This window comes from Acipenser ruthenus, chromosome 3, assembly GCF_902713425.1.
Source record: "Acipenser ruthenus chromosome 3, fAciRut3.2 maternal haplotype, whole genome shotgun sequence".
NCBI lineage: Eukaryota > Metazoa > Chordata > Actinopteri > Acipenseriformes > Acipenseridae > Acipenser > Acipenser ruthenus.
Window position 1 is genome coordinate 92,157,548 of NC_081191.1, and position 144,179 is coordinate 92,301,726.

The following is a 144,179-nucleotide window of genomic DNA, read 5'->3' on the forward strand; positions in this document are numbered from 1 at the left end:
TTTGGGTATAGTAACTGTATGCATGGTAATCATTGATTGTACAGTTCAGTTCAGTATTGAGGAAATATATAGGAAATAGCTCAAGGAGGCCTGTGGATTTAGACTGTGGAGGAAGAATTTGGATTTCCTGAAGCCATGTACTGGAGAACCATTAGTTATAAAAAAATACTGCCAAAACCCATGGAGGAGACATCAGTATGTAGAAAGAGATGGTGGGGGGCAGATATGAAATTGTCATAGAACAGGGAAAGGCCGTTCCAGTGCTGCAGGAGGGAAGTCCACATCCTGATGTCTTTCCGTGCTTACGAAGAAATATTAGTGTGGGAGTTGAGTTTTTTGCTCTGGTAGAGAAAGCGAGGAGACGAGAAATGAAAGTCCTGCTTTGAGGAATGATGAGAATGGCGAAATTGAAATGTCCCAGAGCAATCAACTTTATTCAGTATACATACATATTTATATATGGACAGATATTCATAGATATTCATGATCCAATGCTTTGCTATCAATTGCTAGAAGTAGTTGAGAATATATATATATATATATATATATATATATATATATATATATATATATATACAGCTCTGGAAAAAATTGAGACCACTGCAAAATTATCAGTTTCTCTGGTTTTACTATTTATAGGTATGTGTTTGGGTAAAATGAACATTTTTGTTTTATTCTATAAACTACTGACAACATTTCTCCCAAATTCCAAATAGAAATATTGTCATTTAGAGCATTTATTTGCAGAAAATGACAACTGGTCAAAATAACAAAAAAGATGCAGTGTTGTCAGACCTCGAATAATGCAAAGAAAATAAGTTCATATTCATTTTTAAACACCACAATACTAATGTTTTAACTTAGGAAGAGTTCAGAAATCAATATTTGGTGGAATAACCCTGATTTTCAAGCACAGCTTTCATGCGTCTTGGCATGCTCTCCACCAGTCTTTCACATTGATGTTGGGTGACTTTATGCCACTCCTGGCGCAAAAATTCAAGCAGCTCGGCTTTGTTTGATGGCTTGTGACCATCCATCTTCCTCTTGATCACATTCCAGAGGTTTTCAATGGGGTTCAGGTCTGGAAATTGGGCTGGCCATGACAGGGTCTTGATCTGGTGGTCCTCCATCCACACCTTGATTGACCTGGCTGTGTGGCATGGAGCATTGTCCTGCTGGAAAAACCAATCCTCAGAGTTGGGGAACATTGTCAGAGCAGAAGGAAGCAAGTTTTCTTCCAGGACAACCTTGTACTTGGCTTGATTCATGCCAAAGCTGCCCGATTCCAGCCTTGCTGAAGCACCCCCAGATCATCACCGATCCTCCACCACATTTCACAGTGGGTGCGAGACTCAGTGGCTTGTAGGCCTCTCCAGGTCTCCGTCTAACCATTAGACGACCAGGTGTTGGGCAAAGCTGAAAATTGGACTCATCTGGGGGTGCTTCAGCAAGGCTGGAATCGGGCAGATTTGTCTTTGTGAAGGACACATGAATCAAGCCAAGTACAAGGTTGTCCTGGAAGAAAACTTGCTTCCTTCTGCTCTGACAATGTTACCCAACTCTGAGGATTGGTCCTAAGTTAAAACATTAGTATTGTGGTGTTTAAAAATGAATATGAACTTATTTTCTTTGCATTATTCGAGGTCTGACAACACTGCATCTTTTTTGTTATTTTGACCAGTTGTCATTTTCTGCAAATAAATGCTCTAAATGACAATATTTCTATTTGGAATTTGGGAGAAATGTTGTCAGTAGTTTATAGAATAAAACAAAAATGTTCATTTTACCCAAACACATACCTATAAATAGTAAAACCAGAGAAACTGATAATTTTGCAGTGGTCTCTTAATTTTTTCCAGAGCTGTATATATATATATATACATATATATATATAGGAACACCTTCCTAATATTGAGTTTAACCCCGTTTTGCCCTCAGAACAGCCTCAATTCATCGGGGCATGGACTCTACAAGGTGTCGAAAGCGTTCCACAGGGATGCTGGCCCATGTTGACTCCGGTGCTTCCCACAGTTGTGTCAAGTTGGCTGGTAGTGGATCTCTACTCTGAATAGCTTGTTCCATCTCATCCCACAGATGCTCAATTGGATTGAGATCTGGTGACTGGGCAGGCCACTGCAGTAAGCTGAATTCACTGACATGTTCGTGGAACCATTCCTGGACAATCCTAGCCTTGTGGCATGGGGCATTATCCTGCTGAAAAAATCCATTAGCAGATGGATACACTGCTGCCATGAAGGGATGCACCTGATTGGCAGTGATGTTCAGATATCCTGTGGCATTCAAACGTTGCTCCACTTTTATCAAGGGGCTATGAAAACACACCCCACACCATCACACCACCACCACCAGCCTGCAGGTTGACACGCGACATGATGGATGCATGTACTCGTGGTTTTTTCCATACCCTAGTCCTCCCATCAGCGTGAAACAGCAGGAACCGGGATTCATCAGACCAGGCAATGTTTTTCCAGTCCTCCAGTGTCCAGTGTTTTCGTTCCTTAGCCCACTGCAACCGCAGTTTCTTGTGTTTTGCTGAAAGAAGTGGAACTCTGTTAGGACATCGGCTGCCATACCCCATTCGTGTCAAGGTACGACGAGTTGTGCATTCTTTTTATGGGTCTTTCGGCACCAACGTTGTAGTGGACTGTCGGTTGACTAACTATAGCCCGTCTGTTGCTCTGCACAATTCGTGTCAGCCTCCTTTGGCCTCTTTCATCAATGAGCCATTTTCGACCACTGGCCTTCCGTTGGCTGGATGTCCTTTGGGTGGTGGACTGTCCTTTGGGTGGTGGACCATCCTTGATACACACGGGAAACTGTTGAGCATGAAAAACCCAGCAGCTTTGCAGTTCTTGACACACTCAAACCGGCGCGCCTGGCACCTACTACCATACCCCGATCAAAGGCACTTAAATCTTTTGTCTTGCCCATTTACCCTCTGAATGGCACACATACAGTACACAATCCATGTCTCAATTGTGTCAAGGCTTAAAAATCCTTCTTTAACCTGTCTCCCCTTCATCTACACTGATTGAAGTGGATTTAACAAGTTACATCAATAAGGGATCATAGCTTTCACCTGGATTCACCTCGTCAGTCTATTTCATGGAAAGAGCAGGTGTTCCTAATGTTTTGTACACTCAGTGTGTATATATATATATATATATATATACAGTGCTCCCTTGCTTTAAGGCTATAAGGCTATCTATACAGGAGAGACAGACTGCACTTAAACAAAAAGGGAAGCAATCTACTCAGAGAAAGGATCCTTGAGGAAGTTCAGAAGCATTTAAACTAGAAAGGAAGGGGGGAGAAAACAAAAAAACAGAAGGGAGACCACATCAAAACAAGGGCAACAACTCAGGTATGACAGCCATTAAATGTATTTATCTAAATGCTCGAAGTCTCAGAAACAAACAAAAAAATAGCAAATATATTAAATGATTACGTTTCACAAGTTTTTACAAAGGAGGATACGGACAACACGCCCCACATGTCGACCTGTTCCTATCCAGTTTTAAATAACTTTAGCATAACAGAGGCAGAAGTGTTAAAGGGACTAGGAGCTCTTAAAATAAACAAATCCCCTGGGTCAGATGAGATCCTCCCAATAGTACTCAATGGAAGAAGTTATTTACAAACCGCTAACCAAGATCATGCAACAGTCTCTTGACACAGGGGTTGTACCGACAAACTGGAGAATTGCAGACGTAATACCGATCCACAAAAAGGGAGACAAAACCGGACCAGGTAACTACAGACCAATAAGCCTGACTTTGGTTAACATGCAGAAAACAGAAAGTACTGATTAGAGGAGAAACCTCAAGCTGGAGCGAGGTAACCAGTGGTGTACCACAGGGATCAGTATTAGGTCCTCTGCTATTCCTTTTTTTTTTTTTTTTTTTTTTTTTTTATAAATAATTTAGTCGTCACCAATTATTTTTACCCCGGTTTTCACCCCAATTTAGCATGCCCAATTATTATCTGTATCCCCGGCTCACCGCTCGCAACCCCCCCGCCGACTCAGGAAACAGAGGTTGAAACACGTGTCCTCCGAAACGTGCTCCTTCCAAGCCGTCATTTTTCGCACTGCAGATCCACACAATGCTACCAGACCTATAGTGCCGGAGGACAACACAGATCTGGCGGCTCCGCTGCAGAGCCACAGGCGCCCTATCGGCCACAGGGGTCGCTGATGCGCGGTGAGCCGTGGATTCCCCTGCCGACCTAAGCCCTCCCTACCCGGGCAGCTCTCAGCCAATTGTGCGCCACCCCCTAGGAACTCTCGGTCACGGTCAGCTGTGACATAGCCTGGATTCGAACCAGCGATCTCCAGGCTATAGGGCACATCCTGCGAGGAGCGCCTTTACTGGATGCTCCACTTGGGAGCCCTTCCTCTGCTATTCCTAATCTACATTAATGATTTAGATTCTGGTATAGTAAGCAAACTTGTTAAATTTGCAGACGACACAAAAATAGGAGGAGTGGCAAACACTGTTGCAGCAGCAAAGGTCGTTCAAAATGATCTAGACAGCATTCAGAACTAGGCAGACACATGGCAAATGACATTTAATAGAGAAACTGTACGCAGGCAATAAAAATGTGCATTATAAATATCATATGGGAGATACTGAAATTGAAAAAGGAATCTATGAAAAAGACCTAGGAGTTTATGTTGACTCAGAAATGTCTTCATTTAGACAATGTGGGGAAGCTATAAAAAAGGCCAACAAGATGCTCGGATATATAGAGAAAATATATAGTTCAGGCAACCTCAATACAAAAAGGATATTGCTGCTCTAGAAAGAGTGCAAAGAAGAGCGACCAGAATTATTCCGGGTTTAAAAGGCATGTCATATGCAGACAGACTCAAAGAATTGAATCTATTCTGTCTATGCACCGATCTGATTCAAGCATTCAAAATTTTAAAAGGTATTGATAATGCCGACCCAAGGGATTTTTTGACCTGAAAAAGGAAACAAGGACCAGGGGTCACAAATGGAGATTAGATAAAGGGGCATTCAGAACAGAAAATAGGAGACACTTTTTTACACAGGGAATTGTGAGGGTCTGGAACCAACTCCCCAGCAATGTTGTTGAAGCTGACACCCTGGGATTCTTCAAGAAGCTGCTTGATGAGATTCTGGGATCAATAAGCTACTAACAACCAAACGAGCAAGATGGGCCGAATGGCCTCCTCTCATTTGTGAACTTTCTTATGTTCTTCTTAAGGCTGTTGATTATAACACGCCTCGGATATAAGGCTCCTACAACATGCCCCCCAATTCCCTATACTAGTGATTCATGCAATATTTCTACAGTAAATACAGTACCGGTGTTGTTCAAACTGTAAACAACTTCTCAGCCTAACTTCCGTTTCTGTCTCTCCCTTTTGATACAATATCTGAACTGAAGAAAATCTGCACTGGCACTTTATAACACAGACATCTTATTCAGCATTCGTTTTATAACTAAATAAATATTATTATTATTATTTATTTCTTAGCAGACACCCTTATCCAGAGCGACTTACATTTGTTACAAGATATCACATTATACATTATAGCACATTATTTTTTTTTACATACAAGTACCCATTTATACAGTTGGGTTTTGACTGGAGCAATCTAGGTAAAGTACCTTGTTCAAGGGTACAGCAGCAGTGTCCTCCACCTGGGATTGAACCCACGACTCTCTGGTCTAGAGTCCAGCACCCTAACCACTACTCCACACTGCTGCCCACTACTCCACACTGCTGCCCACTACTCCACACTGCTGCCCTATTAGGCCTATTACGTGGTTATCTTTCCTAATGTATTTACTTTTTTGCTACAAGAGCAGCTGCGTCTTTATCCAGGAGATGAGACGCTTCAGCTTCACTTCAGCCCCGCTCCAGCAGCCAAACTTGGGGTGAACCCATTCCCTCTTCCCCTCTCCCGTCCTGCTCTCCTTCTTGCACTTGGTTTGCTTGTCTGTCGCTTCGAACTGAATTTATAGTTTATAAACTGCTAATTAAAATGATCCACGAGTAGGAATGTTACCTTTTTTTTTAAAATATACAAGCCTGTTACCTCGTCTCAAAACCAAATCACAATCTGATAATGAGGCAGGCCAAGCCTGTTACCTCGTCTCAAAATCAAATCACAATCTTACCACTATTAGGGCAATAATTCAGAAGTTCAAAACCACTGGAACAGTGGTAACTTGCCTGGTAGAGGACGCAAGTGTATCTTGCCCCCACACATAGTTCGGGAGGCAAAGGGAAATCCAAGGGCCAGAGTTGGAGAATTACAGAACTTGGTTGCATCTTGGGGTCACCAAGTCTCCAAATCTACAATTAGACGCCACCTCCATGCCAATAGGCTATTTGGAAGGGTTGCCAGAAAAAAGCCTTTATTGAGAGCAACCAACAAACGTAAGTTTGCTAAACGGCATTGGCACTTCGAACCGGGTGCTATGGTAAGATGAGACGAAAATAGAGCTCTTTGGTCACGGAAACCAGCGGTGGGTTTTGTGTTGAAAGAAGGATGCGTGTGCAAAAAAGAACCTCATATCTACTGTAAAATATGGTGGTGGATCTTTGATGTTATGGGGCTGTTTTGCTTCCACTGGTCCTGGGACCCTTGTTAAGGTCAACGGCATCATGAACTCTACCCAGTACCAGGACATTTTAGCCAAAAACCTTGCCTCTGCCAGGAGGCTGAAACTTGGCCGCAAGTGGATCTTCCAGCAAGACAATGACCCCAAACACACATCAAAATCCACAAAGAAATGGTTAATTGACCACAAAATCAACATTTTGCAATGGCCATCTCAGTCTCCGGACTTGAACCCCAATGTAAATATTGACATACTGCACCTGTGATTGAAACAGTGTTAGTCTTTGTTTGACAGCGGGTATTTTAGCTACAGTAAATTATAAAAGTTGTGCTATCTGTATTGTTTGTTTTTCATATGCATACAGCATTTCATCCTAACTTACTATTACTGTTTTAATGTATTAACTGGCACTAATGCAAGATTGTCTTTTCCAATGTAAATACAGGTTTGATAATAATTTCTTGTTTGAAAAACTAAGACCAAATCAGACTTTAATATGCACTACAAGCAACATGGAAATCGCTATTAAAACCTAATGAAAAGACCAAAGGCCTTGCTGACGTCTGTTGTGAAAGCTGCTTGGTGTGTGTTTCGTATGTCCTTGCTGACGTCTGTTGTGAAAGCTGCTTGGTGTGTGTTTCGTATGTCCTTGCTGACATCTGTTATGAAAGCTGCTTGGTGTGTGTTTCGTATGTTCTTGCTGACGTCTGTTGTGAACGCTGCTTGGTGTGTGTTTCGTATGTCCTTGCTGACGTCTGTTGTGAAAGCTGCTTGGTGTGTGTTTCGTATGTCCTCTTAATTTTTCTTAATTTTGCTGTCAGCTTTATGAACAACAAACACATATAAAAAATGACACTGAACTTGAGTGGATTTCATAAAAAAAATAAAAAATACATGATTACCCACGATGTGAGTTGAAAAGCCTGAACTGACCTAGTGTACATGGAGTCATATGGTATAGTACAGCTGATAAGCAAAAGTATTGTGCATTTTATGATAAAAGCATGACATTTTCTACAGTGTTTCTACACACCCTAAGGTTTATTTTCAGATGTGGAGCCATTTTGGATTTTACCTCTGACGACCGTGATAGATTAATGACCTCGGACAATGATAATTTGTTATTTTAGAACCGTGTGTCATAATAACATGATCATCAGCTCCCTAAATTACACAATTTTTTGTGGGTTTCTGTGTCCTGCAGACATATTTTCAAAGGTGATGTTTGACATGTATTTAAATTGAGAGGTCAATGACCTCGAACAATGCTGATTGACAATTGTCTGTATATGTTTAAATGAAAAAATAAACTACTTTTATGAGAGTTATGGTGCTGTTCTGTCCCACAGAGTGTATATTGTTGTAATAATGATGTAGAGGCCACCATATGTTTATTATAATAATGGCCACGAGAGGTCAATCAGTATTTTCAATGTGCGACAATGTACAGTAAGGTGGCCTAGAAGTGCAAAACGGAATTAAAATATTTTGCGAACACATAAAATAATTTTAAAACAAAAAATATTTTGAGGACATAAAAAATATTTTTGTTCTCAAAATATTTATTTTATATATTTTTTCTAATTGTGTTTTGCACTTCTGGGCCACCATAGTGCAGTACTATACTAACACCGCTTGTATGCTGTATGCTTGTATGCTGCAGGTGAATCTCTTTTGCATGTTCAGCCCTCAGCACTCCTGCAAACACTTTAGTGGTGGCAGCCTATGTAGAAACTATTAGCACACTAACTTTTTTATCTCTGGTGTTGGTTCCCTCTCCTCCCCTATCACCATGGCAAAATGCCACATCCTGGTAGACCCTACCACACCTAAACCCAAACACCCCAAGCCAGCTGGCACAACTAATTGGGAGCTTTGTGTGCTTTGTCAGAAGGAGACTGGGGAAGCTTTGCAGATGTAAAACACAGGTCTCTAATCGTTTTTTCTACGGAAAAAGCCAAGAAAACCATTCAATGGCCGAGTGAGACCGATAGGAGCAGAGAGAAGCCGAAAAAAAAGGGCCGGATCTGAGCAATACACATAGCCCCGGCACCACAGAGATAACACGGCCATAAACAAACAAGATAACTGCTTCTGCATCCAGCGCTCAAAGAATATCACAGACATTTGCAGAGCTTTTTGAGATGTTATAGTAATAAAATAATGACTTGGATCGCATTATTGAGGAGTTTGGTGATAAAACGAGTGATCAGGAGATGATTTATCAGTATGCATGACTATGAAGAGGCATGTGAAAGATACAGTGAACAAGGGGTGGGGCAGGGCTGGAGATGCAGTACTGAGTGTCCTGTTGATATGTAGTGCCTTTTAAACCTGTTTTGCTGTGAAAAAAAATACATTTAAACAGCGCGTCTAAAATAAATTGCGTGTGTGAAAATAAATTGGACCTGAAGTGCCTGAGACGCGCTGAATAAATGGACCGCAAAGGGTTAGTGATGCTTTGATCAAACATTTTCATTCATTTTATATTTGCAGGTACTGGGAAGCTGGCTAGATGATAGCGGATGAACAAGTGTTCTAGTGCAGACCGACATCACAAGCTCTGGTACAGCAGATTCCTTCAACAGAGCCAGCCATGTGATGAAGACCTGGCATGCGCACCAAGTCACAGCTGCAAGTATCCACACACTACTGCACCAAGCATAGGCTGAATACACATCTGCAGCAACTGCAGCAGAGGCAGACACTGTGTCCTTGGAAGAATGGTGTGCAATGCAAGCATCAATTCTTCACCCATGAAAACCAGGCAGCCCCACCATCATTGTCACTGGCAGGAAAACTTCGGCTTGGTACAAAGGCAGACCTCCTTGCTGCCTTGAATTGGAGGAAACTCAATCAACAAATACTGCTGCTGTGGTGCTGCTGTGGTCCAGATGCTCAATCCTGGAACAGCAAGGACTTTTCAAGACTATGCAGACATGGTGTTTACACCATATGTATCATCTCAACTAGAGACAGCTGATCGAGCAGACGTTGTCTGGGATGTATACATCTCAGAGAGCTTGAAAAGCACAACCAGGCAGTAGAGAGGCAGGGTGTTCGACAATTAGTTGTCCATTACGTGTGGATGAGAACAAAACTGAACTGTTCAGCTTCCTGTCCCAACAAGTGACAAGCCTCCCAACTGAGGAAGACAAAGCCATCTATGCAACCGATGGAAGGGATGTCTTGTGCTCCCTGGCTGACTCCGATGTGACAAACCTGGCCCCCTGCTTCCATGAGGAAGCGGATGCTCGCCTCCTCCTACATGTGTCAGATGCTATACAGAAAGGGTGCTGGAAAGTATATGTGCGCACCATAGATACTGAAGTTGTGGTGTTGACAATCGCCACGTTCAACCAGATCAATCCTGATGAGCTGTGGGTGGCACTTGGTACTGGATCAAATGTCCGGTATATACCTGTCCATGAACTGGCTGCTGTGATGGATCCTAGGATTTGTGCCACTCTACCTGTCTTCCATGCATTCACAGGGTGTGACACTGTCTCTGTGTTTGGGGGGAGAGGCAAGAAGACTGGGACACTTGGAAAGGTTTCCCAGAGGCTACCAAGGCATTTGAAGACTCATGCAAAATGACATCAGTGACTCAATGATGTCAGTACTGGAGCGGTTTGTGGTGTTGCTCTGTCAATGAAGGTCAATGAAGCCAGGAAGCAACTGTTCACGCAGAAGTCAAGGAGCTTGGAGAACATACCACCAACACAGGCAGCACTCAAGCAGCACATCAAACGGGCCAGCTACCAAGCCAACTGCTGGAAACAGGCCCTAACTCCTGACCCTGAGCTTCCAAGACCGTCAGACTGGGGCTGGAGGAAGGACACCGCAGGGTGGCAACCACTGTGGACCACCCTTCCAGAAGCATCACAGTCATGCTATGAACGCATTCACTGTGGGTGTAGGAAGGGATGCACTGGGCAATACAAATGTGTCAAGGCTGCCCTCAAGTGCACTGCCCTCTGCTCCTGTTCTGAAGAATGTTAGCACTAAGCTAGTACTCAAATCATTACTCAGACCTACCAGTTCCTCAGCTCTCTGCATCTAATAAGTGTCTGTTTGACATCTAATGTACATGTATACACTAAATTCATAATAAAATGTTTTCTTTGTGGTATTCATTACAACTTCACAATCGGACAGCCATTTGGGTCCTGAGTGAAGTCAAATTCAAGATGGCTCCACATCTGAAAACAAACCTTAGGGTATGTACAAACACTGGAAAATGTTGTGCTTTTATCATAACATGCACAATAACTTTTATATATGAGCTTATCAGCTGTACTAGTAACCCTGTGTACAGTTTGATCGTGCGGATACAGTTCCCTTTCAATTCAAAGACAACGCAGTGCCCAGTGCACACAGTGCTTGGAGCACACAGTGCTTAGTATCTCGGTGGGCATAGCGCCCTCGGTGATTGGTACACCTGATGTATGTGATGCTCGGTGCACATGGTGCTCAATGCATGTGGTGCGCACGGTGCTCGGTCTAGGCGGTGCGCACTGTGTTAGTACCTTGGTGCGCGTAGCACCCTTGATGCTTGGTACACTCAGTGCACGCAGTGATCGGTGCACACGGTAAACGGTACACTCCGTGCAAATGGTACTCGGTGCACGGTGCACATGGTGTTCAGTGCACTAAGAGTCAGATTGCACAGTGCTCAGTGCACACGGTGCATACGGTGCCCGCGGTACTTAGTACCCTTAGTACCCTGATGCACGCATAGCCTGGTGCACGCGGTGCCCTCGCCTGAGCCTCTTATACCAGGTGTCATTGAAGGAGTGACGGCGAGCATGTTTCATGCTTGCACATCCTGTAGGTGCCTGGGCTCCATGTCGGCAACCTTTTTGCAGGTCCCCTGGACGACAGTGGCTGAGCCACGCCAATCAGTTTTCTGGACGTAGGCCGTAGCTCCCTATCCGCAGTCTTTCCCAGCTTTCCCAGACTTTATGGAGGAGAAAAGGACTCGTCCTCTTGGGATCGTCCGGCCTCGGCACCAAGCATGTTGAAGCAAGCCTCACAGCTTGCTTCCTTGGAAGGTGCAGATAAGCTGGGCCTGGCAGGTTTTCCCCCAGTGGATTCTACCATTGCGGCCTTGGTCAAGGCTCCGCCAGTTGGGGGTTACCTAAGGACCCTGTGTGCCCGAACCCGCAGTGCAGGGTTACAGAGACACACCTCAAGCGGGTGTATGCAGCGGAGGCATGGCGTGTATACTGACCGCCTAGATGGACGGCATACTCAGGGAAGCCTTGCTACCAGAGCCGATGGCTACCAAGCTGAGCATCCTGTCAGGCACGTTGCTCCAGATCTCCGGCCTTCAAGGGCAAGCCCTAGACCAGTGCGCATCCATCGGAGTGGCGGCTCCACCCTCATGTGGTGGAGTGCATTTGGGAACGGTTCGGGAAGGGCAGGTCGATCTCTTCGCCTCAACAGAGATAACACACTGCCAGCTCTTACAAGGCCAGCCCTGGGAGATCCTGCTTCGTCTGGATCTCCTCAATCAGGTGAAAGGCACTCTCTGGCATCCGGAACTGGGCAGGTTCCAGTTATGGGTCTGGCCCCTGAACGGGATTGCTGGTCAGCCTTAGGGCTATCTGATGCAGTAGTGGGTACACTGCAGAACGCTAGGGCAGGCTCCACTAGGTTGTTATACGCTTACAAATGGGGATATTTTCAGAACTGGTGTCTGACTAAGGGTCATGACTCAGTCTCTTGCCCTATGCCAGTTATCTTGCAGTTTCTGCAAGAACTGCTCAATGCCAGTAGGTCACCTTCTACACAGAAGGTGTACTTGGCGGACATTTCTGCGTGCCATGGCCCAGTTGATTCTGTATGTCTGGGTGCGCATTTCTTGGCAACCCGGTTTCTCAAGGGTGTACGGCAATTACACCTTCATGGTGGGACGTTCTCCCTGAATGGAACCTTGATATTGTGCTGGAGGATCTCACGAAGCCCTGTTTGTGCCCATACACTCCATAGAGTTGAAGTATCTGTCTATGAAGACAGCCTACCTCTTGGCTATCACCGCCGTAAAGCGGGTCAGTGAGCTACAGGCTCTTTCGGTGCTGCGTGTGTATTTGGAAAGATTGCAGCAGGGTGTCACTACATACAAACCCTGCTTTCCTCCCTAAGGTGATCACAGCCTTCCACATGAACCAGTCTGTGGAAATTGAGTCTTTCCATCCACCTCCGTTTTCTTCAGAGGTGGATAGGAGATTGAACTTCCTCTGCCCGGTACGGGCATTGAGGTATTACGTGGATAGGACAAAAGCTCTGTGTCATTCTGACCATCTCTTTGTCTGTCACGGTATATGGACCTTAGGACAGCCCCTCTCAAAGCAGCGACTGTCGCACTGGATTGCGGATTCAGTCTCGACTGCGTATGATAGTGCTGGCTTGCCCCCACCTGGGATGGTAGCCGCGCATTCTACCAGAGGGTTGGCTACATCTTGGGCCCTCTTCAGAGGGGCCTCGCTGTCCGATATCTGTACTGCGGCTAGATGGGCTACGCCACATACTTTCTCCAGGTTCTATCGTCTAATAGATCCTTCCTTGCCTTCGTTAGGCACAAGGGCCCTTGAGGTTGCACGCTCGCACTGCTAATCTTGGTTTATGTGGTTCTGATGCGTCCCTCGTCTGCTGCCATTCCGTCTCCCTCGCGACTGCTCTGGTATACTTTCCCATAAGTATGTTGGTGGTCGTTTTCAAATTGAAAGGGAACGTTAGGTTACTTACCGTAACCCTGGTTCCCTGAAAGAGAAGACGACCACCAACCAGTGAGGTTGCATCGGTTGCCCTCACAGGTTCAAAAAGAGAAATGGCTTCCATGGGCTGACTATTTTGATCCCTCGGCAGGCGGGACCGAGGACGTCACCCCAGGAAGGGACCTATCGGCAGCTCTGATATAAAGGGCTCAGTAATACCTACCAATAGGCAGGCATATCCCATAAGTATGTTGGTGGTCGTCTTCTTTTGCATTCACATTTGTAGCAGCTTCTTTGTTAAAAAGGCAAGTCCTCCCTGAAACAATTGGTTCATGCATACTGCCACGTGGTTCACATTTGGTTGTTTTAATTAGGGTTAATGATTAATATATTGTTTTCTGAAGTTAATGCGTTGCTAACGCTACAGTAGTTTCTGACACATACTGGAACTTCACATGTGTTTCATCAGCATTCTGTATTCCCAACTCTGCTGGACAAAACATACCTTCATGTTTCCCCTGTCTGTCTGCTCTGAGCACCTGTCAGAATCACTGTTACTTCTTTTCAGTATGTCATGCATATGTTAATGAATTACTCATTGAGACATATTTTGGGAATGTATGCAAAAGAAAATGTGAGGCTTTCCGGGATTCTAGGGGCGAGGGTACAGCTGTGTGGAATCTCTTTATTTGGCTTTATGTGCAGTGGTAAAGCTACCAACCATCCCGATTTTCCTGAGACAGTCCCCTTTTTAGGGAGCACGCCCCGGTGTCCCCACAGGTTTAGTAAAATCGTACTTTTGTCCCGCTTTTGGGTAGTTGTCCCGTCTATGTCCCATTTTTCACAACCGTCTGTGTTTGGCCATAGGCTCAACAGTAATAAGGCACCACCATAAACTGAACGCCCTGTCTTGCTATTTACAGTACAGCAGTGGGCGTGCTCTTCTTTTTCTGCTCGTGTTAACTAGCATCTGATTTTCTGGTCCCATCCTACCAGCCAGTCAGTTTTGAAAATGCTTTGTAAGTACGGCCCTCTGTGTATTTTTTATTTTTTTTAATGCAAAGCGCTTTGGGATTTCTTTTAATGAAAGCTGCTATTAAAAATAAATATATTAAAAATAATAATAATAATAATAATATTAATAATAATAATAATAATAATAATAATATTATTCGATGGAAACAAAACAAAAAAAGCATGCCACCTTGAATCCAGAGCAGGACGACAGGCTTGTGTTCCTGGCAAACAGCCTGTAAATAAATTGTGCACATTGAAGAAAACTGACTGCATATAGTTTGTGCTTCTTTGGAGTTTCAAAATGACCTGTTATATAATGAATATTTAGCAATATTCAATAACTTTAAAAAATTTAATAAATAAACGATCAGTGATGTTAAACGCAATTTTGGAGTAACAATCAGACCTATAGCGGGTATGCATGTTGTGGTAAGTAAATCATTTTACTATTATTATTATTATTATTATTATTATTATTATTATTATTATTATTATTATTATTATTATTATTATTATTATTATGTTTTAGGCAGGGATTTCCGCATTGTGTGTTTCACAGATATAGTGAAGTTTGGTACAGTATTAACAAAATGCAGTGCGTGATGCTGCAGCTGTCACTGAATAAAGAAAAGATATGTTTTTCATAAACTGGTGTCTAGTTCATATAGATTACATTCCACAGTACTGTAATCTGTTTGGAATAAATATTTTAGTAACACCCCTGCAGTATGTTAAACTTGCTTTAGGCTTGTTGCATTTTTTTTTTCTTTCTCTTGACTCTACCAAGGCATAATTACCCCCCACATTCAATTGCTGTGCACACGCTTTCACTGCAATGATATGAAAATAATCACGTCGGGGGGAGAGGAATGGAGCAAACTGTATGTGGGCGGTACAATCATCGATATTTATTCGAACAAGTTTATTTTGTGTGCCCAATTAATTGATTGCTATTTTGAGGCTTAACTGACAGCCCTAATATATATTATATATATATGTGTGATTTTGAACTGCAACCCTTAATGTTATTTTAATAAAGTTTTTGTTACTGAATATATATGCACAATTTTCTCTGAAATAACTTGAAACTAACAAAAGTAATTGGCATCCACCATTGTTTATTCCATATTTAATAGATATCAGACTTTTTTATTCAACATAATATTGTAAATAAGAAAACAAATGAAAATGGCATGGACAAAAATGATGGGACCGCTAACCTAATATTTTGTTGCACAACCTTTAGAGGCAATCACTGCAATCAAACGTTTTCTGTAGCTCTCATTGAGACTTCTGCACCTGTTAACAGGTAGTTTGGCCCACTCTTCCTGAGCAAACTGCTCCAGCTGTCTCAGGTTTGATGGGTGCCTTCCCCAGACTGCAAGTTTCAGCTCTTTCCATAGATGTTCGATAGGATTCAGATCAGGACTCATAGAAGGCCACTTCAGAATAGTCCAATGTTTTGTTCTTATCCATTCTTGGGTGCTTTTAGCTGTGTGTTTTGGGTCATTATCCTGTTGGAGGACCCATGACCTGCAACTGAGACAGAGCTTTCTGACACTGGGCAGTACGTTTCGCTCCAGAATGCCTTGATAGTCTTGAGATTTCATTGTGCCCTGCACAGATTCAAGGCACCCTGTGCCAGGTGCAGCAAAGCAGCCCCAAAACATAACCGAGCCTCCTCCATGTTTCACTGTAGGTATGGTGTTCTTTTCTTTGAAAGCTTCATTTTTTCGTCTGTGAACATAGAGCTGATGTGACTTGCCAAAAAGCTCCAGTTTTGACTCATCTGTCCAAAGGACATTCTCCCAGAAGGATTGTGGCTTGTCAATATGCATTTTAGCAAATTCCAGTCTGGCTTTTTTATGTTTTTCTTTCAAAAGTGGAGTCCTCCTGGGTCTTCTTCCATGGAGCCCACTTTCGCTCAAAAAGCGACGGATGGTACGATCAGAAACTGACGTACCTTCACCTTGGAGTTCAGTTTGTATCTCTTTGGCAGTTATCCTTGGTTCTTTTTCTACCATTTGCACTATCCTTCTGTTCACTCTGGGGTCGATTTTCCTCGCCCAGGGAGGTTGGCTACAGTTCCATGGACCTTAAACTTCCTAATAATATTTGCAACTGTTGTCACAGGAACATCAAGCTGCTTGGAGATGGTCTTGTAGCCTTTACCTTTACCATGCTTGTCTATTATTTTCTTTCTGATCTCCTCAGACAACTCTCTCCTTTGCTTTCTCTGGTCCATGTTCAGTGTGGTGCACACAATGATACCAAACAGCACAGTGACTACTTTTCTCCATTTAAATAGGCTGAATGACTGATTACAAGATTGGAGACATGTGTGATACTAATTAAATAAACTAATTAGTTTGAAATATCACTATAATCCAATTATTTATTATCATTTCTAAGGGGTACCAACAAATGTGTCCAGGCCATTTTAGAATATCTTTGTAGAATAAGCAATAATTCATCTCTTTTCACAGCTTCTTTGCTTTATTCTATGACATACCAAAGGCATGCAAGTATACATGATAAAATAGCTTTTAATTTAATCACTTTTCAGGAGGAATGAAGCATTATTTCAATGAGCTGTAAGGGTACCAACAAATTTGAGCACGTCTGTATATATATATATATATATATATATATATATATATATATATATATATATATATATATATATATATATATATGAGATACAGATATAGGGTTTGGCAGGGTTAATAAAAAGAATAACGTTTAACCTCTGCCGCTAGCCACTCATCTCTGCCCCCCAGGGCCCTGACATGTCCCGGGTTTAGGCTTCAGAAAGTTGGTAGCTTTCTGCAATGGGGAGTTTACCACCAACACTACTTCCCACCATCCTGGATCCGGGTTGTGTTTTCCTCTAACTGTTTTGTGTTTTATCTGTGTTCATCAAAAGCAGATAGAAAGAGGGAAGGTCATTTCATTCAGTTCCACTGGATCTTTCATATGCCTATTTACCATTATTGAATTTTTATTTACATGTGCGTCAACCTTCTCTTACCTCTGTGTCCTTTTTTGTTCTATTTAACCAAGTGCAAGTGACAAGACATTAGTTTTCTAGTCATTAATCAGATTTCCTAACAAAATCACACCTACTGGCGTTTCACTGTTCCCCTCATTCCTTCAGGACTGGCGCTGCCACAAGTGCAGCTACAACAAATATTGCTCAGCATCTAATAAAGTAGGAAGATGGTCACCTGCTGGTACATTAGATCCTCGGCTCCTGGCATCATCCAGCCTTGGATGCCCCCTGACCTGAGAGGGTGGCTCCCACTGGCCATAACGTTGTGATAAGTCAGCACATCTAATACATATTATTAGAATCCTTACTGAGCTGTTGCCTCGTTCATTGAAATGAGCTAATGAATGACTTCAGTTGTTGGCTTTAAGTGTAAAACCGTTTTGATTTAACTCGTCAGATTACTCTACACTAACCAAACTTGCAGGATTGGTCATTCTGTAGCTGTCCTGTTAACACTAGGACCTCCGCGGTTATACTCATACCTACAGCCTCTGCAGTTATACTCATACCTACAACCTCCGCGGTTATACTCATACCTACAACCCCCGCGGTTATACTCATACCCAGAACCCCCGCGGTTATACTCATACCTACAACCCCCGCGGTTATACTCATACCTACAACCCCCGCGGTTATACTCATACCTACAACCCCCGCAGTTATACTCATACCTACAACCCCCGCGGTTATACTCATACCTACAACCCCCGCGGTTATACTCATACCTACAACCCCCGCGGTTATACTCATACCTACAACCCCCGCGGTTATACTCATACCCAGAACCACCGCGGTTATACTCATACCTACAACCCCCGCGGTTATACTCATACCCAGAACCCCCGCGGTTATACTCATACCTACAACCCCCGCGGTTATACTCATACCTACAACCCCCGCGGTTATACTCATACCTACAACCCCCGCGGTTATACTCATACCTACAACCCCCGCGGTTATACTCATACCTACAACCCCCGCGGTTATACTCATACCTACAACCCCCGCGGTTATACTCATACCTACAACCTCCACGGTTATACTCATACCTACAACCCCCGCGGTTATACTCATACCTACAACCCCCGCGGTTATACTCATACCCAGAACCCCCGCGGTTATACTCATACCCAGAACCACCGCGGTTATACTCATACCCAGAACCCCCGCGGTTATACTCATACCTACAACCCCCGCGGTTATACTCATACCTACAACCCCCGCGGTTATACTCATACCTACAACCCCCGTGGTTATACTCATACCTACAACCCCCGCGGTTATACTCATACCCAGAACCCCCGCGGTTATACTCATACCTACAACCCCCGCGGTTATACTCATACCTACAACCCCCGCGGTTATACTCATACCTACAACCCCCGCGGTTATACTCATACCTACAACCCCCGCGGTTATACTCATAACTACAACCCCCGCGGTTATACTCATACCCAGAACCCCCGCGGTTATACTCATACCTACAACCCCCGCGGTTATACTCATACCTACAACCCCCGCGGTTATACTCATACCTACAACCCCCGCGGTTATACTCATACCTACAACCTCCACGGTTATACTCATACCCAGAACCCCCGCGGTTATACTCATACCTACAACCCCCGCGGTTATACTCATACCCAGAACCACCGCGGTTATACTCATACCCAGAACCCCCGCGGTTATACTCATACCTACAACCCCCGCGGTTATACTCATACCTACAACCCCCGTGGTTATACTCATACCTACAACCCCCGCGGTTATACTCATACCCAGAACCCCCGCGGTTATACTCATACCTACAACCCCCGCGGTTATACTCATACCTACAACCCCCGCAGTTATACTCATACCTACAACCTCCACGGTTATACTCATACCTACAACCCCCGCGGTTATACTCATACCTACAACCCCCGCGGTTATACTCATACCCAGAACCCCCGCGGTTATACTTATACCCAGAACCACCGCGGTTATACTCATACCCAGAACCCCCGCGGTTATACTCATACCTACAACCCCCGCGGTTATACTCATACCTACAACCCCCGCGGTTATACTCATACCTACAACCCCCGTGGTTATACTCATACCTACAACCCCCGCGGTTATACTCATACCCAGAACCCCCGCGGTTATACTCATACCTACAACCCCCGCGGTTATACTCATACCTACAACCCCCGCGGTTATACTCATACCTACAACCCCCGCGGTTATACTCATACCTACAACCCCCGCGGTTATACTCATACCTACAACCCCCGCGGTTATACTCATACCCAGAACCCCCGCGGTTATACTCATACCTACAACCCCCGCGGTTATACTCATACCTACAACCCCCGCGGTTATACTCATACCTACAACCCCCGCGGTTATACTCATACCTACAACCTCCACGGTTATACTCATACCCAGAACCCCCGCGGTTATACTCATACCTACAACCCCCGCGGTTATACTCATACCCAGAACCACCGCGGTTATACTCATACCCAGAACCCCCGCGGTTATACTCATACCTACAACCCCCGCGGTTATACTCATACCTACAACCCCCGCGGTTATACTCATACCTACAACCCCCGCGGTTATACTCATACCTACAACCTCCACGGTTATACTCATACCCAGAACCCCCGCGGTTATACTCATACCTACAACCCCCGCGGTTATACTCATACCCAGAACCACCGCGGTTATACTCATACCCAGAACCCCCGCGGTTATACTCATACCTACAACCCCCGCGGTTATACTCATACCTACAACCCCCGTGGTTATACTCATACCTACAACCCCCGCGGTTATACTCATACCCAGAACCCCCGCGGTTATACTCATACCTACAACCCCCGCGGTTATACTCATACCTACAACCCCCGCGGTTATACTCATACCTACAACCTCCACGGTTATACTCATACCTACAACCCCCGCGGTTATACTCATACCTACAACCCCCGCGGTTATACTCATACCCAGAACCCCCGCGGTTATACTCATACCCAGAACCACCGCGGTTATACTCATACCCAGAACCCCCGCGGTTATACTCATACCTACAACCCCCGCGGTTATACTCATACCTACAACCCCCGCGGTTATACTCATACCTACAACCCCCGTGGTTATACTCATACCTACAACCCCCGCGGTTATACTCATACCCAGAACCCCCGCGGTTATACTCATACCTACAACCCCCGCGGTTATACTCATACCTACAACCCCCGCGGTTATACTCATACCTACAACCCCCGCGGTTATACTCATACCTACAACCCCCGCGGTTATACTCATACCTACAACCCCCGCGGTTATACTCATACCCAGAACCCCCGCGGTTATACTCATACCTACAACCCCCGCGGTTATACTCATACCTACAACCCCCGCGGTTATACTCATACCTACAACCCCCGCGGTTATACTCATACCTACAACCTCCACGGTTATACTCATACCCAGAACCCCCGCGGTTATACTCATACCTACAACCCCCGCGGTTATACTCATACCCAGAACCACCGCGGTTATACTCATACCCAGAACCCCCGCGGTTATACTCATACCTACAACCCCCGCGGTTATACTCATACCTACAACCCCCGTGGTTATACTCATACCTACAACCCCCGCGGTTATACTCATACCCAGAACCCCCGCGGTTATACTCATACCTACAACCCCCGCGGTTATACTCATACCTACAACCCCCGCGGTTATACTCATACCTACAACCCCCGCGGTTATACTCATACCTACAACCCCCGCGGTTATACTCATACCTACAACCCCCGCGGTTATACTCATACCTACAACCCCCGCGGTTATACTCATAACTACAACCCCCGCGGTTATACTCATACCTACAACCCCCGCGGTTATACTCATACCTACAACCCCCGCGGTTATACTCATACCTACAACCCCCGCGGTTATACTCATACCTACAACCCCCGCGGTTATACTCATACCTACAACCTCCACGGTTATACTCATACCTACAACCCCCGCGGTTATACTCATACCTACAACCCCCGCGGTTATACTCATACCTACAACCCCCGCGGTTATACTCATAACTACAACCCCCGCGGTTATACTCATACCTACAACCCCCGCGGTTATACTCATACCTACAACCCCCGCGGTTATACTCATACCTACAACCCCCGCGGTTATACTCATACCTACAACCTCTGCAGTTATACTCATACCCAGAACCCCCGCGGTTATACTCATACCTACAACCTCCGCGGTTATACTCATACCTACAACCCCCGCGGTTATACTCATACCTACAACCCCCGCGGTTATACTCATACCTACAACCCCCGCGGTTATACTCATACCCAGAACCTACGCGGTTATACTCATACCTACAACCCCCGCGGTTATGCTCATACCTACAACCTCCGCGGTTATACTCATACCCAGAACCCCCACGGTTATACTCATACCTACAACCCCCGCGGTTATACTCATACCCAGAACCTACGCGGTTATACTCATACCTACAACCCCCGCGGTTATACTCATACCTACAACCCCCGCGGTTATGCTCATACCTACAACCCCCGCGGTTATACTCATACCCAGAACCTACGCGGTTATACTCATACCTACAACCCCCGCGGTTATACTCATACCTACAACCCCCGCGGTTGTGCTCATACCTACAACCTCCGCGGTTATACTCATACCCAGAACCCCCACGGTTATACTCATACCTACAACCCCCGCGGTTATACTCATACCCAGAACCTACGCGGTTATACTCATACCTACAACCCCCGCGGTTATACTCATACCTACAACCCCCGCGGTTATGCTCATACCTACAACCTCCGCGGTTATACTCATACCCAGAACCCCCACGGTTATACTCATACCTACAACCCCCGCGGTTATACTCATACCCAGAACCTACGCGGTTATACTCATACCTACAACCCCCGCGGTTATACTCATACCTACAACCCCCGCGGTTATGCTCATACCTACAACCCCCGCGGTTATACTCATACCCAGAACCTACGCGGTTATACTCATACCTACAACCTCTGCAGTTATACTCATACCCAGAACCCCCGCGGTTATACTCATACCTACAACCTCCGCGGTTATACTCATACCTACAACCCCCGCGGTTATACTCATACCTACAACCCCCGCGGTTATACTCATACCTACAACCCCCGCGGTTATACTCATACCCAGAACCTACGCGGTTATACTCATACCTACAACCCCCGCGGTTATACTCATACCTACAACCCCCGCGGTTATACTCATACCTACAACCCCCGCGGTTATACTCATACCTACAACCCCCGCGGTTATACTCATACCTACAACCCCCGCGGTTATACTCATACCTACAACCCCCGCGGTTATACTCATAACTACAACCCCCGCGGTTATACTCATACCTACAACCCCCGCGGTTATACTCATACCTACAACCCCCGCGGTTATACTCATACCTACAACCCCCGCGGTTATACTCATACCTACAACCCCCGCGGTTATACTCATACCTACAACCTCCACGGTTATACTCATACCTACAACCCCCGCGGTTATACTCATACCTACAACCCCCGCGGTTATACTCATACCTACAACCCCCGCGGTTATACTCATAACTACAACCCCCGCGGTTATACTCATACCTACAACCCCCGCGGTTATACTCATACCTACAACCCCCGCGGTTATACTCATACCTACAACCCCCGCGGTTATACTCATACCTACAACCTCTGCAGTTATACTCATACCCAGAACCCCCGCGGTTATACTCATACCTACAACCTCCGCGGTTATACTCATACCTACAACCCCCGCGGTTATACTCATACCTACAACCCCCGCGGTTATACTCATACCTACAACCCCCGCGGTTATACTCATACCCAGAACCTACGCGGTTATACTCATACCTACAACCCCCGCGGTTATGCTCATACCTACAACCTCCGCGGTTATACTCATACCCAGAACCCCCACGGTTATACTCATACCTACAACCCCCGCGGTTATACTCATACCCAGAACCTACGCGGTTATACTCATACCTACAACCCCCGCGGTTATACTCATACCTACAACCCCCGCGGTTATGCTCATACCTACAACCCCCGCGGTTATACTCATACCCAGAACCTACGCGGTTATACTCATACCTACAACCCCCGCGGTTATACTCATACCTACAACCCCCGCGGTTATGCTCATACCTACAACCTCCGCGGTTATACTCATACCCAGAACCCCCACGGTTATACTCATACCTACAACCCCCGCGGTTATACTCATACCCAGAACCTACGCGGTTATACTCATACCTACAACCCCCGCGGTTATACTCATACCTACAACCCCCGCGGTTATGCTCATACCTACAACCTCCGCGGTTATACTCATACCCAGAACCCCCACGGTTATACTCATACCTACAACCCCCGCGGTTATACTCATACCCAGAACCTACGCGGTTATACTCATACCTACAACCCCCGCGGTTATACTCATACCTACAACCCCCGCGGTTATGCTCATACCTACAACCCCCGCGGTTATACTCATACCCAGAACCTACGCGGTTATACTCATACCTACAACCTCTGCAGTTATACTCATACCCAGAACCCCCGCGGTTATACTCATACCTACAACCTCCGCGGTTATACTCATACCTACAACCCCCGCGGTTATACTCATACCTACAACCCCCGCGGTTATACTCATACCTACAACCCCCGCGGTTATACTCATACCCAGAACCTACGCGGTTATACTCATACCTACAACCCCCGCGGTTATGCTCATACCTACAACCTCCGCGGTTATACTCATACCCAGAACCCCCACGGTTATACTCATACCTACAACCCCCGCGGTTATACTCATACCCAGAACCTACGCGGTTATACTCATACCTACAACCCCCGCGGTTATACTCATACCTACAACCCCCGCGGTTATGCTCATACCTACAACCCCCGCGGTTATACTCATACCCAGAACCTACGCGGTTATACTCATACCTACAACCTCTGCAGTTATACTCATACCCAGAACCCCCGCGGTTATACTCATACCTACAACCTCCGCGGTTATACTCATACCTACAACCCCCGCGGTTATACTCATACCTACAACCCCCGCGGTTATACTCATACCTACAACCCCCGCGGTTATACTCATACCCAGAACCTACGCGGTTATACTCATACCTACAACCCCCGCGGTTATACTCATACCTACAACCCCCGCGGTTATACTCATACCTACAACCCCCGCGGTTATACTCATACCTACAACCCCCGCGGTTATACTCATACCTACAACCCCCGTGGTTATACTCATACCTACAACCCCCGCGATTATACTCATACCTACAACCCCTGCGGTTATGCTCATACCCAAAAACAATGACAAGGACTGATCAGATATAGGAATGGTGCTGAATTCTTCAGGCCATGGAGCAGAAAACCAATTTTCCCTTGTAGTATCCTCCAAAGCTGAGAGAGGGAGCTGCATCTGTGAACAGTTGAATGTCTTTGGGCATCAGGAGACAGTCATCTTAAAATAATGTAATGGTGTTCCATTCTTTTAGTAGGAGCACCCACATGTGAAGTTCCTCGTTACAAAAAGGATCCAGGAGTATGACAGCGTTGAAGGAATCAACGGAAGGGATCAGGAGAAGAAGGTAGAGGATGAGGAATTATCCTCATGGCGTAGTTTAAATGGCCTAGGAGGGACAGAAGATTGTGTTTGGTAGGAGGGGGACTGGACAGAAAAGTAGAAATAATAGATACAGTACAATCTATTTTTTCCCAGGGAAGTGAGGCTGAAAAAACAGCACTTCTGACAGGGTATCGAATATCTATGGGCTGCTTCTGCAGCTGAACGTCAGGCGAACAGAAAAGTAAAATTTGGAACGCCACTGTACTCCAAAGAGGTGACAGAGCACAGGATCAATGGGCATGATTTTAAATGCATTTGTGATGGAGTTATGTGGAGTGGAAAGGTCAATTATCAGTCTCTTTTTGCCCGAGTATTTCCTTATTGCAACCCCGATAGGGTTAATGGGAAAGGTTGGAAAAGGAGGGGATTCAAAGGGGCCTATCATAAACTGGTTGCCTAATTCTTTCTTTATAAAATTATCAACAGATTCGGGGTCTAATGGCAGATTGGAGATGTTTGTAAGTGGAAGAGGTAGGGAGACAAAAGAGACCAATAGAAAAACCTTTAGTGAGACCGTTAATTAGAAAAGAAACAAAAGTGTCAGGGTGCTTGTGTAGTTCTGAGGCTAGGGTTTGGATATTAATGGGTGTGGACAGGAATTTGAGTAGTCATTTTGAAACGTTAGCAGAAATTGAAACGCAACTGAGAGGTAAGTGAAGAGGGTATTTATAGTGCTAACAATCTTAATTAGCTAATGTGTAAATTGAAATATTCAATTTGGTGACGCTGAGATTGGTGTCTTACCCTCCTCCCAAACATTAGTTCATTTGGTATTGGGTGACTTATGGGACCTGACATGAGTGAGCAATGTCCAATTCTGATTTCATGCTTCAAGGCTATGAATCTATAATGATGGGATATAATGTGTATCACTTTTAAGAGAATGCAATACAGGCCAGATTTCATACTTCAAGGCTATGAATCTATAATGATGGTAGAAAATGTGTATCACTTTTAAGAGAATACAATACAGGCCAGATTACTGATGCAGTTGCCTCGAGTTCAACTCCAGTGTGTCAGGTGCTGCAAAAAATGAAATGTAATGCAAAGAAGAAATACACCTTGAAGAAGAAACATACTGGTCTCCATTTACTTATGTGAACAGAACCAGACTATTTCCCCAGTGTGCAGTGGCATTTTCCAACTTCAAACAAAGTCAGTACTTTTGATTTCCCTTGGTATTGTAATCACCACAATGGGTAGAATATATAAACTTAGCTGTTTGAACACATTGGTAAATGGTTGGTTTCACAGACCCCAAATAGCACTAACCTTGCATTGCCTTCCCTAAGGTATTTCAGGTGAGGGGGAGGGGTCGATGAAATCTAACTTTTCTTTTAAACTATATGCATTAAAAGCACAATTGTAAAATTCTAAAAGAAACTGGGGGCAGATTCAATAAAAAAAGGCATTACATTATATTAAATATTGCGCTAATAATATATTTCAGAACAAGCTAAAGGGATTTCTAATTGGTAATGGTATGCACAAATCAGCTCAAACTGAATAAATTAGCATTGACTACAAATAATAAATGCATTTAATTAGAAAAAAATGAGTTTATATTCATAAGATTTAATAGACACATATACTAGTCAGGGTTTTTTATGCAGATTACTCTGGCAAATTATTCACATAACAAAACACAACACACGATTCAGTTTGCTGTATGACCTTTATGGGAATAGATGATAAAATGCAAAACATTCTATTTGGTTTAATTCAATATGTGGTAAAATTACATATTTACAGTAGATAGAATACAACTGAACTGGTAAAAGTGTCACCAATCGTCAAGGAATGGAAACACCCCATATATGGTGTACGCTGTTTAGTGAGAAAATAAATTAATACATGAATCAATACACGTCCTTCAAAGGATTTCAACTCTTACACAGGAACCTGAAAGGGTAAAAAAGCACAAACAAAACTCATACCTATGACTACATGTATGGAAATGTATGCACCTCCCAGCCCCTTCCCGGTACATGAGACGAAGAGACTCCCTGCTTTCTCTTAGCTTATTTCCCATGATCTATTCCAGGTAGAATAAACATGTCCGGCAATTGGATATGTCCTGTATACCAGTCAAAGACATGTTTCTCTTTACTGTATATACAGTCCATGTATTTCAAATGTTATATTATACAGTCTAAACACTGCCTGTGGGACTCATAAAGAGAGACAGTGTGTGAAAGAAACAGTAATCTGCTTTTGAACCCAATAGGCTGAAGTTAAAAAGACTACCCCTCTGCCACAGTCTGTTATACTGAACTGCATTTTTGGCTTATCAAACTGAACACACATAACAGATGATAAATCACTGGACGCCCGACACTTCATATTTTCAGAGACATGAAGGAATCAAGGAAAGGGGTTGCTTGTGTCTTGTATCTACAGCTTATACAAGCTTTAAGGGATGTAATTAGAGGTCTTCATGGGTCTACCCGGACGCGAGGACGTGAGACCCGACCCTCAGGTCCGATTATGTTTACTCAGTAATAGACAAACTGTCAATTACTATCAAAGAGGCTCTCTTTGGTACTAAAAAATCATTCTTTATAATTCCTGTTGCGTGGATTGGCTTCCTCCAGTAGCACATGACATGGCTTGTAGAGCGCAGCAGAATACACGTGACCCATATCGAAGGTGTTCCTTTTAGATCCTCCTTAAAAGTCGGAGTAATGGATTTGTTTATGAAGGACGTGAAAGAAAAACTTAAGAAAAACAAATTCCATCAACAAAAGCTCACAGAAAAATGTGGTGTGGGAATCATTTGTTGTTATTGTGGACAAAGAAGGAAAACACAAAAAGAGTTCTGCAAAACACACATTTTCCATCTCAATTCCATTTGCTCTTGTGTTACGTTTGTAATAAAATTATGCATTTATGATATCGTACTTCAGTTCATTTGATTTTCAGATAATGTATTTATCTTTGTGTCTTTTACACAAACGTATTATATATTTGATTTTACAGTCCTCTGTGTAGGTTCATGATGGAATAAACTTTAGTTCAGCCAGATTTCCAGGCTGACTGGTTTAATTGCTTTAATACTGTATCTAGTCAGTGCATATACCAAGCTGGGGAAAGGAAAAGCGTTCCACTGTTTTTTCGGTCCGGGTTGGATCCGGGTCTAATATCAATAATTTTATATCGGGTCGGATAAATAATTGTCGTTTCGTTGTTGGTTCGTGGCCGGGTCGGGTTGATTCATCTGGACCCATGAAGACCTTTAGATGTAACCCAACTGGAAAGCCATGGGATGCTGGTTTCTGATTCAGCTGAATGGACAGAATGTTTGAAGAATGTAGTACAACAAACAGTGACCAAGTCATTGTATTTTAGAGTTAAACTGAACATGGTTTTGAGTACCGCAGCTTTAAAGGCTATTCCAGTATTGATAATATCATCTTTTATATTGATCCACTATAGTTATTGGACCTTGGGGTATTGTAATATATCATTCCTATATAAAACTCAACACAGTATGGAGAACAGTGCACACAAGGATGTTGATCTTTCAGGAAGAGGCTGTCAGGACTCCTCGATACTCTGCCATTGTTCTCTACAAGCCTGCTTGCCCAAACAAGGTGTGTGAACAGAAACATTAGACCCTTTCCTGAAGCATTACAAAGAGCAGTTTTGTTTAATTTCAGTTCTGTTTTCTTATTATGGCAACCGTGGTGGAAATGCCTGCAACATCAGCGAACTAAAGGCTGTTTACACAATAACAGAAGGAGCAATATAACCAGACTGTGGGGATATTGGCTGACAGAATGTTTGAATAAAAACCAGTTTTCCTGTCAGGTTATTGGCGAATGTTAATCCCAGTAGAATGGCGTTCCACTGCAAGGGATTGCAAACCAGTTCTCAGAGGAATACAGGGCTCTATTATCCATGTGTCAGCCCCACAATTCCCTGTTAACCCATTAAGTACCAAAACAAAATTATTTGAAAAAATCAGAACACAAGCTGTATTTATGTAATTCCATATATTACATTTAGACTTAACTTTTGTGGTTAACAAAATTAGAGTAAGTTATCGTAATAATATAGTTAAAGAGAAAATTAAAATAGCAGGTAGATGCCAGTTAACAATGCTCCAAAAAATTACAAAGTAGCCTGTCCTGAAATTGGGACAATGGCATTGAATGGGTTAACCCTTTAAGGACCATGGACATGTAAACACGATCATACTGAAGTGTCTTTCTGAGCCTGTGATCGTGTAAACACGATCATACTGAAGTATCTTTCTGAGCCCGTGATCGGGTAAACACGATCATTATGATTATTATTTATTTCTTAGCAGACGCCCATATCCAGGGCGACTTACAATTGTTACAAGATATCACATTATTTTTACACACAATTACATTGTTTTTTACACATTATTTGTACATCGTGTAAAAACGATCATACTGAAGTATCTTTCTGAGCCTGTGATCGTTTAAAAACGATCATACTGAAGTATCTTTCTGAGCCTGTGATCGGGTAAACACGATCATACTGAAGTGTCTTTCTGAGCCTGTGATCGGGTAAACACGATCATACTGAAGTGTCTTTCTGAGCCTGTGATCGTGTAAAAACGATCGTACTGAAGTATCTTTCTGAGCCTGTGATCATGTAAAAACGATCATACTGAAGTGTCTTTCTGAGCCTGTGATCGGGTAAACACGATCGTACTGAAGTATCTTTCTGAGCCTGTGATCATGTAAAAACGATCATACTGAAGTATCTTTCTGAGCCTGTGATCATGTAAAAACGATCATACTGAAGTATCTTTCTGAGCCTGTGATCGTGTAAAAACGATCATACTGAAGTATCTTTCTGAGCCTGTGATCATGTAAAAACGATCATACTGAAGTATCTTTCTGAGCCTGTGATCGGGTAAACACGATCATACTGAAGTATCTTTCTGAGCCTGTGATCGTGTAAAAACGATCATACTGAAGTATCTTTCTGAGCCTGTGATCGTGTAAAAACGATCATACTGAAGTATCTTTCTGAGCCTGTGATCGTGTAAACACGATCATTATGATTATCATTTATTTCTTAGCAGACGCCCATATCCAGGGCGACTTACAATTGTTACAAAGATATCACATTATTTTTACACACAATTACATTGTTTTTTACACATTATTTGTACATCGTGTAAAAACGATCATACTGAAGTATCTTTCTGAGCCTGTGATCGTTTAAAAACGATCATACTGAAGTATCTTTCTGAGCCTGTGATCATGTAAAAACGATCGTACTGAAGTATCTTTCTGAGCCTGTGATCGTGTAAAAACGATCATACTGAAGTATCTTTCTGAGCCTGTGATCGGGTAAACACGATCATACTGAAGTGTCTTTCTGAGCCTGTGATCGGGTAAACACGATCATACTGAAGTGTCTTTCTGAGCCTGTGATCGGGTAAACACGATCGTACTGAAGTATCTTTCTGAGCCTGTGATCATGTAAAAACGATCATACTGAAGTATCTTTCTGAGCCTGTGATCATGTAAAAACGATCATACTGAAGTATCTTTCTGAGCCTGTGATCGTGTAAACACGATCGTACTGAAGTATCTTTCTGAGCCTGTGATCGTGTAAAAACGATCGTACTGAAGTATCTTTCTGAGCCTGTGATCATGTAAAAACGATCATACTGAAGTATCTTTCTGAGCCTGTGATCATGTAAAAACGATCATACTGAAGTATCTTTCTGAGCCTGTGATCGTGTAAACACGATCGTACTGAAGTATCTTTCTGAGCCTGTGATCATGTAAAAACGATCATACTGAAGTATCTTTCTGAGCCTGTGATCATGTAAAAACGATCATACTGAAGTATCTTTCTGAGCCTGTGATCGTGTAAACACGATCATACTGAAGTATCTTTCTGAGCCTGTGATCATGTAAAAACGATCATACTGAAGTATCTTTCTGAGCCTGTGATCGTGTAAACACGATCGTACTGAAGTATCTTTCTGAGCCTGTGATCATGTAAAAACGATCATACTGAAGTATCTTTCTGAGCCTGTGATCATGTAAAAACGATCATACTGAAGTATCTTTCTGAGCCTGTGATCGTGTAAACACGATCATACTGAAGTATCTTTCTGAGCCTGTGATCATGTAAAAACGATCATACTGAAGTATCTTTCTGAGCCTGTGATCGTGTAAACACGATCGTACTGAAGTATCTTTCTGAGCCTGTGATCGTGTAAAAACGATCATACTGAAGTATCTTTCTGAGCCTGTGATCATGTAAAAACGATCATACTGAAGTATCTTTCTGAGCCTGTGATCGTGTAAAAACGATCATACTGAAGTATCTTTCTGAGCCTGTGATCATGTAAAAACGATCATACTGAAGTGTCTTTCTGAGCCTGTGATCGTGTAAACACGATCATTATGATTATTATTTATTTCTTAGCAGACGCCCATATCCAGGGCGACTTACAATTGTTACAAAGATATCACATTATTTTTACACACAATTACATTGTTTTTTACACATTATTTGTACATCGTGTAAACACGATCATACTGAAGTATCTTTCTGAGCCTGTGATCGTGTAAAAACGATCATACTGAAGTGTCTTTCTGAGCCTGTGATCGTGTAAAAACGATCATACTGAAGTATCTTTCTGAGCCTGTGATCGTTTAAAAACGATCATACTGAAGTATCTTTCTGAGCCTGTGATCGGGTAAACACGATCATACTGAAGTATCTTTCTGAGCCTGTGATCGTGTAAAAACGATCATACTGAAGTATCTTTCTGAGCCTGTGATCGTGTAAAAACGATCATACTGAAGTATCTTTCTGAGCCCGTGATCGGGTAAACACGATCATACTGAAGTATCTTTCTAAGCCTGTGATCGTGTAAAAACGATCATACTGAAGTATCTTTCTGAGCCTGTGATCATGTAAAAACGATCATACTGAAGTATCTTTCTGAGCCTGTGATCGTGTAAAAACGATCATACTGAAGTATCTTTCTGAGCCTGTGATCATGTAAAAACGATCATACTGAAGTATCTTTTATCTTTCTGAGCCTGTGATTGTGTAAACACGATCATTATGATTATTATTTATTTCTTAGCAGACGCCCATATCCAGGGCGACTTACAATTATTACAAGATATCACATTATTTTTACACACAATTACATTGTTTTTTACACATTATTTGTACATCGTGTAAAAACGATCATACTGAAGTATCTTTCTGAGCCTGTGATCGTTTAAAAACGATCATACTGAAGTATCTTTCTGAGCCTGTGATCATGTAAAAACGATCGTACTGAAGTATCTTTCTGAGCCTGTGATCGTGTAAAAACGATCATACTGAAGTATCTTTCTGAGCCTGTGATCGGGTAAACACGATCATACTGAAGTGTCTTTCTGAGCCTGTGATCGGGTAAACACGATCATACTGAAGTGTCTTTCTGAGCCTGTGATCGGGTAAACACGATCGTACTGAAGTATCTTTCTGAGCCTGTGATCATGTAAAAACGATCATACTGAAGTATCTTTCTGAGCCTGTGATCATGTAAAAACGATCATACTGAAGTATCTTTCTGAGCCTGTGATCGTGTAAACACGATCGTACTGAAGTATCTTTCTGAGCCTGTGATCGTGTAAAAACGATCGTACTGAAGTATCTTTCTGAGCCTGTGATCATGTAAAAACGATCATACTGAAGTATCTTTCTGAGCCTGTGATCATGTAAAAACGATCATACTGAAGTATCTTTCTGAGCCTGTGATCGTGTAAACACGATCGTACTGAAGTATCTTTCTGAGCCTGTGATCATGTAAAAACGATCATACTGAAGTATCTTTCTGAGCCTGTGATCATGTAAAAACGATCATACTGAAGTATCTTTCTGAGCCTGTGATCGTGTAAACACGATCATACTGAAGTATCTTTCTGAGCCTGTGATCATGTAAAAACGATCATACTGAAGTATCTTTCTGAGCCTGTGATCGTGTAAACACGATCGTACTGAAGTGTCTTTCTGAGCCTGTGATCATGTAAAAACGATCATACTGAAGTATCTTTCTGAGCCTGTGATCATGTAAAAACGATCATACTGAAGTATCTTTCTGAGCCTGTGATCGTGTAAACACGATCATACTGAAGTATCTTTCTGAGCCTGTGATCATGTAAAAACGATCATACTGAAGTATCTTTCTGAGCCTGTGATCGTGTAAACACGATCGTACTGAAGTATCTTTCTGAGCCTGTGATCGTGTAAAAACGATCATACTGAAGTATCTTTCTGAGCCTGTGATCATGTAAAAACGATCATACTGAAGTATCTTTCTGAGCCTGTGATCGTGTAAAAACGATCATACTGAAGTATCTTTCTGAGCCTGTGATCATGTAAAAACGATCATACTGAAGTGTCTTTCTGAGCCTGTGATCGTGTAAACACGATCATTATGATTATTATTTATTTCTTAGCAGACGCCCATATCCAGGGCGACTTACAATTGTTACAAAGATATCACATTATTTTTACACACAATTACATTGTTTTTTACACATTATTTGTACATCGTGTAAACACGATCATACTGAAGTATCTTTCTGAGCCTGTGATCGTGTAAAAACGATCATACTGAAGTGTCTTTCTGAGCCTGTGATCGTGTAAAAACGATCATACTGAAGTATCTTTCTGAGCCTGTGATCGTTTAAAAACGATCATACTGAAGTATCTTTCTGAGCCTGTGATCGGGTAAACACGATCATACTGAAGTATCTTTCTGAGCCTGTGATCGTGTAAAAACGATCATACTGAAGTATCTTTCTGAGCCTGTGATCGTGTAAAAACGATCGTACTGAAGTATCTTTCTGAGCCTGTGATCATGTAAAAACGATCATACTGAAGTATCTTTCTGAGCCTGTGATCGGGTAAACACGATCATACTGAAGTATCTTTCTGTGCCTGTGATCGTGTAAAAACGATCATACTGAAGTATCTTTCTGAGCCTGTGATCGTGTAAAAACAATCATACTGAAGTATCTTTCTGAGCCTGTGATCGTGTAAAAACGATCGTACTGAAGTATCTTTTATCTTTCTGAGCCTGTGATTGTGTAAACACGATCATTATGATTATTATTTATTTCTTAGCAGACGCCCATATCCAGGGCGACTTACAATTGTTACAAGATATCACATTATTTTTACACACAATTACATTGTTTTTTACACATTATTTGTACATCGTGTAAAAACGATCATACTGAAGTATCTTTCTGAGCCTGTGATCGTGTAAAAACGATCGTACTGAAGTATCTTTCTGAGCCTGTGATCGTGTAAAAACGATCATACTGAAGTATCTTTCTGAGCCTGTGATCATGTAAAAACGATCATACTGAAGTATCTTTCTGAGCCTGTGATCATGTAAAAACGATCATACTGAAGTATCTTTCTGAGCCTGTGATCGTGTAAACACGATCGTACTGAAGTATCTTTCTGAGCCTGTGATCATGTAAAAACGATCATACTGAAGTATCTTTCTGAGCCTGTGATCATGTAAAAACGATCATACTGAAGTATCTTTCTGAGCCTGTGATCGTGTAAACACGATCATACTGAAGTATCTTTCTGAGCCTGTGATCATGTAAAAACGATCATACTGAAGTATCTTTCTGAGCCTGTGATCGTGTAAACACGATCGTACTGAAGTATCTTTCTGAGCCTGTGATCGTGTAAAAACGATCATACTGAAGTATCTTTCTGAGCCTGTGATCGGGTAAACACGATCATACTGAAGTATCTTTCTGAGCCTGTGATCGTGTAAAAACGATCATACTGAAGTATCTTTCTGAGCCTGTGATCATGTAAAAACGATCATACTGAAGTGTCTTTCTGAGCCTGTGATCGTGTAAACACGATCATTATGATTATTATTTATTTCTTAGCAGACGCCCATATCCAGGGCGACTTACAATTGTTACAAAGATATCATGTGTAAACACGATCATACTGAAGTATCTGTAATCGTGAAATACTGTGAGTGTTTGTTTGTCTTGTCTATAATTGTTACTTGTGTTATCATAGACGACTAACACGTTCCGGAGCTGTCGCTAAGGGCCAGCATAAAACCCGGAACAGCACTGTACTATTGTCACTTATTAAACTGTATCACCCACCTGTGACTGTGTTTGTACATTGTGGGAGAGATACCTGTGTTTATTGTTTAGGACTGCAACCCGTTATTATTAACTCAGTGCATTACACATTGCTGTATATTGCCGGGGATCATTGTTTTGGTCACCAGACCTGGAATATAAAAAAATAAACCATACCAGATTAAAAATCTCTGCCGGTTTTATTCCTGCACTGCATCACCTCTGCACCTGTACACAATCAACCACTTTGTCACGCGTGGTGTCAAATAATGAGATCAAGCGCAATGGCAGAGCTGCTGGAGGCGCTGGATAGCAGACGGGAGACAGAGGAGTGAAAGAGGGAGAAGCGCTACACTGCGCTCATTGAACGGGTAGGGCTGGTGTTTTCCACAGCACCCGCTCCTACAGGAACACCAGCAATGTCGGCACCGAAGGCTCGGGTGATGAAGATGTCGGCAGAGGATGACCCAGAGGCATGCCTGGTCACGTTTGAGCGGATGGCCACCACCGCGTCATGGCCACGGGAGTTCTGGGTGAGCTAGCTGGGACCCTGCCTGATCGGGGAGGCTCAGGCAGCCTACCAGGCTATGAGCGACCTCAACGCCGTCAGTTACAACCTGGTCAAGCTGGCCATTCTCCGTCGCCTCAACATTACGGCAGACACTCACCGGGTACGGTTCAGGGAGTACCAAAGATCCCTGGAGACACGCCCCAGAGTGGTTGCAGAGCAGTTGTGTGACCACATGGTACACTGGCTGACCCCTGAGAAGAAAGCCAACCTGCAAATGGGGGAAGCAGTTGCGACGTGGCGGCGTGCAATTGGGCATCTGATGCGGGTAAGCGCGGGGAAAATGGTCAGGAGGCCTTGTATTGTTAATGCAGTTTTAGGCAAGGTGACAACCCATGCATTAGTGGACAGCGGGTGTGAGCAGACCTTAATTAATGCAGCTGTCTTGGGTGGTGTGTCGTGGCAGCCACGAGGCCAGGTGGCGATCTCCTGTGTCCATGGAGATACGGCGACATACCCCACCCTAAAAGTATATTTATCGGTAGGACCGATAAAACACCACCTAGTAGTTGGAGTGGTGGAAAGGCTATCACACCCAGTAATTCTGAGTCGAGACTGGCCAAATTATAGTGAATTGGTTCAATTAATGGCAGTCTCGACCGCACACGTAAACGTGGCAGACAAAAAGAAAAAGGAACAAATTGGTGAAGTGTTTTCCCCCATTTTCCGTCCTAGAAAAACAAGAGCACTCGGGTGGTAACAAACTCCAGTCAAAAGGAGTCGGAACGCAATGTGACCGAGAAGGCAAGATTACTGGGTCATCTAGGGCAGATGCTATTCCTGCCCCTCTCAATATACCGGACGTGTGGTACTTAAGTGCGGACATAGTGTGGGGCCAACATAATGACCCGTCACTAGTGCACGCTTGGGGGCAGGTCCGGTCTATTGAAGGTAAGGATGTTGATGGCGCTGGGGCGCTAGTATATCCACACTTCAGTATCAAGGGGCAATTACTATATAGGGTAAACCTAGCCGCGGGCACAGGACAGCCTGTAACACAATTATTGGTTCCCCCGTCTTGTCGGACCGAGATCATGAGGCTGGCGCATGATATCCCTTTTGCGGGGCACCTCAGAGCTGACAAGACCTTCACCGCTAGAGGGAGACTATCTGTCGCTCCAGCCTCCACCGCTAGAGGGAGACTGCATGTTGCTCCCGCCGCCACTTCCAGAGGGAGACTACATGCTGCTCCCGCATCCACCACTAGAGGGAGACTGCATGCTGCTCCCACCTCCACCACTGGAGGGAGACTGCATGCTGCTCCCGTCTCCACCTCCAGAGGGAGACTACATGCTGCTCCCGCCTCCACCTCTAGAGGGAGACTGCATGCTGCTCCTGCCTCCACCTCCAGAGGGAGAGTACCTGTTGCTCCCGCATCTGCCTGCAGGTTTGCTGCCGCCTCCTTGGTCAGAGCCTCCCGAGGGTATGCTGCTGCCGCCAACTCCCGAGGGTCTGCTGCTGCCATCGCCTCCCAAGGGTCAGCTCCTGCCCAGCACTTCACCACCTGGGGATGCCTACACATCACTGCCTGGGGATACCTGCTCGTTAACACACAGGGATTTGTGGTGCCCAAGAAGAGGGAGCTGCCAACTACAGAGAAGCGGGTGAGGTCAGGAGACCGCCTCCACTTGTAGCCATTTCACTGGCGGAGTATGCAGTGCTGCCACCACTGCCGGAGTGTCCCACGCTGAGGGCAGCATTACCACTGCCCATGCCACTGCCACTTCCAGAGTGCACCGCATTCGTGCAAGATCTGCCATGGCTATAGGAGCCATCCTGGTCATTGTCAGCATTGCCGATGCCAGTGTGATCATTGGGAGAGGACCTCACACCGTGGCTGCCACCCGTAAACTCATTGTTGCCTCTGTTTCTGGGCAGAGATGACAAAAGAGACTTTTGTAACTTTAAGGGGGGAGGTGGCGGGGAATGGCCGGGTGTGCTTTCCACAAGGGGGGTATATGTGGCAGAGCAAATGCCCTGCCTGTAAATATTGTGGTGTTGTGTGTATGGTGGTGGTTGGCAGGGATCGGATTAATTCCTTTCCCTGCTAAAACATGTGAGAATGTAGCTGCTCCTTAATTGAACAATTGGTGATAATTGGGAGCAGCCCCATCCTATAAAAGGAGAGCTCAGGGCTCCATTAGAAGAGTCTACCAGGGAGCTGGGACCAGAGAGGAAAGGTACAGTGTTTGTGATCCACTTCTAAACAATAAATGTTGTGGTTTTGTTTGGCCAGGAAACAGCTTAGCTGTCCGGTATAGCTTAGACCTGCAACAGTTTAGTTAGGTTAGGTTTTGTTTATTTTGCTTTTGGAGTTTAAAATAAACATAAAGGCCTGCCCAGTTGAAACCCTACCTGTGGCAAGCTCAGCCCAGGTTTGTTACAATATGCTTACTGTTAATGTACAGAAATTGATATGTTTTCATTAAATATGCTACCGTTTGGTGACATTATCCGCAGACACAGAGTGAACTTCCATTGCTATGCTGATGATACCCAGCTATATTTGTCCCTAAAGCCAGGAATTTCTTCTGCCTGGTTGTTATTAGCTACTTGCCTTACAGACATCAAGCATTGGATGTCACAGAATTTTCTAATGTTGAATTCAGATAAAACAGGTTACGCTAGTGGGATCACAGAACCAACTAAAAGGAAATGTGCGATTACATGAGCTCAACCCTTGCCGTCTCTCATCAAAACTTAAACTAGAAATTAAGAGTTTTGGGGTCATCTTTGATCCTGATCTCTCATTTGAGACTCAAATTAGGGAAGTTACTAAAGTATCTTTTTACCATTTGAGGAACATAGTCAAACGTAGACCAATATTTCAGTATCTGATACTGGGAGACTAATGCATGCCTTTGTTTCATCTAGAATTGATTATTGTAATGCACTTTTTTCTGGTGTAACAAAGCATGTGGTATCCCGTTTGCAGCTTGTTCAGAATACTGTCGCTAGAATTCTGACTAAAACCAGGAAAAGTGAACATATTACCCCTTGTGACAGGGATGACGAGTGGTGACGTCAGACCAGAAGAAGGCACAACAAAAACAAAAGGTACGGTGCAGTGGCACGGGCGCCGTTTTATTTAAATAATCCAAAAATAAATATTTAAACAAAAATAAACACTGTGCTCGCAGAGCAAAATAAAAGGTTAAACAGAAACAAATCTCGAACACAAAATAAATAACAAAACCCAGGTCAGGCTGAGCAAATGCCTTCACTGTTCCTGGAGTTTTAAGTTTCGTTTTGTTTCTCTCCTCTCGTTCTCTCCTCTCGCTCCAAACACCCACCCCGAGCTAGAGAGCTGCAGGCTTTTTATAACAGGTGACCATCTCCCGATTAGCAACAAATTAAATCACCTAATTAATTCGGGAGATGGCCACCTTCTGCACGAGTTTTTTTAAAAACCATCCACATTAAGCCCCATCCACATTACTAAACAGTATAAAATAAACAAACGGCTACGCCGTCACTAAACAAAACAATAAAACATACGGCGCTCGCCGAAATAAATATAATAATCATCAAAATAAACAAACACAAAATAACACAGGGGTGGAGGGGGAACCCTCGTTCTGAAAATAAAACAAACAAACACATATCAATAAGCAGGGCTTACTACCGCCCTGCTACACCCCTGCTTTGGCCTCTTTATACTGGCTACCAGTGCAGTATAGAATTGATCTTAAGATTTTGCTGTTAATTTACAAGGCCCTGAATGGATCGCACTGTGAGATCACAGGATGCAGGGCTGCTGGTTATTCCTAGGGTCAACAAAAGCAGCATGGGAGGTAGGGCTTTTTCTTGTAGAGCTCCGAATTTATGGAATGCTCTGCCTTCGTTTGTCAGGAAAGCTGGGACTGTTACAGTTTAAGTCAAGATTAAAAACACACTTATAAAATGGCGTTCTTATTTTAGTGGGTTTTAATGTCACTTTAAAATTGCTGTTTTTGTATTATGTGTATACTGTTGTTTAAATGGTCTGACTGTGGCAGTTGTATGTGTGACATGCTATACAAATGTATTGTGGTTTGTTCTTTTTTTCTGCTATGTACTGTACAGTGCTTTGCGATACTCTTGTATAAAAAGTGCTATATAAATTAAATAAATAAATATGCACACAATAATATACATGTTTCCACTCTACAGAATTTTATTTCAAGACAAAGATGAATAATTGTTGGCAGAATAACTGGCATCTGATTCTGGAGAATCATAATTTTCTGGCAGGGATTCATTGATATAATATAAATAGAGGTATTGATATGCCATTATTTTAGTGATAATTCAGGGGACTTTTACCTGTCAGGTTTCTATGAGGTTGTGTCTCAGATAAACCCGTCCTTAAAAAATTGCACTTGGATTTGCTCCATTGTAAGCATTTACAAAATAGAATGTTGTATTGACATCTTATTGAACTATGTATTTTAATGGTATATTCACAAAAAATCATAAAGCAACTAGAATTTAGCCCTAGTTACTCACACAAGATGTACCCAGTAGTCTACGCATTTGCTACATATTATGCAACACAGAGTACATATCAAAATACAGAAATACAAAATATACAACTTTTCTTTTAGTTGCATAAACTGATTCCATTGCCTACATTCTTGACATGCTTTCAGTAAATGATGTGATGTATATAAATAAAATATATAAATATGTATTTAAAAATTCTAATTGTGTCCAGTTTTTCATATATATATATATATATATATATATATATATATATATATATATATATATATATAATTTAAAAAATAGGCTGTTCCAAACATAAACTTTCACAGATGAGCAACACACTTTTCCTGAACAAACATGTGTTGTATGTCTGTAGGGGCAGCTATATAGTATATACGCTAATTATACAAATCCTTCTTGAAATAAAAAGAAAGGGTAGGAAAAATTATTACAAAAACTGAAATCCGACACACTGACAAACCAAGCCCACTGTACCTCCCTAGCCAGGCTACGATAGAATAAGCGGGCTAGTTCTACTAAATCAACTCCAAATCTCAAAGACTACTGCGTTGCATTATTTGCTACTAACTGATGAATGACAGCACCATCTCTTTTAAGGTCACAAACTATTTAGATGTACACGCTAACTGCAGAGGCTACTCCTGGCGACAGCGGAAAAGAGGAGTTTTGGAAGGACAGCTGGGTTGTAAACTGAACTGTACACCACCTGAGGGGCTTTCTTTGATGTTAAGATAGCTGCGTACTACACAAGCAAAGCCTCGAGGTGCTCTCAGAATATATGCGGTTACTTCTGTTGCTCGGGATTGTCTCCCTCCAGGTGCATTAGCACTGTGTGGCTACTGGAACTTCACCTGTGAACACCCCCGTCCCACCACCATGGGCTTCTGGCAGGGTGTGGACAGCACGCATTCTCATTGGTTACAACCCTTCAATTGGGACAAGCGCTCCAGTGTTTAATGAGGTGAGTAGCCGGCTGCCGGGAGCAGCGTCTGTTTAGTGAGAAGAGATTGAAGAAGGAGCCTTCTGCAAAGGATTTACAGGATTTACTGAGACAGAGTGCAGTATCGTGATGACAGAGTCGTGCTTTATTTTGTGACCAACTTCCTTGAAGAATGTGACTCATACCAAAACAAGCACGATAAGATACTGGTTGTTAAATATATTGAACTGAGCTGCTGGTTTGATGTCCTTTTAAACAGTCTGGACTGGAAACCCAACTGTGCAGAAAGTGACTGGAATAAAGAAGTATTTTCTAAAAGCTGAAAGAAAATGGATACTTCACACATTGCGATCCTTGCACTAAGTCTACAGTGGCTTCTTTCTTCTGTGAGTATAGCTCATTGTTTTCTGATTCCTATTTGTTGAATATCATAACTTCACCATACATAATTAATTTGGCTTGATCGTTAGTTCATTTACGAACACTAATGTACATTTGATATATGGTAAACTGTTTGTCTATTTTGCCTGATTGACACAAGTTCATGAGTCGGTAATTTGTATAAAGACGCTTTAACTGTAATCAATAATCATGTTAATGTGACGAGGATAATGGCCAAGACAAGTGTCATTTCTGTAACTGGAATACTACGACTACGACGACTACTACTACGACTACTACTACTACTACGACTACTACTACTACTAATAATAATAATAATAATAATAATAATAATAATAATAATAATAATAATAATGGTCGTAGTAGTAATACTGCTCTGCAGGCGAGATTGCCGTCAAAAAGGCTGATGTTATACCAGTAGGATTTGTCTTGCTAAAACATAACATTTCACTACAGAATCTACTGGGGCTTCTAGTAGAATTTGTATTATTAGTAAGAAAACGAAAAACATGCTACTGCGAGGAGATTTTCACTTAGTTTTGGTCACTTTAAAATAAAAATTCACTTTAACCGGTGATGAAGTTATTTTTGCATTCTGTGAGACCCGAAGAAACAACACGTTGCTCGTGTCTCAAACAGAACTACCGCAGGATGACAAACTGTAATCTGTGATTTGTATAACCAATTGAGCGGTCTTGTGTTTGAGGTTTTAGGTCAGAGCAGCAGTGTTACCTTTATGCTACAGTAAGTACGAGAGTATATGCATTGACCTGCAGGGTTTTAGTAAGTGCAAGAGTATATGCATTGATCTGTAGGCACAGGGTTTTAGTAAGTGTGACAGTATACTCATTGACCTGTAGGCACGGGGTTTTAGTAAGTGCGAGAGCATTGGCCTGTAGGCACGGGGTTTTAGTAAGTGCAAGAGTATATGCATTGGCCTGTAGGCATGGGGTTTTAGTAAGTGTTATATAAGGACTGTTCTCTCACCTCAAATATTGTATTTAATGGTTTTACACGCACAGCTGCACTTATTCAAATGCTTTGTGACCAAACAGGTTTCAAAGAGGAGGAATGACATGTTCTTTAGGATTTTAAATATAACTATAGTTCAGGTATTTAAAAATTAATGTACACTATTATTTTGTGGCTCAGGGCTGACACAGTTTTGCATCCATAATTGAACAACTATTGTTATGATTTAAGCAGTGTTAGTAGTCAGATCCCTGCTGTTTGAAATCAATAAGCTGTGCTGAAACCTCACTGATATAAAGAGTTGTGACTGGCATGCTTTTCATCAGTTTAGCAGCACAGCGTTTTGAAATGAAAGTGTTTACTGCTCTGATAACAGGAATGCAGTATGAATTGTAGTACCTTGAGCCCTGCCTGGAACACACATTGCAACAGGTGTGTGTTTCTCGTGATCCACATCTACTAAACCAGCCTCTTTATAAGTCAAGGGCATTCGCAAAACGAATTTCTATAAATGTTGTACAGGATCCGCCAACACAGGGATTGTTACTTTAATTAAACATTCTAAAACTATCATCCTGTTTCTTGCAAACACGACTGAGCTTGTTTGGGGCGTGAGCATTAAACACTTTGTAACGTTGTTACGCTGATGACACACACGTCATCACCGTAACAATGTTTCGAGGCTCGTATTCGCAATACCACTATAGTGTCCTTTTATCATTTACTTAACATTGCCAAGATTAGGTATTTTTTATCATTGCCTGATGCTGAGAAGCTAATTCATGCATTTGTTTCATCTAGACTGGATTACTGCAATGCTTTGTTATCCTTGCTACCAAATCATGCCTTATTCAATTTGCAACTTGTTCAAAATGCAGCTGCCAGGATCCTAAGTAGAACAAAGACTAGAGAGCACATAACTCCAGTATTGGCTGCACTTCACTGCCTTCCAATACGTTTTAGAATTGATTTTAAGGTCTTGCTGCTGACTTACAAGGCGGTCCATGGTCTGGCTCCTGACTATCTAAAGAGCTCCTGTGCCCATATGCACCTGTCTGTGCTCTAAGGTCAGCGGACTCCGGTCTTTTGCTTGTTCCAAAGATTAAGACCAAGAGAAAGGGTGAAAGAGCTTTTAGCTATAACACACCAAGATTGTGGAATAGATTGCCATCCAACATCAGAGAAGCAGAGTCACTTAATGTTTTTAAGTCGAGGTTAAAAACTCATTTTTTTAGATTAGCTTTTGAATCCTGATTTTATTTATTTATTTAAATTTAGGCGATGCCAATTATTTTTTATTATTTTCTCCCAATTTGGAATGGCCAATTGTTTTATTATGCTCAGCTCACTGGGCAGCAGTGTGGAGTTGTGGTTAGGGCTCTGGACTCTTGACCGGAGGGTTATGGGTTCAATCCCCGGTGGGGACACTGCTGCTGTACCCTTGAGCAAGGTACTTTACCTACATTGCTCTAGTAAAAACCCAACTGTATGAATGGGTAATTGTATGTAAAAATAATATGATCTTGTAACAATTGTATGTCGCCCTGGATAAGGGCGTCTGCTAAGAAATAAATAATAATAATAAAAATACCACCCCTGCGCTGACTCGGGAGGGCGAAGGCGAACACACGCTGTCCTCTGAAGCGTGTGCCGTCAGCCGACTGCTTTTTTTCACACTGCTGACTCACCATGCAGCCACCCAAGAGCTACAGCGTTGGAGGACAACACAGCTCTCGTACAGCTTACAGGCAAGCCCACAGGCGCCCGGCCAGACTACAGGGGTCGCTGGTGCGCAGTGAGCTGAGGACACCCTGGCCGACCTAGCCCTCCCTCCCCCCGGGGCCGGCACTCGGCCAATTGAGCACTGCCCCCTGGAAGCTCCTGTCCTCGGTCGGCAAAGGAATAGCCTGGACTCAAACTCGCTACGTCCAGACTATAGAGCGCATCCTGCACTCCACGTGGAGCGCCTTTACTGGATGCGCCACTCGGGAGCCCCTGAATCCTGATTTTATGTATCAATCTATTATTATTTTAAACTTGTTCACTGTATTTCTGTTTTTAAACAGAGTTGTTTTTGAAGTTGTTGCTTACTTTTTATTAATATTACCAATTTTGCTGTAAAAATTGTGTGTTTTATTCTGTATTTTGTTGTTTTTTATTGTATTGTAAAGCACTTTGAGACACTTTGTGTAAAATGCTATTCCTAATCTACATTAATGATTTAGATTCTGGTATAGTAAGCAAACTTGTTAAATTTGCAGACGACACAAAAATAGGAGGAGTGGCAAACACTGTTGCAGCAGCAAAGGTCATTCAAAATGATCTAGACAGCATTCAGAACTGGGCAGACACATGGCAAATGACATTTAATAGAGAAAATTGTAAAGTACAGCACGCAGGCGATAAAAATGTGCATTATAAATATCATATAGGAAATACTGAAATTGATGAAGGAATCTATGAAAAAGACCTAGGAGTTTATGTTGACTCAGAAATGTCTTCATCTAGACAATGTGGGGAAGCTATAAAAAAGGCCAACAAGATGCTCGGATATATTGTGAGAAGTGTTGAATTTAAATCAAGGGAAGTAATGTTAAAACTTTACAATGCATTAGTAAAACCTCTCCTAGAATATTGTGTTCAGTTCTGGTCACCTCAAAAAGGATATTGCTGCTCTAGAAAGAGTGCGAAAAAGAGCGACCAGAATTATCCCAGGTTTAAAAGGCATGTGCAGAAAGGCTAAAATAATTGAATCTATTCAGTCTTGAACAAAGAAGACTATGCGTTGATCTGATTCAAACATTCAAAATTCTAAAAGGTATAGACAATGTCGACCCAGGGGACTTTTTTGACCTGAAAAAAGAAACAAGGACCAGGGGTCGCAAATGGAGATTAGATAAAGGGGCATTCAGAACAGAAAATAGGAGGCACTTTTTTACACAGAGAATTGTGAGGGTCTGGAACCAACTCCCCAGTAATGTTGATGAAGCTGATCCCCTGGGATCCTTCAAGAAGCTGCATGACAAGATTCTGGGATCAATGAGCTACTAACAACCAAATGAGCAAGATGGGCCGAATGGCCTCCTCTCGTTTGTAAACTTTCTTATGTTCTAAAACTTTAAACTGTAACGTTGCAGTGTTCCAAATTACCCATTTCAATGAGAATTACCTAAAAAGAATAAAAAGTTAATGACTATGTTTGGTCCATACTCTGTAATACAAAAGTATACACAGAATGACCTGAAATGAAAGACATGTCAAATTCAGCACACAATTGGCATCTAAAGCATCCTGCATCCTGGTGTGATGCTACTATATCCTTGAAGCTGCACCTCTGAACACAAACCACAGGGTTTCCGAGTAGATGGGGCAGTATTCATTACATTGCAGTACCTTGCAGGTTTGAATAACCTAAGAAAGCCTATTACAGAAAGAAAGTAAATATGCTGTAAAAAAAGCAGTGGTCGACTTTAACAAAAACTTCAACAGTTGTGTCTGTGGTTTCGATATATGTAACAGGCGCTAGAGCTGGAGACTAACCAGAAGCCACCCACGATACATGTTTAACACAGATAAGAAAGGTTACAAATGAGAGGAGGCCATTCCGCCCATCTGGCTCTTTTGGTTGTTAGTAGCTTATTGAACCTTTTAGAATTTTGAATGCTTGAATCAGATCGTCGCGTAGTCTTCTTTGTTCAAGACTGAATAGATTCAGTTATTTTAGCCTGTCTGCATATGACATGCCTTTTAAACCCGGGACAATTCTGGTCGCTCTACTTTGCATTCTTTCTAGAGCAGCAATATCCTTTTTGTAGCGAGGTGACCAGAACTGAACACAATATTCTAGATGAGTTTTTACTAATGCATTGCAAAGTTTTAACATTACTTCCCTTGATTTAAATTCAACACTTTTCACTATACTGTATATCCGAGCATTTTTTTGGCCTTTTTTTATAGCTTCCCCACATTGTCTAGATGTGTCAACATAAACTAGATCATTTTCCTGGATCATAGGTTCCTTCTTGAATTTCAGTATCTCCCATATAGTATTTATAATGGACATTTTTATTGCCTGTGTGCAGTACCTTACACTTTTCTCTATTAAATGTCATTTGCCATGTCTGCCCAGTTCTGAATGCTGTCTAGATCATTTTGAATGACCTTTGCTGCTGTAACAGTGTTTGCCACTCCTCCTGTTTTTGTGTCGTCTGCAAATATATAACAAGTTTGCTTACTATACCAGAATCTAAGTCATTAATGTAGATTAGGAAGAGCAGAGGACCTAATACTGATCCCTGTGGTACTCCACTGGTTATCTCGCTACATTTTGAGGTTTATCCTCAAATCAGTACTTTCTGTTTTCTACATGTTAACCACTCCCTAATCCATGTGCATGCATTTCCTTGAATCCCTACTGCGTCCATTTTGAGAATTAATCTTTTATGTGGGACTTTGTCAAAAGCTTTCTGGAAATCTAAATAAAACATGTCATATGCTTTGCAATTATCCATTGTCGATGTTGCATCCTCAAAAAAATCAAGCAGGTTAGTTAGACACAATCTTCCTTTCCTAAAACCATGCTGACTGCCTCCCAGGATACTGTTACTATATAGGTAATTTTCCATTTTGGATCTTATTATAGTTTCCATAAGTTTACATATAATAGAAGTCAGGCTTATTGGTCTGTAGTTACCTGGTTGGGTTTTGTCTCCCTTTTTGTGGATCAGTATTACGTTTGCAATTCTCCAGTCTGTCGGTACAACCCCTGTGTTAAGAGACTGTTGCATGATCTTAGTTAGCGGTTTATAAATAACTTCAATTTCTTTGTACTATTGGAAGGATCTCATCCGGCCCAGGGGATTTGTTTATTTTAAGCGCTCCTAGTCCCTTTAACACTTCTGCCTCTGTTATGCTAAAGTTATTTAAAACTGGATAGGAACAGGTAGACATGTGGGTCATGTTGTCTGTATCCTCCTTTTGTAAAATACTTGTGAAAAGTAATAATTTAATATATTTGGGTTTTTTTTTCTTCGTCTATGATGTTGCCATTTGTATCTCTTAGACATTTTACTTCCTCCTTGAATGTTCTTTTGTTGTTATAATATTAGAAAAACGTTTTGGAATTGGTTTTACCCCCCTTGGCAATGCTCATTTCTATCTTTCACTTGGTCTTTTAACTTCCTTTTTTTGCATTTTTCAAGTTCTCTTTCTGTGTACTTTGTTCTTGGTCTCTTTTAAACGCTCTTTAAAGTGCCTTTTTTTTCTCTGAATGTTTTTTTTTTTTTTTTATTGATCTATTAAACCATTTTGGCCATTTTGTTTTAGATTAAGATTTGTCTACTTTTGGGATTTATTTGTTTTGCGCCATTAGTACTACATTTTTTAAAAATAGCCATCCTTTCTCTGTGGATGTTTTCTCTATATTACTTCAATCTACTTCTGCTAGTCTCTGTTTTATTCCTTCATAGTTTGCCTTTTTAAAATTGTAAACCTTAGCTTTAGTTGTTACTTTTTGGGTTTTAAAAAGCACTTCAAATGAGACCATGTTGTGATCTGAGTTTGCCAATGGTTCTCTGACCTCTGTTTTAGTTATTCTGTCTTTATTATGTGAAAAGACTAAGTCAAGGCATGCCCCCCCCCCCCCCCCCCCCCAGTTGGTGCCTTGACAAATTGCGTTAGGAAGCAGTCATTTGTCATTTTATATGGGAGAAGTTGAAATCTCCCATTAATATGGCTTCTCCTTTGCTACACACAGATCAGTGTGGTTATTGCACAGCCATTATTATTGAAATGAAATACCTGTTTTTACTTTTACAACATTACACAGAAGCGTAGCCTCTTATGATGATCCACCACTGTTCCATTTCCTTTTACAAACACACTACAAGTCATATCTACAGTGTGATCTGTGTGTACCTGTTATTAAAGAAGCACACTTTAAGTCATAGCTAACAGTGTGATCTGTGTGTACCTGTTTCTAAAGGTGCTGACCTTAACCCCGGAGTGTACCATCATGCTGGATATCGAGAGGGAACGGGAGGACTGCATGAGAACGGTGGAATCTGAAAACATTTCCGCTGTTTATGGTAAGGATGCTACTGGACTGTCAGACCACTCCAGAGCTCACTGTACTGCAGATCCACTGTCATAGATTAATGCAGCAGCATGACTGCACTGCAGATTCACTGGCACAGATTAATGCAGCAGCATGACTGCGCTGCGGATCCACTGGCATAGATTAATGCAGCAGCATGACTGCGCTGCGGATCCACTGGCACAGATTAATTCAGCAGCATGACTGCACTGCGGATCCACTGGCACAGATTAATGCAGCAGCATGACTGCACTGCGGATCCACTGGCACAGATTAATTCAGCAGCATGACTGCACTGCAGATCCACTGTCATAGATTAATGCAGCAGCATGACTGCACTGCGGATCCACTGGCACAGATTAATGCAGCATGACTGCACTGCAGATCCACTGTCATAGATTAATGCAGCAGCATGACTGCACTGCGGATTCACTGGCACAGATTAATGCAGCAGCATGACTGCGCTGCAGATCCACTGGCACAGATTAATGCAGCATGACTGCGCTGCGGATCCACTGGCATAGATTAATCCAGCAGCATGACTGCGCTGCGGATCCACTGGCACAGATTAATTCAGCAGCATGACTGCACTGCGGATCCACTGGCACAGATTAATGCAGCATGACTGCACTGCAGATCCACTGTCATAGATTAATGCAGCAGCATGACTGCACTGCGGATTCACTGGCACAGATTAATGCAGCAGCATGACTGCGCTGCAGATCCACTGGCACAGATTAATGCAGCATGACTGCGCTGCGGATCCACTGACACAGATTAATGCAGCATGACTGCACTGCGGATCCACTGGCACAGATTAATGCAGCATGACTGCACTGCGGATCCACTGACACAGATTAATGCAGCAGCATGACTGCACTGCGGATCCACTGACACAGATTAATGCAGCATGACTGCACTGCGGATCCACTGGCACAGATTAATGCAGCATGACTGCGCTGCGGATCCACTGGCACAGATTAATGCAGCAGCATGACTGCACTGCGGATCCACTGACACAGATTAATGCAGCAACATGACTGCACTGCAGATCCACTGGCACAGATTAATGCAGCATGACTGCACTGCAGATCCACTGGCACAGATTAATGCAGCATGACTGCACTGCGGATCCACTGGCACAGATTAATGAAGCATGACTGCACTGCGGATCCACTGGCAGAGATTAATGCAGCATGACTGCACTGCGGATCCACTGGCACAGATTAATGCAGCATGACTGCACTGCGGATCCACTGGCATAGATTAATGCAGCATGACTGCACTGCAGATCCACTGGCACAGATTAATGCAGCATGACTGCAATGCGGATCCACTGCGGAGGTCAGCATGTGTTCGTTTTAGCCCTCCCGAGTCAGCGCGGGGGTGGTAGCAGTGAGCTTAGCCTAAAAATAATTGGCTATTATAAATTGGGAGAAAAAGATTAAAAAAAACTGGCGACTACTACATTTTTAAAATGCAAAAAAAAATAGATTGATGTACAATTTCATCTCCTACATTGCTAAAATTCAAGCTGGTTTTAAACTCTTTTTATCTGAAAGCAATGTAAGCCTATTGCACCTATTGTTTTGGCACCTAGATTCTACACTTAGATTCTGCTGCAATTCAAGCAGAAAAGCAATAAGTGCAGGAGACGAGTGATCTGAATAAGCCAACAACTAGGAAATGTGTTGCAGGATTGATCTGCAAACACTTCGTACAGTGGCTCTCAAAAGTATTCATCCCCCTTGGACTTTTCCACATTACATTGTGTTACAACATGGAATCAAAATTGATTTAATTAGGAGTTTTTGCCACTGATCAACACAAAAAAGTCCATAATGTCAAAGTGAAAAATAAAATCTACATATTGTTCTAAATTAATTACATTAAACCTTAGCTTTAGTTTTTTAACATTAATACAAAACAGAAAATAATTGGTTGCATAAGTATTCACCCCTTTGAGTCAATATTTGGTAGAGGCACCTTTGGCAGCAATTACAGCCATGAGTCTATTTGGATAAGTCTCTACCAGCTTTGCACATCTGGACACTGCAATTTTTGCCCATTCTTCTTTGCAAAATTGCCACTCCAGTGTGGCTTTGGCTGTATGTTTGGGGTCATTGTCCTGCTGGAAGATGAATCTTCCACCAAGTCCCAGGTCTCTTGCAGACTTCAGCAGGTTTTCCTCCAGGATTTCTCTGTACTTTGCTGCATCCATTTTGCCCTCTATCTTCACGAGCTTTCCAGGCCCTGACGCAGAGAAACATCCCCATAGCATGATGCTGCCACCACCATGCTTCACGACAGGGATGTTGTTCTCAGGATGATGTGCGGTGTTAGGCTTGCGCCAAACATAGCGCTTAGCGTTGAGGCCAAAAAGCTCTATTTTGGTCTCATCAGACCATAGAATCTTCTTCCACTTGGTCTCAGAGTCTCCCACATGCCTTCTGGCAAATTCTAGCAGAGATTTGATGTGAGTTTTTTTCAACAATGACTTTCTTTTTGCCACTCTCCCATAAAGGCCAGTTTTGTGAAGCACCTGGGCTATTGTTGCCGTATGCACAGTGTCTCCCAGCTCAGCCGTTAAATCCATTTTGATTCCATGTTGTAACACAATAAAATGTGGAAGTCTAAGGGAGGTGAATACTTTTGAGAGCCACTGTATGTCTTGCCTTATCTGCACAGGAAAGGTGTTGAATAAGAATCCGCTTCTTTCAATAAGCTGGTCCACAAATTGTAATGCGTTTGTATGTCTAGCTGAGGAGGAGGATTTTCTTGCATGACTCATCCCTTTGTTGAAAGTCTAAAATCACAAATACATTTTCTGTTACAGATGTTGGCAATGTTTTTACACTCCTTGAAATTTGTATTTCTGATCATTTTATATTTTAAGTCAACATTATTATTTTATTTTTTGTGACCAAATGTTTTTTTTATTGAGGAACTCATACAGACATAACAACACATATAGAAATATATATAAAAAAGAGAACAAATGAGATCCCCATTTTCTATTTTTTACCCCTTCCCTCCCTCCCGGGTTGTTCCCTTCCTCCCTGGTAGCTATCTCCCTCCCTCCCACTACCCCCCACAAGGACCCCAGAGATCTAAATTAGTCTGGATTTAACATGGCTTAATAAGATCAGCCATACATTTCCAGGCATTAATCGTCTGTTCCGTGGCACCATGGATCCGAGCGGTAGAGAGCTCTGAGTAAATGATATCAAGGAAGTTTAGAACCCATTGGTGCCATGGAAGGGAGTGTGGCAGTAGCCATCTTCTTCACTGCAGTGAGGCCAGCCAACAAAATGCGTTTCTGCTGTGGAGATAAGTCAAGAGGTGAATCATCGCTCAATAAAAGAACCAGAGCGGAGTTAGGCACTGCCTTCCAAATATAGTTGAAAAAGTAGAGGAAACCCGCTCCCAGAATAAAGCTACAGCCGGACAGTCCCAAACCATATGTAGAAAGGTGCCGAGGACGCTGTGGGGGCATAGAGAACAGTCAGGGGGTAGGGGCAAGCCTCCTAAAAAGGTCTACGAGGGGTTAAGTATGTCCTGTGAAGGAAGTTAAAGTGAATCAGCTGATGATTAGGGTTCCTAGAAGCCAAGCCTAAATTATTCCAGATAGCATCCCAATTAACCTCAATATCTAAGGGACCTAGGTCTCCATTCCAAATCGTACTAGCTGCTAAGGGTTTATAGGAGGCTTTTAAAAGATATACATATAAAAAAGAAAGCAGCCTTTGTGGATGTACTGGTAATGTAGCCCCCCAGGGAAGCCCATAGGCACACATAAATCAACATTATTATTATTATTATTATTATTATTATTATTATTATTATTATTATTATTATTATTATTAATAATAATAATTTTAATTTTGCATATTACTTTCTCGCTTACCTCTACCTGTATCTATTGTAAGCAATTATCTTTCCTTTTTCTAATTACTGTATAATTTGCAGTTTCTTTGAGCCATAATCAGCATTGATGAAGCTACCGGCTCTTTCTCTCTCAAAGTATCTGAAACCATTTACAACATTACAGTTGGCAATGTCATGTGAATGTGATTCCTTCAAGCTGACCTCCTAATATCCTGCTTCAAAATAACAGATACAAATTACCCAGAAATGTTAAAGATAGGTGCCGGGCAACAACAAATTGGCTTTAAGAATTGTTGGTCAGTAAAATTGAATTGTATAATGTATAATATATAATCTGTACAATGCGTCACTCACTCCCCTGCGTAGAATGTGTCCCATTAGCACCTCTAGTTCAAAGAGAGACCTCAAGCAGGTTCATTGAATGATATGTTGTGCTATCTTTCTGTAGGATGCAGAGGAATGTGGGATAACATCACCTGCTGGCCCTCAGCCAAGGTTGGGGAGATGGTTCTGAGGCAATGTCCAATATACTTCAGCTTTTTCTCAGATATGCACGGTAAGTGTCAATGGTTCTGCATTAAAGTGTGTCACTCATATACAACATTACCCTGTGCTTGGATCAATCAGACCATTTTCAAGTACTCTGAGTACAGGTGCAAGTTTTTAACACAATAGGCGAAAAAATAAGATGATTAAAAATGTTGAATGTTTTTGTTTCTCTCCATGGTTCTCATGATGACAGTTAATTGAGCCCACAAATAAAAACCTGAATTGTTTTTTTTTTAAATACAGTGCCTTGCATAAGTATTCACCCCCCTTGGACTTTTCCACATTTTGTAGTGTTACAAACTGGAATTAAAATGGATTTAATTGGGATTTTTACCATTTGATTTACACAAATTTATTTATTTATTTATTTTTATAAATTTAGTCGTCGCCAATTTTTTACCCCGGTTTTTCTCCACAATTTAGCATGCCCAATTATTATCTGTATCCTCGGCTCACTGCTCGCAACCCCCCGCCGACTCGGGAAACGGATGCTGGAGCACGCATCCTCCGAAACGTGCTCCTGCCAAGCCGTCATTTTTCGCACTGCAGATCCACAGCAATGCCACCAGACCTATAGTGCCGGAGGACAACACAGATCTGGCGGCTCCACTGCAGAACCACAGGCGCCCTATCGGCCACAGGGGTCACTGATGCGCGGTGAGCCGTGGATTCCCCTGCCGACCTAAGCCCTGCCTACCCGGGCAGCGCTCAGCCAATTGTGCGCCGCCCCCTAGGAACTCCCGGTCACGGTCGGCTGTGACATAGCCTGGATTCGAACCTGCGATCTCCAGGCTATAGGGTACATCCTGCACTCCACGCGGAATGCCTTTACTGGATGCGCCACTCGGGAGCACCCCTTACACAACATACTTAACACTTTGAAGGTGCAAAATATTTTTTATTGTGACACAAAAGTTAATTAAACAAAAAAAAGACATTTGTTGGTTGCATAAGTATTCACCCCCCTGAGTCAATACTTGGTAGGAGCACCTTTGGCAACAATTACAGCTGTGAGTTTTTTTGGTTAAGTCTCTACCAGCTTTGCACATCTGGATCCTGCAATTTTTGCCCATTCTTCTTGGCAAAATTGCTCAAGCTCTGTCAAGTTGGATGGGGACCGTTGGTGAACAGCAATTTTCAAGTCTTGCCACAGATTCTCTATCGGATTGAGGTCTGGGCTTTGACTGGGCCATTCTAAGACATTCAGGTTCTTATTTTTAAACCACTCCAGTGTAGCTTTGGCTGTGTGTTTGGGGTCATTGTCCTGCTGGAAGGTGAACCTCCGCCCCAGTCCTAGGTCTCTTGCAGACTGAAACAGGTTTTCCTCTAGAATTTCCCTGTATTTGGCTCCATCCATCTTTCCTTCAATCCTGACCAGTTTCCCAGTCCTTGCCGATGAAAAGCATCCCCATAACATGATGCTGCCACCACCATGCTCCAGCGTGGGGATGGTGTTCTCAGGGTGATGAGCAGTGTTGGCTTTGCGCCACACATAGCGTTTTGCGCTAAGGCCAAAAAGTTCAATTTTGGTCTCATCAGACCAGAGAACCTTTTTCCACATGTTTGCTGTGTCTCCCACATGCCTTTTGGCAAAATCCAAACAGGATTTAATATGTGTTTTTTTCAACAATGGCTTTCTTCTCGCCACTCTTCCATAAAGCCCAGCTTTGTGGAACGTTCGGGTTATAGTTGTCCCATGGACGGTTTCTCCCATCTCAGCTGTGGATCTCTCCAGCTCCTTCAGAGTTACCATTGGCCTCTTGGTTGCTTCTCTGACTAATGCCCTCCTTACCTGGTCACTGAGTTTTGGTGAACAGCCTTCTCTAGGCAGAGTCGCAGTTGTGCCATATTCTTTCCATTTTTTAATAATGGATTTAACGGTGCTCCGGGGGATGTTCAAAGTTTGGGATATTTTTTTATAACCCAACCCTGATTGGTGCTTCTCCAGAACTTTATCCTGGACTTGTTTTGATAGCTCCTTGCTCTTCATGATGCTGTTTGTTTAGATATGCTCTCTAACAAGCTCTGGGGCCTTCCAGAAACAGGTATATTTAATCTGAGATCATGTGACACTTTAATTGCACACAGGTGGACTCCATTCAACTAATTATGTGACTTCTGAAGGCAATTGGTTGCACCAGAGCTTATTTAGGGGTGTCACAGCAAAGGGGGTGAATACTTATGCAATCAAGACTTTTCAGTTTTTTATTTGTAAATAATTTTGAAAAATATGTAGATTTTTTCCCCACTTCAACATTATGAACTATTTTGTGTAGATCAGTGACAAAAAATCCTAATTAAATCCATTTTAATTCCAGGTTGTAACACTACAAAATGTGGAAAAGTCCAAGGGGGTGAATACTTATGCAAGGCACTGTACATTTAAAAGCTACTTACTGATCAATCAATCAATAAAAACCTTTATTTATCCAGATGAGTCGATTGAGAACAAATTCTAATTCACAATGACGAGCTGGTAAGAGGCTCCCACCAACACAGCAAACAACATGAAACACAAGAAATAAGGAGTTGAGAAACACGGCATCAATCAGAGAAAATAAAACCACATCAGTCAGCAATGAGTTGACCCTACAGCTAAAAGTAACCTCAGATATGAACCGTTGTGATTTGAACTTGTGTTGAAACTCATTCCAGTCATTGGCTGCTGCAAACTGAAATGAGTGACAACCCCAATCTGTTGATCCCCTGCATTGGAACAAACAGTTTACTAGTATTTCTATAGGTCCAATAGTACTTTAATAAAATGTTTGCTAAACTACATTCCAGAGGGTAAACAGCAACAATGTACAGCAACCCCCGCTAGACTGATTGTATTGGTCAGTGTATTTTGAGTTATTTTTAGCACTTTTCTGTGAAAGGGAGAGTAATTAAGCTGTGTATTACCTGGTCTAGAATGAGAATGTGCAATCATTGTTCCACTTCATTTTTGATCATGTATAAAGTAACCTATTGAATGTTAACATACTCAAAGGAAATGTAATCTATGATATATTATAGTATTTATAGGGTAGCTTTCACAGTGTATGCATTGTAAAGGACACTAACACTGTCGAAAGGTAGCAGCTAGTTATGTAATCCTAACATTACAGGATCAATCAATGCTTAATATGCAACCATTTGTGAATTTCAAAGACTCATTACTCATTTAAGATTATGGAATTGGCTTTTGTTAGCGCTAGCTTTTTGAATAATAGGCTACTGTCTGCGTGCTGTGAATGTCATACTATGGGTTACAGTACCATTTAGAATTGTAATGATAACATTTTTGTGCAATGTCAACTGTACTGTATTTATGTAAAATTTGCTAATAATAATGTATTACTAATGTAATGCAAAGAAACAAAAAGCCAATGCAAATGTCTCTCTCCTTCACTCACAAAGTGGAGGGTCTGTTACTGGTAATTTACAGAGATCAATATTTACTGTGATTTTACAATGGAGTAACACAACTTGTCTTGCCAAGGGACAACAGCCATTTCATCCTTCAAACAGCCAGTCTCATAAGGACAACTTTGTACTTTCAACAAGCGCTGTTACTATGACATCAGAGTTACACACACTCATGCATTACAAGCACAGTATGGTAAACACCATTGAGTGTTAGCATTCTGTGTCTAAATGTCAGCAGAGTTGAGTCAAGGGGCAACTTTCATTACTTACATCTTGTGTCAACACCAGTCCATAGAGGCACCAGCGCCTTCTAATTAGCTTTGAGGATAGCTATGCTTTTTCTTCTGAAATTGAAGAAGGAATCTATGAGAAAGACCTAGGAGTTTATGTTGACTCAGAAATGTCATCATCTAGACAATGTGGGGAAGCCATAAAAAAGGCCAACAAGATGCTCAGATATATTGTGAAAAGTGTTGAATTTAAATCAAGGGAAGTAATTTTAAAACTTTGCAATGCATTAGTAAGACCTCACCTAGAATAGTGTGTTCAGTTCTGATCAAAGGATATTGCTGCTCTTGAAAGAGTGCAAAGAAGAGCGACCAGAATTATCCCGGGTTTAAAAGACATGTCGTATGCAGACAGGCTCAAAGAATTGAATCTATTCAGTCTTGAACAAAGAAGACTACGCAGTGATCTGATCCAAGCATTCAAAATTCTAAAAAGTATTGACAATGTCGGCCCAGGGGACTTTTTCGACCTGTTAAAATAAACAAGGACCAGGGGTCACAAATGGAGATTAGATAAAGGGGCATTCAGAACAGAAAATATTTGGGGCCTTTTAAAGAATGCTTTGTGGCAACAGTTTTTCTTTGCGGTTCAACCTCAGATGAATATGTAGTTATGTGGAGTACTGGTTAGGGCACTGGACTCTTGACCGGAGGGTTGTGGGTTCAATCCCCAGTGGGGGACACTGCTGTTGTACCCTTGAGCAAGGTACTTTACCTAGATTGCTCCAGTAAAAACCCAACTGTATAAATGGGCAATTGTATGTAAAAAAAAATAATGTGAAATAATGTATAATGTGATATCTTGTTACAATTGTAAGTCGTCCTGGATAAGGGCTTCTGCTAAGAAATGAAGAATAATAATAAATTTGCAAAAATGGCAGACAGCGAAATACAAAAATGGCTCTTACAGTATGTGTGTGTGTTTTTATTTTTTAACCCAATACCTCCTAATGTCAGACAGACATATCCGGTTTAGTGAGGGACTACTCCTGTATGATTATGAAAAGCTTTTTGATAGAAACACATTTTTTATTTAGGGGTGAAGGTGGGGGCCTGTGACAAAGTGTCTGAGTGGATACAGGTGCAGGAGTGATGCAGTGCGTGAATGAAACAGACAGAGATGATTGTAATCCGGTTTGGAAAGGATTTTATTCATGGTTTCCAGGTCTGAAGACCAAACAATAATCCCCTGGCAATACACACCAATGTGTAAGGCACGTGGTAAATAACAATAGGATTGCAGCCCCAAATAATAAACAATAATATCCGTCCCACAATAATACAAGCAAGGTCACCAGTCCTGGGTGCATGCAGTAGTGCTCCTGGTGGGTGATACAAGTTTATTTCGTGACAGTGGTGAAGTGTTGTTCCAGCTTTGTGCTGGCCCAAGGCGACAGCTCCGGAAACGTGTTAGCCGTCTGGTAATTCACAAACAAGACAATTACTAACAGACACAAAAACAAACAAAACACTCACAAAACTGTTACGTTCTCTGGAGTCTCTCACAGTCCTTCTTGTTTAGAATACAAAACCAAAGCGAAGGACCAGATTACGATTCTCCGTACCCTTTTATGCTGTCACACATGACCCCTTGGTAAACGAGTGCAACCGCCCCTCCAATCTGCGGCTGCCACCTCATTTACCTTTCGGGTCAATGCGTTATTGCAACAGAGTCTCACCCCCTTCCAGACTGGCTGACTTCCCTTGAACCCTGGGAAAGAACTGTCAGACCAGCCTGTCCAGGGAACTCTGTTCTCGCTGCTAGCGCCCTCACAGGTCGGGAGGGAGATTTACAATCAAGAATCATTGTATTTCTGTCACAGGGCCCTACTATAGATTCGGTTGGGATTAAACTGCCTTTCATTTATTTATATTATAACACGGCCGTACTCACTGAAGTTCGTTTGTCCCTATAAATGAAACCCAGCACACAGGAACTTGAAGTTTAGTGCTGAAGCGCACTTTTAATAATTCATAATAAACAAAAATGAAAATAAAACCTAGCTCTTTTCGAGCACTAACTACACACACACTATTTCTTATTTGGGTGTGCTTTCACTACTGATGACAGTTTATTAGAGTAAATACTTTTGAGAATCTAGCCCAGTGTGTACTTGGGTGACAGTTTTCAAATCTCAGCGATTTGGTAACCATTGAATACTGTGCAATAAAGCATATGAGAAGTGTAATGAAAGCAACATCAAACAAAGGAAACTAAAATAATAAATTAACCAACTGAATCTTGCAACAGGCCAGTTAAAAACACAACCTGAAAGCTGAAAGCACGGAGATGCATTGTGATTCATCAGATAATGTTTTTTTTTTTAACACAAGTGTGGTCTGTAACTTGCTGCTGCGTTGCTTTCAATATTGTTGCTATATATACAATTTATTTGACCTGGCATCTGTTTTGTGTCTGCATTGAAGTAGAAGCTAAATCTGCAATGGACAAAATACTGTAAATATTTTTTTTTTCAGAATCTGTTCTATCAAGATACAGAATTTAAATATTTGACTTACACTGTAAAAAGAATATCAGTTTTGTTTATTGTGTTCCATGACTGGTCTGGTTCTAGTCAGGAAGTCTCATAGAATCATTGTGCTGGTGTGGGAGGGTCAGTTGCAAAGCATTAAGCACCTCCTGCATACTGATGTCCCAAATGTTTTTTTTTTCCCTTAATACTCCCTAAGACTTTAAGTCATGTTATTTGCTTCTGGAACACAATTCTCTTGAGTAAATAAAATATGGGACAGCTTATAACTGTGAGCAAAAGCTTAGCTTTTTAAGGTTTAATGAGTGCACAGAATGACACTAAAAAATCCTCATTTAGGTCAACAGGATTTGAACAGTTACCATGTTTATATGGACGGCTGTAGTTAACACTTGTATCCTGGCTTAGCAAAATACTGTATGACCTTTGTAAATGAGAACGCACCTGATTAAATACAGAATTGAGTAATAGTATTGTGAAATATGTATGCTGTCCAGGAGAAATATCGCCATAAAGAACCTGCAAAAGCCAGGGCAATTATGTCAAATTACAGTTTTGTTTTTAAAACATAAGAACATAAGAAAGTTTACAAACGAGAGGAGGCCATTCAGCCCATCTTGCTCGTTTGGTTGTTAGTAGCTTATTGATCCCAGAATCTCATCAAGCAGCTTCTTGAAGGATCCCATTTTATACCTATGATTTTGCAGTAGAACTAGGAGTGGGTCCTGTGTGCACGTATCTCTGTATATATCAAGGATTCTATTACAGCACATAAATAAAGATTTCTGTCCAAATCAGAATATCAATTGCTTGTAAAATACTTCAAGTACTTATTGTAGGTGTGGAGTGTGTATTCTGTAGTCTAACAACACATCATTGATTCCACATGTTACAAAGATATCAAGTAAAAGAGGTAATAAAGTCTGTAAGTTACTACTTCCATTCTCAATTCATGTTAATCAATGGTTATGAGAGAGCTAGGGGGCTCTGGTTATGAGAGCTACAGGGCTCTGGTTATCAATGGTTATGAGAGCTAAGGGGCTCTGGTTATCAATGGTTATGAGAGCTAGGGGGCTCTGGTTATCAATGGTTATGGGAGCTAGGGGGCTCTGGTTATCAATGGTTATGAGAGCTACAGGGCTCTGGTTATCAATGGTTATGAGAGCTAAGGGGCTCTGGTTATCAATGGTTATGAGAGTTACAGGGCTCTGGTTATCTTGTTCTAAATAACATTGTGTTCTGCAGGGCTTTAGCCTTGCATCATGCCCCGCTGATCTTTTCCAGAAAGCATTTAATGTTGTTTTCAATAGTTTGCTGTTTCTATACGTGCTCAAACAATGCATGGGGCTTCGCAGGTGTTGTGATGTGCAAGACAAATCCTCCGTCATCTACTTGCAATTATGTCTGCTCTTCAAAAAAAAAAAAGTCCAAAGCACTGGTAAAAAGAAAACAGTTTCCTAATACCCTGTAATTAAATGGTTAAACCCAAAGCTTTCAGCCCATTTTATTTCCACTACTTGCCATACTAATTCATTCAGATGTTATTTAATTGATCAGTATTGCCTAGCTTCCAAGACAGTTCCAAAAAAAACAAAACAGAAACAACAGTGAGTCGTTTCAGCTGTAATTTTACATTTGACAATCACAATAAACATTTTCCAGGAACTGCAGATGGCCCATTGATGTGTTTGTACTATGTAGAAAATCACTCTCTGTGTTTGTTAAATCTTAGCAAGGGAGCTTTTCTGAGTTGTTAGAGCTTTTGAGAACCATCTCTGTATTGTTTGTATGTTGACAGACCACAAGCTATGGCTGAAGTACTGTGTGTTTTAGTTTCTTGAACCAGTACTATGCTGCCCACTTACTGTACTGGCAAAGTGTTGGAGAGAGGATCCTAGTTGCAGCGTAACAAAGGATGACCAGCTCTTTAGGATCAGCAGCTAAACTAGATCAAGTTTAGTGTGGATTGCAGTGGCCTGCAAATGTACAGTACAGTATTTTACAGCAGACAGTATGCATTGTGTAGAATGGTGAATTCCACTGACTTTTAAGACAGGTCATATTCGTTTAAGTCCTGTTAATGTAAAGGGAATTAAATGGAAAAGAACAAGGAGAATTGTATTAACTATGTAAACAAGAGGAAAATAATGTGGTCTAGTTATATTTGCACTACACACACAGAAAATGTTTCTTTGAAATGTCTGTGATCCTTGTTCCCATGATCAATTTAACGTGTTTCACATGAGCAGATCAGCTAAACTAACTGAACTGGATTTAGTGATTTTCTACACTGCAAATGGGACTCAATGTGTTCAGTTCTTTGTTATTTTCCAGTCCTGAAGTTAGTCTGCTTGAAGTGGACTAAACCAGTGCTCTGCTGCAATTCAACTAGTATGTTTTGCATAAGGTTGACTCATTTATAAGGATGTATTTTATTCACAATTATCACAGATTTCATGATGTTGGGATGTTGTCAGTGTTTGTTATTGCAGTAGTGGAGCTAGGTAAATGAAATACTATGCAAAGCAGCCATTATCTAGCGTTCCCTTTTGAAGGTGACAATCTGAGCAATTCAGTTTATTCTCTTTATTTGTTCTGATAGCTCTGTAACCGCTGATATGAATTCTCTTATCTCTTCTGATAGCTCTGTATGAGCCGCTGATATGAATTCTCTTTATGTCTTCTGATAGCTCTGTATGAGCCGCTGATATGAATTCTCTTTATGTCTTCTGATAGCTCTGTATGAGCCGCTGATATGGATTCTCTTTATCTCTTCTGATAGCTCTGTATGAGCCGCTGATATGAATTCTCTTTATGTCTTCTGATAGCTCTGTATGAGCCGCTGATATGAATTCTCTTTATCTCTTCTGATAGCTCTGTATGAGCCACTGATATGAATTCTCTTTATCTCTTCTGATAGCTCTGTATGAGCCGCTGATATGAATTCTCTTTATCTCTTCTGATAGCTCTGTATGAGCCGCTGATATGAATTCTCTTTATCTCTTCTGATAGCTCTGTATGAGCCGCTGATATGAATTCTCTTTATCTCTTCTGATAGCTCTGTATGAGCCGCTGATATGAATTCTCTTTATCTCTTCTGATAGCTCTGTATGAGCCACTGATATGAATTCTCTTTATCTCTTCTGATAGCTCTGTATGAGCCGCTGATATGAATTCTCTATGTCTTCTGATAGCTCTGTATGAGCCGCTGATATGAATTCTCTTTATGTCTTCTGATAGCTCTGTATGAGCCGCTGATATGAATTCTCTTTATGTCTTCTGATAGCTCTGTATGAGCCGCTGATATGAATTCTCTTTATCTCTTCTGATAGCTCTGTATGAGCCGCTGATATGAATTTTCTTTATCTCTTCTGATAGCTCTGTATGAGCCGCTGATATGAATTCTCTTTATCTCTTCTGATAGCTCTGTATGAGCCGCTGATATGGATTCTCTTTATCTCTTCTGATAGCTCTGTATGAGCCGCTGATATGAATTCTCTTTATCTCTTCTGATAGCTCTGTATGAGCCGCTGATATGAATTCTCTTTATCTCTTCTGATAGCTCTGTATGAGCCGCTGATATGAATTCTCTTTATCTCTTCTGATAGCTCTGTATGAGCCGCTGATATGAATTCTCTTTATCTCTTCTGATAGCTCTGTATGAGCCGCTGATATGAATTCTCTTTATCTCTTCTGATAGCTCTGTATGAGCCGCTGATATGAATTATCTTTATCTCTTTTGATAGCTCTGTATTGAGAACAGCAAGAAGACCTCAGATTTCCATGGCATCATATATATAAGGGCTGAGCAAACATTGTGCCAAGAAGCAAGTTGACTTTATTAGGAGTTCACCAGTAACCTGACAAAATAAACATTAAAACACCATATGCTTGTTTTTGCTTATGATCTCAAATATTGTACTAGATATTACATCAATTGCAAGTGTTCATCAAATATATATATATATATATATATATATATATATATATATATATATATATATATATATATATATATATAAACTATGATCCTCATGTTTAAAGTCCTGACAAAAGAACAAAAGTTGTCTTTCTAGGAAGGGGTGCCACTGAAGTGGTTCACTGTGCTCTCATTGTTCTCCCTCTGAATAATATGAATAATATGAAATTTGAGCTGCCATAAGATGTTTTTAAACCTCGACTCCTCGCTTTTGCAATGATAAAAGGTTTATGAAAACATCCACATTTAAAAACCTTCCCAAGCTGTAGCTGAGTTATTTGGTTCCATTCCAGAGCCCCTAGTTTGTAAAAGCTTTTTTCGGGGTCAATGATATTTAATATGCCAAGTCAACAACTACATGGTCCAATTCATGACCATTAAACTCAACATTCCTAACTCTAGTCATGTGACACAGATCATCCTTTTCACAGCTGAAGTAACCTCAGCATGTCCCATTCCCTATTAAACCAGTTATCAAGACAGGACTTTATTTCATTCTCTACCCGGACAATAATGGGAACGTTTTGTTTTCAATGTGCATGTGTCATGACAATAGAAGTTTCTTCCCCTCGCTCGAATGAGCACCTTATGCATTTGCCAGTGATGCGTACTGATATATTTGTATTCTGTCTTATTGAAAAAATGTGAACCTCTGCGAATACACTGTACTGGAATTACAGTGCAAAAAAAAGCAGAATCAGTCAAAAGATACAGCACCCTCACTGCTTATTACACAAAGCGTTCCACATCAATCTGAAAGGAAAAATGTCTTTACATCCTTACCTCTCTTCTACTAAAGGCATAGAATATACAACACACTAATGATTTTCCTTCACAATGTAGTTTATTTTGTAGTTCAATCACCCTAAAAAACTACAAAAAAACGTATCACCTGGCATTGGTTTCTTTGGTGAGATAAAATGTGTTAATTAGAAGAATGCAATGTTTTTCAAGGCAGATGACCATGACCAGATTGAGCATGCTGAAACCCTTGGGTGTAGGAAATGTGTAAAGCTGTATATTGTTGCCTCATAGGTAACGTCACGCGGAGCTGCACTAAGCAAGGCTGGGCTGACATGCATCCTGTCTCCTATGCTGTGGCTTGTGGCTATGATGTCAACACTTCTGCTATGGAAGAGGTTTGTAAAGTTTGTTATCTGTGTGGCTCTGCAGTGTATGACTGGAAAGGTCTCACCTACCCCAGCATTCTAAGCAGGTTTTCAGCTGAATGCACGCCCTGTGGTTCCTAAATAACATACAGATGGAATGTTCAGATTGGAACATGTTAGTAAAAAATATCCCATAAAAGCAATTTCATATGCAAGTTGTGCAGACATGTGGTCATCTATCAGTGATCAGGAATTAAGTTCTGCCGTCACTTCATCTATCAGTGATCAGGAAAGGGCTTTTAGTTCTGCCCTCACTTCATCTATCAGTGATCATGAAAGGGCTTTTAGTTCTGCCCTCACTTCATCTGTTGGTGATCAGGGAAGGGCTTTTAGTTCTGCCCTCACCTCATCTATCAGTGATCAGGAAAGGGCTTTTAGTTCTGCCCTCACTTCATCTATCAGTGATCAGGAAAGGGCTTTTAGTTCTGCCCTCACCTCATCTATCAGTGATCAGGAAATGGTTTTTAGTTCTGCCCTCACTTCATCTATCGGTGATCAGGAAAGGGCTTTTAGTTCTGCCCTCACTTCATATGATGATATGTTGATGAAGTTGAACTCTGGGCTGGCAGTTTTACTAAAACTATGACATTTTAATATTTAGGAGCAGATTCTCAAACTGTATACTCCAAATCGTCATTAGTGCATTTTTGGAGGATCCATACAGTTATATTACAAATAGGTAACAACTTACCTACAAGGCCTAAATGAAACATCAGAGTTATTGGGTGCTTTTCTTTCCTTTCTTAGTAAAAAGCATCTAGTCCTTATTGCAGTTTGTCTCCAGTTCCAGTCCATACATTAGGAATCACATCAGAATAAGAGATGGGATACAGTGTGTTCCCTGTGTTACACTGCATAACGAAAAATTATAGCTAAAACAAACAAAAGAAAAGTTTCTGAAAGCTGTAAAGCAGAGCCTTATTTTTACATGGAAAGCAGAATAGTTCAGTTTGTGACAGGAACATGCTTGGAAAGGGAGTCACCCTCTGGATGTGTAAAGAAGGCTTGAGAACAGCAACCGAATGACAGGGAAGGTGATAATTCACTGTTCACACGAGAGACGTGATTTCTGACTTTGTGATGTCGTTAAGATTTGTTTCTGGCTTGGGGCCAGACTGCAGTTGTAGATACTGTTGACTCTCAGTGTATTACAAAGCATTATATTTTTACCATGACTGCGTCTTGGCTATCATTTTTATGCTCATACGTCACACTATGTACCATATTAAACATGGCAGTATTGTTGTACTGTTAATACATTATTTAATATTATTTACTATGTGCTGTGATTCTTTTTCCTAGACCCAGTTCTTTGGGACAGTGAAGATTGGCTACACTGTTGGACACAGCTTGTCTCTAATTTCCCTCACTGTAGCCATGATCATTCTATGTGTATTCAGGTAAGGACTGTACTCATGATCATTCTATGTGTATTCAGGTAAGGACTGAGGAGTTGACAGCATTGTATTTTGTAATATTCTTTACAGTGGATATTTGTTTCATCTGATTCATTTAAAAGCGTGGATCTCTCCTGAAGGCATACAGTGCTAATTGCACAAGATGCTTAAACCCTGTTTGAAATTCTAATTAAAAAAAGAATCCTTGAATAGTACATGAATCAGTGACTGCGTACCCGAACACACTGAGAAATCCACAGAGAATTGTAGCTGGGTTGTTTAAACATGTACATTAACAATAAAGTGGTATGTACTAGAGTTCGAGGACTTCAAGCTTGTGTACGAGAGTTATATCAACACTGGTAATCTGTAAAGAGACCTCAGCTTTCAGCCCTGGTCTGGTCATTTGTACTGTGCTAATGCTCCCAAATACACAGACGTTCACAGCCCTGTAACCTTTAATGACAAAACAGCATGTACTGTATGTTACAAAGCATAAGTGCAAAATATTTCAAAATGTCATTCTGTGGTGCGTTTCTTATTTCTTTCTAGGAAATTGCACTGCACAAGAAACTACATACATATGCACCTGTTCATGTCCTTCATTTTGAGGGCCGTTGCTGTCTTTGTAAAGGATGTGGTTCTTTTTGAAAGCGGAGAATCTGATCACTGCTTTGTTGGTTCAGTAAGTTAATTTTATTAACCTTCTATTTTAGAAGAACTTTTTCAATGTTAAAAATAAAACGGCATACTGCATACAGCGTACAGCAGCACAAATCCTTAATTCTAGCCTATGCTTTATTGTTTCAATTTATATAGCCATAATTATCACATTTTTTTTATAATTAACCCATATTTAATGTTTTAATAACCCTAAGTACAGTGTGTGCGACGTTATTTTTGTTCCACTACACTGTACATAAGAGCAGGTTGATTTATGTTTTTCATTCTATATTTTGAGCTGTTGCCTGTCTGTTAGATCACTGACTTTCATACAACCCTGGTCACATTGCATTCTGGGTATGTCTGCTATAGACAAGCCTACCTCATTGCAGACGTGCGCTTCAACACATTGCATTCTGGGTATGTCTGCTATAGACAAGCTCTTTGAGGAGAGGAAGTTTGCCCTCCTTATCACTGTCCTCCCTCTTTGAGACTGCCTGTGCTAATTGTGCTGAATTTATCAGGCATGCTTTATTTCCATGGATACTCTATATTGTTGTAGAATTTCATGTCTTAACTGTTTAATACCATATTGTCTGCAACTATTCCAGCAAAACATGTCCTTTATCCACCACTCCGTGTCTTTTAGAAAGCTCAGTTTGAGCGCACCTTTTATATTACACGCAATGTATTGCTTCTGTTTTTGTGGGTTTTTTTCAATTAAATCTGGCCCTGTAGCTTACAAACCCTGAAACATTAATGAGTCAATTATGGGCTTAGTTTTGATTTTGATTATAGTTTGCTTCTTTGTGGCAAGCAGTGTTTAATGACTGCTTCTGCCAGTGTGCAGTGTGCCACTGTAATTGCTTTGTGCCCCATCACAGCTTTCATCTACAGTCAGAAGAAGTAAACAAAAAGGGTTGTAAAGTAACAGTCTTATCTGAGACTGTTTAACTCTGTTACTGTTTCAGATGTTACGAGCTTCACACAAGTAAGTAAGCAGTTCAACTGGCACTTAAACACAGTTGTAAGTTATCAGTCATCACGTTGGACTCCATTGGTTTACAATGTGGTTCAGCTGAGTGGGTTTTACTTTATGTTTCTATGGAGGGTGATTCACAGTAGTGGAAAGTTTGTATTAATTTCCAGCTGATTCTGCAATACAATAGCATTGAACAGCTGCTGTTTTAAAGTCTACACTAAACTTGGCAAACAAACATTATGTTTGGTGACTAATTTAAAAAGAAAAATGAAAATATGAATATTTTTAAAATATTTGTATCATTTGAGTTTTAAGGCCATGAAGCACCAGAAAAACTTTTCTAGGAAAGCAACATTTTCAAGAAAAAGTTTCTGAAATGAAAATTCATGTGAGGTTATTGTTTGATTTTTTCACATGGGGGAAAAACCAATGAAATACCATAACTAGTTTCTTGAAAGGTTCCCAGAAAATGTTGCCTGGAGGTCTGTAGCCATTACAATACACTTCAAGCTGTATAATGCAAACCAATCTAAACCCTTTTCAGGAACAGTGGCTTGAAACCTGTTTCCAGGAGACCGAAATACCTAGTTTTTGCTGTGTCAAACTCCCCTGGTGTGCCACGCAGTGGCCTGAAACCTAGTCTCCTGAAACCAAGTTCTAAGCCACAAAGTGGCTTCGTGTTCCCTCAGCATCAGACAGCACTCTATTGGAAACAGTTACTGGCCAGTAAATCTACAGTACGAATGTGGTAATAAGTTCAGCAGGTATTGTAACCAGAAACAGCCAAGGCAGAAGTGTTTTCAGGACAATAGTGCTTTTTAATCACATGGATCTGAGTCCAAGAGTAGTTATACCTTGGTATCAGGTGCAAACCAATGGATTTGATCGAGTCAATGCAATGGATTTGATCTAGAGTCAATGCAATGGATTTGATCTAGAGTCAATGCAATGGGTTTGATCTAGAGTCAGTGCAATGGGTTTGATCTAGAGTCAATGCAATGGGTTTGATCTAGAGTCAATGCAATGGGTTTAATCTAGAGTCAATGCAATGGGTTCGATCTAGAGTCAATGCAATGGATTCGATCTGGAGTCAATGCAATGGATTCAATCTAGAGTCAATGCAATGGGTTTGATCTAGAGTCAATGCAATGGATTCGATCTAGAGTCAATACAATGGATTTGACTTTTGTATGACTCGGTTTTCACAAAAGTAGCACAAAGTAACACAAAGTAACACAAAGTAGCCTTTAACGGAAACAGCGTTTAAACACAGGTCAAAGTTATTATTGTTTTTATGCATTTGGTGGGAAATTAACACTTTTAAACTGTGCTGAAGTGGTGAGTGGATGATATTGTACCGGTACATTTAATAAAGAAAACAAAATAAGAATTTGTAATTCAAGTGATTTAACTTACATTATTCAAGTGATTAACTTACTGTATTCAAGGTCATTCACCCTGTCACAGATATGCAAACCAGATATCATTGCATTTGAATTTGAAATAGTGATAAATATAGCAGTATATAGTATTTAGTAGAACGTTATTTATATAGATGGGTCTAGGATGAATTTCATTGTATTAGTATTACTGAGAGAGCTACCCAGCCCTTAAATACTGATGTTCAACACATCAGATACTCTGGGTTATTGTATTTATTATTGCATTACTTTTTATATGAAAGTGGTTTGATATTGCTTGTTTAAAACACAGGAAGGAGGCCTATTGTTTACACTAATGGGCGCTCATTGGCAGATAATGACCTGAAATGCTGCATCTTATGCTGGGTTTATAATATGAGATTAAGCATTAGCTCTAACCACTTGTAAAATTTCGTTCCACATATTAAGACAGACAACCCTTATAAAATGTTATCATAGTAAAAGCATGGCAAAGTGTAACAGATCATAGTGAAAGCTTGGTAAATGATAGGTAAGCATTGTAAAGCTCATAGAGGTATGATCATATTTATATTAAAAAACATCGCAAACCATGGTAAACCTTGGTAAATGCACAGCATAACCAAGTCCCTGTGTAAATCGTGATTTCACAGGCTGCGCAGAAATTGTGAAATTACCCCAATACCGTGATTTTTAAAATATTTTAGATCTTTATATCTGTAAAGCTAGAGAACTTTCTGATCTTGTGTTACAAGATCTAACTATATGTGATCATTTCTTAATTACTGCAAAAATTAATTTTCCTTTTTTCAAACAACCTAAACAAACTAAGGAAATTACTTACCGTACAAAGAGTCTTTTAGATCCAGTGGTCTTTAATGATTGTCTTGCCTCTTCACCATTAGTAAATGTAGTACCGAGTAATGTTGATGATGCCGTGGCACTTTACAATTTGACCTTGACAAACACAATTAACTATATTGCCCCACTTAAAACTGGAATTATTAAAATAAGACGTTCTACTCCTTGGTTCAATGATGAGCTTAGGGCTCTAACAACAACTGGTAGAAAACTGAAGCGCCAGTGGAAGCGATCGGGTCTTGTTGTTCACAAAGAAATGTGGAAAAAACACCTTCTTGATTACAGATTACAATTCTGCCAGGTCTAATTAGTATTTTTCTATTATAACTGAGGGGCAGGGAAACCCTAGAGTATTAATTCAAACATTCAGCTTATAACATCAACATGTGATGCAGGTACTTCAGTATTGGATCCTGATAACTTTGCTAATTTCTTCACTGACAAGATTGTTACAATAAGGAATTCTCTTCTAGTGAAGATTTAACTGATATGGGCATCGAGACCATAGTAGCTCCACATAAACTTGCGCATTTTGCTACAACTGATATTACTGATGTTTTAGATATTATCAATAAAGCTCGTTCCACCTCGTGTTCTCTTGATCCTTGGCTGACTAACATTCTCCGTCATTGTGCAGATACGCTTACTCCTGTGATTTGTAATATTGTGAATCTCTCCCTAAAAACTGGAACTGCTCCATATAGTTGGCAATTGTAAAACCAGTACTTAAAATCTACATTGGATCCTGATGTCTTCTCTAATTATCGTCCCATTTCTAATTTACCTTTCCTTGAAAAAATTCTTGGAAAAGGTTGTTGTTGCTCAGTTGTCTGCATATCTCTCTGCTAATAATCTCTTTGACAAATTTCAATCAGGCTTTTGGAAACAACATAGTAATAATAATAATAATAATAATAATAATAATAATAATAATAATAATAATAATAATAATAATAACCTTTATTTATAGAGCGCCTTTCATACACAGTGGTTCAAAGCACTTTGCAGACAGTTAAAAACAGAGTAGTATATTTTAAAAATACAATAAAAATTAGAATAAAATACAAATACAAATAAGCTTAAAAAGTGGAAATTAAAAGGCTAAGTTATAAAGATGTGCCTTGAGCTTTGACTTTTCCAGGGAGGAAGCACTTTTAACTGACTCGGGCAGGGAGTTCCAGAGTCGAGGGGCTTGAACACAAAAGGCTACTTCTCTCTTCCTCTTTAGACTCACCCTTGGAACACAGAGAAGGGCACAACTAACAGACCTCAATACCCGTTGAGGCTCATAGGGAGTCAACATCTCTGTCAAATAATCTGGAGCCACCCCATTTAGAGCTTTATATGGTAACATTAAAATCTTAAAATCAATCCTGTATGTTACTGGGAGCCAGTGCAGAGATGCCAGCACAGGAGTGTTGTGTGCTGTCTTTTTTGTTTTAGTTAAAACTCTAGCAGCTGCATTCTGCACAAGCTGCAACTGAGACATAATGTGGCTAGTGAGTCCGGCAAAGAGGGAATCACAATATTCTAATCTAGAAGAAATAAAAGCATGGACTCATTTTTCAGCATCAGTAAACATAATAAAATATCTGATTTTAACAATATTTCTAAGATGGTAAAAAGATAATTTTGTAATTTTTTTTAATGTGTGACTCAAAACTTAGTTCAGAATCCAAAATGACACCCAGATTTCTCACTTCAGATTTTAGATGGGGAGTCAGGTCACCCAATTTGACTCCTAACAAGTCTTGTTTCTGAGAACCAACTACTAAGAATTCAGTCTTGTCGGAATTTAACTGTAAGAGTTTTTGGGACATCCACATTTTGATATCAGAACTGCAGTCCAATAGTACAGGTATATTGGAAGTGTCACCAGGTTTCACAGAGATATACAATTGTGTATCATCAGCATAGCAGTGGAAGCTAACATCATGTTTACGAATAACCTTACCCAGGGGCAATATATGTAGAGAAAACAAAACAAGACCAAGGATAGAGCCCTTTGGAACACCACAGGTTATATTTGCCAATTGAGATGAAAACTCTCCCACTGAAACAAAGTATTGTCAATTTGACAGATAGGATCGAAACCACATCAAAACATTTCCTTCAAGTCCCACCCATCTAAAAGAATGTCATGATCCACAGTGTCAAATGCAGCACTGAGATCTAACAAAACCAAGATGGAGATAGCTTTTGAATCTGTATTTATCAACAGGTCATTCGTTACTTTTAATAAGACAGTTTCTGTGCTATGGTAAGAACGGAAACCTGACTGAAATTTTTCAAAAACTTTGTTAGAAATCAGGTGTTCATTTAATTATTTTAGCACTATTTTTTCAAGGACCTTTACAAGAAAAGGCAGATTGGAAATAGGTCTAAAATTATTCAGCACCAAGCTGTCTAGGTTAGGTTTCTTAAGCAAAGGCTCTATTCCAGCAGTTTTAAATTGAACTGGCACTATTACTGTTTCAAGAGAGGTATTTATTATTGCAAGAATATCACTGCACAAGTAATTGAAAACATCCTTAAGGAACCTAGTAGGAATGGGATCTAATGAACTAGTAGCAGATTTAATCTGCATCACAATCATATTTAGTTCCTGTGTTGTAATTAACAAAAAGGAATCCATTGCTGATGCACTTGGCGTATCTGGAATGTATAAGTCAGAACCACGAACAGGGATATGTTTTCTGATAGTGTCTAATTTAGACTGAAAGAAATTAAGAAATGCATTACACCTATCAGTAGATGAATCACAGTGAATGTTGAGGGAAGGATTTGCCAATCTCTCAAATACAGAAAAAAGGACCCAGGAATTGTTCTTCTTTTCCTCAATAAGATTCGAGAAATAGCGACACCTAGCTGACTTTATTGCTTCATTTTAGCTTACTAAATTTTCTTTCATAATGTCATAATGAACTTGTAGTCTCGTGGCTTTCCATTTACACTCCATTTTATGACATTCCCTTTTCATTTGGTGGATAGTATCATTAATCCATGGAGCTTTATGATTTTGTGTGACTAGTCTGGTCTTAAATGGGGCAACAGCATCAAAAGTCAATGCACAAAGATGCTTAAATCTATCAAGCAGCTCAGCTATAGACAAAGACTGTATAGGCACAGGTGAAGCAGAGCTTATTTTCTCCGCAAATGTTCTAGCAGTAAGATAATTAACTGTATGGCTTTTAAAAGTAAGAGTCTCCCTCTTTTTAGGTAAGGGAAGGATTGCTTCAAATAGAATGAGGTAATGATCAGCGACATTAAGATCAATTATAGAGGAGATTTGCACAGTTACACCACGAGTGATTACAAGATCTAAGGTATGGCCATGATTGTGAGTAGACCCAGTTACATGTTACACAAAGTCTAAAGATTCCAATAGCTGTAGAAAGTCAAGAACCCTTAAACCAATCTCTGTGTCAATATGTAGATTAAAATCTCCAATTAAAATAATCCTGTCATAATTAGATGATAGAATAGAGAGATATTCAGCAAATTAGCCCCTTATTACCTTATTAGCAAATTAGCTTTGCCCCAGAAATAATTATTTCTTTGTCCCATTGTTTTAGTTTTATAATCAGCTCTCTGAAATGTGCCTTGAGGATTTCAGATTGTCTCAGCCTTATGTTGTTTGTGCCAGTATGAATAACCACAGTGGTGACCTGGTTATGCTGTTCAACTAACTGGGTTAGTTGATGAGATATGTCATTGCAGTACAGAGTCTGCACTCATCAAAGGTGTTAATGACATCCTGCTGAATGCAGATGAGAGGCTGTTATCAGGGATTGTCTTTTTGGATATATCTGCTGCATTTGACACCATTGATCACACAATTCTTCTTGATCGCCTTGAGAAAACTATTGGCATTACTGGCACAGTACTCTCCTAGGTGCGGTCCTTTTTACAGTGGTTTGCAGAAGTATTCACCCCCCTGCAAAGTTTTCACATTTTGTTGGCACCTGAGCGTACTTCACGACGCTTTCAAATTAGACTTTATATGTAGGATCTACAACAACTACTCCACATTGATTAAGTTAAAAATGCATATTGAATATAAATAAGTAAGATTTACAGAGAAAAACATAAATATGCATTGCATAAATATTCAACCCCTATATAAAGACTTTCAAGCTGCAACTCACAGTGATCCAACAAAGCAACCATGAAGACCAAGGAGCTTTCGAAACAAGTCAGGGATAAAGTGGTAGAGAGGCACAGAGCAGTAGAAGGATACAAAAAAATGTCAAAGGTGCTGATTATCCCTCTCAGCACAGTGAAGTCCATCATTAAGAAGTGGAAGATGCATCATACCACCCAGACACTACCTAGATCAGGTCGCCCTCCCAAACTGAGCAGCCGGGCAAACAGGAGGCTGGTTCGGGATGTCACTCTGAAGCCAACAATGACCTTGAGTTCTGTGTCTGAGATGAGAGTCAGTGTTCACACATCAACAATAAGCCAGTCCCTACACAAAGCTGGCCTGTATGGATGGGTGGCAAGAAAGAAGCCACTACTCAAAAAGACTCATCTTAAAGCACTATGGAGTTTGCGAAAAAGCATGTAGATGATACTGCAGACATGTGGAAATAGGTTTTGTGGTCAGACGAGACAAAAATTGAACTTTTCGGTCTAAATTCCAAGCGTTACGTCTGGCGCGGCCCAACACTGCACATCACCCAGTCAACACCATCCCAACTGTCAAGCATGGTGGTGGCATCATCATGTTATGGGGATGCTTCTCTTCAGCAGGGACTGGGAAGCTTGTCAGGATAGAGGGGAGAATGGATGGTGCAAAGTACAGGCGAAAACCTGTTTGAGTCAGCCAAGACTCTGAAACTGGGGAGGAAATTCACATTTCAGTAGGACAATACCCGAAGCACAAAGCCAAAGCCACACTGGAGTGGTTGAACAAGAAGAGAATTAATGTTCTTGAGGGGCCCAATCAAAGTCCTGACTTGAATCCAATCGAAAATTTATTGCGAGACTTGAAGATTGCAGTCCATCGACGATCCCCAACAAACTTATCTGAACTGGAGCAATTTTCCTGTGAAGAATGGGCAAAACTTTCACCATCCTACTGTGCAAAGCTAGTAGAGACCTATCCAAAAAGACTCATAGCAGTAATTGCTGCAAAAGCTGCTTCTACCAAGTACTGAATAAAGGGGCTGAATACTTATGCAACTAGTAAATTAAATTTTGTACATTTTCTTTGTAAGTTTTGCTGACATTTAACCTCCTCCTCATATAGCAGTGTTGAGTTTAACCACTACAGCTTTGAATAAAAAATATTTGTTTGAAAAACTGTGCATAAATTATTTGTAATTTAACAAAATCTGAAAACTTTGCACGGGGGTGAATACTTCTGCAAACCATTGTAACGTCCCAACATCAATGTGTGTCCTTTGGAGGATCAAAATCGGCTAATTCTCTTGTTGTTTCTGTGGTTCCACAGGGCTCTGTTCTTGGTCATTTGCTTTTTAATTTGTTTTAATTTCCACTCTTATGCCGACGACACACAGATCTATTTTAAAATGAGTCTCTGAGACGTCGGATTCAGTGGCCAAGAGTTGCGTCGCACAGTGAAGAACTTATCTGAAGCAGCAGAGAGGAGCAGCAACTGGCTGTGGTTGAGACGGAAAGATTCTGGCTGGGGATCTCAAGCACAATAGAAAGAAAGAAACTCTGATGTACAGGTAAGTAAGCTGGGCTGAGTTGAGTGGGGGACGGAGGGGGGTGATGCTGGGATGCCAGAATCACCGTCGAGCCCTCTTGAGGTGTTGTGGGCTAGTCGACGAAATGCTGAGGATGGAAGGTGCCCACTTGAAGACCCCAGAGATGTACCCTACTTAGCTCAATCCAGACGGTTGTCATGCTGATGCGCTGGGGAGGCCGCACTGTGGTTGATCCCCGGAACCAGGATCACAGCCATTGTGTGTGCTGATGCGCCAGGGAGGCAAAATAAGCTGATCCCTGGAGCCAGCATTACACTTCAGCCATTAACACCAGACAGAAGAATATCTCCATCATCATATGGAAGGAAACGTAAATGGATGGAGACACATATGGATCACATTAGTTTACTGTAAAGCTACGTCTTAGTTGGTGCTTATCTTGGCGAGAGCCGAGTTCAAATCAGCATGAAGTTTTAACTTCTAGTCTCGTGTAATGGAAATCAAATAATCAGATGATGTGAACGTAAATTCCAGACTATCAACTTGGCTTGAAAGAATAGGGGCATGGATGTCAAAAAATGTTTTGCAGTTAAATGCAAATAAAACTGAGTTTATTTTAATTAACTCTAAAACAGCATTAAATAAAATCCAACAACCAATGACCTTTGGCAGCCCCCCCATTCGCAAGCTGTGATAAGTCTTGGAGTCTTATTTGATTCTTCGCAAGCTGTGATAAGTCTTGGAGTCTTATTTGATTCTTCGCAAGCTGTGATAAGTTTTGGAGTCTTATTTGATTCTACTCTTAGTTTTCAGCATTGCATTTCAACTGTAGTGAAGTCTGCTTATTATCATTTGCGGAATATACCTCAAGTCTGTTTGTATCTTGCAGAATCTGACATAGAAATTTTAATTCATGTGTTTGTTTCATCCCGTCTGGACTACTGTAACACCCTATTGGCTGGTCTACCTTGTAAACTTATCAATCACTTACAGCAGGTTCAGAATTGGAGAGGGTTGAGCAGAGAGTGGTTAGACAAGAAAGCAGAGAGCTGGTGGTGTACTGCCCGCTCAAGGGTTTTAGAGAGGAAGGATAAGAGGGAGACAGGTAGTTCTGGAGGGAGGTGGGGTCGAGGATAGGTTTTTTGAGAAGTGGGTGATAGAGGCTTGTTTGAAGGCAGAGGGAAAGAGGCCAGAGAGGTGTTGAGAAGGGAGGAGATGAAGGGGAGCAGCTTGAAAAAGGTGAGTGTGGAGGGGGTCCAGGGTGCACGTGGTGGGTTTGTGGCCCTGGAGGAGGGAGGAGAAGTCAGAGTCCGAGAGGGGAGAGAAGGAGGAGAAGGGGTTGGATCGGCAGGGGGTGGGGAGGGAGAGGTGTTAAAGAGTTTGTGGATTTCAGAGATTTTAGAGGAGAAGAAAGAGGCAATGTCATCAGAGGAGATAGAGGAGGGAGGAGGAGGGGGGAGAGGGTAGAGAATAGTTTCCAGGGGTTGTTAATGGAGGATTGGATAATAGATTGGAAATAGGAGCATTTAGCAGAGGAGAGAGTAGAGAAGAAGGAGGAAAGGAGGGAGCGGCAGAGGTCTAGGGCAATAGGGAGTTTGGTTCTCTTCCATTTCTTTTCAGCAGAGCTTAGTTTGGTTCTTGCTGAGTGGAGCACAGAGGAGAGCCAGGGTTGGGGAGGGGAGGGGCGGGCAGTTCGGGAGGTGAGGGGACAGAAGGTAGCAGAGTCTACAGAGAGTTGGGAGAAGGAGTCGATAGGAGGGAGGTAAGAGAGAGCGGTGGAGGCAAGGACAGAGGAGAGAGAGAGTGGAGGTGGGAGGTGACAGTGGGGGTAGGTGGAGTTAGGAGAGAGGGGAGAGACAGAAAAAAAGAGGTGAAATAGTGATCAGAGAGGTCCAGAGGGATGACAGAGAGGGTGGAGGGGCAGCAGGCCCTGGAGAAGGTGAGATGACGGACAGCTTTGTGGGTAGGAAGGGATGGAGAGAGAGAGATTATTTGAAGGAGTTTTGGAGAGGAAGTGGGTGGGGTTGGAGAGATGGGTATTGAAATCACCTAACAGGACAGTTGGGGTAGACAGAGAGGGGAGGGAGGAGAGGAGATGGTCGAGTTCATCGAGAAAGTGAGTGAGAGGTCCAGGGGGATGGTGCAGTACAATTAGCAGGAGTTGACAGGGAGAGGTTAGTTGGACAGCGTGAAATTCAAAGGTGTTAACAGAGAGTGAGGAGAGGTCAGAGGGGACAGAAAAGAGTAAGGAGGGAGAGAGGTGAAGACCAGACCACCTCCACGGCCTTATGTTCTTATGAAACCATGGTTGCAATATTAAACTTACATTGAAATACAAAGCAATGAAACCATGGTTACAATATTAAACTTGCAGGAAACAGCTGAGTTGCAGACAGGTGGACGGTTAATGTGGTGTTCTTAGTAGTTTACAGTTTCACACCATTATATTATTTTAGTCCTGTGTAATATTTGCCTTAAAACTGAAACCTTGTATTGGCTATCCTGACAAATGAGAGTAAGAGTTATTTAAAAAAAATGTTTTTCAGTATGCTTTTATGAATAAAATGAAGTTTGATATTCATGAAACTGTTCTAAAAGAATCAAATACTAGGCTACCATAGTCATTCAAAAATACAGACTTGAAAACTCATTCAAGCTTTGTGAATAGGACCCCATATACAACATGCATATGAATTCAGGCAACATAACCATCAATGCATTACATTGTTGTATAATTGTTTTTATTAATCATGGGTTTACTGTATTTAAAGATGACTTAGCATTCTAAATGGATATCATTAATTAATCAAATGGTTATTTTATTGATTCTCAAAGGGTTTATGTTAATGCAATATTTTTCTGTATCTGTATCAAGTGAAGATAGAAGGAGCATCTATATTGGCTATTGCCATTTCAAATTGTGTCGGTTACAGGATAAGCAGGAAGCATTGATCTGTCATGCCAGTGTAGAGTCATCTATCTGGATGTCTGTACCTATTTAACAGCATGTGAGTCTATCATCATATCGTAATGTCAGTGAGAATTGTTAAGTGCTGTATACTGGGGAAGCTATTTTCCTCAGCCTGCTAATTCTATGCAAGTGGACGGCAAAGTCCTTTCCTTTTAGCCTAAGAGGACTGAGTCGTCTGTTTTTTTCAAGCAGCTCTTACCAGGTTTTATTCTCGTTGAAGGTGCAGATATCTTCGAATGGAATGAGCCACATAATAATGTATTTGTTTTAGTTGTTGATTCATAGATTTGGAAGGTTGTTTTAATGGTATATTTATTTTCCAGACACAGACAAATAATCTGCTCCAGAAACTCCAGGATATCCATTTTCCGCTTCCCTTCACTGAAGCGCGGATATTAGTCCGTGTGTCATGCTGCCCGACACTGAACATGTTTTGTCCTTGTCACAAGCTCTTCCAGCTACACAGTGCAATCACTCTTCATACGGAAGTTAATGCAGCAGGTAGAGATCCATTAGGTCGGAAAGAGAGTGCTAGATAGTTAGCTAGCTGTGGAATAATTATCAGGCAGAGGCACAATGCCGCTGATGGGTTTGAACCTGTGCCAACATTTGGCAGTATAGAATAAAATATTTCTGTTTCTAAAGCTCTGGAGCACAAAGCCACTTTTTCAGGAACAGTGGCTTGAAACCTAGTTTGAGGCAACTTTGTTGTATCAAACCCCAAGTCTCCTCTGGTGTGCCGTGCAGTGGCTTGAAACCTAGTCTCCTGAAACCAAGTTCCAAGCCACAAAGTGGCTTTGTCTTCCCTCAGCTTAACGTCTTACTATTTTGCAGGAGATTTGGCAGCCTAAAAGGTAGAAGAGACCTCTGTCATACTGTGCATGCTCACAGCCTGACTGCTGACAGTGAGTACATTTGGACTGGGCATTTTGACTAAGTGTGGCTTAAGTATGATATTTCAGGCAGCTGGAAAGACACAGTTTACAGTTTTGAGAAATTGCTCATACATGTCTTTAGATAGGAAGGTTTTTGTAAAAGGAGACAGTGACTAAAGTCTGAAGTGAAGCAGCTGTTGCTGGGTTGGTAAGTACGTTCCATGTTGATCCCAGCCTGGCTAGATCATTTTTAAAACTACATGGTGCTCAGAACACTCTGGGGTCTGTCATGGAAACCTCTGTTGCTCCTTCCACTGCTCCTGCTTTCCTTGCAAGCTCTCTTTGAAGAGTCAAGCACAGAGCAGAGGAGGAATGCAGTGATCTGTAGTCTGGGGACGGCAGTTTAAGAGACTGCTATTTGTGTTACGCATTATAAGAGAATGGAAGTATAAATGAAATGGTATGGGGACAAGTTCCTCGCTTTGCAGCATAGTGTACAGAACTGGCAGCCACGATATGTACAAACAGGATGTACTGTGGAAAAATATGCAGTCACTAACACTTTCATTCATAAACAAGACATTTCAATTGGCCAAGATTATAGAAGGATGCACATGCATAAGCTTGGAGGATTTAACCTTCATGCTTTACCAATAGGACTTCCTTGACTAATCCCCCAGTGAGATGAATCGGTGGAGCTTTACTTGATTAACTTTATTACTGCCAGGCTGTATTTTTCTTAATTATATTAACTATTAACAACATAGGAACACGACACAAATACAGCTTTAATTTATTTTTAAAATATATATATATATATATATATATATATATATATATATATATATATATATATATATATATATATATATATATATATATATATATCTCTATACCGTATATAATATATTTTTTCCTTAAAACAGCTGAAAACTGTGTGTGAGTCTTCAGCTGATTAACTGTCCAAGATACTAAGAGCATAATAAAAAGCACATTTACACTAATGATCTCCTCTATATGTACAACGCATGTGCATGTTAATGAATGTTTCTTGTCTTATGTACAGCAAGCAATCAGATTTGAATAAAAAAAAGATTATTATCTTTCTTTCATAGCTGCTTCCTGGATATTCTGTCGACCCTATATTGCGAAAGTGATTTATATTGTTTAAACAAGCCTTTCGCACAGTCCCAGTAGTATAGAGCAGCTCCAGGATTGATATAATTGTAGTTGTAACTTCTTTGTGTTGTAACATATTTGTACTATATATATATATATATATGTGTGTGTGTGTGTGTGTGTGTATATATTCAAACACATACATCGTCAGTAATCTCATCAAATTTCCAAAGCAGTACTGTATTCATGATAATTTCATATTAAAAAAGAAAGCGCTGTTTTTAAGTTCCTGGGGCAAAGTTTCAAAGTCAATGTATTTGTCATGTGTCACGTATCACCCACAAAGAAGTCAGTCACCTCTCCCATGGATGAATTGTTCTATTATAAGTTTACAATGAAAAAGACTGGGGTGTGAACAGGCCTGTTGATTCCTTAGCAGTCTGTAAAAGTGCTGCAGGTTTCATCACTGGCCTTTTCCTAAAAGCTTTTACTTTGGCTTCTTTGCTGTTCACAGATTTGAATAAACATTTTGACAGCAGCTCTCCGCAAGATTAGTAAAGGTTTTAGAGACACCCTGCATTTTAACCACTAAAGGAATAAGGACTCTGCTGTTTTAAACTGTGCCCTTAATTCATTATTCTCAAATGCCATGTCTTCAGCATAAGCCTTTTTTATAAACACAGCTAAGTGCACAATGTGTCCAAAAACATAGGCATTAAATAGAGGCTGGATATTGAAGAGTACAGGACTTCAGCTCTTGAGAAGTACAAGGAGGGGCAGCCTTACTGGAGCTTCAGTGGATCTCATCACCTCAGCCTTACTGGAGCCTCAGTAGATCTCGTCACCTCAGCCTTACTGGAGCCTCAGTAGATCTCATCATCTCAGCCTTACTGGAGCTTCAGTAGATCTTATTGCCTCTCCCTTACTGGAGCCTCAGTAGATCTTGTCACCTCAGCCTTACTGGAGCCTCAGTAGATCTCATCATCTCAGCCTTACTGGAGCCTCAGTAGATCTCATCACCTCAGCATTACTGGAGCCTCAGTAGATCTCGTCACCTCAGCCTTACTGGAGCCTCAGTAGATCTCATCATCTCAGCCTTACTGGAGCCTCAGTAGATCTCATCATCTTAGCCTTACTGGAGCCTCAGTAGATCTCATCACCTCAGCATTACTGGAGCCTCAGTAGATCTCATCACCTCAGCCTTACTGGAGCCTCAGTAGATCTCATCATCTCAACCTTACTGGAGCCTCAGTAGATCTCATTGCCTCTCCCTTACTGGAGCCTCAGTAGATCTCGTCACCTCAGCCTTACTGGAGCCTCAGTAAATCTCATCATCTCAACCTTACTGGAGCCTCAGTAGTTCTTATTGCCTCACCCTTACTGGAGCCTCAGTAGATCTCATCACCTCGGCATTACTGGAGCCTCAGTAGATCTCATTGCCTCAGCCTTATTGGAGACTCAGTAGATCTCACTGCCTCAGCATTACTGGAGCCTCAGTAGATCTCATCACCTCAGCCTTACTGGAGCCTCAGTAGATCTCATCACCTCAGCATTACTGGAGCCAGTAGATCTCATCGCCTCAGCATTACTGGAGCCAGTAGATCTCATTGCCTCAGCATTACTGGAACTACTGGAGCCTCAGTAGATCTCATCTCCCTGATGCTGTCAAGACATTCACAATGTCATTTTGTTTGAAATATATGCAAAATAATTAACGCAAAGATAATAGTTCAACTGTATTAACTAGTTTAATTTACTAAATCATAAACTGATTTATCCCGGGTTTAAAAGGCATGTCGTATGCAGACAGGCTAAAAGAATTGAATCTATTCAGTCTTGAACAAAGAAGACTACGTGGCGATCTGATTCAAACATTCAAAATCCTAAAAGTTATAGACAATGTCGACCCAGGGGACTTCTTTGACCTGAAAAAAGAAACAAGCACCAGGGGTCACAAATGGAGATTAGATAAAGGGGCATTTAGAACAGAAAATAGGAGGCACTTTTTTACACAGAGAATTGTGGGAGTCTGGAACCAACTCCCCAGTAATGTTGTTGAAGCTGACACTCTGGGATCCTTCAAGAAGCTGCTTGATGAAATTCTGGTATCAATAAGCTTCTAACAACCAAACGAGCAAGATGGGCTGAATGGCCTCCTCTCGTTTGTAAACTTTCTTATGTTCTTATGTTCTGGACAATACTGTAGATGTGTTTATTTATGATAAAACATTGAAATACATTTTGGTTAAAGGAACAGTTTGATTATGAATGTGATTAGTGGGTGGATTCTCCTTTCAGAAACACAACATAGTTTCCAAAGAAAATGGGCGCTGCCAATTAATCTGCTTTTTGTTAACATTTGAATAGTTTTTAATACCCATTCGTTTGGAGCCTGTTTTCTATTACCAAGCCTTTCAGTGTACCACCAGCCCCCCACGCTCCTTTCTTTTACTTTATGCCCAATTAGTTTTACTTCTACTCATCCTGTGACTCATCTGTGTTTATTTCAAGAAGCGCTTTGACACTGTCCCAACTCCCACAGCGATCAGTCTGCCGCAGGCTGCACACAGGCTAGTTTGTTTGGAGCTTTCTCTGCACAGCTCCTGAATTTAAGATATGAGTCTTAACAGTCAGAATACTGGGGCTCATTTGATGTGTTCAAGATTAACGGCGCATTGGTTTTACGCCTAGGACTGAAAAAAAAACATGTGCTTGATGAGCTTAGAATAATAGTAATTTGTCTGCCTTTCTGATTTTCAATTGAATGTCAGTGTAATGACATGGGCACTAACACAACCTTTCCTACTAAAATATCAATGAATTATTTAGTCAACGTTATTTCATATTAGCAGCTATGTGTATCCTGTGCAGTATCCTTCTGCAAGGGACAAGGGATGCAACCCAAAACCAAGTGGGCTTCCTCTTGTCTTAAATGTGTTCTCTCCTGTGTGTAAAGGAGAGGCACATGGGTTAATGAGACTCTACTGAATCACAGTTTCTTTGTTTATTTGTTAACCATGATAAAAAAAGAAAAATACAATAATAAAAATGTAGACAGGTGGCCATGGCATGTATAAACCCATCCCACGGTACACAGGTAGGAACAGTGATAGAATGATTCTGATTGTTAAATAATGAATGTGGGTGCTTTTATTGGATGCCTATTTAGCTAGTGGAAGTGTTAAACAGGTAAGATGTGCAGAGTGTATTATTTTAGATATTGCTAATACAGGTTATGCAGAGGTTGTGCACTACTTCTGGCAATAACACGCTCCTTTTCATGCCTTGATAGTAAGAGAAATACCGGCTACTAACTCTTATTCTTGTTACTGTAAATCATCTTAGTAATTATTGCTCAGAATGGACTTTGGACAGTCTGTGAGACATGCAGGTGCCCTTCCCATATTTAGAGCTGTTTGTTAAGATCAGCTGTAGTCAAACTAAGGACAGTCCTACATACCTCATTACACAGTCCTACATACAGTGCTCCCCCTTTATAACGCTGAAGTCGGGAGCCATAGTTAAGACAGCGTATTATTTGTGTTCCACCTTATAACGAGGCTACTAGTGTTAGTGTAATGGCATTATGTGGCAAATGGGAGCCATGACTGTACCGCCTTATAACCTGTTCCGCAGTATGAAGTGCCGCCTTATAAAGGGGGAGCACTGTGCATCACTACACAGTCCCATTCTCACTGCACAGTCCCATTCACACTGCACAGTCCCATTCACACTGCACAGTCCCATTCTCACTGCACAGTCCCATTCACACTGCAGTCCCATTCTCATTGCACAGTCCCATTCACACTGCACAGTCCCATTCTCACTGCACAGTCCCATTCACACTGCAGTCCCATTCTCACTGCACAGTCCCATTCACACTGCACAGTCTCATTCTCACTGCACAGTCCCATTCACACTGCACAGTCCCATTCTCATTGCACAATCCCATTCACACTGCACAGTCTCATTCTCACTGCACAGTCCCATTCACACTGCACAGTCCCATTCACACTGCACAGTCCCATTCTCACTTCTCGTATCTCTCTTGTTTACACTTAATAACAAAACATTTTCAGCCAATAGGTAGAAAGCTTTTGTTTGGTATGCTGTGTCGCTGATATTACAGAAATTTGCAATCGGATACATCTGGGGTATTACAGTACATTGATAAAGACCTATTAATTAAACATTGACCCTTTACACAATTCTGGTTCCCTTATGTCAGAGACACACGGTAAGAGCAATAAATGTGAAACTGTAAAAGACAAACATGAATAAATCATCAGCGTTTCATGGTGTCAGCTAGGCATTGTCAGCTTAGCAACACCCTTTCAGCAAACAGAGACGTGGGAGTGTTTCAGACATTTAAAACTTTTTTTATAGAGACTACATTTGCTTTTCTTTTCGTTTCTGTGTACATTAAATCAATTTCAAACAAGCACAATCCTGCCTGAGAGGGTTGGGAAGGTATTCTTTTTTATGCTGTGTCGTGGAAAATATAAATGACAAAATATATGTAAATAATATACAAAATAAAAAACAGAACCAATTGACTGTGATTTAATCATTCTAGATCCATGTGCTGTTATTTGCTAGAATTTCATACATGCATGAGCTGTTTTTTTTTGACATACAGTGCCGTGAAAAAGTATTTGCCCCCTGTCTGATTTTCTGCATTTTTGCATATTTTTGACACTGAATGTTATCAGATCTTCAACCAAAACCTAATATTAGATAAAAGGGACCCTAAGTGAACAAATAACACAGAAATGTGATACATATTTCATTTATTTATTAAAGAAAGTTATGCAACACCCAATGCCCCCGTGTGAAAAAGTAATCACCCCCTTCTACTCAATAACTGGTTACGCCACCTTTAGCAGCAATAACTGCAACCAAACGCTTCCTGTAGTTATTGATTAGTCTCTCACAACGCTGTGGAGGAATTTTGGCCCACTCCTCCATGCAGAACTGCTTCAACTCAGTGATATTTGTGGGTTTTCGAGCATGAACTGCTCGTTTCAGGTCCTGCCACAACATCTTAATGGGGTTTAGGTCTGGACTTTGACTAGGCCATTCCAAAACTTTAAATTTCTTGTTCTTCAACCATTCTGATGTAGACTTGCTTGTGTGTTTTGGATCATTGTCTTGCTGCATGACCCAGCTGCGCTTCAGCTTCAGCTCATGGACGGATGGCCTGACATTCTCCTGTAGAATTCTCTGATACAGAGCAGAATTCATGGTTCCTTCAATGACGGCAAGGCGTCCAGGTCCTGATGCATCAAAGCATCCCCAAACCATGACACTACCACCACCATGCTTGACCGTTGGTATGAGGTTCTTACTGTGGAATGCAGTGTTTGGTTTTCGCCAGACATAACGGGGCCCATGTCGGCCAAAAAAGTTCCACTTTTGACTCATTTGCTTTTTGGCAAACTTGAGACAAGCATTCATGTTCTTCTTAGTGAGCAATGGTTTCCGCCTTGCTGCTCTTCCATGAATCCCATTTTTGCCCAGTGTCTTTCTGATGGTGGAGTCATGAACACTGACCTTAGACGAGGCCGAGGCCTGCAGATCCCTTGATGTTGTTCTAGGGTTCTTTGTGACTTCCTGGACGATTTTACGCCTTGCTCTTGGAGAGATTTTGGCAGGACGGCCACTGCTGGGAAGATTCACTACTGTGGCAAACTTTCTCCATTTGGACAATATGGCTCTGACTGTGGTTCGGTGGAGCCCCAGAGCCTTAGAAATGGCTTTGTAACCCTTTCCAGACTGATAGGCATCAACAACTTTTTTCCGGAGGTCTTCAGGAATTTCTTTTGTTCGTGGCATGATGCGCCTCTAGAACCTGTGTGCTGACAACTTCACTCTGATGGTAAGGCCCAAAGTTAGTCAGATTTATATTGGGCAGGGCTGACCCAAATCAAGCCTGGTTGTTAACCAAAGTACTCAAACAGCTGACCCTAATTATCCCTTTAACTAGGGTGGGCAATAACTTTTTCACACCTGTAGATTGCATGCTTGATTACCTTGCACACCAAACAAATGAAAGAAGCACCAAACTTTGGTGTCATTTTTTCTATCAGACTCCCTCTATATACTACTACAACCCACAAAAAAATTGGACCAAATACAATGTGAAAAATGTGCAAAAATACAGAAAATCTGACAGGGAGCAAATACTTTTTGACGGGACTGCATATAAATGTAGTGTGTGGTTGAATGGGGCTCAATGTGGAGAGCCAGGTCGATGACTGGTGAGGTAATAGAATGGGCTGGACATGGCCCTTACAATCTCAGGGTCCCGTTCTTCAGACCTAATCGAAAGCCAATGAAGCAGGAGGCCTGATTCTCCCCACTTCCCTGCAGGCTGTTTGGCAGGCCTGTCACACTCTGCTTATTACTGTACACTTTCTGCTTGTCTTTAGATTGGCTGCAAAGCTGCCATTGTCTTCTTCCAGTACTGTATAATGGCCAACTTCTTCTGGCTCCTGGTGGAAGGCCTGTACCTCCACACGCTGCTGGTGGTCTCATTCTTCTCTGAGAGGAAGTACTTTTGGTGGTACATTATGATTGGCTGGGGTAAGTATCTGTCACCAGGTCCTGGTGCAAGTAGAATATGGTACTGCTTGGGCAGCAGTGTGGAGTAGTGGTTAGGGCTCTGGACTCTTGACCAGAGGGTTGTGGGTTCAATCCCCAGTGGGGGACACTGCTGTTGTACCCTTGAGCAAGGTACTTTACCTAGATTGCTCCAGTAAAAACCCAACTGTATAAATGGGTAATTGTATGTAAAAATAATGTGATATCTGTATAATGTGAAATAATGTATAATGTGATATCTTGTAACAATTGTAAGTCACCCTGGATAAGGGCGTCTGCTAAGAAATAAAATAATAATAATAATAATAATGAGAATGCATATCTCGTGTGTATAAGAAATCCTTCTGATATTACCTAATGACGCTCATTTAGGGAGCAGTAAATGTGTTTGTTGCAATCTCATTAAAAGTACTTTGACGCCCTGGTGTTTAGACAGTACATGCCAATATATACAGCAGTTCTATAAATAACTTATAACGCAACTTGTTGCTTTAAAAAACTGTATGGGAGTGTTCATAGTGTCCTGTGAATATAAACCCTGTATTTCAGCTGTGTGTGTTACAATGTTATGGTGTTGTTTTTTTATTTTTTCACCCTCTTCTCTTCCTTTAGGAGGCCCATCAGTATTCATTACAGCTTGGAGCATCACTAGAGCTTATTATAATGATATTGGGTATGTCCAGAACTGGCAATCATTTATTTGTGTGTGTGTGTGTGTGTGTGTAGCTATCAACCAGTAACAAAGACACAATTCATTTTTAATTTAACATTGTGTTGCATCAACACATACCGTACTTGTTGGAATATAATATACAGTAGGGTGCATTTACTATTTAGAACACATTGGTATTCTACTTTCACTTTGATTTGTTACATTGTTAAGTGTTTACATAGCACATTTATAGGCTCATTTTTGTAGCTGTTGCTTAGTGCTGTGAAGGGCCATGGTGTGGAGTAATATCAACACGCAAGCAATTATGCTGGACATTTCGGGTGAATAGGAGCTCTGGCTTCTGAATTCATGCAATTGGGATGCTATCACAACAGCCTGTGTTTCTGTGAAAATGTGCAGAACAGTTAACAACCCACTGCATTGCCAACAAACCAGCAATGCCAATGCCATGGATTGGATAGCCGTGCAATGCAATGGATTGAATAGCAGTGCAATGCCATGGATTGGATAGCCATGCAATGCCATGGATTGGATAGCCGTGCAATGCAATGGATTGAATAGCAGTGCAATGCCATGGATTGGATAGCCATGCAATGCAATGGATTGAATAGCAGCGCAATGCCATGGATTGGATACCCGTGCAATGCCATGGATTGAATAGCCGTGCAATGCCATGGATTGAATAGCAGTGCAATGCCATGGATTGAACAGCCGTGCAATGCAATGGATTGAATAGCAGTGCAATGCCATGGATTGGATAGCCATGCAATGCCATGGATTGGATAGTCATGCAATGCAATGGATTGGATAGCCGTGCAATGCCATGGATTGGATAGCCGTGCAATGCCATGGATTGAATAGCAGTGCAATGCCATGGATTGGATAGCCGTGCAATGCCATGGATTGGATAGCCGTGCAATGCCATGGATTGGATAGCCCTGCAATGCCATGGATTGGATAGCAGTGCAATGCCACGGATTGAATAGCGTGCCATGGATTGAATAGCCGTGCAATGCCATGGATTGGATAGCCCTGCAATGCCATGGATTGGATAGCAGTGCAATGCCACGGATTGAATAGCGTGCCATGGATTGAATAGCAGTGCAATGCCATGGATTGGATAGCCGTGCAATGCCATGGATTGGATAGCCCTGCAATGCCATGGATTGAATAGCAGTGCAATGCCACGGATTGAATAGCGTGCCATGGATTGAATAGCAGTGCAATGCCATGGATTGAATAGCGTGCCATGGATTGAATAGCAGTGCAATGCCATGGATTGAATAGCAATGCAATGCCATGGATTGGATAGCAGTGCAATGCAATGCACTACTGCGCCTAACTGTGACACCATTGGCATGTTACAAAATGACAATGTGTTACAAATGTTACAACGTGTGGTACATCCCAGTGCTAACACTGTTGTATCATCATGGTGCTATCATTGCTGCATTGTACAGAGCAATTACAGTGCTATGCTAATGTCTGGCATTACATTGCTATGCTAATGTCACAGTATTACATTGATATGCTAATATCACAGTATTACATTGCTATGCTAATGTCTGGCATTACATTGCTATGCTAATGTCACAGTATTACATTGCTATGATAATGTCACAGTATTACATTGCTATGATAATGTCACAGTATTACATTGCTATGCTAATGTCACAGTATTACATTGCTATGCTAATGTCTGGCATTACATTGCTATGCTAATGTCACAGTATTACATTGCTATGCTAATGTCTGGCATTACATTGCTATGCTAATGTCACAGTATTACATTGCTATGCTAATGTCACAGTATTACATTGCTATTCTAATGTCACAGTATTACATTGCTATGCTAATATCACAGTATTACATTGCTATGCTAATATCACAGTATTACATTGCTATGATAATGTCACAGTATTACATTGCTATGCTAATGTCTGGCATTACATTGCTATGCTAATGTCACAGTATTACATTGCTATGCTAATGTCTGGCATTACATTGCTATGCTAATGTCACAGTATTACATTGCTATGCTAATGTCTGGCATTACATTGCTATGCTAATGTCACAGTATTACATTGCTATGCTAATGTCTGGCATTACATTGCTATGCTAATGTCACAGTATTACATTGCTATGATAATGTCACAGTATTACATTGCTATGCTAATGTCTGGCATTACATTGCTATGCTAATGTCACAGTATTACATTGCTATTCTAATGTCACAGTATTACATTGCTATGCTAATATCACAGTATTACATTGCTATGATAATGTCACAGTATTACATTGCTATGCTAATGTCTGGCATTACATTGCTATTCTAATGTCACAGTATTACATTGCTATGCTAATGTCTGGCATTACATTGCTATGCTAATGTCACAGTATTACATTGCTATGCTAATGTCACAGTATTACATTGCTATGATAATGTCACAGTATTACATTGCTATGCTAATGTCACAGTATTACATTGCTAAGCTAATGTCACAGTATTACATTGCTATGCTAATTACCATTGAAATAATTTGGTATGAGGAACAGGCACACTATTTTCATGAGGAACAGGCACACTTACAAACAAAGTGAGGGTTTGTATAGAAATAGTTTATACAAGGAGTCGAGTAACGTGGTAAAAACTGACACACACACTGAACCATAAATGCAAATAGCAAAACATACAAACCATTGTTTGCCATATTAAGAACAGTAACATTAATAGTTTGTGATTATGAGTGATATTTTTGTTCTTGTTTAATAGTTGCTGGGACATTATTGAGGCTCCATACTGGTGGATCATAAAAGCACCGATTTTGGTTTCAATATTGGTAAGTTAACGGGACTCCAACATGCCTGTGATTTCAGAATCTTTTCATGTATTTTTCTCTAAAGATCACTTTCCCTAGAGCTTCCCCCATCTGTTTGAGCTGTAACACACGCCCCTACTTCCAGTGTCTTCATGAAACTGCACAACAATTAGTAAGAGTGCTGTATAGCATTCGGTCTTGTTTCAAACATCTGATGCCTCGAACTCTTCTATGGGGTTTTATTTTTGTATTTTTAAAAGCAGTCTTGTGTATTGCAAGCTCTGTACAGTACCACGTTAGTTTTTCCAATGTGCGGCACAACGATTGCTGGTTGCACATTGCATTCAACACTTCTTATAAACCAATTTGACAAAAAACACACAAGCACAAAAGCAGACAATTTGCCAATTAGACAAGATCAAGCAGAAAAGTTGATTAAAGCAAAAGTGAAGAATTTGTCAGAAATGCTAAACCAGCACAGTTTGACAACAACTACTTTTTTCTGTCATACGTCTCAAAATCTCCACAGCAGAAAAAGCGTTAAACGTCACGTGAAATATTCAGTATCCCCTAATCGTGCATATATGCATATCCACACGTCCCCTCTCTTCTAAGATCTTACTTGCCAGATAGAAAGCAATGCGTTTCAATGGGTGGTTATTCATCCGACCCTGCATGGGCGTCCACAGAATTCATTCTAGGGGGGCAAAGTGTTTAAAACTAGTTGGGGTAATGTGGGTTTGTATCACATAATAATTATTACACTTCTAAGCCTCATTTACATTCACAACTCAGACTTAAGCCGGTATAGGTCCAGATGGCAGCAGAGATCCTTATCGTTTTCAGGTTGAGTTTACACTTGTCTATCTTTATTTAATTCAAGAGCACAGACTGTGCTGCAAAGTAAGGGGAATTTAAGAATACACTTTAGCTACTGTCTCCACATCTATAGAATTATTTTAACCACACAGGAACGTGTAGGAATAAAAGATGAAAAAAGCAGTCATAAAGTGTGCTTTATTAACAATCCTTGAACAATTATAAATATACTTTGCAAAGAAAAACACCCACAACCAAGTAGAGCAGGAAGTATAAACTATAATACAAAAAATGCCACTTACTGATGTATTGCAGTAACGAAGTGCATGCTAAACATGCTGCTCCAACCTAACCGAACTATTTAAAACAAACAAACAGTACAAACTTAAACAGCATGATACTATGATAGGCATCACGCATATGTTTGTGTGGCTCCAGAGCTGACTGACATACCTAACTAGAGGTACAGTATTACAATCTTTAATTTATTCTTTGATCAAGAACTGGTCTGCGAGATGCTTGGCCAACACTTTTGACTACTCGCTTTATAAATCTTCTCTCGATGGACACGTATTAGACACATGCGATCATCACTCATTGTGGAGTGTGACCATGTCTTCTCTTGATGGACACGTATTAGACACATGCGATCATCACTCATTGTGGAACGTGACCATGTCTTCTCTTGATGGACACGTATTAGACACATGCGATCATCACTCATTGTGGAGTGTGACCATGTCTTCTCTCGATGGACACGTATTAGACACAAGCGATCATCACTCATTGTGGAATGTGACCATGTCTTCTCTTGATGGACACGTATCAGACACATGCGATCATCACTCATTGTGGAACGTGACCATGTCTTCTCTCGATGGACACGTATTAGACACATGCGATCATCACTCATTGTGGAACGTGACCATGTCTTCTCTCGATGGACACGTATTAGACACAAGCCAGACCACCGATTGTCACTCATTGTGCAGCATGATGTTGTCTTCACCCTGTGCAGGGTGCTGAAGGACCGCTCGATTGTCGTTTATTAATGCATGATGTCACAATAGTTTTTGTAAATGCACTTTAGCTAGAGCAATCTGATTTTCAAGAAGAACACCACCAGTATTCACAAAAATCATAGTTTCTTGTTGTATGATTTTTTTTTCAAAAATCATATACTATCTGCTGTCAAACTCAAAAGATTAATTTAATTATTTCACATCGAGAATAAAATCTGTGCTTTATAAACTAAGAAATGTAAGATGTTTCTACACCAAGCTGTGTGCTGTGAACTCTGAGAGCTTGTATTGTTTAAGACTCCCACAAAGCTACAGATCTGAGAGTAGCCTGACATTTCACCATTTTACATTTACAGAAATTCGCTGTAAATGCAGTGTTTTATAAACACCAAATATTAATATTTTGTATTACCAGTAAAAAGCACCATCTTTGGGCCATCCCCTTTCAACCCTAAAAAAATCATGCTAAAACTCCAAACTTTCTCAGCGCTAGGCCTCTTAAAATCAAAATTTAAAAAAAAGATCTCAAAAACTGAACCTCTGACTGGAATGAATTTGGTCACGTCAGGACATCTACCCTACAAGATCATGCATGCAAAATATCGTGTCAGTCCCTTTAACAGGGTTGAAATTATTAAAGTGCAAATTGCGGTTTATCAATAAAGTGCCGACTCAACCCTAACTGTGGTGGTACCGTGCCACTATAATTAATAGTTCAATTTATACTGTAATACCCGACACACTCAGCTGTGTACAGCATCATTTAATCTGTGAGTAGAAGTTTCAGCAGGAAATCACCCGACATGTCTTCCCAGCTCTTCTGCAGCAATTCCCAGAGATGTAGGGCACTTGTGGGTAGCTTTGCTTTGACTCTTCTGTCCAGTTCGTCCCATACAAGTTCTGTGGTATTGAGGTCTGGAGACTGGGCAGGCCAGGTCATTAGATTGAGTTGTCCTTCACTTTCCTTCTTCGCCAGATAGTTCTTGCACAACTTTGAGGTGTGTTTCGGGTCATTATCTTGCTGAAGAATGAAGGACTGCCCAACTAGCCATAATCCTGATGGAATGGCATTCCTCTGAAGTATGCTATGATAGCCATGCTGGTTGAGCTTGCAATGGACTTGGTGAAGATCACCAACTCTGTCACCAGCAAAGCAACCCCAGACCACGACACTGCCTCCTCCATGCTTGACAGTGGGAACCACACATGGAGAACTCATGCGCTCACCCTCTCTGCGTCTTACAAATACTTGGCGATTGGACCCAAATATTTCAAATTTTGACTCATCGGTCCATGACCGACTTCCACTCCTCAAACGTCCAGTTTCTGTGTTTTTGGGCCCAGGCAAGTCTCTTCCTCTTTTTCTGCACTCTTAACAATGGTTTCTTTGCAGCAATTCTTCCAGTTAGGCCAGCTTCACGCAATCTCCTCTGAACAGTTGATGTTGAAACATCTGTACTTCTAGTAGCATTTAGCTGAGCTTGTATTTCAGGGGCAGTTAATCGCCGGTTTCGCAGACTTGTGACTTGAATGAACTTGTTCTCTGATTCTAAGGTCACCCTTTGCCTGCCTGACCTTGTTCGGTCCTCATGAGTGCCAGTTTCTTCAAATCGTTTGATGTTCTTGGCCACAGCAGTTACAGACACTTGCAAAGTTCTTGCGATTTGTCTTAAAGATTGACCTTCATTTCTTAAAGTAATTACAGATACTTTTTTCTTTGCTTAACTGAGCGTATTTTGCCATTTTCTGCTCCCTTACATTCAGGAATGACAAACTTGTGCCTATGCTACCTATATTTATAGTAATCATTGACCCTCACCTGTTAACAATAATGGGTGACAAAAGGTTAATTAGGTAACATGCTAGTTAACTCGGAGAACATCTAACAAAGACACTTTTATAGTTAGGCCAGTGTTCTAACACCATGTTATACACATTTCAGACTTTTAACTGACTTGGGCTTCAGACTGAAATCCCCTTGCTTTGGGTGACCATTTCATTGAAATTGACAAGATTTACATTTTCATTTAAAAATAAATTTTTTGAATGCAATTCACTTATGATTATCAGCTTATATAAGTACACATATCATATAATGAAATATTAAGTGTTTATAGACAAGTTTATACAGTTGAAAGCATAGATCATCAAGAAAAACCTGGTTTCAAGCAGGTGTACTCAAACTTTTGACTGGTACTGTGTATATATATATATATATATATATATATATATATATATATATATATATATATATATATATATATATATGGTAAATATGGACTGGAGAGGAGGGCCATAGTGGAAAATTATTCCCCTGTTAAGGGGCGGGAACCAATCACATGTCAGAGGGAGACTATTACCTGGTGGTGTAAGGATGTTAGGGCAATAGTTCAATCTATTTTTGCTCCTATTATGAGGTTTTAACCAATCACAGGCCAGAATTTCCAACCACTGATTTATTTATATATATATATATATATTTGTGTGTGTATGTTTGTGTGTGTGTGAGTGGGTGGGTGTATCCATTAAAACATAAAAAATGGTTGCATTCCTACAATAGCCCTTATTCCAGTTTTAATTTCTTTTGCAGGTTAACTCTATTCTTTTAATCTGCATTATCCGTATACTGCTTCAAAAGCTACACTCTCCAGATGTTGGTAGGAGCGAATCCAACCAGTATTTGTGAGTATAGAACTTAGAGCTTGTCTGTGATAATCCCTGTCTGTTTGTCAAGTCTGTTAGGAAATGTACCATTTGCAGCAACATGCAACCCCTTTCTATCACCTCTTCAATCAATCAAGCGATGAAACCCAACATGCAAACCCTTTCCATCACCTCTTCAATCAATCAAGCGATGAAACCCAACATGCAAACCCTTTCCATCATCTCTTCAATCAATCAAGTGAAGAAATCCAACATGCAAACCCTTTCCATCACCTCTTCAATCAATCAAGTGAAGAAACCCAACATGCAAACCCTTTCCATCATCTCTTCAATCAATCAAGTGAAGAAATCCAACATGCAAACCCTTTCCATCACCTCTTCAATCAATCAAGTGAAGAAATCCAGCATGCAAACCCTTTCCATCACCTCTTCAATCAATCAAGTGAAGAAATCCAGCATGCAAACCCTTTATATCATCTCTTCAATCAATTAATCAAGCAATGAAATCCAACATGCAAAACCCTTCCATCACCTCTTCAATCAATCAAGCGATGAAACCCAACATGCAAACCCTTTCCATCATCTCTTCAATCAATCAAGTGAAGAAATCCAACATGCAAACCCTTTCCATCACCTCTTCAATCAATCAAGTGAAGAAACCCAACATGCAAACCCTTTCCATCACCTCTTCAATCAATCAAGTGAAGAAACCCAACATGCAAACCCTTTCCATCACCTCTTCAATCAATCAAGTGAAGAAACCCAACATGCAAACCCTTTCCATCACCTCTTCAATCAATCAAGTGAAGAAACCCAACATGCAAACCCTTTCCATCACCTCTTCAATCAATCAAGTGAAGAAACCCAACATGCAAACCCTTTCCATCACCTCTTCAATCAATCAAGTGAAGAAATCCAGCATGCAAGCCCTTTCCATCACCTCTTCAAATATATATTTTTAATTAAGCAATAGAGCCCGAAGTTTTATCCACTGGTAAGGCCCACCTCGTGTCGTTAAATGTCCCGAGCCGAAGCCTGGGTGGCTAACATAATGAGAAAGGCCTTACCTGAGGATAAAGCCCTCTTATGAGGGTTCTATTGCTATTAGAAAATTGAATTGTTAAAGTACTTGTTTTTTGTGATTTTATGCAGCACTAGTTTTTGTTGCTAATGAATACAGTTTTCCTCAATATTCTATGAGTAATACACTTTGCTCAGAATTCCACATTTCTCTGACAGGAGGGCCAGTCTTGTACCAGGGCTCACATGTATATGACAACCTAACTGATGGTGTGACGAGTTTATAACATTCCATTTGCATCTGAATTCCAGACACTCATTGTACTGTGAAGTTCTCATTTAGAAATGATTATCCACCTGGATTACCACATGTCATAGTTGCTAGGAGTCTAACACCATTACTGTTTATGTGTGATTGTTCCACAGAAGGCTGGCAAAATCCACCTTGCTGCTGATTCCTCTCTTCGGTGCTCATTACATCATTTTTGCATTTGTTCCCGACCACTTTAGAGTGGATGTGAAGCTGATCTTTGAGCTTATCCTGGGTTCATTTCAGGTAAGCCAAGAAAACAAAAACTCACCCAGAAGCGCTTGGATAAATGCACTGTAAATATCCCTTTTCATGAGCCAAATGATAGCATGTCATGTGAAATCTCTTTGAAAGGTCAAGTTGCTGCTTGATGAAGCAGCAGGGAAAGGTCTGTGCCATGTGTACTGTGTGAATCCTTCAGCCAAGTGGAAGCTATTCCAGCATTGCACACAGAGCACTGCAGCCCCTTTGGGACCCTGGTGCTTTCAAAGTAAGACCAGGCTATCACGCCAAGGGTCCAATCTGCAGAACATGTGCAAGGCATCTGGATCCCAGTCTGAGTTAATATCCATCCTCTTCACTTAGAATATCTAGAGTGATTGCAAGAGAAATCAGGCCAGGTCAGTAATGTGTACAATAAGAGGGTGGCTACATATTTATGATGCTCCTGATTATAATTAATGGAGGTGACGGCTCTTCAACTATCATAGCAGTGACAGAGCACAGCCATGTGTATGAAGGTAATAACTGTCAATTTACAGATAAGAAAGCACTTTCATAAAAAAAAAAGAATACTTCAAGTGAATAAAGCAGGTTATTATTGTGCACTGCCTTTTTTCAAAGCTGTTTATAAATATCTGTTTCCAGTACTACTTACTCATACAGTAACAGCTACACTCACTGTGCACCTCCTGCCTTTAGCCCCTGGGCAGTAAGAGAATGGCCATCTGCTTTGCTAGCTGCAAGCCCCTAAGCTCTTTATGAGGAAACCCAATATCATACTGTCAATAGCAGCCTGATTTAAGAACACAACTTTAACCTTTTCAGAAATGGGCAGCATTTCATTTTTGTTTGTTTGATCGTTTTCTTCATTATCGGCTGTAGAAAAGGGAGCTTTATGTGGTGAAAGTCATCAGCAAATACATGAACGTTCCAGAATAGTCTTATAAAGCTGACATCTCTCAGCATGATGAAGCCAAGCTGTCAGACACACAAAACAAATCCCAGTGTTTCTTCTGTGTGTTTATTGAAGAGCAAAATAAATGTGTGATGCCCTGTAATTCTGTGTGAACGATAAGTATAAGACATGTATTCATCAGAATGACTAAATAATGGGATTTGAGTAGCACATTTAGAAGCTGCTGCAAACCCGCTTTTTATTATAAAAAGCTGAACATCTTTTTTAGTTTATTTAATTACATTTGACAGTGATAATTAATTAACCCTGTAATTTCCAAGCATTTTTCAAATGAGAAAAGCTACTTTGCGTATCTAGATTCTGTTTCTTGTACAAAATAAAACAAATCCCCCGTCTGGCAACACATAATGTACTGCATAGGAAACATTCTGCGTGTGAGGCTGGATTTACAAATCCCCTGTCTGGCAACACATAATGTACTGCATAGGAAACATTCTGCGTGTGAGGCTGGATTTACAAATCCCCCATCTGGCAACACATAATGTACAGCATAGGAAATATTCTGCGTGCGACGCTGGATTTAAAAAAAATGATAATATAGAGAGAGAGGTGGCTAAGCATTGTGTCATAATACTGTACTACTATTGTGGCATAAACAGATAGCACATGTTAACCCTGTAATGCCTGTCAGTGAACCGAGAGGCTGCATTGTTTTGTGTTGAGTAATGAAGAGGTTTTATTCCATTTAATTAAAACCAATTAATTAATACCAAACACATTTCTTAAAGGCAGTTACTCTGAAAATACAAGTATCAGAACACCCCTAATGAACATCTCGAGTTATTGGGTTGAAGCTTTTTATCATCCACATTGTATTTTCTTTTAAGAGCAGAACTGGTACAGTGGTAAACACTTTGTGAATATGACCTGAAGTGGAGACAACATGTGACAGCTAATATGGTAAAATACATTTAGTGGAATAAGGCCCTGAGCAATGTTATTTGTTAAAGATGTATTTTTTAAGAATCTGAATACGGGATGTAAGAAAGTTGCCTCTAGGCCAAGGTCACTTTGCATCTTAGCCCTGAATTCGGGGGTCTAACCATTCTTCTGTTGTTTTGCAGGGCTTCGTGGTGGCCGTCCTGTATTGTTTCCTTAATGGAGAGGTAAAACTGGCAGTTTGAAATGTGTTGTGTTTTCAATTTATTTTTCTTGTTTTCCTTCCTTGTTCCTAATGAAGGGTTCTGAATCTGTAATTGTTGTTTGCTACTCATTATTTGCATAGTAGTTGTTACAGAAGCCAAGAACGTTGGTGATTAATTTCCCATCCTCAGAGCGCATTCTCAACTGGAGATTAATTTTAACATTCAACCAAACAGGGTTGGATTAACCTATACTCAAATTACGTAGGGCCCTCAGCAGAATTGGGGCCCCTCGAGGTCAGCATTTTTGGGACATTTTACAAAAAGTGCATGTGGGCGGCCGGACCCACACACACAGGAAAAGAGGTGCACAGAAACTTGCTTTCGGTTCATTTTTTAATTTTATGACGGCTAGGCATTCCTTCTCGATTACAGCGTACCTGGCCTCTCACGCAAGCAGCTTCCTGTAATGTACAATATCAAATGCTCCATGCCCTCTACCTCCTGGGAGAGATCTGCCCCTAGTCCTACGTCAGAGGCATCAGTCTGCAGGATAAAATGTATGAATCATGCTCAATTTACGCATTCATTTATTTCAGTTTTAGAGCCAATTTAAAAACCTGTCCGGTCTCAAATGTGCACAGTATGTCTCTTTACATTTTAGAAACGTTCCTTTTTAATTGGGGGGTTTGAATTTTAGAAAAAAAGGCAGGTAAAGGTAAACGTGTATAATGCGGGAGGCTACCCTTCTGCAGCCAGCAAGAATGGTTTAAGTCCATAGCATTTGTTTCTCTCCCTTTTATATACTGCGCGGAAATCATGAAATTAACCCAATACCACGATTTTTTCAATATTCTTAAGAAATAAAAATACACTATTACATAATTATTTGTATTTCATACAAAAAAATAAAATACTACACACTGTAAACAAGAAAATGTCTGTCTCTTAAAAATGTGTCTGCAGCAGATCGCGTAAAGCAGGCGTTTTACACAGCAATGGAGGTAAGCTCTTCTGTACGTCCTGCATCGTTATGTGGATCACTACCGAGAATCGGCTGTTGACTGGCATTTAGATTCAAGCATTCACCGAAAGAGAAAGGCAGAAAGCCAGAGCAGTACTGCGACTGCTTAACTTGCAAATAAACAAAAAACGGTGACTTCCAAGTTCCACAATCCACTGAAAATCGTGAAGCACGAAACACATTACATTTTGGCCTGACAGAGGCATTTGTTTCCGCAAATATCCCTCTTGAAAATTTGGACAACTAAAAAGTAAAGTAAATTCTTCAGACTGAGTGTAGCAAATGGTGGAGCGATTCCTTCATCAGCCCAGCTGAGACATGAATACTTACCTAAAGTTGCCGAGTATCACAAGAAGGAGATTATGGAATTGGTAAATTGGTTGCTTGTCAGTGGTCACTGACAAGTCGACTGATGCCCAAGATCAGTATGTGTAACACATTGTATTTGTTTTGCAAGGTCTAAATGGTGAACATGCATCTGACGTAGAACTGAACGCTTACCTTGTAGATACACTTTACGTACAGGCTGTTAATTACAACACAAGCTATTGTGCATAGGGCCCCCAAAATATGGGTTAGCGTAGGGCCCCCTCATCCTTTAATCCGGCCCTGCAACCAAATATTAAAATACAGACTGTACCTCTGTTTTAAATTCTGCAAATTATGGTTTGGAAAGATGGGCGCTTCAGCCCTAACCACCTGCATAAAAGAATAAAAGCAATGGTTTTCAGAATGCATGTGGTTGATACAAACCTGATATGTTTGTATATACTTTCCAAGTCTCCCCGGCTATTTCTACCATGCTGTTTGAATAAGATGGAAGCTGAAATGTTCTAGCTAATGATTCAATTACTGAGTTTTCTTTTTCATATAGATAGATAGATAGATATTTGATGTTCATTTTACGCCCCACAAGTATGCTTCTTCAGTAATGCCTGTAGAACACTCAATGCAAAAAAGACCACCATATCTTGCATCAGGAATCAAGTATGCTCATCGATGACAGGTTTCAACTGCACTCATATGTCAGTTTATTTTCTTTTTAGGTTCAGGCAGAAATAAAGAGGAAATGGAGAAGGTGGCACCTGGAGAGGTTGTTAGGGACTGACACAAAGTATCACCATCCTTCCATGGGAAGCAACGGAACCAACTTTACCACCCAGATCTCCATGCTTACGAAATGCAGCCCAAAGACCAGAAGGACATCAAGCCTCCAAGCAGACTCCTCACTGGTGTAACACCAGCCCAGACTCCAAGCAGACTCCTCATTGGTGTAACACCAGCCCAGCCTCCAAGCAGACTTCTCACTGGTGTAACACCAGCAGCTGCTTTGTTCTACACTTCACTTTGTTCTTCAGTAATCTGGTGATGTATTTCCTGGATTTGACTTTGTATTACTGTGTATATGGAAATTTATTTATTGTACTAACATGTCGACATATTTATTAAAGCATGATTCAAGAAGCAGGGAAATGAAGTTTAACTGTAACAAAATGCCACATGTGTCAGTCTGTGCTTTGCAGTTCAGCTCATTTTGAAGTTTTCAAACATAAACGCCCTTTGCTGCACTATACGTTATGTTTTATAATAGTGTTTCAGAAAAAAATTAAAAGTTTGTGAGATTCGTTGTCTTATTAAATTATCCTGCGGAGGCCAGATTTGTCTTTTAGATCCCATCAGGAAACTGTCAAAAGAAAATGCACAGTATCAGAAAATGTACAGTAAATGTGTAAAATATATATGAACTGTCACTCGCAGCTCTATTGGGTAGGAGTTGAATTGTCTGAACATCTATATTCCATGGTAATACAATCTAATTTAACAGACAGCACCATAAATGTATAGTTAACAAGTTATTACAACCTAGAACAGGACCTGTGAGTACAACTTCTGCCCCTCCAGAAACCCAGTTTCAGAGAAGGATTCTGACAGCTGTAAGGGATGCAAGCCAAGAGCTTAATGTGGTGTAGTAACAGAAATAATAAAAAAGGAAAATACAGTTTTGTCATAATAATTCAAGATGCACAAGTGAGACCTTCTTGGTGTAGCATGTGGAAGCATACAACAGCTAAGAGATGGGATAATAGCTGCTTTATAACCCTTTAAACTGGCAAATTACCTTTAAAAAAAAGAATAATACTTGATATATAATAGCTGTAACCAGGGGAAAAATGAGTGTAGCGAGACAACCGCCTCCCTCTCTAGTATATAAACTTACACTTAGTCTTGGAAGACTCATGTCTCCTTGTACACTTGATGTGCTCTCTTCTTACTGCTTCAATACAACATCTGCAATTGAAACCCAATAAACCAGCAGGTGCTGACATGCATCATAGTGTATGGGATTACAATAGCTGTTATTTATCATAGTGTATGGGATTACAATAGCTGTTACTTAATAGAGTGTAAAATAAATAGGCTGAACAAACTGACAGGCAGTCAGGATAGGCAATGATCATTCTTTTATAAGTTAACAGTATCCTGGGAGACAGTCAGCATGGTTTTAGGAAAGGGAGATCATGTCTAACTAACCGGCTTGACTTTTTTGAGGATGCAACATTGACAACGGATAACTGCAAAGCATAGGACAAAGTCCTGCATAAAAGATTAATTCTTAAACTGAACGCAGTAAAGATTCAAGAAAATGCATGCACATATGTTAGGGAGTGGTTAACATGTAGAAAACAGAAAGTACTGATTAGAGGAGAAACCTCAAAATGGAGCAAGGTAACCAGTGGAGTACCACAGGGATCAGTATTAGATCCTCTGCTAATCCTAATTTAATGATTTAGATTCTGGTATAGTAAGCAAACTTGTTAAATTTGCAGACGACACAAAAATAGGAGGAGTGGCAAACACTGTTGCAGCAGCAAAAGTCATTCAAAATGATCTAGACAGCATTCAGAAGTGGGCAGACACATGGAAAATGACATTTAATAGAGAAAAGTGTAAAGTACTGCACGCAGGCAATACAAATGTGCATTATAAATGTCATTCAAAATGATCTAGACAGCATTCAAAACTGGGCAGACACATGGCAAATGACATTTAATAGAGAAACGTGTAAAGTATTGCATGCAGGCAATAAAATGTGCATTATAAATATCATATGGGAGATACTGAAATTGAAGAAGGGAACTATGGGAAAGACCTAGGAGTTTATGTTGACTCAGAAATGTCTTCATCTAGACAATGTGGGAAAGCTATATAAAGGCCAACAAGATGCTTGGATATATTGTGAGAATTGTTGAATTTAAATCAAGGGAAGTAATTTTAAAACTTTACAATGCATTAGTAAGACCTCACCTAGAATACTGTGTTCAATTCTGGTCATCTCGTTACAAAAAGGATATTGCTGCTCTAGAAAGAGTGCAAAGAAGAGCAACCAGAATTATCCCGGGTTTAAAAGGCATGTTGTATGCAGACAGGCTAAAAGAATGGAATCTATTCAGTCTAGAACAAAGAAGACTACACAGCAATCTGATTCAAACATTCAAAATCCTAAAAGGTATAGACAATGTCGACCAGGGGATTTTTTTGACCTGAAAAAAGAAACAAGGACCAGGGGTCACAAATGGAGATTAGATAAAAGGGCATTCAGAACAGAAAATAGGAGGCACTTTTTTACACAGAGAATTGTGAGGGTCTGGAACCAACTCCCCAGTAATGTTGTTGAAGCTGACACCCTGGGATTCTTCAAGAAGCTGCTTGATGAGATTCTGGGATCAATAAGCTACTAACAACCAAACGAGCAAGATGGGCTGAATGGCCTCCTCTCGTTTGTAAACTTTCTTATGTTCTTAAAAGAGGACAAGCCCCCTCAGGGCTTACTGCTCGGTTTGTACATCTGGTATGTCATTTTGTATGATGGCTGAAAGTCATTGTCCTTTGATCACTTCTTATCTTTGCTGTAAAACAAAATGTGAATTTGATGCTGTACCTCTCATCAAATGTAAATAAAGAATGTTGATTTTGATGATGTGTAAGCTAAATGTCTGTATGGTTATAAAATCAGCAACTGTGACACTGGGGTTAAAAAAACAAAACTTGCAATTGCTGGAATAGCACATTAACACTGTGTTAAGTATTGTGTGTCATGTGGGAATGGTTCAAGGTGTTAAGTAGTGTGTGTCATGTGGGAATGGTTCAAGGTGTTAAGTAGTGTGTGTCATGTGGGAATTGTTCAAGGTGTTAAGTAGTGTGTGTCGTGGGAATGGTTCATGGAGTTAAGTATTGTGTGTCATGTGGAAATGGTTCAAGTTTTGTAAAGCCTGTCCACTTGCAGTTCATAGTTGTACAGTATTATCAAGTCTTTATAATTATCTGGTGTTGTCAAAGCTGAAAACTGTGTAAGTACTTGCAAAACTGATTTATGTGTACCATTAAAGGACATGTTTCACATTAAAACGTCTCGGAATAACATGTGCTTATTGTACTGTACATTAGGCTCTAAACACACATATATACTATATATATATATATGCTTAAAAGTACAGCTATGGCTAAAAGTCTTGCATTGAGTACCACAATTCAGCACTACAGTTCATGAGCTAAATAATCCACAAACCCCACAGAACACTAGCTCTGTGTGTGTGTATATATATATATATATATATATATATATATATATATATATATATATATATAGGTATCAACCACGACGGGCCGTGCAGTTCCCATGATATATATCACGCCAGAAATGGTATATATCATTGGAACAGCACGACCCGAAGTGTTTTATACCGTTTATAACACGGCTAATTGTCATTTGGGGGGATGAAAAATAATTAAAATAATTAAAACACATTTAAATTAAGACAAAACCAGAAACTTTTATTGTGTATACATCCACAGTGTAATATAGTCCCAAAGGATAAAACATCTAATTTGTATTCAATAATTTGTTTGAAGTTTTACTTGTTAAAAATAAACTGCACATTTCCATTTATTGTGAATTTCTGCATTGAAAGCAGCATTTCATAAGAAGAGGGCTGTGTACACACTGATGAAGAAGAGGTTGGTCTGGGTAGAGTTTCAAAAGAAATCAAGGAAGGACATGGCGCAGCTGCAATAGAGGCTAGAGCTGGATTCAGAGGTGAGTTTGATGATAAAATTGAACTCCGCTGTTTTCTGTTTTGCAGGAGCCCAGTAGCTCAGTAAACTGCTTTCAGATCGATGTCCGGTTACAGACAGTATTTCCCTCGATGCAGCCCGGCTTCTGAACGTAGGCGCACCGCTGTTCTTCTCAAGCAGTGGTTTGTACAGCGTTTCCAGAGACTGGCTTTGTTGCTTAGTATAGCCATCCTTTCACAGTGGAAATGTATTCCCCTTGGTTCACGGGAGTACCAGTAGGGTCTAGTATTTAGGATTTGCTGAGGAGCTCTGAGTGGGTGCAGGTAAAAGGCTGTTACATCGGGAGGGCATTTTGACACATATTTTTGAAAGCTCTGCACCATACCCCTGGGGTCGCCAGGCCTGATGAACATGAAACCCTGTAGGATCAGTTAGTTTTTTAGGATTCTTTGTGTCCTTGTTGTATATGAGGCATACATATTCTTTTTCATCTTTTCAAATCTCAAAAGATGTTTTTGTCAGTTGGCAGCCACCCTCGTGCCCACGTCGTGCCAGGTTAAGTTGAAGATCAAACCAGACCTTGTGAACCAATCTGACCGCAGTGTCCGATGAAAGTGCAACAGATTCCTGCAGGCGATTTAAATCCAGGTCGTTAATGTGTGGGTGGTGTTTGTCTTTGTCTTTACCGGCTTTTCTGAAAGTTTTCATGACTGACAGGAAGACGTTATTGCTGGTCTTAAACTCGCTGTCAACACAGATGTTAAAACTCCTACTGTTAAAAATCTATTTATTCCAGCTCTCAGTGTTAAAAAACTGGAGACTGAACTTTCTGGACTTGTTTCTTTAAAATTAATATCCATATTATTTTCTTTAAGCCAGTCTTTAAATACATTAACAACCCATGTTGTAGTCTTTTAGTATTTTTTTCATCTTTGTTGTTGTCTATTTTGTTTAGCTGTGCCTCCTTTAATCTTAAGTGTCTACTCTTGACAGTTTCTGCAGCACTTACTTTATTTCTCTTTTTTTCAAGTGAATTACTGTCTTCACTGGGAAAGTTGGTGCTGTACCAGTTCTCTGGAGTTTCATCCCCAAATATATTAAAGGAAATGGGTGGAATGTCACTCATTTTGTGACAGTGGTTTTATAGGTAATAAATAAAATGGAAGTTTGTCATGGAATTTTTATGATGTTGTGCGTATTTATTCAGTGTGAAGCTGCTCATTAGTATGCAAGCCGTGCTGTACACTATATATACGCACGGTCATGTGATGCTGTTTAACTAATCGGAGGTTGTTACTTTTCCAAGCCATGTTATGAATATATATATGGGGTTTTTTTCACAATGAAACGGGAACCGGTGATAATGTGTATATTTGCAAACAAGGTAAAAACAAAGTGATTTTAAAGCAATGTCAGTTCTACTCCTTTAAGAGTGCTGAAGAAAAAATAACTCTTTAAAGTGTAGCACAGTGTAATTAAAGCATTGCGAAAGCATACTGTATACAGCATAGACATTGTAAAGCCTCAGAAAGGTATATTATAGTATAAACCATGGGAAAAGCAACATTACTGTGCAGCTTTACTGTGGCAAACTTTAATAAGGAGTGGAGCTTATTCAGATTGTATTCTGTGCCAGTACATGACGACTTTCTTTTTCCAAATGGAACAATTTATCTAAATATTTAGTAACTCGAGAGGAAACCACTGTGGCAATATTCATTGTAAACTAAACTCTCCATGTTTACCACTAAATGCATTTGGAAATCAAAATATTTTATCAATGTATTCATTGTAAACTAAACACTCCATGTTTACCACTAAATGCATTTGGAAATCAAAATATTTTATCAATGTGTCAGCCCATTCAAACTATTATTATTATTTGTTTATTTAGCAGACGCCTTTATCCAAGGCGACTTACAGAGACTAGGGTGTGTGAACTATGCATCAGCTGCAGAGTCACTTACAACTACGTCTCACCCGAAAGACGGAGCACAAGCAGGTGAAGTGACTTGCTCAGGGTCACACAGTGAGTCAGTGGCTAAGGTGGGTTTTGAACCGGGGACCTCCTGGTTACAAGCCCTTTTCTTTAACCACTGGACCACACAGCCTCCTACAGCAAACTATCTTAAACACATGAAAGGTTTCTATAGTATTTTGTAGATGAACATTTTGGCAATAGGGTTTAAGTACAAGAATGTGTTTGCCTACATGTATATAAATGAACCCTTTGCATACAGCTTTGTTCATTAAAGGTCCCATCAAGTGAAGAAAATACACACCCCATTCTGCTACTACAAAAGGCTACTAGGAAAAATGTGTTTTAAAGCACTTTATTCATTGAGGTACAAGACATGAAAGTGTAAGAGGGACCAGTACAATTACAATCCCAGATGCCTCTGTAAAAAAGAACGTCAGGTAACTACAGTCCAATAAGCCTGACTTCTATTATATATAAATTTATGAAAACTATAATAAGATCCAAAATGGAAAATCACCTATATGGTAACAGTATCCTGGGAGACAGTCAGCATGGTTTTAGGAAAGGGAGGTCATGTCTAACTAATCTGCTTGATTTTTTTGAGGATGCAAAATCGACAATGGATAATTGCAAAGCATATGACATGGTTTATTTAGATTTCCAGAAAGCTTTAGACAAAGTCCCGCATAAAAGATTAATTCTCAAACTGAACACAGTAGGGATTCAAGGAAATGCATGCACATGGATTAGGGAGTGGTTAATATGTAGAAAACAGAAAGTACTGATGAGAGCAGAAACCTCAAAATGGAGCGAGGTAACCAGTGGAGTACCACAGGGATCAGTATTAGGTCCTCTGCTCTTCCTAATCTACATTAATTACTTAGATTCTGGTATAGTAAGCAAACTTGTTAAATTTGCAGACGACACAAAAATAGGAGGAGTGGCAAACACTGTTGCAGCAGCAAAGGTTATTTAAAATGATATAGACAGCATTCAGAACTGGGCAGACACATGGCAAATGACATTTAATAGAGAAAAGTGTAAGGTACTGCACACAGGCAATAAAAATATGCATTATAAATATCGTATGGGAGATACTGAAATTGAAGGAGGAATCTATGAAAAAGACCTAGGAGTTTATGTTGACTCAGAAATGTCTTCATCTAGACAATGTGGGAAAGCTATTAAAGGCCAACAAAATGCTTGGATATATTGTGAAAAAGTGTTGAATTTAAATCAAGGGAAGTAATGTTAAAACTTTACAATGCATTAGTAAGACCTCATCTAGAATATTGTGTTCAGTTCTGGTCACCTCGTTACAAAAAGAATATTGCTGCTCTAGAAAGAGTGCAAAGAGCTACCAGAATTATTCCGGGTTTAAAAGGCATGTCATATGCAGACAGGCTAAAATAATTCAATCTATTCAGTCTTGAGCAAAGAAGACTACGCGGCGATCTGATTCAAGCATTCAGAATTCAAAAGGGTATAAACAATGTCGACCCAGAGGACTTTTTCAACCTGAAAAAATGAAGAAGGACCAGGGGTCACAAATGGAGATTAGATAAAGGGGCATTCAGAACAGAAAATAGGAGGCACTTTTTTACACAGAGAATTATGAGGGTCTGGAACCAACTCTTCAGTAATGTTGTTGAAGCTGACACCCTGGGATACTTCAAGAAACTGCTTGATGAGATTCTGGGATCAATAAGCTACTAACAACCAAATTAGTAAGATTAGCCGAATGGCCTCCTCTCGTTTGTAAACTTTCTTATGTTCTTATGTTCTTATGTAACGGGCAGTGTTGTGTGATGCACCGCTGTTACGTTCCGTCCCCTGTCGGTGAGCCCGGCTCTTTTGCATTGTGGTAAACACGCTCACTTGTGGTGCACAGGGTCGCAATAAGGTCATTTCTCTTATTGCACAATCATTTCTTCATTTCTGTCTTTTTTTCTGATTTATCTTAGGAGCGTTTACAATTATGTGGTAACTTGAAAAGAAAATTACTGGTAGATTTTGTAAGTGCTTTATTGGAAAGCAGCACTTGAGGAGGTGTTGCACACAGTCCACAGTATAATAGCACAACAGCTGGTTTAACAAAGCCCTCTGCGGATGCAAGTAATTATAGCAAAGCCTATTAAGACAAATGAAACAGTTATTACTAATTGTATAGTGAATACGTCCACATTTAAACCCAAATGACCCTAATAAACTGAACTGTACAGTATATTTCAGTTGACTGTCTCATTTGAAGTTCTGGCACTGCGGAGAATAGAGGTTTTCAACCCTGGTCCTCAAACACCCCCAGTGGTCAAAATTGTTCCTTCAACTCATACCCTTTATAGGATATATGGGACTTTAAAATTACTAATCAGCTGTGCTTCCTTCTAGTATTGCTTCAATCTGAACTCAGTTGCATCGGTATTATGATTTCGATTTCTTGATGCATTTATTATTATTATTTATTTCTTAGCAGACGCCCTTATCCAGGGCGACTTATAATTGTTACACGATATCACATTATTTTTACAAACAATTACCCATTTATACAGTTGGGTTTTTACTGTAGCAATCTAGGTAAAGTACCTTGCTCAAGGGTACAGCAGCAATGTCCCCCACCTGGGATTGAACCCATGACCCTCTGGTCAAGAGTCCAGAGCCCTAACCACTACTCCACACTGCTACCCTACTACTTCACACTGCTATTTCTGACTTCTCTCTCTCTCTCACTAATCAAAGCTGCTTTAGTCTGCTCATGTTTCTTGTGCTCTTATGTTTCTTGTGCTCTCGTGATTCTTGTGCTCTTATGTTTCTTGTGCTCATATGTTTCTTGTGCTCTTATCTTTCTTGTGCCCTTGTTTCTTGTGCTCATGTTTCTTGTGCTCTTATGATTCTTGTGCTCTTATTATTCTTGTGCTCATGTTTCTTGTGCTCATGTTTCTTGTGCTTGTGTTTCTTGTGCTCTTATTATTCTTGTGCTCATGTTTCTTGTGCTCTTATGATTCTTGTGCTCTTATTATTCTTGTGCTCTTATGATTCTTGTGCTCTCATGATTCTTGTGATCTTATGTTTCTTGTGCTCTTATATTATTGTGCGCATGATTCTTGTGCACGTATGATTCTTGTGCTCTTATGTTTATTGTGCTCATGTTTCTGTGCTCTTATGTTTCTTGTGCTTGTGTTTCTTGTGCTCATTATTCTTGTGCTCATGTTTCTTGTGCTTGTGTTTCTTGTGCTCTTATTATTCTTGTGCTCATGTTTCTTGTGCTCTTATGATTCCTGTGCTCATGATTCTTGTGCTCGTATGATTCTTGTGCTCTTATGTTTATTGTGCTCATGTTTCTTGTACTCTTATGTTTCTTGTACTCATGTTTCTTGTGTGCTTGTGTTTCTTGTGCTCATGTTTCTTGTACTCTTGTTTCTTGTACTCATGTTTCTTGTGTGCTTGTGTTTCTTGTGCTCATGTTTCTTGTGTGCTTGTGTTTCTTGTGCTCATGTTTCTTCTGCTCTTATGTTTCTGTGCTCTTATGTTTCTTGTGCTCTTGTTTCCTGTGCTCATATGTCTTCTGCTCTTATGTTTCTTGTGCTCTTATTATTCTTGTGCTCATGATTCTTGTGCTCGTATGATTCTTGTGCTCATATGATTCTTGTGCTCTTATGTTTATTGTGCTCATGTTTCTTGTGCTCCTATGTTTCTTGTGCTCATGTTTCTTGTGTGCTTGTGTTTCTTGTGCTCATGTTTCTTGTGTGCTTGTGTTTCTTGTGCTCATGTTTCTTCTGCTCTTATGTTTCTGTGCTCTTATGTTTCTTGTGCTCTTGTTTCCTGTGCTCATATGTCTTCTGCTCTTATGTTTCTTGTGCTCTTGTATTTCTTGTGCTCATGTTTCTTGTGCTTGTGTTTCTTGTGCTCTTATCTTTCTTGTGCTCATGTTTCTTGTGCTCTTATGATTCTTGTGCTCTTATTATTCTTGTGCTCATGTTTCTTGTGTGCTTGTGTTTCTTGTGCTCTTATCTTTCTTGTGGTTTTATGTTTCTCGTGCTCTTATGTTTCTTGTGCTCTTATGTTTCTTGTGCTCTCATGATTCTTGTGCTCTCATGATTCTTGTGATCTTATGTTTCTTGTGCTCTTATTATTCTTGTGCTCATGATTTTTGTGCTCGTATGATTCTTGTGCTCATATGATTCTTGTGCTCTTATGTTTATTGTGCTCATGTTTCTTGTGCTCTGTCACAAAGACGGCCGGAGTGGGTGGTGTCAGACCAGAAGCAGGAAGTAAATAAACAGAGAGATGTGGTTTGTTTAAGCTGAGCGCGTGATCACGCTCAGTATTTAATAATTAACAGCACAGAAAATAAAAGGTTGGAACACAAAAAACACTGGACACGGCACTTGCGCCAAAATAAAGAGACAAACAAAAACGAACACACACTAACAAACAGGGACGAACAAACACGGTGAGTAAAGCAATATTTACCTTCTTTCTTTCTTTCACTTTTTAGTTTCTCCTCTCTCTCCCGTTCTCCACTCACCGAACACCAACCCCGACTGAATGAAACGTGCATCTATATATACTGTTGTGCTGGGATTCAATTACTAATTAATTATTCACTTGAATCCCAGCACGTGAATTAATTCTGTGCAACCCCGTGCTCGCATATTATATTTTAAATGCACGTGCGTGATGTGCAATCCCGTGCCTAAATACAAATCTACACTTTCTAAATACACGTGAAACACAGACCCGTTTATATCCCGTGTACCAATGACTATACACCAACATTTACACACGCAACACGCAACACATAACACACAAATGCACACAGGGGCGGGGCGCATTGCCACATATACCCCCCCTTGTGCGCAGCACACATGGCCTCAACGGCCACCTCCCCCCTTAAAAATCCAGCAGTCCAGGACAAAGTCTCGGGCTGGGAAGGGAGGCTTCAGTAGGCCCATGGCTGTCCATGCTGTCAGCACCCCTGCCGGTAGTGGCACGGCTGACAGCCTGTTGGTCCACTCCTGCAGCGAAACTGCTGCTGGGGAAAGTGGTCTCCTGACCTCTCCCCCTGTCTTTGTAGCCGGTAGCTCCCTTTGGTGGGGCTCCGACCTCAGTACTGCCGGCAGCGAAGAAGCTGCAGTGGGAGGAGGTCTCCGGACCTCCCCCACGATCTCTGGCAGCGAAACTGCTGCAGTGGGAGCAGGTCTCCGGACCTCCCCCACGATCTCCGGCAGCGAAACTGCTGCAGTGGGAGCAGGTCTCCTGACCTCCCCCACGATCTCCGGCAGCGAAACTGCTGCAGTGGGAGCAGGTCTCCAGACCTCCCCCACGATCTCCGGCAGCGAAACTGCTGCTGGGGTTGGTGGTCTCCAGACCTCCTCCCCCTTCTTTGTGGCCGGCAGCTCCCCTTTCTGGGGCTCCGGCCACCGTACTCCCTGCGGAGGTACGGGCAGCAGAGGCAGCTCCTGCTCCTCTGCTCCGGGCGGTGGCGGAGGCAGAGGCAGCTCCAGCTCCTCTGCTCCTGGCGGTGGTGGAGGCAGAGGTAGCTCCAGCTCCTCTGCTCCTGGCGGTGGTGGAGGCAGAGGCAGCTCCAGCTCCTCTGCTCCTGGCGGTGGTGGAACCAGCAGGTATTCCCCCTCTGCTGGTGGAGGTGGGAGGGGCCAGCAGTCCTCCCACTGCGGTGAAGGTGGAACCAGCAGGTATTCACCCTCTGCTGGTGGAGGTGGGAGGGGCAAGCAGTCCTCCCACTGCGGTGGAGGTGGAACCAGCAGGCATTCACCTTCTGCTGGTGGAGGTGGGACCAGCAGGTATTCACCCTCTGCTGGCAGCTTGGGTCCTAGGGCAGTGGAAGCCCCGACTTCCCTCTCTTCGGGCTGTGGACGCCCCGACTCCTCCCTTTTGGGCTGTGGACGCCCCGACTCCTCCCTGTTGGGCTGTGGATGCACCGACTCCTCCCTGTTGGGCTGTGGACGCACCGACTCCTCCCTGTTGGGCTGTGGACGCACCGACTCCTCCCTGTTGGGCTGTGGACGCACCGACTCCTCCCTTTTGGGCTGTGGACGTTCGGGCTCCTCCCACTCAGGCGTAGGACGTTCGGGCTCCTCCCACTCAGGCGTAGGACGTTCGGGCTCCTCCCACTCAGGCGTAGGACGTTCGGGCTCCTCCCACTCAGGCGTAGGACGTTCGGGCTCCTCCCACTCAGGCGTAGGACGTTCGGGCTCCTCCCACTCAGGCGTAGGACATTCGGGCTCCTCCCGCTTGGGCTGTGGACGCTCAGGCTCCTCCCGCTTGGGCTGTGGAGGCAAAACCAGCAGGCATTCTTCCTCTGCTGGTGGAGACGGGGACAGCAGGCATTCTTCCTCTGCTGGTGGACCTGCTACCTGGGTTGCTGTTCCACTTATAACTGCCTCCAGGTAGCTGAGGACCAACCCCACACCTTCCTCCCAGGTGCTTACGGTCTGTTCCCTCGCATATGCCTCCCATCGCTCTCTGTCCATAAACTGCAGGAACTGGACGACTACTGGTATAGACTGGGCCTCCAGCCCAGCATTTTCCAGCATCCAGTCCCGCACTTTGATGGCGTCTTCTGCCATTTTTTTTTTTTTTATTTTTTTTATTTTTTTTTTTTTAAATCCAAAACTGCGGTTCCTGCTCTGGCCTGAGTCCTGGAGGCGCTGTCGATCCCACGCAGGACACCACGTGTCACAAAGACGGCCGGAGTGGGTGGTGTCAGACCAGAAGCAGGAAGTAAATAAACAGAGAGATGTGGTTTGTTTAAGCTGAGCGCGTGATCACGCTCAGTATTTAATAATTAACAGCACAGAAAATAAAAGGTTGGAACACAAAAAACACTGGACACGGCACTTGCGCCAAAATAAAGAGACAAACAAAAACGAACACACACTAACAAACAGGGACGAACAAACACGGTGAGTAAAGCAATATTTACCTTCTTTCTTTCTTTCACTTTTTAGTTTCTCCTCTCTCTCCCGTTCTCCACTCACCGAACACCAACCCCGACTGAATGAAACGTGCATCTATATATACTGTTGTGCTGGGATTCAATTACTAATTAATTATTCACTTGAATCCCAGCACGTGAATTAATTCTGTGCAACCCCGTGCTCGCATATTATATTTTAAATGCACGTGCGTGATGTGCAATCCCGTGCCTAAATACAAATCTACACTTTCTAAATACACGTGAAACACAGACCCGTTTATATCCCGTGTACCAATGACTATACACCAACATTTACACACGCAACACGCAACACATAACACACAAATGCACACAGGGGCGGGGCGCATTGCCACATGCTCTTATGTTTCTTGTGCTCATGTTTCTTGTGTGCTTGTGTTTCTTGTGCTCATGTTTCTTGTGTGCTTGTGTTTCTTGTGCTCATGTTTCTTCTGCTCTTATGTTTCTGTGCTCTTATGTTTCTTGTGCTCTTGTTTCCTGCGCTCATATTTCTTCTGCTCTTATGTTTCTTCTGCTCTTGTGTTTCTTGTGCTCATGTTTCTTGTGCTAATGTTTCTTGTGCTCTTATCTTTCTTGTGCTCATGTTTCTTGTGCAGGTTTCTTGTGCTCTTATTATTCTTGTGCTCATGTTTCTTGTGCCCTTGTGTTTCTTGTGCTCATGTTTCTTGTACTCGTATGTTAGGGTTACCATGTTGAAGGGAAATGCCAAGATTGTCTGAGTAGCTGCACAGTACAGTTTTGGATATTTTAAATGTACGAGCTTGAAACAATCGGTCTTAAATAATGAAAGCACAATGCATTAGCAAAGTAACAGGAATCAGAGATGAAAGCACAATGTATTAGTAAAGTAACAGAAATCAGTGATGAAAGCACAATGCATTAGTAAAGTAACAGGAATCAGAGATGAAAGCACAATGTATTAGTAAAGTAACAGAAATCAGAGATGAAAGCACAATGCATTAGTAAAGTAACAGGAATCAGAGACGAAAGCACAATGCATTAGTAAAGTAACAGGAATCAGAGATGAAAGCACAATGCATTAGTAAAGTAACAGGAATCAGTGATGAAAGCACAATGCATTAGTAAAGTAACAGGAATCAGAGATGAAAGCACAATGCATTAGCAAAGTAACAGGAATCAGAGACGAAAGCACAATGCATTAGTAAAGTAACAGGAATCAGAGACGAAAGCACAATGCATTAGCAAAGTAACAGGAATCAGAGACGAAAGCACAATGCATTAGCAAAGTAACAGGAATCAGAGATGAAAGCACAATGCATTAGTAAAGTAACAGGAATCAGAGATGAAAGCACAATGCATTAGTAAAGTAACAGGAATCAGAGACGAAAGCACAATGCATTAGTAAAGTAACAGGAATCAGTGATGAAAGCACAATGCATTAGCAAAGTAACAGGAATCAGAGATGAAAGCACAATGCATTAGTAAAGTAACAGGAATCAGAGATGAAAGCACAATGCATTAGTAAAGTAACAGGAATCAGAGATGAAAGCACAATGCATTAGCAAAGTAACAGGAATCAGAGACGAAAGCACAATGCATTAGTAAAGTAACAGGAATCAGAGATGAAAGCACAATGCATTAGCAAAGTAACAGGAATCAGAGATGAAAGCACAATGCATTAGCAAAGTAACAGGAATCAGAGATGAAAGCACAATGTATTAGTAAAGTAACAGAAATCAGTGATGAAAGCACAATGCATTAGCAAAGTAACAGGAATCAGAGATGAAAGCACAATGCATTAGTAAAGTAACAGGAATCAGAGATGAAAGCACAATGCATTAGCAAAGTAACAGGAATCAGAGATGAAAGCACAATGCATTAGTAAAGTAACAGGAATCAGAGATGAAAGCACAATGTATTAGTAAAGTAACAGGAATCAGAGACGAAAGCACAATGCATTAGTAAAGTAACAGGAATCAGAGATGAAAGCACAATGCATTAGTAAAGTAACAGGAATCAGAGATGAAAGCACAATGCATTAGTAAAGTAACAGAAATCAGTGATGAAAGCACAATGCATTAGTAAAGTAACAGGAATCAGAGATGAAAGCACAATGCATTAGTAAAGTAACAGGAATCAGAGATGAAAGCACAATGCATTAGTAAAGTAACAGGAATCAGAGACGAAAGCACAATGCATTAGCAAAGTAACAGGAATCAGAGATGAAAGCACAATGCATTAGCAAAGTAACAGGAATCAGAGATGAAAGCACAATGCATTAGCAAAGTAACAGGAATCAGAGATGAAAGCACAATGCATTAGCAAAGTAACAGGAATCAGAGACGAAAGCACAATGCATTAGTAAAGTAACAGGAATCAGAGACGAAAGCACAATGTATTAGTAAAGTAACAGGAATCAGAGATGAAAGCACAATACATTAGCAAAGTAACAGGGACAATAAGAGACCCCTTAATCAGGCAGGGTGCAGCATGCTTTGTGGATGCTGAATTCAGCAACTCCAACAGGATATAATAGTAAATACTTGAACTCACACCGTAACCTTGATTACATATACAACCAGAGCATTTTATTCACAATGACCAAATTCAACTCAGACATGGATCTGTCAGGAGTGCAACAATCATCCCTATTCCAAAAGGTAACCACAGACTTCATTCCACAAAGAATGGAACCTTTGGCCATAGCTGTACGTAAGCACTGTTCTAGTGAACCAAAATACAGATACACTTTTAACCGTGATCTGCAGTGATGGAATGGGGTAAGCCATGGTACCTATATGCTTCACTATGGTCAGCAAATACACTCAGAATCTCTACTACAGGTTCAACAACTGTGCTGCTGCTGTCAAAAAAATGATGCTCCTAGAGATTATTAGATAGAATACTGCAGCTGCAGATATATAGTCTCAATTGACCGGTGATTGATTCTGATGTGCATAGGCTAGAATACTGCAGCTGCAGATATTTATTCTCATGTTGACCGGTGATTGATTCTGGACAATGTGTATAGGATAGAATACTGTAGAATATATATATATATTCTCAATTGAATGTGTGTTTCCACTCGAGGACGAGGCTTGTTTAATTGGGGGAGAATGGAATGAATCTCCTCCCAGCGGCAGATAATATAATCTTACTAACATCAGCATAAGACACATACTTCTCCACTCAGAGCTGCTTTTCAGTTGAATGGTAAGACATTCATCTTTGAACTGTATGGTTTGCGGTTCGCATCCAGCCTGTGCTGAGGTACCAATTCATTACAAGCTACTATAATTATAGTAAGAGAAATACTTTAATTATTTAAGGATGTGATAGACTTAAGAATCGTAAACTAAGGTTTTACTAACTAAGCTATATGGAGAGTTCTGTTCAGTGCTGACATTTCAGTGGTTTATTAGTCTGGAGGTGTGTACATCTTGACTATATTTATAATTTATATTTATAAAGAGTGTTCAGTAAAAACAGAATGCAGTCTGGGCATTCCACAACTGGAACATGCATTTCCAAAATCTAGAAAAGCACAGTACGATGACGGTATGATGACATCAGTGTCCCATTCTTGGTTCCAAAAGTCATTGTAAACACAGCCCATGTTTCTTTACATACTAATAATGCATGTTAGCTATAGTGACGCATATCATGATCAATCAATCAATCAATATTTATTTTATATAGCGTCTTTCATCACAAAGCGCTTTACAAGATGCAGTAACACCAAAGTGCATAATACATGATATACAATAAAAAAAAAATGCCTAATACAATACAGTCAAAAATGCATAATACATTAAATAGTAGCAACAACACAGCAGCTAATAGCAGATATCAGGCTTAAAGAGCATGGAGAGCAAGAGAGAACAGGTGGGTCCTGAGAGTTGATTTAAAGCGAGCGATGGTGGGAGTGTCACGCACCAAAGCTGGGAGAGAGTTGCGTGGCTCAGTCAGGTACAAACTTGTTTAGTTTCGTTTTTAGGTTGCTTCATTTCTTTCCCATCATCTTTTGCAAGGCATAGTGCAGATGATATGACAAAGCTGTCTGTGTTAAATGATGACTGCTCAGTTTTAGATGTGTGTTTCAGGGGGACTAAACCTGAGGGACTTCAACACAGGATTTACTGTAAACCTGAGGGAGTTCAACACAGGCTATACTGTAAACCTGAGGGACTTCATCACAGACTATACTGTAAATCTGAGGGACTTCAACACAGACTATACTGTAAACCTGAGGGACTTCATCACAGACTATACTGTAAACCTGAGGGACTTCAACACAGACTATACTGTAAACCTGAGGGACTTCAACACAGACTATACTGTAAACCTGAGGGACTTCAACACAGGGTATACTGTAAACATGAGGGACTTCAGCACATACTAGACTGTAAACCTGAGGGACTTCAACTCAGGGTATACTGTAAACCTGAGGGACTTCAGCACAGGGTATACTGTAAACCTGAGGGACTTCAGCACAGGGTATACGTAAACTTGAGGGACTTCAGCACAGGGTATACTGTAAACCTGAGGGACTTCAATACAGACTATACTGTAAACCTGAGGGACTTCAGCACAGGGCATACTGTAAACCTGAGGGACTTCAGCACAGGGCATACTGTAAACCTGAGGGACTTCATCACAGGGTATACTGTGGGTATCAATGCATCTGTCAAAAAGTAAAGAATAAAATGAACGCTTGTTTTATTTAGTTACTTAGCAATTGTACTGTTTGCATGTTATTCCTCATACCAGTACTGACCTTTTACTAAGTGATATGTGTAGTAGTTAGTGTGCTTTTACTAAGTGATATGTGTAGTAGTTAGTGTGCTTTTACTAAGTGATATGTGTAGTAGTTAGTATGCTTTTACTAAGTGATATGTGTAGTAGTTAGTATGCTTTTACTAAGTGATATGTGTAGTGTCTGTAGGGATATGCTGGGCTGTGCATTTGATAGTTGGCTTTTGCTACTGTCAGAATGTTTCCAGATTGAATGAAGTGTTATTACACCATAAGCCAAGCTTTTCAAAAACATATTGAGGCTAACCTGCACTGCTGTAATCCCTGTTGATATCTGTCAGTATCTCATATTTCCTCCTGGTCTTTTACATTCATTTGTATTGTCAAATACTAAACACTAGCTGGCAGCTGTAGAACAGCGCGTGGCAGAAATGATTGAAAAGCTTGCAGGTACTATTCTGTCAGGAGATCACAGTGTAAATGATGCCTTAAGGGAACAATTTCTCTCTGAACTAGTAAAGAGCCAATTTATATTAACTTTGAAGTGACAGATGTGGATTTGACCTCATTAGAAAATAAATTAGTTATGGAAGAGATTTCATTCAAGTTAGAATAAATAGTGGGGAAAATGCTGTGGTTCTAGAAACATGACCAGACTTAAAATACTGTGGTTCTAGAAACAGGACCAGACTTAAAATACTGTGGTTCTAGAAACACGACCAGACTTAAAATACTGTGGATCTAAAAACAGGACCAGACTTAAAATACTGTGGTTCTAGAAACAGGACCAGACTTAAAATACTGTGGTTCTAGAAACAGGACCAGACTTAAAATACTGTGGTTCTAGAAACAGGACCAGACTTAAAATACTGTGATTCTAGAAAAAGGACCAGACTTAAAATACTGTGGATCTAAAAACAGGACCAGACTTAAAATACTGTGGTTCTAGAAACAGGACCAGACTTAAAATACTGTGGTTCTAGAAACAGGACCAGACTTAAAATACTGTGGTTCTAGAAACAGGACCAGACTTAAAATACTGTGGTTCTAAAAACAGGACTAGATTTATTTGGCAAATCCAGTGCATCTCAGCAAGTCCAAATGTTTGAATGTCATTAACTTGTGTGGTTCTGTAGAGATCTTCGTAATATTACTAAAGCTTCTTTTTACCATCTACATAATATTGCGCATATTCGCTCCTGTCTTACTCAGGCAGATGCAGAAAAGCTGATTCATGCCTTTGTTTTTTCTCACATAGAATATTGTAATGCTTTGCTTGCTGGTGTCTCAAAAAACACTCTTAAAAAAATACAATATGTCCAAAATTCAGCGGTTAGAATTTTAACCAAAACCAAATTAACTGATCATATTACTCTACTCTTAGCTATAGTGTATGAGGATTCAAGCTCTCAAAACCACATTGTTCACAAACACTCCCTCCGAGCTCAATGATAGTGTATGAGGATTCAAGCTCTCAAAACCTCCACACTGTTCACAAACAGACTCCTCCCGAGCGCAATGATAGTGTATGAGGATTCAAGCTTGAGTTAAACTGACCCCAAACATACCTACACCCCTCTTTTCAATGCAGCGTTTTACACTCTGTGGGGGCGGAACTTTTAAGGAATTGATTTACCTCTGACTCCATTCTCACTGTATAGCACATAGAATTCACCAATATCACACACTGTTTCTTCCTCATTACATTGCTGCTCAAACAAGCAGAGGTGAATTCAATGTAGTCTATTAAAGACACATCTATTGACTGATCCTCTAAATACCATAGGTCACTTATTATTTACACTCTGTAAGGAATAATACAAAGCTAGAGAAATTAATGTAGACTCCTTGCTTCTAATACAGAGCCGTTGTTTTCATGAAAAACAGTCCTAATGCCGTTCTTTTTCACTCAATTTGTGTTGAAAGCTTTGATTCTTTTTTTTTTTTTTGCCAGTACATTGTTCCAGCCTCATGAAACTAAATGAAACTGTGCAGCAAAAATAATATAATAGTTATTTTGTATGACTAAGGTAATCTAGACTAGTACTGTTCCAATGATTGTATTCAATTTCCCTTTGCACTTGCTTATTAAAATAGGGCCAGTGCAAAGTTCTCAGAAATTTGACAATGTTATGCCACAGTTCATGTACCCATGTGACTGTGATAGAACCAGACAAGCATGGTTTAATGTGGAAATAGACTGGGAACTCCCTGTGCAATTCGTCTTATACAGTAGAAACAGGGCACCAGAGCCTCCATTTACTGCCTGTTAACCTTTTCACTGGCAACCCTAAAAGAATGCTGATATGTTTGAAGCCTGTTTGACATTACCTCATTGTTTCTTTTGCATAACATGGCAGGGCACATGTATTAACTCATACCATGTGATACCATGTGAGGGTCACTATCTTCTTGAAATATGCACCCACAACCACACCCTTAACTCCTAGGACCATTTTCCTCTCTAAGATTTCAGACATACATACAATGCAACCCCATAACAATATCAACTCATTGTATAAGCTTGATGCATGCAGCAGAATGTTCTTATGCCAGCTTTTACTATCTGAGCAGAAGAGGGTCTCTTTGTCTGATCAGTGAATGCATCTCTATGACACTGTACTGTTTATTACTGCTATTATCAGTGACACTCAGCTAATCCATGATAACTTTCCTGTGCCTCTCTCTTCTCACAGAGACACTCAACTCATCCATGATGACTTTCCTGTACCTCTCTCTTCTAACACAGAGATACTCAACTCACCCATGATGACTTTCCTGTGCCTCTCTCTTCTCACAGAGACACTCAGCTCATCCATGATGACTTTCCTGTGCCTCTCTCTTCTCACAGAGACACTCAGCTCATCTGTGACGACTTTCCTGTGCCTCTCTCTTCTCACAGAGACACTCAGCTCATCCATGATGACTTTCCTGTGCCTCTCTCTTCTAACACAGACACTCAGCTCATCCATGAAGACTTTCCTGTGCCTCTCTCTTCTCATAGAGACACTCAGCTCGTCCATGATGACTTTCCTGTGCCTCTCTCTTCTCACAGAGACACTCAGCTCATCTGTGACGACTTTCCTGTGCCTCTCTCTTCTCACAGAGACACTCAGCTCATCCATGATGACTTTCCTGTGCCTCTCTCTTCTAACACAGACACTCAGCTCATCCATGAAGACTTTCCTGTGCCTCTCTCTTCTCATAGAGACACTCAGCTCGTCCATGACGACTTTCCTGTGCCTCTCTCTTCTCACAGAGACACTCAGCTCATCCATGATGACTTTCCTGTGCCTCTCTCTTTTAACAGCCATGCCAATTTGCTAATTCCAGTGATGGTGGCGTGTCTGTCCTTTCTTTACCTTCCTGAAAACCAGGCACTCAACTTTCTTCTGTCTTTCTTGCTCTTCCACATTGTACTGTATCCCACTGTTTTTAAACTTGTTTACTGAACGGTGGAATATCTCAGCTTCTCAGTTATACATTTCCTCAGTCTGCTATAAATACCTGGCACAGACTTCCTTACACCAGCAGACAATTCCATCTTTTTAGCCATGTTGGTGTCGTCGCTTTTGGAATAAGCACCTGTTAGCTAAAGCTGGGTAATATACAAATTAGATATGGTTTTCAATTACAGTTAGCAGCTAAATATGCTCTGCTGGCTTATTGCTTAAAAAACAGTATCACACCCATATATGTTATAACAATACCTTCATAATGTTAAATTATTATTTAGGCTATTTTTAAATACTTACAAAGCAAAATTGTGCACCACAGTTTAAAGCTATGACGCAGCCTGAGAGTACCAGTATTGGAAAAAATTGAATAAATTTTAAGGAGCTCAATATTGTAAAGGCCTCTGAATGAACTATTTCTAACAGTGATACTGAAGTCTGAAAGCTACGTTTGTATTCATCAGCAACTAAATTTACAGTAGTGCAGAATAAAACCACGAAAAAACAAGACACAAACTGAAAACTTGAAATTTTCATTTTTTAAAAGCAGACATTTTCTAATAGCAATAAAAAGAGCTGATGATAAAATCAGTTACACCTCAGCAGAGGGTTGTCTTGATATGCTGTGATTGAGGGCCTTGCCAGACGCTAAAGCCCTGCTGAGGTAAAACTGATTTCATCATTAACTATATAAAGAAAAAAGAAAAAACAGAGGCCTTGTATTGATTCATACAGACTGGTGCAGTACAACAATGAACGTCAGTCCCTAGATGTTTCAGTTTCCATGGTTACATGGGTCAAGTCCCTTGTGTGGCCCAAGCATGCAATTCACTTTGTTGATAAGTGTGGGCCTCCAGGTTGTAAGTCATCCCAAATACATGTTCTTTTGTGAAGAGCCCTAAGCTAAGCAGTTAATTATTCATTTATATAAAAAATAAATGGCTGCCTTGCCAAGGCCATTTTAGAAAACAATTTCAGTAGATAACAGCAGTTGAAAGACAAATAAAAACTTCTGAATTACCAATGTACATTCCGGCCCCAATTTGGTATGGGTCAGAACTTATATCTCCAGGTATTCGTTAGGCTTCTTTCAGCCGTTTCAACAAGAATGCTATCTAATATTTGAAATATTTGTTCTTCTGTGTCTGCTCTCAGACTTTCTGTATCGAATAATAAGATTGTTTTTATTTGTAATCAATTAAATTTGATTTAATAGTTTTAACCCCTGTTGAAATTCCTCATAGATGGGTTATGCATTTGTTTGTATTGACAAACAGTGGTTTGGTAGTTTTTTGTGGGGACAAAAACATGTATGTTCCCACCTTATTTAAGATAGGTGGCTTATTACAATTAAGTTATGTAAACACTCGGGTATATTTTAAACGACTCACAGAAGTGTTGCGATCACAATAGCTTGCATCCTTGTGCTGTGTGTTGTGTGTGCATTTTTCAAAAGCAAGTTTGAAGTTGCAATATGAAAATCACAATTTGAACTGTTACATAATGAATTGTTGAAATATTGTATTATTTATATAATGTCAGGCCATCTTGGCTCATTTGTGTAATTAGACAGTAACACTTCTTTTTGATCAAATGTTTTTTTTTTTTTTATTGGGGAGTATAACAAACACAGTAACACTTCTGAGATTGCAAATTAATGTTGGAGAGGGATCACACAGCCCTGAGAAATCATTAACACTTCTGAGATTTAAAAATGAATGTTGGAGAGGGATCTCACAGCCCTGAGAAATCAGTAACACTTCTGAGATTGCAAATGAATGTTGGAGAGGGATTGGTTGTTAGTAGCTTATTGTTCACAGAATCTCAACAAGCAGCTTCTTGAAGGATCCCAGGGTGTCAGCTTCAACAACATTACTGGGGAGTTGGTTCCAGACTCCCACAATTCTCTGTGTAAAAAAGTGACTCCTATTTTCTAAATTGCTAAAATGAATCCTACAACCAGCTCTCTGGATCCGGTTACAACATCTCTTATTGTTTCTAATTTTCCAGCCATCAGTTTTGTGGTGGCCACGATCGTTAATGTGTCTCTGAGCACTGGTGCAATCCCGTCAGCATTTAAATGTGCAGCAGTTGAAAAAACCTACCTTACACCCGGAAATTTTATGTAATTATCACTAGAAGCCCCGCGCAGTCATTTTGGTGGTTTTTGGTTTTAAAATGTAATTTTCTCCAGTCGTGTCACACATATGGGGCTGAGCGTTCCTGTACCTTTCTGTCTGTATATATTAAATATTCTCACGAAGCAGGAGTGCAAAAATAAAGGAGATCTATTACGTTTCTTGCAAAAATATTGTTACGTACAATGGCTACTCAATTGTGTAATCACCTAGTGCAACGTAATCTTTATGACCCTGTTCAGTCAGTATTTAGACCTCTAGACAGTACAGAAAGAGCTCTTGTAAAGGTGGTAAATGATCTGTTCATGGCTGCGGATTCTGGAGCATTATCCATCTTGGTACTCTTGGACCTTAGTGCCGCATTTGACACAGTCAACCATGATACTCTTATAAGCCGTCTGGAGACGATGTTGGTATCTCCGGCACTGCGTTGTGCTGGCTTAAATCTTATCTGTCAGACAGGAAACAATTTGTTTCGATGGGGGCTTATTCGTCCTATTTCAGTCCGGTTTCCACAGGTATTCCACATAGCTCTATTCTGGGGCCTTTGTTATTTAATATCTATATGCTACCACTTGGCCAGATAATTAGTCGCCATGGACTTTTTTTACCTGCGTAACATAGCCCGCTTAAGACCTATCCTCTCTCTATCTGATGCGGAGAGACTCGTGCATGCCTTTGTTTCCTCACGTCTTGATTACTGCAATGCCTTGCTTGCTGGTGCCTCATAGGCTACAGTATGTTCAGAACTCGGCTGCTAGAGTCCGAACTAGATCGAAATCATTTGAACATATAACACCTGTTTTGGCATCCCTGCATTGGCTATCAGTTAAGTTCAGGATTGATTTTAAAATATTACTCTTAACATATAAGGCCTTGAATGGTTTGATACCAAGTTCCATCCCTGATATGTTAATTGAATTGTAAACTGTCACTCCAATTTTTGCCACTAGTTGGCGTAATTTCCCCGATATAGAGTAGACCAGGAAATACACTGGGAGTTGATTTTTATTTACAAGTTATTTACAATTGTCAGTTAATAGTCCCTAGTCCTGTATGGACATTAACTCACTTCTTCATCCCTCTCTATTCTAGAGCTTTAAACATATGATTCCCAGTTTCGCCTCAGTGTTCTTCCGCTGGCTGGGAATGATCACCTCTCTTGATCCTGTGACTGGGTAGCACAGGAAGATTGGGAAACTGTCACCCCCTCCAGGAACAGTGGAGTACAGGTAAGTCGGGGAAAGGGCTCCCCCTCCAGGAACAGTGGAGTACAGGTAAGTCGGGGAAAGGGCTCCCCCTCCAGGAACAGTGAAGGATGGCCCTGCTGCGCTTTGACAACCACCTCAGCACAGTCCGGTATCGTTTGATACAAAGATCCCTTCTTCCCAAGTGTTCGGTTGTAAACAACAATAAAAGATTATAACACCCAAGGGTCTCCTTTTCCCAAGTGCCCGTGTTAAACAATAATAAATGGTTATACCACACAATGGTCTCCTCTCTTGCTTGTCTATCTCCAAACCGGGAGTATACTGTCGTTAAATATCAAACCTAGCAGTGATTATACCCACCCACTGCGTCATGATAAAACAGCACAGTTCTTACACAAACTTTTACATATTCACACACACAATGATTGGTCCCGCTCACTCTAACACTGCTTCTCTCCAACACCGGTAATCCTTTCACAGGCTTCAATAGCAGCGAGTCTCCCAGCAGTGTCAGGGCTGTCTCCTCTGTGCACTTCCTCTGTGCACTTCCTTATATATTGGGCAGCAGTGTGGAGTAGTGGATAGGGCTCTGGACTCTTGACCGGAGGGTTGTGGGTTCAATCCCCAGTGGGGGACACTGCTGTTGTACCCTTGAGCAAGGTACTTTACCTAGATTGCTCCAGTAAAAACCCAACTGTATAAATGGGTAATTGTATGTAAAAATAATGCGATATCTGTATAATGTGAAATAATGTATAATGTGATATCTTGTAACAATTGTAAGTCGCCCTGGATAAGGGCGTCTGCTAAGAAATAAATAATAATAATAATAATAATAAATACTCCCTGGCCCCGCCCTTTTTGTAATTGCGGTGCTGGGCATTCTGGTACCTGTAATTTTTACACTGCCTGATTTCCTTAAAGGGCCAGCGCCCTTTTCCCTCACAGAATATACTCCTGTGCGAAACCTGAGATCTGCTGATGCTGGGCTCTTAAGAGTACCAAAAACCAGGCTCCAGTCTATGGGAGATAGGACTTTCTGTTGCTATGCACCTAAGTTATGTAATGCTCTTCCACAGATAGGATTCAAAGAATGTGGATAGTTTTAAATTGGCATTTCAGCCTGCGTAAGGAATTGGCTTTTTATGAGTTTGCACAGTACTTGTGTTTTGTTTTAACGTAAATAGCTTGCTGTGATTATTTATGATTATGTATTTTTGTGTTGTAATACGTGTATAGCCTGCTGTGATTATTTATGATTATGTATTATTATTCTTGGACTGTAAAGCGTTTTGAGGTGTGCTTATGAATTGCGCTATATAAAATAAAGATATTATTATTATTATTATTATTATTATTATTATTATTATTATTATTATTATTTCTGTTCTTAATGCTCCTTTATCTAATCTCCATTTGTGACCCCTGGTCCCCTGGTTTCTTTTTTAGGTCGAAAAAGTCCCTTGAGTCGACATTGTCAATGCCTTTTAGAATTTTGTCAATAGCTTTTAGAATCGCAGCGTAGTCTTCTTTGTTCAAGACTGAATAGATTCAATTCTTTTAGTCTGTCTGTATATGAAATGCCTTTTAAATCTGGAATAATTCTGGTCGCTCTTCTTTGCAATCTTTCTAGAGCAGCAATATCCTTTTTGTAGCGAGGTGACCAGAACTGAACACAATATTCTAGATGTCTATAAGATTCTGAATGCTGTCTATATCATTTTGAATGACCTTTGCTGCTGCAACAGTGTTTGCCACTCCTCCTATTTTTGTGTCGTCTGCAAATTTAACAAGTTTGCTTACTATACCAGAATCTAAGATATTAATGTAGATTAGGAATAGCAGAAGACCTAATACTGATCCCTGTGGTACTCCACTGGTTACCTTGCTCCATTTTGAGGTTTATCCTCTAATCAGTACTTTCTGTTTTCTACATGTTAACCACTCCCTAATCCATGTGCATGCATTTCCTTGAATCCCTACTGTGTTCAGTTTGAGAATTAATCTTTTATGCAGGACTTTGTCAAAGGCTTTCTGGAAATCTAAATAAAACATGTCATATGCTTTGCAATTATCCATTTTTGATGTTGCTCAAAAAAATCAAGCAGGTTAGTTAGACAGAGTCTCCCTTTCCTAAAACCATGCTGACTGTCTCCCAGGATACTGTTACCATATAGGTAATTTTCCATTTTGGATCTTATTATAGTTTTCATAAGTTTATATATAATAGAAATCAGGCTTATTGATCTGTAGTTACCTGGTTCAGTTTTGTTTCCCTTTTTGTGGATCGGTATTACGTTTGCAATTTTCCAGTCTGTTGACCCCTGTGTTAAGAGACTGTTGTCATGAGACCATGTTGTGATCTGAGTTTGCCAGTGGTTCTCTGACCGCTGTTGTATTTATTCTGTCTTCGTTATTTGAAAAGTCTAAGTCAAGGCATGCCTCCCCTCTAGTCGGTGCCTTGACAAATTGCATTAGGAAACAGTCATTTGTCATTTCGTCAAATAGGTGCAGTCCGTTGCACCTATATAGATAGTCCTTGTTGTAGAATGTGATACATGGTTCAAGGAAGGTGAAGCCTTCCTGTGTGCACCACGATTTCAGACATGCATTTAGATGATTTATTTCCAGCTGTCTGTATGGTCCTTTGCAAGGTGCCAGTAGTACCCCAGAAAATACCACAGTTTTGGTCTTATCTTTTAATTTCCTTCCTAGATCTCTGAATTTGTTTTGCAGGGATTTTGGTCTGTCTCTTCCAATGTTGTTTGTACCAATATGGACGACTACTACAGAGTCATCTCCTGTTTGTTCTAGGAGCCTGTCCACATTGTCAGTGATGTGCGCGACAAAGGTTCCTGGAAGGCAGCACACTGTTGTAGTAAGGGGGTCCAGACTGCACACTGAACTTGCTGTGTTTCTCAATATGGAGTCCCCGACAATCATGACCTCTCTTCTTTTTGCTGCCTGGCCAGCACTGTTTGTGGGGTCCTGGATGTTGTTCCTTTCATTCTCTTGATATTGGTTTTGATCATCTAAGTTTTGAAGTGGCTCAAATTTGAACACATGGTGTTCATATTAAGCAGGAAATGCAATGAAACGTACAGACGTCAGCATCAGGGTCCTTATGAGCCACAGCGGTGGTCATGTGATCTCATTGCATGTCATGTGGTGCCTCAGCCTACAGGTTTCATTGCTCAGGATTGGTTTTCTGTGCTGTAATAGCAGGGCAAAGTAGTTGTCTCACTAATCACCCAGTACTTTGCTGAAGTGTAGAAGGCAACCTAAAGTATGAAGAAGGTAAGCATTATACAACACAGCTCCCAAATGCCAGCAAGCAGCATATACATAACACACAGCTAATCCAATTAACACAGACCAGGCATCTGTTATAGTAATGTAATGTTTGCTTAATCTGAGACTCTTTATGGTCTCTGGTACACAGCTCTAGGGAGAAATTAACTAATGCCTGAAAGATCATTAAACTGCTTTAGCGCTTCTGAAGATCTGTTTTCCACAACAGTATTGCAGAGGTAGGGACTTGGAGTATTTTTAGTTTGTTTAATATTTTTTATACACCGGTACGTGTTATGGAAGATGTGTAGTATATAGCCAAATCACTCTTTCATGTCATTCTGCCAAAACGACTGGGTTACTTTGAGCAATCGATTTAAACAGAATAGTTATGGACAGGTTAGAATCAAACCTGGTCTAGAATTCTGAGCCAGATTTGGTCACCCCTAATAACAGTTTTCTTTTTTTCTTACGTTTGTTAAAACATTATAGATAATTAATGAAATCACAGACTAAACAGTTCATAACCTCTCCTAACCTGAACCCGTTTACTGGACTCTCCATGACTGCAACACCGTCTCCAAAGCCACATTCTATATTTCCATATCCCTGCAGGCCAGTTAGTAAAGCAGAATATTAACCATCATTTTTATTACAAATGAAAGGTAGTTTATCAACTCATTATCATTATCTTCCAAAATTAAATGTTTCCAGACCTAACCAAAGAGGGATATGGATGATAGAGAGCAACCCACATTATTGTAGAATACAGAATGTTTGTGGTTTTGCAGCACCACACTACATAGAGCACTTTAGTGAGTTAGCCTGTGTCCTTTTCCAGTGAAGCCATTCTGGGTTCTAAATTAGCTTGAGATTGGCTACTTTGTGCAACGTGATTGAGCTGTGGCCATGTGCTTCACAGTAATCCCTCATCCTTGTCCTTCACTGTGACTCCAATGTGCAATCCTTTCTGAACAAGGATCTGATTTCCAATTTACCATTTGTCATGTCAGACCACTGACTTTGAAAGCTATTTGGTCGTGCAGCATTATCCAAAACTGAAAGCACTCGATAATACATTTAATAGCCAAGTCAAAGGAAGAAAATGACTGTAATGTTTTCCTTAATTTAAACATTATCTGTACAGCATGGTTACTAAACATGAAACTGCATCTTTATATGTTGCGTTATCGTTATATTTTATTAGTTTCTGTGTGTTCGTTTACACTAGGTAATTAAAGAGAATGTTGCCTTGGCTGCTCCTTCATATCTTGGGTGCTTGTTAAGTGTGGCTAATGAATAATTTAAACAAACATGTAAAATGTACAAAGGTCAGTCAGCATTATAGATAGTTGTGAGCTGGTAGTACTTTTTTTAACAGCATGAATGCAGGATCCTAATTCCCACTCAAAAGTGACTCGTCTCATGAAACAATGCAGATCTTCACACAAAGATTTGCCTTCTTGCTGAAGGAAAAAGCAGCAAACATTACATGTGCATTTGAGCAGCCTGCCAGTCTGAAAAATAAAATGGAATCCAATGAGAAAAAAAACAAGCAATAGCCTTTTAGTTTAAGGATCAGTTATAAACTGTCAATGATTCATGTGGATGTGGACTGTGGACATAAACAGCCCACAATCCACGTGAATCTACACTACAGGCTTACGATTCTGTTTGTAAAAATCAATCCACATGAATCTACACTACAGGCTTCCAATTCTGTTTGTAAAAATCAATCCACTTGAATCTACACTACAAGTTTACGATTCTGTTTGTAAAAATCAATCCACTTGAATCTACACTACAGGCTTACGATTCTGTTTGTAAAAATCAATCCACACTACAGGGTTATGATTCTGTTTGTAAAAATCAATCCACTTGAATCTGCACTACAGGCTTACGATTCTGTTTGTAAAAAGCAATCCACTCGACATGAATCTACACTACGGGCTTATGATTCTGTTTGTATTAAACATGTAGGTTCCAAGGGAAGCTATATAGGAACCAACCCCTCTATCAATCTCTTTGCAGAGAAAACATAGTAACTAAAGCTTTTAGTTTATTGTGAGAAGTGTTGAATTTAAATCAAGGGAAGTAATCTTAAAACTCTACAATGCATTAGTAAGACCTCACCTAGAATATTGTGTTCAGTTCTGGTCACCTCGTTACAAAAAGGATATTGCTGCTCTAGAAAGAGTGCAAAGAAGAGCAACCAGAATTATCCCGGGTTTAAAAGGCATGTCGTATGCAGACAGGCTAAAAGAATTGACTCTATTCAGTCTTGAACAAAGAAGACTACACGGCGATCTGATTCAAACATTCAAAATCCTAAAAGGTATAGACAATGTCAACCCAGGGGACTTCTTTGACCTGAAAAAAGAAACAAGGACCAGGGGTCACAAATGGAGATTAGATAAAGGGGCATTCAGAACAGAAAATAGGAGGCACTTTTTTACACAGAGAATTGTGAGGGTCTGGAACCAGCTCCCCAGTAATGTTGTTGAAGCTGACACCCTGGGATCCTTCAAGAAGCTGCTTGATGAGATTCTGGGATCAATAAGCTACTAACAACCAAACGAGCAAGATGGGATGAATGGCCTCCTCTCGTTTGTAAACTTTCTTATGTTCTTATGTTCTTAAGATTTCTCCATGAAGCCTGAAATCAAGCCTGAAATCAACAGTGCCTTGCTGAAGATCGCTGCTATTCAACAAGATCCCAGAGGAAAGAATAGCAGTGATGTCTGCTGAAATATGCATGCAGAGCTGGGTTTAAAAGAAAACTGTCCAGAAGAGATCGGGTTGATTCATAATCCGAATATAGGAAGAAACAGAGCTTCCACCAACAGAGACCTGTACAAGAAGAATGGTGGATTATAAACATGTTAGTGTTCCTGAAAGTGTAGTACCTGCCAAATACTAACCTATGCAGCAGTGTTGTTGTTCTGTCTCCATTAAGGGTTGGCTGGGACCAGTTTGTAGTGCAGTACTCTGGTGAACCACCAGTGGCAATCCTGAGCACCAAACCCTGTCTTTCTACATACCTGGTAATCCTGACCTTGCAGCGCCATCTGGTGGTCAACCCTGGGAACCCTGGGAAAAAGGAATTTCAAAGTTCTAAACGCCAAACGATAACAGAGGCTACTAAATGGAACAAAATCAACAAAATCAACTCACGAACACTGAGCACCCGAACCTGGGAACTCTACGGCAGAGGGTCCACGATCACTGAGGACATGAACTTGGGAACTCTATGGCAGAGGGACCATGGCCACTGAGGACATGAACCTGGGAACTCTACGGCAGCGGGTCCATGAACACTGAGGACACAAACCTGGGAACTCTACGGCAGAGGGTCCACGATCACTGAGGACATGAACTTGGGAATTCTACGGCAGAGGGACCATGGCAACTGAGGACATGAACCTGGGAACTCTACGGCAGCGGGTCCATGAACACTGAGGACACAAACCTGGGAACTCTATGGCAGAGGGTCTACAAACACTGAACAAATTCAATTCAACCTAAGGCTGACATGTCTTGAATGTAATTGTGATGGGGGACTGCCCCGTCTTTATGAACGTGGTTGGGACTGGCAGGGAGGGGGTTAAATTCCTCCCTGCCAGGAAAACATGTGAGAATGTGGCTGGAGCCCTAATTGAATAATCAGCAATTATTGATTAATTGGGCTCCAGCCACAGGGGATAAAAGCCAGGGGAGAGGCCCTGGCTAGAGAGAGAGTTCTGGAAGGAGAAGGAGCCAGTGGTTTTCTGTGTGTGCTGGTTTTTGTTTTGATTCAAGTGAAGGCGTTGCCCAGCCTGGAAGCTTTATTTGTAAGTTTTGTTTTGTGTCTATTTTGTGTTTTGAAACCTTTGTTTGGCCCTCGTGCCTGTTTATTTGGTGTATTTTGTTTAAATAAAAACTTTATTTTTGAACTTTCAAACTGTCTCTGAGCCTCACCCTCTGCCAATCCTGCCACAGTAATATTGAACTGCTTTTGTTTCTATGAAGGTAGTGCATTATTGTTAGTATTCCAGCTATGAAAGGCTCTGTGTACTATTTTCATTCAATGTATTAGATAAGATATTCAAATGGACTGTATTAATGCACCTGTTGCTTGATAACAGTTTCCTAACATCATTCATCAATAGATTTAGCAACTTGAAGGATACAACATAAGAACATTTACAAACGCCCATCTTGCACGTCTGGTTGTTAGTAGCTTATTGATCCCAGAATCTCATCAAGCAGCTTCTTGAAGGATCCCAGGTTGTCCGCTTCAACAACATTACTGGGGAGTTGGTTCCAGACCCTCACAATTCTCTGTGTAAAAAAGTGCCTAGGTCTTTTTCATAAACTCCTAGATCTTTTTCATAGATTCCTTCTTCAATTTCAGTATCTCTCATATGGTATTTATAATGCACATTTTTATTGCCTGCATGCAGTACCTTACACTTTTCTCTATTAAATGTCATTTGCTATGTGTCTGCCCAGTTCTGAATGCTGTCTAGATCATTTTGGATGACCTTTGCGGGTGCATCAGTGTTTGCCACTCATCCTAGTTTTGTGTCATCTGCAAATTTAACAAGTTTGCTTATTATGCCAGAATCTAAGTCATTACTGTAGATATCTGCTGTTAATCATTGAAATATCTGCTGTGTTAATCGACTTTATCAAAGAATTGTCACCACTGTCTGCAGGTGTAGGGTTAGGTAAGCAAGCGGAAACAAGCTTCTCAATTGGTCTTCATATGAGCAGGATTTGTCAAAACTGTGTACTGTACTTACACTTTGTACTAAAATATGTATGACTGTTTTTACCTTAACTTTATTGATGAACGTTGCAAGATCCACTGGTAACACTTCCCATTAAGTGTTTCTAATTAATGTATTTACATAGTAGTTGCTTAGTAAATACATGTGTACTTACACATCATTATACAGACAACTGAGAAATAAAAGTACAGCCTTATAGGCCTACATCTGTTTTACCAGTAAGACTATAAGAAATGCAATCCCCTGTCTTGAGAAAAACAATCCTGTCTCGGCAGGATTTTGTATGAACAAAGAGAAGGGTCGAGCCTAGTTGAATGCAGTTATACTGGCCTATATTTGGATTTAAATCCTAAAAGGGATTCTCCAAAATAATATTATAGCAATTGATAAACAGAGGTAAATTAATTGAAAGATTATCTTATAATGAAACAGGTTCAGTGCTAATTGAAACTGTTTATAGTTCATAACAGTTATTTCATAAGATTAATAATATGTTTTAAGTATTTGCTATAATGAGAAAACATATTATTTAAAACTGACAAGTATTATTGCTTGTTCACGACTTTGCTGTAGTGATAAGAAGATTAAAACCTGGAGCAGTATGCGATTTACTTAAATGGGAAAATGGTACAAGTTTATTCTTCTTTCTATTGAACAATAAGACTTCTAGACATTATGATATCCATTGAAGTATAGAAGTTAAAAGGTGTTGTGTTATGTTTTTGTGTTAAGTTTGTAATAATATACTATAATGTACCTTGTTATTAATCCACTATACTATTGTCTAATGATGGTAGATGGATTCTTTATAATGTGGTGATTTGAAACTGCTGCAGTGAAACCAGGGCCTCTCTTCTTATCTAGAAAGAAGGAATGTCCTTGGGTTCCACTTCAGCAGAGCTGCAAGCCTCATGTAGATGGAGTGTTAAGGTTTATGGAATTAGTGGTTTAGCACAGATAAGAATATATCTTGAAATAATATGCAAAAATTATGGCTTAACAGACCTTTATAGGTCATAAATCTAAAAAGTGTTTGCACAGACTCTGACCTTGGGAAAAAAACAAGAGACTGTGGAAACTGCTAGCAGTAACATATTCCCAGAGTCAGGTACAGGTCAGAGCCTGGTCAGTGCATCTCTTAATGGATAAATAATTGTAATGAAAACTATTACCACTTAAACTTAGTGAAACTAAATTACTTGAATATTGTATGAGACAAACTTGTGTCAAATAGTCTGTTAGACAATGGTATATGGAGTCAAAACTGACTCATTAACAAAATGATGAAACAATATGAAGTTAAAAGAAACACATACCTTTAATTTAGCATAATATAATCACTTAGAAGATGATGTCACATATTAAGAACATCTCTCATATATAACACATATAAATTTAGTGTTTTGCATGCAGTAGTGTTTTTATATTATATTATAAACCAAGATCCTGGGAACCTTGGTTCACTTAACTTTTCAGATAAAGGAGGGGCTCGGAGGAAAGCAAAGAAATTAGATCATAGGTTTGGAGTTAGACAAGAAATGAGATATTGAATTTATTGAGTACATGACACCTATTAATTCTGAAAAGTTAGTCCGGATCTTTTGAAAACTATTATTTGTAAAATGGATAAGAACTGTCTCACCTGATTAATGACTGGATTTAATTGAGGCAAAAGGTGGTCCATCTTTTGCAAACCAACACAATTGAGCTGATTGAATTCAGTTTCATTTGCCTGGTGAAGACAGCCATATCCTTTTACGATTTATATTAAAGGGTAAGCATTAAGCAATTATTATTATTATTTTATCTCACATGTATTGCATGTATTGCCATAAGGGACTCACGCTATGTTTTAGAAATAAGAGAGAGTTTTGTTGAATGTGCTGAAATAGACAATTGGGTACTTTAGGTGACGTGTTCTTGGCCTGCTTGTCGGCCTTGATTAACACATATATACATGTATTAAAGTGTTAACGTTGATATCTGTTAAAACTCTGGACTGCCCAGTGTGTCTTTCAGCTGGGGATACGACGTAGCCTGTAGCTACTCTATCCAATATTTAACCGTTAATAAACCGAACGAGTACTGATCATACTCAGATTCGTAAAAAACTTTAAATACATGAGTCAGTCAATTTCTTGAGTTCTATATTACTCATCTGGATATAATGCGGGTCCAGAGCATGAACTATATCCCACTAGGAGTAATAACATCTCTGTCCTCCTAACGTCTCCCCTGAGATAAGAGTGTATGCTGAACAGTTCATAAGAGTACGTAAAGAAATCTAACCACGCGGATTTCGTGACACTGCAGCTCTCGGCACTCGAGGTGGGTGTGAGAGAGGAGAGAGCGAGCAGAGAGAGAGAAACTGTATTTAAAAAAAGACAAAGGATCAGTGAAGGCTATTGGCCAGCCTGACCGTGTTATATTGTGTTCGAGAGTTATTTCTGTTTACCCTTTTATTTTGCTCTGTGAGCAAGTGTTTTTTTGTTTAAATGTATTTTTGTGATTTAAAAATAAAAAGACGCGCCGCGTTACTTACTTTACTCTACAATACTGGTTTGTTTTCCTTCCTGATTCTGCCTGACGTCAGACCATCGGTCACCCTGTCACAGTGCGGGACTGGGTACGCCTGTGTGATGGAAGAAACCCAGGAACGGTACTGAGATGGCCCGGTGTGTAAACGGGAAGAAAAGAATACACAGACGCCAGATAGAGTGGTGTGAAAAGTCACTTTATTAAACAAACTACTGGTTCCCAAGGACAGAGACCTTTCACCAGTACAACCAGGGACTCTGTTTGCAGCTCCCATGAGTTTCCCACTTGGGCAGTGTCAGAACCGCTTTCTGATCCCTGTCTTACTTCCCTGCGGGTCCTCCATGTTTCAAAAGGGGGTGCTGCTGTACAACCATGTCACCTGTGGTGTACCACCACCTGTGAAACCCTGTGGCTCCAGCAGAGAGTGACCAATACCTACCCGTTCATCCTTGTGAAGCACCGCACTGCAGTATATCTGGCGCCCAGGAGGGGCGCTGTGGAATATTCCAATAACTTACCTGTACGACTCGAACACCTGAAAAAGTAAAGAAACAAACTGTGAGTTAAAGAAGAACATTCCTGAATCCAGAAATATATGGACTGTGGGGGTCTGGGAGTTTTACTTACCTCCGGTCTGTACAATTTGTTTTGTAGATTATTAATTTAGTTAGAGAATTAAAGTGAGACAGGTTAAGCCTGATGACGGGCTAGGTATTTCTTTTCTGCTAGGTGTTTCTTTTCTGTGTTTTATTTTGTTTTACTGTGTACTTCCTGTCATCCAATAAAATCACATGGCCAAAAGGCTGAACAACACTTCTGTTTCCGGTCTTTTCTGTTGGGAAATCACCATAAACAGGGCTAAAAGCTCACACAGGCTACAGAGGAAAAGAAACTCACTGGTGCCATTTTTATTGATTTCTCTAAAGCTTTTGACCTAGTTGACCACACAATACTTCTTAACAAGTTAAGTAACCTTGGAGTGACGGGTACTACACTGTCGTGGTTTAAATAATATTTATTGGAATGTTCTCAAGCTGTTGTCTTTGAAAAAAAAGAAATCTGACTTCATGCCTATATCCCTAGGTGTCCCGCAAGGGTCAATTCTCAGACAATTGTATGCGGATGATACTGTGGTTTAATATAGTTCTGATAATATCCTTGACTTAACTAAGATACTACAGAGCGATTTTCTTCTTTTTTTTTCGTTGCCAATTAGTTTTTATTATTTTCTCCCCAATTTGAAATGCCCAATTATTTTTTAGGCTCAGCTCACCGCTACCACCCCTGCGCTGACTCGGGAGGGGCAAAGATGAACACACGCTGTTCACACTGCGAACTCACCGTGCAGCCGCCTCAGAGCTACAGCGTCGGAGGACAAAGCAGCTCTGGGCAGCTTACAGGCAAGCCCGCAGGCGCCCGGCCAGACTACAGGGGTCGCTGGTGCGCGGTGAGCCGAGGACACCCTGGCCGACCTAACCCTGTAAATACAGCCTACTTAATGTCTGTGGCACAAAATACTTCAATATACCATCTGTAAAAAGTACTGTGGTAAGAAAATACTTTGTTTTTTTCTGCTACTACAGACTGGAACCTGTTACCCGCAGGACTTAGATCTGACATCTCCTGTAGTAATTTAAAAAAACTGTTGTTCCAGTACTTCAATAGGCCTTGTGTATGTGCTGTGTAAATTTAACCTGTACTTTGTGTATTGTATTGTCATTATATGTTTTTATTAGTTTCATTTTGAAACCTGTAGCCTGCTGCTGTACTTTCTAGGATGCCTTTGTAAATGAGCTTCAAGTAGCTCGTATGCCCTTTCTAAATAAAATTTCTTTTAAAAAAAATTAAAAAAACAATGTTATTATGCACAGTTACAATGTATTTAATGTGTAAATCTTTTTGCATGATATAACCCTAATCCTAACCCTTACTTTAATCCTAACCCTGGCCCTTTTCTCCCATTGGACATATTGTTTATTGAAGGACAAATAAGATACTAGCTATTCGACTGCAGAGTTTCATCAGCTTCACACCAGAGAGTTGTGTCTCTGATGGTCTGTTTAACTCCTTTCTAACAGGTGCTGGTGATAACTGATCAAGCATCTCAGTGTTCAATATGAGCGAATGCCTCACAGTGTCTCCCCGGCTGCCTTAATGCAATTGATTTAAAGCACTGTCCTTTCAAGCTGTTGAGTGAGCGGTTGACCTATTGATAAATAGAGACATCATAGACAAGCCAATCCCTCAACCACTTCACTTTCCAACACACCATTCCTCAAGCAGCCCTGTCACGGAGAGTACTGCTTCTTTTATTATTATTATTATTATTATTATTATTATTTATTTATTTATTTATTTATTTATTTATTTCTTAGCTGACGCCCTTATCCAGGGCGACTTACAATTGTTACAAGATATCACATTATTTTTACATACAATTACCCATTTATACAGTTGGGTTTTTACTGGAGCAATCTAGGTAAAGTACCTTGCTCAAGGGTACAGCAGCAATGTCCCCACCGGGATTTGAACCCACGACCCTCCGGTCAAGAGTCCAGAGCCCTAACCACTACTCCACACTGCTGCCCCAAAAATCTGTTTCTTAAAAATCTGTGCTTAACAAAAATCTGTTTCCAACACACCATTCCTCAAGCAGCCCTGCAAGGGAGAGTACTGCTGCTTAACAAAAAAAATGTTTGTAAACAAAAGATCAACTGCAAATAAATCAATATAATGATATTGGTAAAGATGTGACTTCACACTTCCCATCCGCACCTTGATTCCCATCTCTCCATCAGGTTGGTTTAGACTTCCGACTGCGACCCATTTTTTGGTTTCAGTCAGTGGTTTCCGACAGTCGGAATGACATCATCCGCACTGCCGCGAGCTGCGTCTTTTTTGAAAAGTCGTATAGCCTTTTCTTGTGTGTCTGTGACCGCAAAAGATACAGGGTCGAATGATGTTGAAAAAAATCCAACATTTGTCGCTTGGTCGCAAGCCAGTGAAGTGCGATAGAGCAAATTTTTGAGGAACCCAATAAACATGAACAACAGAACAGGATTTTAAACTTGCCTCTAAACTGAATGAAATTAAAGTGTAACTTTCTTGTTTCCTGTTCAGATGACAACGATGTTTTAATCAGCCTATCAGTGCATCTGTACTGGCTTTTCTGTGACCTGTTGTACTATACGTAGCAGGTGGGATAAAGTCAGTGCTGCATTGTTTTAATTTAGGTTGCTAAAATCTAGTTTTCAGCATTAGATGTAAAATACCAAAAATGGATGACAAAGCAAAACAAGCAAAGTATATTTCGGCTGAGGATCGTGTAAAGACATTTCCCAAATAAACTGTGCATGCAGATGGAGGTAATTGTTTTGCACATCTTATAATGTGACAAAAAAAATAAGATTGATCGCTATAACTTCAGAATCACACATTAAACAAAACACTACTACAGAGGCTGCTGAACAGAACGTAAAACAAACAACAGCTTTCAGAAAACAAACTGGAAAGTCAGCGCAGACAAAAAAGTATTCCTGTGTCGGTTGTACCCAAGTTAAATCAGCACTACAGGTACAATCAAGCACAGCTACCTCGGTTCAAACAACCTGCTGTTTACTTTTTAAACGCAGTTAGAATTTTAGACCCGAATAGGCACGTTTTCTTTGTTTTGACTCGGTACTAATAAAATAAATTCCTGGATGGGACATTCGGTACTTTTTTGCTTTTTAGTGACAGGCTCGTCAACAACACCAGCCATCATGACACTTCACCAGTAAAACCAGACGCACAAGTGCACGCTCCAAGTAAAACACATGACGCATACCGCATCATATGACTGCAGGTTAACGTGATTGGATAAACGCATAGATGCAATGCAAACAACTCATTCAAACAACTCGCCCTAAACCAGAGTGCTGTTGCACCGCAAGACAGTACAGCAGCCACATATACCAAATTTCCTAACGAGAAAATAAAAATTAAACATTTCACGCCTGGGTTTTCAACATTTACTCTAAAAATCGGGACAAATGGCATCCCGACAGTACCTCCATAGGGACGTGGGACAAAGCCCCTAATATCGTGACGATGCCGATTTTATCGGGATGTCTGGCCACCCTAGCTGTGTTGGTAAACCAGTGACTGTGAAGATGTGAAGCTGACAGCAAGACAGAAAAATAAACTCACTTACCGTACACCGACACAAACTTTACTTCACTGTGAACAAACATAGCCAAGTGAAACTGGTGACTTTCCCAGAAACTGGATACTGTATCTGTGGCTCATAAATTATTATTTATTTCTTAGCAGACACCCTTATCCTGGGCGACTTACAATTGTTACAAGATACCACATTATTTTTACATGCAATTACCCATTTATACAGTTGGGTTTTTACTGGAGCAATTTAGATAAAATACCTTGCTCAAGGGTACAGCAGCTGTGTCCCCCCACCTGGGATTGAACCCACGACCCTCCGGTCACGAGTCCAGAGTCCTAACCACTACTCCACACTGCAGCTCATAAAACCATGTATCCGTTTATGCTAGGATCCCCAACAGCATTATTATCAATAGGCTTATGAATTGATAAAAACCAGAGGAGTAATAAAAAATAAAAATAAAAGTCACAGGTTGTATAGATTACAGTCAGTAACAACAAACCACTAATATGCATATTGTCCATGAATCAGTCTCCAATGTTATATACAGCTATGGCCAAAAGTTTTGCATCACCCTATAGAATTAACAAATTTTGCTTCATACTGTTGAATGAAACCTGCTGAATAATGTTACGTTATAACATATTGCATTACATACTGCTTTGTAGTTTATGTCTCAATCCTTAAATTCTAGGCGATGCAAAACTTTTGGCCATATGTGTATATTTACACAGTGACACCAGCCTCTCTCTGAGGGCTCTCTCCTTACACTGACACCAGCCTCTCTCTGAGGGCTCTCTCCTTACACTGACACCAGCCTCTCTCTGAGGCTCTCTCCTTACACTGACACCAGCCTCTCAATGAGGGCTCTCTCCTTACACTGACACCAGCCTCACTCTGAGGCTCTCTCCTTACACACTGACACCAGCCTCTCTCTGAGAGCTCTCTCCTTACACTGACACCAGCCTCTCTATGACGGTTCTCTCCTTACACTGATACCAGCCTCTCAACGAGGGCTCTCTCCTTACACTGACACCAGCCTCTCTCTGAGGGCTCTCTTTAATACAGCATGCTGTGGCTTTTGAAATGTGAGTGCAATTTCAATTGCTCATCAAGCTGCTTTCTTTCTGACTAATGGTGCCTGACATCCTTCCCACACACAATTAAATGTCTCTCCTACAACTGGGATATACAGTGCTTATAGAAAGTCTATACCCCCTTGAACTTTTTTCACATTTTGTTGTGTCAGTGCCTCAGAGTTTCATGCATTTAAATGAGGATTTTTTTCCACTTATCTACACACCATACTCCACACCGTTAAGGGGAAAAAAGGTTTTATTGAGAAATACAAAACTGAAAGATCATAATTGGATCAGTCTCCACCCCCCTGAGTTAATACTTGGTGGAAGCACATTTGGCAGAAATTACAGCTGTGAGTCTGTTGAGATAGGTCTCTACCAACTTTGCACACCTAGATTTGGCAATATTTGACCATTCTTCTTTACAAAACTGTTCAAGCTCTGTCAAGTTCCTTGGGGAGTGTTGATGGATAGCAATCTTCAAGTCATGCCACAAATCTTCGATTGGATTTAGGTCAGAGCTCTGACTGGGCCACTCAAGGACATTTACCTTTTTGTTCCTTAGCTACTCCAGTGTAGCTTTGGCTGTGTGCTTTGGGTCGTTGCCATGTTGAAAGGTGAACTTCTGTCCCAGTTTCAGCTTTCTTGCAGAGGGCAGCAGGTTTTCCCCAAGGACTTCTCTGTACTTTCCTTCATTCATTTTCCCTTCTATCCTGACAAGTGCCCCAGTCCCTGCCGATGAGAAACATCCCTATAACATGATGCTGCCGCCACCATGCTTCACAGTAGGGATGGTGTTCTTAGGATGATGCGCTGTGTTGGGTTTGCGCCAAACATAACGCTTTGCATTTAGGCCAAAAAGTTCCATTTTAGTTTCGTCAGACCACAAAACTTTTTGCCTCGTGGCTACAGAATCTCCTGAGCGTTTTTTTGCATACTTCAAACGGGATCCAAGGTGGGCTTTCTTGAGTAATGGCTTCCTTCTTGCCACCCTACCATACAGGCCAGATTTGTGGAGTGCTTGGGATATTGTTGTCACATGCACACTTTGACCAGTCTTCGCCATAAAAGCCTGTAGCTCTTGCAAAGTTGCCGTTGGCCTCTCTGATCAGTCTCCTTCTTGCTCGGTCATCCAGTTTGGAGGGACGGCCTGACCGAGGCAGGGTCTTGGTGGTGCCATACACCTTCCACTACTTAATAATCGTCTTGACCGTGCTCCAAGGGATATTCAAGGCCTTTGATATATTTTTTTATACCCATCCCCTATTCTGTGCCTTTCAACAACTTTGTCCCTGAGTTCTTTTGAAAGTGCCTTGGTGCTCATGGTTGAGTCTTTGCTTTGAAATGCACTACCCAGCAGAGGGAACCTACAGGAACTGCTGAATTTATCCTGAAATCATGTGAATCACTACAATTTAACACATGTGGAGGCCACTTAACTTGGTGTGTAATTTTGAAGATGATTGGTTACACCTGAGCTAATTTAAGATTGCTATTACAAAGGGGTGGACACTTATCCAGTTCAGTTTTTATTTTTAATGAATTTTCTACAGATTTCTAGAATATTTTTTTCACTTGGAAGTTGTGGGGTAGGATGTGTAGATAAATGAAAAAATATATATTTTAATGCATTTTAATTCCAGGCTATAAGGCAACCAAAGGTGAAAATTTGGAAAGGGGGTGTAGACTTTCTATAGGCACTATATATATATATATATATATATATATATAGTATATTAAACTATAGCAGTAGGAGAAAATGTTCTAAAGTAAGAGGTTTGGGGGGCAGCAACCACCCCATCTCACTCTTATACAAATCCATTTCTAACTTCTGAGAGTCATCGCAAAAACAGTTTCATGCTTTTAGAGTTAAAATGGGCACTAATAATGTGGAAAGACAGTTAATAGCCGTCTAATGCTTCCTTGATGCTTGGGGTTGCTGGACATGTATGCCCTTTATCATACAGAACAACAACATTATCAATGAAGCTGATAACTTGATAATGCTGGCCTGCTATTGGCATGGTGTATGTTTCTCACAGTATCTCTTCCTCTTACCAATGAGGAGTTCTGTTGACTGGACATGTAAAGTGCTGAGTCTGTGTGCTGCTGTCATTGTTTGAAGCTGCTTTTAACCTTTTTAATGTACAAAAGTAATTGAGCACAAGTTGCAGAGAAGTCAAGCTGCCGTTGTTGGCAAAGCTTCCTGGAATCACTCTCCACACTCAAACCTGACAGATACAGATGGTGTCTCTGTAGTGCCCAGTGGTGTCGCTAGCATAATAGGTTGTTTGTGCCCAATTAACATCCATTCTGCAGCCATGCTTTGGCTCTCCAGTTAATGAAAGTCAACTGAACACTTTGAAAGAATCAATCCTTCGTAGCTGATGAGCTGATGCCTTTAGGGCAGAGGACATTAATAATAAAAAATAACAAAAAACTGCCCACCATTACATTTGTTAATTAATTGCAGTTATTTTTTCAAGTCAGATAAATCGTTTTTTAAATAAGTGACTCGTCAATTTGCACATTTCCTTTTTGTTAGTTTAAAGTGTGTTCCCCTATTAAAAACTGTCTCAGTGCTGCCTTTGCTATTCCAAACTGCCTCCCATGAGTCTCAGTGCTGCCTTTGCTATTCCAAACTGCCTCCCATGAGTCTCAGTGCTGCCTTTGCTATTCCAAACTGCTTCCCATGAGTCTCAGTGCTGCCTTTGCTATTCCAAACTGCCTCCCATGAGTCTCAGTGCTGCCTTTGCTATTCCAAACTGCCTCCCATGAGTCTCAGTGCTGCCTTTCCTATTCCAAACTGCTTCCCATGAGTCTGTGCTGCCTTTGCTATTCCAAACTGCCTCCCATGAGTCTCAGTGCTGCCTTTTCTATTCCAAACTGCCTCCCATGAGTCTCAGTGCTGCCTTTGCTATTCCAAACTGCTTCCCATGAGTCTCAGTGCTGCCTTTGCTATTCCAAACTGCTTCCCATGAGTCTCAGTGCTGCCTTTGCTATTCCAAACTGCTTCCCATGAGTAGGGGTCTATGTAAATTGCGGTAAAT

At 40.9% G+C, this 144,179-nt stretch overlaps 1 protein-coding gene across 1 annotated transcript; it reads left to right on the forward strand.

Moving 5' to 3' along the window:
- Window positions 1-41,154: 41,154 nt before the first annotated feature.
- Window positions 41,155-104,129, forward strand: LOC117435667 (vasoactive intestinal polypeptide receptor-like). Its single transcript, XM_059018770.1, has 13 exons — window positions 41,155-41,700; window positions 48,672-48,774; window positions 53,119-53,226; window positions 64,424-64,527; window positions 65,860-65,957; window positions 66,507-66,639; window positions 86,935-87,088; window positions 87,719-87,779; window positions 90,553-90,619; window positions 95,030-95,121; window positions 96,550-96,679; window positions 98,696-98,737; window positions 100,784-104,129. Exons 1-13 carry the CDS (start codon window positions 41,644-41,646, stop codon window positions 100,973-100,975), a joined length of 1,341 nt encoding a protein of 446 aa, XP_058874753.1. The 5' UTR covers window positions 41,155-41,643; the 3' UTR covers window positions 100,976-104,129.
- The last annotated feature ends 40,050 nt before the right edge of the window (window positions 104,130-144,179 follow it).

Coding starts and splice junctions, on each gene's coding strand:
- LOC117435667 (XM_059018770.1), top strand. CDS start 41,644: ATGGATACTTCACACATTGCGATCCTTGCACTAAGTCTACAGTGGCTT. Junction 41,701..48,671: donor TACAGTGGCTTCTTTCTTCT/GTGAGTATAGCT, acceptor CTGTTTCTAAAG/GTGCTGACCTTAACCCCGGA. Junction 64,528..65,859: donor ACACTTCTGCTATGGAAGAG/GTTTGTAAAGTT, acceptor TCTTTTTCCTAG/ACCCAGTTCTTTGGGACAGT.